This window comes from Cupressus sempervirens, chromosome 3 (assembly GCF_028749045.1).
Source record: "Cupressus sempervirens isolate cs-2001-9-10 chromosome 3, ASM2874904v1, whole genome shotgun sequence".
NCBI lineage: Eukaryota > Viridiplantae > Streptophyta > Pinopsida > Cupressales > Cupressaceae > Cupressus > Cupressus sempervirens.
Genome location: NC_143120.1, coordinates 588,770,820 through 588,914,998, shown reverse-complemented (window position 1 = coordinate 588,914,998; position 144,179 = coordinate 588,770,820). Strand labels below are relative to the sequence as shown.

General features: G+C 36.2%; 1 protein-coding gene across 4 annotated transcripts; it reads right to left on the bottom strand.

The window, feature by feature from the left end:
• Positions 1 to 54,027: 54,027 nt before the first annotated feature.
• LOC149568041 (uncharacterized) lies at positions 54,028 to 127,685 on the bottom strand. Of its 4 annotated transcripts, none has more exons than XM_089821046.1 (6): positions 127,495 to 127,685; positions 114,043 to 114,110; positions 110,031 to 113,403; positions 89,430 to 89,496; positions 83,176 to 83,237; positions 54,028 to 54,939 (listed from the first exon to the last, which is right to left on the bottom strand). In XM_089821046.1, the coding sequence occupies exons 1-6, from the start codon at positions 127,646 to 127,648 to the stop codon at positions 54,746 to 54,748; spliced, it is 3,918 nt and encodes a 1,305-aa protein (XP_089677172.1). In that variant the 5' UTR covers positions 127,649 to 127,685; the 3' UTR covers positions 54,028 to 54,745. The 4 variants fall into 4 exon arrangements, with proteins under 4 accessions (XP_089677172.1, XP_089677173.1, XP_089677174.1 ...); XM_089821048.1 differs by lacking the exon at positions 83,176 to 83,237 and adding an exon at positions 89,146 to 89,201 and having other exon boundaries at positions 54,805 to 54,939; XM_089821045.1 differs by lacking the exons at positions 54,028 to 54,939; positions 83,176 to 83,237 and adding exons at positions 64,524 to 65,504; positions 65,626 to 65,790.
• Between the last annotated feature and the right edge of the window lie 16,494 nt (positions 127,686 to 144,179).

The window sequence follows — 144,179 nt, the reverse complement described above, 5'->3', positions numbered from 1 at the left end:
TATAGTCCAAATGTTTATAGGGTTTTTGAAGTTTTTTTTCAAATTATTCATGAAAGTTAATGAATAGCATAACATCAATATCCCTACGCAAGTCCACTTGTGAGTTAAAATGTTAATTATTTTTTTATTCAATCCTACAATTAGAACTAATCTAATGCTATTATTATTTACTATTTATCATTCAATTTTTTATTTATCATCTGTGTTAATTTTAGAAGAAATATATTTAAAATAACTTTATGTGTCTATAGCCTTACATGTCTCTATTTTAAATACTAAAGATAGAGTCTTCTGAATCTATGGCTACTTCAAAAAATCTAAAATATAACCATACAACATATAAAAACATGTTTGGTAAGGAGAGATACTTTGACTTAAACCTTAATTTCATTCTTATTTTTGTGATCAATGTATAAAAGATAATAAATGGTCATAACACCATACTTAGTCGAATAGGAAGAACCTGACAAAATGGCATGCCTAGCCAATTAGCAATGGAACCAATGACAAGGGCTTGATGCAAATGCTAGACCCAACCAAGAGAACATTGACATAACCAAAGCACATTTGAGAATATATACATAGGAAAGATGAATACAAAAAATGGGTTAGTAGGGCACAAGGAAACAAAAGGTCTTAAAACTAGAAAATCTAAACCCCAAAAGGGCCCCCAGCATAAATAGAATATAAGAACCTGACCCATACAATAGAGCATAAAAGGACAAAACACATTGAAACCCAAAAAATTAAGCTACTTCTCTTGTTTTCAAGAATACCATAATGAGATTTTACACTTCATCCAGGTTTATTTCCTTTGAGTTTGGCACAAAGAAAAATTCATTTTCTCCTTGCTAGATTTCTTGGAATTGGGTAATGAAAAAATCAATTTACTCAAATAAGATAATTCCACCCCTAGCTTGATGTAAGAATCAAAGATCCTAAGGTAGTTGAGTAGCCATTCCTAACCATGGTCCTTAGCAATGCTTCTCCATCTAAACAAAAAATTGAGACTTGCTTTCATCTTCAGTCACTCCTTGTTGAACAAATTTGTGTCTCTAAACTGTAAAATAGGGTGTCTAGGGATTTTTCTTGGAGAAAGCTACTCAGGTTTTTAGACATGTACTATTCTTCATATGGAATTTCTAGTTTCCTATTCACACTAAGGACCGCATGCTCTAACCCCCCTAGTCAGGTTGGGTCAAATAAGTTATAACAAAGTTGGATGATTTCCCAATGGCCAATCCAAGCCCTAGCTAGAGAGGCTATGAAAGAACCTATTATTGAGCTATTGGTACACCAAGTAAAGTCATAGTTAAAATCCTTAATCCATAAGGTTTTTCTAGTGGCCACCCTAAAGATATCATCAATTAGATTGAGAATCCTATTCTAGTGCTCGAGTTTGACAAAATCCCTAAAAGCCATGGTTTTGACTTCAAAAGCATGAAACACATTAATCACATATTGCATACTAAGACCAGGGAGTACTATCAGATAACACTTGGTGAAAAGGCAAGAGAAGAGTGACAAATGTGAGTAAAATGGAGATATATATCAGTGGAGCCTCTACAAGGATCTAGAAGATGGAAGAGACTACTAACTAAAGAGGAACAAAAATGCCTTCAAGAAATAATGAGACCTGCTAAGTACATAAGAGGGACAATATCATCTCGTGATTAAGTGTTCTTTTTATTGAGAATGACCATTTCTTAGGTAAATTAAGAAAAATAAATTAATGTACCATTTCATAGGATAGGGGAGGCATCCATAATATTTCAATTAAACTATCTTGATTAAATGTGTTATTCATCAAACATAATCCTAAGTTGAGAACTACTTAGTTCATGATTTATAAAAATAATAGAAGCTTGTTAAGAATCTCTATGCCTGCCTTAATGTTTGTTATTTATAGTACTATAGGGAGTCTAAATTAAAACTATTTCCAATATTTTTCATATACTCCCTCATTAGAGTTTAGGGTGGCTATTACTAAAGTAGAGGAATGTTATTATGGTAAAGAAAACCTATATGAATTAGTTTAATCTTTAGTTTTAAATTTCCCATTCTAGGGGCTAAAAGGGAGGGGTGACCAAGGGTAGAAATTTAAAATCTAGAGAACTAAGAAACATGTAAATTATAAAGTGTTGAAGAAGAAATTTGCAACAAAGAAAATGAAAGCATAAAAATAGGGGTTCAAAGGGGGGAAAGGGGGTCTATATGCTAGATTCTAAGTTAAGGTAGTCATAGGGTGATATCCTCACCATGCACTCCCCTATTTTCTAGTTGATCTTCTTCCTTGTTTCCCTCTTACTATATATATGTTGGATTTTAATTTCCTCTAATTTTTCTATTAGAATTAGTATTGTCTCAAGCTTAGAATTTATGATGCAATTTGGTGTGCTCTATTTCTCAATGCATTTAGAATAATCTAAGAGTCACCTTCAATAATTATTTTTTTATGCCCAATTCTAGACTTAGTTTGAGCCCTTCCCTAAAGCTTCTATTTCTTCTATATTATTCATGGTTATGCCTACCAACTAGGCTTGCTTAACTATCCAGTCTCCATTATCCAAGTAGATGATACATCCTATTCCTGCCTTACCTAGATTACCTCTGGATGTTGCATCAAATTTCAATTTATTCCATTCTTTTGGGGGCATTTTCTATTTGCATTCCTTTCATGCTTGTTGATTTTTCTTAGTGTATATTTGTGGTAGATTAATTATTTTAGTCCATTTTTTCGCATATATGCATCCCAATCCAAGAATGACCCTTCTTCTTTAATTTCCTCCTTAGGTTGTTATTTGTTACTTCTATGATGCAAGCTTCTACTTTGTTGAGGAAGGAAGGAATATTCATTTTAGAATCATAAAAAATTCACCTATTTCTTTCCTTCCATATTTCCCACATGAGAATAGAAGGTGAAATATTTCATAATTAATTGTGCATTTTAGAGTTTATGCCATAAGGCCAACTATTTAGATGACACTCAAGGTTCTCAAGGAAGGGAGAAGCCCAATTTAGTTTCTAACAAAGCCAATGCCAACATTCCCTTATGAAGGGACATTAGAATAGTAAGTGCTCGACTATCTCTAAATTATCTTTACATAATGTACATCTTGATGGTTCCTTGAAGCCCATCTTTAGGAATCTATCAGTTGTTAAAATTCTCTTATGTATTGTGGCCCATAAGAAAATCCAAGCCTTCGGCAAACAAGTTGGATCCCAAAAAAATTTTAGGGGGATATTAATTTTCTCCCATCTTTATGAATTAATTATTAGGTCATAACCTTTCTTTGCATTGTACTACCCATCCTTTGAATCCCCCCATATCAATTTATCTTTTATATTTTTGTGGTTAACTTGTCTTTGTCTAAGGAAATTAGGAAAAAAAAATGTTTTTTCTTTCATGTATAGGTTAGTTACTACTAATGATTTCCATGTCTAGAGCTCTTCCCCATTTTCCACTTTGACTTGTTTATAACCTTTTACCTTTTTTCCCCATAAGCGAACTAATGTGTTTTTTATGTCTATAGGAATATTGAGACTATCAGGAGGAAGATGTCCATCCCATGAATCTTCCCAAAATAGAGCTTTCTCCCCTTTCCCTAAGTCCCATGTGACATAATCACTACTTATATTGTGGCATTGTAATATAAAGTTCCAAAAGTTAGATCCTTTAGAAGGGCTCCTAGTTCTAAACAAGGATATCAGATCTACTTCATTCAGATATTTGTGATACATAATTTTTGCCCATTTTATTTCATTCTCTTGGTATAATCTCCAGACTATTTTTTCTCCTAATGCTTCATTTTTTTAGCTAAATTTTTTGAAACCTAGACCTCCTAGCTCTTTAGGTTTACATATGTTTTCCCATTTGATAAGGGAAATTTCTTTTTTCCTTCTATCCCTTTCCAGAAAAAAAGTTTCTAAGTTTTATCTCTAGTTTCTTGTTTACTTCTTTGGGTGGGGTAAACATGACACTTGATATGTATGAATGGCTGATAGAACCACTTTAATTTTTTTAGTTCTTCCTACTTTGGTTAATCATTTCCCTTTCCAATTTTCTATTTTCTTATCAACTCTTTCTAAGATCAAATCCCATCTTTTGGAATTTTTGACTCACTTTTCTAGATGAACTCCTAGATACTTACAAGGGAATGTACCCTTCCCAAACCCCATAGTATTTTAGTATTATTTTCCATTTTTGTTGAGATGTTAAGAAAAAAGAAGTTGACTTTCTAGTGTTCACCTTTTTCCCTAATGCTTCCATATATTCTTGTATAATTTGTTTGAAATTTCATGCTTCTTCAATTGTACTTTCCTTGGGTAAAATTGTATCATTATGCAAATTGTTGGCAAGTGACATTTGAAATTTTTTCTACCATAGTTATCCCTTTATTTTTTCCTTTATTCTATGCTTTTTTTATTTCTCTCCCAAATTATTCATCCATAATGATGAATAGGAAGGGTGAAATTGGGACTCCTTATCTCATTCCTCTAGATATACTAAAAAAACCTTATGGTGAACCTAAAAAAACCTTATGGTGAACCATTGATAAGGAGAGATATTTTAGGGTTTGTGATACACTTAAAAATGAAGTTTATCCATTGGCATGAAAATCCAAATATTTCTAGGGTCTTACACAAGAATCTCCAATCCACCATGTCATATGTTTTTTGGATATCAAGCTTCATAAACATACATGCTTCTTTGTTGTTTTGAGCTAAATGGATTGTTTTTTGAATGGTGAGGATTCCATCTAATATAGATCTACTAGGGATAAAACTAATTTGTTCTTTAGATAATAGTTTAGGGAAGATAATTTTAAGTTTTGATGCTAATGCTTTGGATAGAACTTTGTAAATGGTGTTACATAAAGCTATAGGTCTAAAGTCATTGGGATCATCATGAATTCTATTTTTTGGGATGATGGTTAAAAAGGTGAGGTTAATTTCAGTCAATAGTGATACTGCATTTCTAGTAGCTTCTATTACCTTCCATAGATCCTTTTGTAGGATGTCCCAACACTTTTGAAAGAAAAAGGCTTGTAATCCAGATGGTCCCACTAATTTATCCAGATTAATACTGAAAAGGATTTTTTTGACTTCTTCTATAGTGAAAGGTTTATTTAGAATTTTACTATCATCATTTTTTGTTAGATTGGGGATTGCATATAACATTTTGTTTTGAGTTGATCAATTAGAACTATCAAAATTATTTAAGATGTTTTAGTAATAATTTATGAAACCTCTGCTAACTTAGTCAAGTCTTCTTCTAGGTGTAATCACCTAAAAATGGTCATCTAGACTATTAGCCCCCTTTTCAACATTTCGGCTAAATTAATTTAATCATTTACCTAGACCAAATTGCTAATAATCAATTTATTTGATTATAACCTATAGTTTGACTATGCTATCCTAAGTTCATTATTTGATTAAAAGAACATGTCCCCTTTTAATTAAATAAAAGACCCCATTCTTCTAACCCACTTAAAGTTCACACATAAAGTCCTTTTTCTATTTTACAATTAAAAGAAAAGGCTTGTGAGACTTTTGTCTTATATGACAAGTCAACTTATATTCTATTGGTTGACTTGTGTGTGCACATGGATCACACCTATTTTCGAATTCCACTGTTGATCATCCACCATCTTCATCTTGATCTCTACCATCCGTACGAATTTAAAAGGGAGAGAGTTTTCCCCCTCAAAGGATCCATCCTCATTTTGAATATTGTTATGCTGCAGGTTTTCTAACAGGTTTCTTTGGAGCTTTGTGGAGAACTTCTATTTCTTGTCTACATTCTCTCACCCATGGCGTCATGGCATTCTAGCTTAGCTTAGCTTTCATTTTTACATGTAGCTTAATCTCACATAGCTTAATAATGGTATTGTAACACTCTCATCCATGCTTAGAATAGCTACACTTTTCATATTCATGCTAGCTTAATCTTTAGTTGCATTGCATCCTTGAGGAACTCCTTGGAACATTTGCATTCTTGCATCTTGTCTTTGGAACCTCCCATTGCATGGTTTACTAGCAAGAAGAGTATCTCTAAGGCTCAGCTGAGAGCCCTTGAACTTGAAATACACTCTCTTGCACTCTGTGGATAGGGAGCTCTAAGCCGGCATCCAAGCATTCCAAACTCATGGAATCATTTGGATAGAAGGGTTTAGAGTGTGACACAAATCAAGTGTACATTTTTGGCGCCCATCGTGATGATAAGATAGAAAAGAGATGAAGCGAAAGATTAAGAAGGTGAAAAGACATGAACAAGAAGAAAGTAAAGAAATATATGAAAGGAGTTAGCTGATATGTCTGTGAAAAAATGAGGGGGAAAGCTCTCTCCCTTAAATAAATAAATAAAATTTTAAAGAAAAAAGAAAAAAAAAGAAAAAAAAAATTTTAAAAACATGAAAAAAAAATGAAAATGTGCCTTGGTGAAAACCACTTCTTGTGGCACCTTGGTAGCAAAAGTAAAGAGAAATAAATCCATCCTATGGAGAAAACTACTTCTTGTGGCACCTTAGATAAGTACCATGATGAAAACCTGGCAAACAGGCATCATGTGTAATTCTTCCATCATCCATCTATCCCCTCTTCTCTCTTTGATCTTGATAATGTTGAGCTATCTTTGCATATTGGCTATCTTATCCACCAGATTTTCTATTGTGCTCTCCCATTCACTCATAGCCTCTATCTTGAGCTTTGTTCTTATTTCTCTATCCCATTGCTATACTATCTAGTTGACCCCTTGATCTTGATCATAATAAATGAAACATGGTTCCCATACGTCTCTTGACATGTCTACTCTTTTGGACTACATGCTTCATGTTATCTCACTTGTTGGCTTCATTGCTTATCCTACATGCTATCTTGCTCATTTCTTCCATTGCTTATCCAAAACATGCTTTATATAACTATTTCACCTCTTTCCCTAGCTTGGCTACTCTTGAGGAGTCAGTCCTTGAGGATCACTTTCACTTGCTTCACATTCCTTTCTTATGCATCTTTGCTTATCTATCGGCTTGTTTCTCCATCATGTCCTATACCTTGCTAGACATTGGGAGAAAATTATGTGATCTTGCTTGAGAACTAGTGATCTCTAAATTATTCTAAAAAATCCAAAAAATCATATATGATGCTGAAAAAATCCTAAAAGCTAGAAAATGTCTTGAAAAAAAGATCTTCTTAGTGAAAACCTAGCAATAGGCACTTTGATGTATCACCATAAAAATCAAAAATACAAAAATACAAAAAAACTAAAAAAGGTCCTAAAAAAATCTGTCAAGTGGTGAAAATTTGGAAACAGGTGCTACTTGAGACCCTTGCACCTCTGTCTATCAGTCTCAATCACCTATTTTGCTACACATTTCCTAGCTTGGAATTGTTTCTTGTCCTCGTCTTGGGGGCACAACTACTTAGCCTATTGAGGTATTCTTGTGCATTAGGGTTTCTTGGACAACTCACAAAACAGTGTTTCTCAACACTTCTCCCACTTTGACATCAAGTGTTTTTCAACACTTTTCAGATAGTTTACCTACGATCTCCAATGTCGCAATATTTCTCACTATTAGAATCAAGTCTTGAAGAAATGGCCAAGTGACTTATACACACACACTTTAACACTTAAACAACTAAGCTATGCTGATCTTTATCTATGATTTCTTTGCTATGTTTTCCCTCCCTAATAGTCTTTTGAGGATGTTGTTGACTAGAAGATTGGGGGCATGGGACATTTTTTCTTGACTTCTACTTGTGGGTATACTTTGTTTGTCTATAGTGTTGTAAGCATTTATGCTTGACCTATTCAACATTTTGACTTACAAATGTATCATCCTTAACTGTTTTGCAAGACCGCACTTAGGGTTTATCCTAGTGCTTATGCCTTGATACAGGTGTAATCTTGCTAAATTAAACTTAGGGAATCTAGTCACGTAGTTATCTTGACTTACATGTCTCTGATGCTTAGATTGGATTTCCACATACCTATCTAATATCAATCATATTCATATCCTCATAGGTATACTAGTGATGGTTGTATGATCTCATGATGTCCCTAATAAATGCTCAATGATGAAATTAAGAGTCTAAATGTTATGCACTTCTTGCCGGTAAACCACTTTGCATATTAGCTTGCATTTTAGGTTCATTTTCTAGCTTAGTCTTGCATTCTTGCATATGGGGAGAGCTCTCTCTTCATCTTTTCACAGACATATCAGCTAACTCCTTTCATATATTTCTTTACTTTCTTCTTGTTCATGTCTTTTCACCTTCTTAATCTTTCGCTTCATCTCTTTTCTATCTTATCATCACATTATATAAAGTTTTGATGTATTAAATAATTTCAACGTCCTAGATTCATTTTCGAGATCGAAATCCAAATTTGAGTTCATCTTGATGGTCAAAATTGTCTTTTAAAATTCTACTTTCTTCTAAGCAGTTAGTTGACCTTTTGAGGTCTAATCTCTAAATCATCACTGGAGCATCTTCATTTCTTCATGTCTTCATCATTTCCATACTTCATATCTACTTCAATTCACTATTTCATGTCTAAAATCACCTTTCTACTCATTTCAACCTAATTTTTATGCTATATCCTTCAAGGTCAACTCTAGTCAAACTGGGGCATTTTATCAGTTTCTTATAGTCATTCTTGAGTTCTAATCATCTATCTGTCATCTTGGACATTGCTATATTCTAATTTTCTCATGTCTAGCTCATTTCTGCATTCCTCTTACTTCATTTTGATTTCAATCCCGAGGGGGCAGAAATAGTCTATCAATATTTGATGCAGCTATCTACTTCTTTGGAGCATTTGTTTGATCTTTTCACTTGCTCTTGATCTATCTACTTTGCTAGGTGTTAGTATTCTTCTTGAATTCTGACATCATCTCTATCCTAGTGTTTAGTACTACTACTATCTCTTTCTGCATTTCATTTTTCAAAATCAGATATCTATTTCTATTACTGCCTACTTGGCTTTTGTTTTCTTTGACGTAATGTGTTCCCAAATCGATCATACATTAGTCAAAGAGGGGCAAATTTAATCACCTAAAAATGGTCATCTAGACTATTAGCCCCCTTTTCAACATTTTGGCTAAATTAATTTAATCATTTACCTAGACCAAATTGCTAATAATCAATTTATTTGATTATAACCCATAGTTTGACTATGCTATCCTAAGTTCATTATTTGATTAAAAGAACATGTCCCCTTTTAATTAAGTAAAAGACCCAATTCTTCTAACCCACTTAAAGTGCACACATAAAGTCCTTTTCCTATTTTACAATTAAAAGAAAAGGCTTGTGAGACTTTTGTCTTATATGATAAGTCAACTTATATTCTATTGGTTTACTTGTGTGTGCACATGGATCACACCTATTTTCGAATTCCACCGTTGATCATCCACCATCTTCATCTTGATCTCTACAGTCTGTATGACTTTAAAAGGGAGAGAGCTTTCCCCCTCAAAGGATCCATCCTCATTTTGAATATTGTTATGCTGCAGGTTTCCTAACAGGTTTCTTTGGAGCTTTGTGGAGAACTTCTATTTCTTGTCTACATTCTCTCACCCATGGCGTCATGGCATTCTAGCTTAGCTTAGCTTTCATTTTTACATGTAGCTTAATCTCACATAGCTTAATAATGGTATTGTAACACTCTCATTCATGCTTAGAATAGCTGCACTTTTCATATTCATGCTAGCTTAATCTTTAGTTGCATTGCATCCTTGAGGAACTCCTTTGGAACATTTGCATTCTTGAATCTTGTCTTTGGAACCTCCCATTGCATGGTTTACTAGCAAGAAGAGTATCTCTAAGGCTCATTTGAGAGCCCTTGAACTTTAAATACACTCTCTTGCACTCCGTGGATAGGGAGCTCTAAGCTGGCATCCAAGCATTCCAAACTCATGGAATCATTTGGATAGAAGGGTTTAGAGTGTGACACAAATCAAGTGTACACTAAGTGACCCTCATTATTTTTTATTTTGGTGATTCTATTAATGTTTCTATTATTTATTGTACTATTATTAAAATACTTGGTATTTCAGTCCCCCTCCGCTGGCCAGTCCTCTCTCAATTTTTGTTTCCAAAAAAAATCATCTTTTGCTATTATGTTTTCTTGTTTTTCTATAACGCCTTCTCTTTGTTTTATTTCTCATTTTTCATCCCTTTTTTTATTATTTCTTCATTTATTTTCTTTAGTTCTTCTTCATCATCTAGTTTTTTGTTAACTATATATTTAAAATATACTTTATTCCACTTTATGATTTTTTTCTTTAAGTATTTTTACTTTAGGTACAAATTAGTACATCTTAGATCTTTGGAAAGAGAATTCTTGCTGCCATAGTTTGATATTCTCCATAAAGTTGTTGTCTAAGAACCACATTTTTTTTATTTGAAAGGATTTCTTGATGGTTTTTCAAATTCAACAAACTCTATTCTGATGAGGAAGTGGTTTGATCCAACATTTGGTAGGATATAAGAATGATATGCTAGATCTATGGCACTATGATCCCCTTAATTATAAATCTATCTAGTTTTTCTATTATGTGACAGAAGCTTGATCTTTTGTTATTCCAAGTGAATATTTGTTATTTTTTGGGATATCCATTAAGTTGTTTCTTTCAAACCATTCTCTAAAATTTGTTACTACTTGTGTTACCATCTAAGACCCTCCATACTTTTCTTCCAAATTTAAGATTGCAGTAAAGTCACCACCTATGAGAAAATTATCTCTATGATTCACTTCCGTAAAAGTATTGATTTCATTCCACACTTCTTTCTTATATGTTGTTTGGATGGATCCATATACATTGACAAGTTGGAGATTATGTCTAAATGTTTTAACTCTACCACCCATCCAATTATTATTTGAAACTTTTTTGTTGAAATCTATTTTTCTAGGTTTCCATATAATCTTGATACCTCTTGATGCTCCATTAGATTCTACTAATTTTTCCTTCCAATTAGCCAGTATCTTTTCTAATATGATTCCTTCTTCTTTGTTTATTTTAGTCTCTTGGATTAATATTATTTCTAAATCAAATAAGGTTAAAATGTGCTTTAGCAAACATTTTTTTTTAGGAGCGTTAAGTCCCCTAGCATTCATGTTGTTATCCCCATTATCCTATGGGAAGGAACTTCCCCTTCACTGCATTTAATATTTCGCTAATATTTTTATGTTCTTCTCTTTCCATATAATAGATCTTCGTTCTATCAATGTCTTTCTTTATCTCTTCATCTTTTTTTTCCATATCTCAAGGCTTTTAATCCCTCTTGATTGATTCAGATGCCTAATTTGTCTACGTACTTGTTGGTACTGTGATTTCTCATAGATAATTTTTCTTCCTTTGATGTCACCTCTTCTTCTTCCAATTCTTCCATAACTCGATCCCTTATATCCATTCCATCCATTTCTATTTCCTTTTCTCTTCATGTTGAGAATCCATTTATGTGGTATTTTCCTTCTCAATAATTTGTTCTTTAGTATCTAACTCTTCCCATGATTGTCCATTTTCTAATTGTTTTCCATTTATAATTCCTACTTCCTTACTAGTTTTTTATTCTTCTTGTCATTCAATTGAAATCTCATTTAAAAATGTTTATAATTCCATTGGTATAAGGAGACCCTCATTCTTATCCTTACCCGCCTTTTTCAGTTCAGGGTCATAATTGTCACTATCTTCAAAAGGGTTTCTCCCATTTGTTGGGGTTTGCCAAAATTTGTGTGATCTATTTTTAGATTTTCTAGATAGTAATGTTTTTTGATTAAGGAAAACAAGATTTAACAGGGCCCTGAAACCCATAGAAAAAGAGGAACAGTCATAAAAGATTGCTTAAAGTAACAACAGTAACTAAAAGCAAACAAAAGAAACATCTCCCTACAAAAAGATAGGAACCAAATTGATCTAGAGGATATTTTCACTAAATTTTGAAGTATCTCCAAAACTCCAATAATCAATATCATATTGAAGTCCTCAAAATTTTGAATCCAATTCAACTCAAACAGACAAAAAAGGAGTGTATGCTCAAGCTATGGCTAGTCAAAGATTGGTCAAACCTTAGGTCAAAGGTTGTCAAAAAGGAAAAATTTTGAACTCTCCAAAATTAGTCAAAATTGGCATCAACATGAAGGTCTCCTTGAGAGCTTTTTGATGACATTTGTTTCATCAAAATCGGAGCTCATACACGAAAGTTATGCTCAGTCAAAGTTTAGTTGACCAAAATGCCCTAGTTGACTGATGACATCAGCATGATGAAGTGGAAAAATAATGATGTGGCATGTACCTCAACCAATCAGTGATTGACATGTGGCACTCGAGGGGGAAAAAATTTGGTGCCACGTGTATGGCAAGAAGCCCACATGGCACCTTGTACCAGCTGATGTGGTAGTGATCTACGTGGCATCCGACATGGCATTTCAATTCAATGTGTCACGGGATCTAATTAGAAGGTCGGTGGCTAGGGTCAAACCTGTGACCACTACCTCACAAAATAAGGTGTTGTCCATTAGGCCACATGGAGGTCTTAACCTCTATATACCAAATTTTCTATGTATGTTTGAAGATGCCACCAAGATAGTTTAAACGGGTCGTCGACGGGGTTTGAACCCCAGACCAACCAGAACCTAAAAGATTTACATGTCATTACACCGTTGATATGATTTAGAATATGTGCAATGGAGCTTTAAGTTAACTTGTACCAAACTGTCGAGCCCCCTTTTAAGAGGATTTATTTTTTACTTGGTTAAATGGTTTTAATCCCAAATTAATGTAAAGCCAAAAATGAAAATTGGCAAGGGGTTAATTATGAAATGTATTTTTTTTTTAGGCCTATTATTGTAATTTTTGGTTATAGGACATTTTAAGAAAATTTTATGTATAAAAAGAAGGGGTTAGGTTCATTTTCAACATTGAACATAAGAGATTCAGTCGATCCAGTCGATGGAGCTAAGGCAATTGATGCAAATTTGATATGGGAATTGATGTGAGCATTATGCTGATGGAATATTGAGGATTTTTGTGCAATTAAATCCTTGAGGAGAGACAAAATCTGAAGGATGTGTTTTCAATCCTAAACAATGGAGCAGTGTGATGATGTTTTTCTACAAGGGGTTTAATTTGTAACACATTGTACTTGATTTGGAGTTAATCGGATCAGTCCATCAATTGGAGCTAGACCCGGAGACATAGTCTTGATAGGGTGAACTCCAAGATCAAATCATGGTGTGCCTCTTGTCTCTCATTTCTTTCTGTTAGTTGAGTTATATTGCTCATTTTTGCATTTTTCAATTACGTTAATTTGCTTTAGTTAAAGTATTAATTAAATGCACGTAATCGGTTAGAACTCCTCTGTATTAGTTCTTTAATTTTCTTCTTTGTAATTTCAACAATTTTAAATACATAGCCATGCATTTACTGCTTGGATAAGGAAAGTATATCTGATTGTTGGGATTAAGTCATAAAAATTGTAGATCCTGAATCAGATCAAGTTTGGTATCAGAGCTTGTTTTGTAGAGGAATTGTAGGTGGTGAATGTTAATGAGGTTGAGGTTAAAACAAGGAGAAGGTGAACTTGAAGAGTTTAGTCCAGAAATTGGAAAAAGAAGAAATTTTGCACAATTCATGGCATCTAAACAAATCCTTTTCAAGTTTGATGTGGAAGCCTTCTAGAGAGATTTTGTGGAATTGAAAGCTTTGGTGGACATTCTTCTTCAAGAGAGGCATGAACGACAATTGAGAAAGACAGACAAGGCTAAGAAGAAGGAAGAAGCTAAATCTTCAACAAAAGATGATAAAGGCAAAGGAGTAGTAGGTGGTAGTGACCCTTCTGAACCTCCATCTTCATCATCTTCTTCTTCTCTATCTACTTCTTCTAAAAAGAAACATTCTATAAAGACACCCTTGTTAAAGCTTGATGTAAAATTTGATTTGCCTATATATAGTGGTGAATTAGATGTAGAGAAATTAGATAATTGGCTAAAGCAGATCGAAGTGTATTGCAGGGTCCAAAATATTTTGGATGTTTCTTCCAAAATCAAATTAGCTACTCTTAGGATGGGAGGTATTGCATTAGTCTAGTGGGAGACAAAGATCCAGGATGATCTTGCTACACATCGTAAAATCATTTGATCTTAGTATGAATTTACTTCTACTTTGAAGAAACAATTTTATCCTTTGGGTTATTTGCAACAAGCCATTATGGATTGGAAAAATCTCAGGCAAGGTAAAGGGTAGTCTGTGCAAGAGTATACATAGGTGTTTAGGAAGAAGGCTTTAACTCTTGGAATTCCTCTTTACATGCAAGATACTTTATTAAAGTATATAGGTGGAATGCATTCTTATTTAAAGCATACAATATTGATGTTTAATCCTTCTAACTTTGATGAAGTGTGTGTTAAGCAACCCCTATTGAAGCAGGTGGAGGAAACACAAGTTTTAGTTCAAAGAAGGAATTTGTTCCTCCTGAAAGCAACAAGAAGGGCAAGATAGTAGCCATAGTGAAGAAAGAGGAAGGTGACAAGCCTACTTGTTCACATTGTCAAAAGAAAGGGCATGTAGAAGAAAGTGTTGGAAATTGCATCCAGAGTTGAAACCAAAGTGGTTTAAGAATAATAACAAAGGAAAGCAAAGGTCTACAGCTATTGTTCAGGATCTTGGATCAGATTCTGGTGATGAGGCAACAATGTTGGCTATGGGTTTGAAAGGTGAAGCTTTTGTTGATTCTACCAGTGATGTTTCATATGCTTCCACTTCCAAAAGTCATGTTGTTCCTAAAGATAGTAAAAGGTGTGAACTTTTTCATATAAGGGTGATTTAAAAGAACACTAAAATTGACACATTAATAGATAGTGGGTCCCAGCTTAATCTAATTTCAAAGGAAGTTGTTAAATAGTTGGGATTGGAAACTAAGCCACATAAGAGACCTTATCCATTAGGTTGGGTGTGCAATGATAACAGATTATGAGTCACTAAGCAATGTAAGTTAAGATTTGAAATAACATCTAAGTTCATAGATGAGGTTGAATTTGATGTGGTTCCACTTGATATCTATGGTATTGTGTTGGGTAGCCCATATTTATATGATAGGAAAGCTATCTTCTATAGGGAACATAACAAGTATCATTTGTTTTAAAATGGAATTGAATACATTATAAGAGCTCCTCGCATGAAGAATGCAGGATCAATTGTAAACACAAGACATTTGAAAATGATAGTAAATGCAAGCAATAAATTGACTCTCATGTCTACAGCAGCTGGTGAGGATCAGGTGCAAGCAGAATCAAGTCTTTAGCCCATGATGGTAAAAAAGGATTTGAGAGGTTCATTTTCTAATGATGTTTCTGTATGAGAGGTCCAAAATGTTGATACTTTTTCCATTTCATTAGTTATTTCAATTTTGTTTCTGCTATTTCTACTAGTTGGTACTATGTGGGTGATGGATGTAACAATGAACACTGGTGGATATATGGTCGATTGTATCAACAATGCTATTTCATTCTTCATAATGTGTTTGATGGTTCAAATTTTTAGAATTCCAGCATTTTGTATAGGTGATACTGGATAAGTAAGGCAAACATGCCCTCATTTTCATATTATGTAAAAATAAACTTTCGGAGGTCTGAAAGCTTCTTTTTAGTGGGGAGGCTTGATCCAGAGGATATTTTCACTAAGTTTTGAAGTGTCTCCAAAACTCCAATAATCAATACGAGATTGAAGTCCTCAAAATTTTAAATCCAATGCAACTCGAATGGACGAAAAAGGAGTCTGTATGCTCAAGTTATGGCTAGTCAAAGGTTGGTCAAACATTAGGTCAAAGGCTATCAAAAAGGCAAATTTTTGAACTCTCCAAAATTGGTCAAAGTTAGCATCAAAATGAAGGTCTCATCAGGAGCTTTCCAATGATGTTCATTTCATCAAAATCGATGCTCATGCGTGAAAGTTATGCTCAGTCAAAGTTTAGTTGACCAAAATGCCCTAGTTGATTGATGATGTGGAAAAATAATGATATGGCATGTACCTCGGCCAATCAGTGATTGACATGTGGCACTCGAGAGGCAAAAAATTTGGTGCCATGTGTATGGCAAGAAGCCCATGTGGCACCTTGTACCAGTTGATGTGATAGCAATCTACATGGCATCTGACGTGGCATTTCAATTTGATGTGTCACGAGATCCAATTAGAAGGTTGGTGACTAGGGTCGAACCGATGACCACCGCTTCACAAAATAAGGCATTGGTTGTTAGGCCATGCGGAGGTCTTAACCTCTATATATCAAATTTGCTATATATGTTTGAAGATGTTGCCAAGATAGTTTAAATGGGGCGTTGATGGGGTTTGAACCCCAGACCGACCGAGCCCTAAAAGATTTACATGTCATTACACCGCTGATGCGGTTTAGAATATGTCCAGAAGAGCTTTAATTTAACTTGTACCAAATTGTCAAGCCCCCTTTTAAAAGGATTTATTTGTTATTTAGTTAAATGGTTTTAACCCCAAATTAATGTAAAGCCAAAAATGAAAATTGACAAGGGGTTAATTATGAAATGTAATTTTTTTTGAAGCCTATTATTGTAATTTTTGGTTATAGGCCATATTAGGCAAATTTTATGTATAAAAAGAAAGGGGTAGGTTCATTTTCAACATTGAACATAAGAGATTCAGTTGATCCAACTGATGGAGCTAAGGCAATTGATGCAAAATTGATAGGGGAATTGATGTAAGTGTTATGCTAGTGGAATATTAAGGATTTTTGTGCAATTAAATCCTTGAGGAGAGAGAAAATTTGAAGGACATGTTTTCAGTCCTAAGCAATGGAGTAGTGTGATGTTATTGTTCTACAAGGGGTTGAATTTGTAACACATTGTACTTGATTTGGAGTTAATCGGATCGGTCCACCAATTGGAGCTAGACCCAAAGACATAGTCCTGATAGGGAAAACTCTAAGATCAAATCATGTTGTGCCTCTTGTCTCTCGTTTCTTTCTATTAGTTGAGCTACATTACTCATTTTTTCATTTTTTAGTTATGTTAATTTGCTTCAGTTAAAGCATTAATTAAATGCACCTAATTGGTTAGAATTCCTCTATATCAGTTCTTTAATTTTCTTCTTTGTAATTTCAATAGTTTTAAATACATAGCCACGCATTTACTACTTGGATCAGGAAAGTATATCTGATTGTTGGGATTAAGTCATAAAACTTGTAGATCCTAAATCAGATCACAAATAGAGCCAGGGAGAAAGGACAAAAAGCCAGGCCACCCCCAAAAAAGCTAGGGTACTCAAGAAATCTCTCTTAACATTTTAGCTACATTAATTTTGAGCTTGAAAAGTTTGCCTACTACCTCCCTGATCTCAAAATCCTCTTTATCAAGATCTAGAGTATCCTTCTTCCTCATGCTGGATCTTGTACGCTTCCTAGAGAAATTCTACGGTGTCGTTTCCTTGGTGTTGTGGGAGGTTGGATCTTCATTATTTTTGGCTCTCTGGCCTTCCATATTGTTGTTAACAATTTTGAGGTTTTCATTGGTTTCCTTGAGAATATTGTAGTATTGTTCCATAGTACTCCTCAAGGAGCTTTCCATAGTTTCAACCCTTATTGTGATTTCCTACACCTTGTCATCCTTGTTCTTTTCTTCTTTAGCAATTTTGTTCTTTAGGCTGAAGTTTTCTCTTTCAAGGCTACACACCTTGTAATTTAGGTCTTGGAGTTCATCGAAGATCCATGTTGATGAATGGAAGTTGTCGACTGCACTATTCTTGGCATTGTTGATGACATCCATATTCGGGTGCTCCTTTGCAATAACATTGAAAATAATCAAGGCTGGATCGATTAATTGCTCCATTAGAATTTTTCCTTCATCATCCTCTTTAACTTGAGTTCTAATAATTTCTCTATTTAACCCCATCTTGGCTAAAGTGGTGGCAAAATTTCTCCAAACCACCTTTTTGTCTTTGCCAGTGATTGAGCACTTGTATCAACTGGTGTCACAATCCTCAAAGCCTTGAATATGGTCATCCCTTTCACTGCCTTCTAATACATCCACTTTGACCCCTTTCTTCTCCTTCTTAGACTAAGGGTGTTTCCTTTTTTGACCCATGATAGTATTCTCAAATTCCTCCCTATTTTTTAGCATTTTGATAGTTATTATTATCTTTCCCTTTTTCCTCTCCAAACCTTCCTCTACTCTATTCTCCTCCATTCCTTCCTCACTCTCTTCCCCCATGTCCATTCCTTCAACCCCTTCATTATTCTCCCTATCAGAGGTAGAATCAAGGTCACGCTTGGGTTGAGGAGTGGAATCTGATTTATTTTCTTGTCTTCTGTAATTTTTCCCATAGCCTCTCGGTGGGGTATCACCCTTATCTGACTCCTTGTGCATGTCTTGGTTGTCTTCAATGTCTGAAGGTAGATAGATATCTTTTGACTCTTATGAGTCCTCTCTATCCTTCTTCCCATCCTTTTTATGTTTGATTTATTTACCAATTGTCCTAGCTTTTAAGAATCCATAATTTAAAAGTAAAAGCCCCTCATGGAGCACAAGATTCCTAGTGTGCTTCTCCTGAAATTCATTTATATCCTCATTAATTGAAGAGTAAAGGTAAAAGTGGATAGAAATTTTGGCCCCATACTTGAATTGATTTAAAATCATGATGGGGTAAGTGCATAGCCGATAAAATTTGGTATCAAGCATAATATATTTGATGATAGCCCTTAAAACAAACCTCCATAGCCTCTTTATGGAACTTGGGAGATAATGGGTACCTCTCTTCGCAAGAGCTTTCTTCTCCTCTTGGTCCTTGGATATTAATGTTATCCTAAATTATATAATTTGATGTAGGGATAGTAGTTTCATGTGTTTGACTTTCTCCTTGAGCTACTATTTCTATCCATTCTTGCTTGTTTTTTATTCTTGGTGATCCTAATTCAGTTTTCCTTTGGTCTAAGTCATTTTATGTCAAACAATAATCCCCTCTATTTTATTTTAGGTTTGTTGATTTTGATTTAGCTCAATTTACCTCTTCATATACCTTTTCTTTATTGTTTAAATTCCCTAGCTCGGCTCCTTGTGGTCATTTGTCCTCCTTTGTTTGAAGATGTCCTTTTCTTTTTATTATTGTTAACTCTATATTCTTACTCGGGTTCTAATTCAATGCTACTAGACTCATGTCTGAGAATGTTTCCTTTTGAAATAAATAATATACAAGGTTTTTGCCCTAGTTTACCAAATTTCTTTTTGGTTCTAGTGTCTTTCTTTGTGTAATTTCACCTATTGTTCCCTCTATCTATCTTACTTCTTTTGTTCTAGCATCCCTTTTCTTCAATTACTTGAAGATATGCTTCCTTAAAAAAAATTTATCCTGAATAGAAATATTGAGGTGTTCTAAGTGCTCATGTTCTCCTATAATAATCTAATCATAGATATCATTTTGAGTAAGTGATAGATCATGTGGTAATCTATTGAAAATCTTCTGGCTGGAGTTTAGTTCTTCGAGTACTCCATTCTTTTTTTGACATAGAGAGAATTGGTGAAATCTATTTATTTTTTGTTGCATATCTTCATACACCTTATTACCCCTTTGTTTCTCTTCTAGAATATATTTTTCCCCAAAATCTTCCTTTCATTTTTTTTGGATGTTTGTTGATTATTGGTGTCATTCTTTTCTCTAAGTCCCAACATCTAAATTCGCCTTCTTCCATTATGTCTTTGTTGTTTCCCTTCTTTTTATTGATTTTTTTTTGTTGGATTTCCAAACTCTTCTGATTTTTTGTTGATTATTTATGTCATTCTTTTCTCTAAGTCCCAGCATCTAAATTCTCCTTCTTCCATTATTTCTTCATTGTTTCCCTTCTTTTTATTGATTTTTTTTTTGTTGGATTTCCAAACTCTTCTGATTTTCCATCTTTCTCCTACTCTAACCTTTTCCCCAAGACATGAGATATGTTAAGCACCTCATTAAGATTTGTGGTAGTGTTTATCTGATGAGGAATCCTATTATTAGAGTCTATATTGGTGATTCCATTAATATTTCCTTCATATTTATTTAAGGTAAGATTTTAGATAGATATGTTTGTGATAAAAAAAATATGAAGGAACTCTACCCTACTTATGAATTTATAAGAAACTTGATATTATTAATTGAGTCATAGTCAGAGCCTATGCCTAATAAATTGCCTAAATCTTTCCCTATTTTTATTGATAATCTGGATATGGTTCAATCATGGAGGAAATTTTTTTCATTCAAACCAAGAGGGGGTTGAAAGATTTACTAACTTCTGTTTGTTATAGTGTGGGATCTAGCATATAAATTTAAGAAAATGATCCTTGTAAAAAAAGTAGGAAACTCAGATTAATTGATTCCCAATATCTTTGTTTTGACAATGTAATTATAACATACGATTAGAATAAGTAGAAATACTTACCTACTCCTTGCATATATGTCCTTTAACCATCTTGCCAATTTTGAAATCTTTTCTAGATGGCAATTCCAATAAGCGTATACTCCTAGCTCTTAACATTCCCACCACCTTCTTTCATTGAATTCATTACTAATAATTTGAATGTTTCTAGGGGAATTGTGATCTACTAATAGCATTATTTCATTCACTTTACTTCTTGGTGTTAGTGGGGTTAGACCTACATTATGATAAATAGTACCAGCTCATGTAAATTTCCTATGTGGTAGAATGTAGGCCGTAGTGTTTCTCACTAGGGAATTAGGGTTTCCAAGCTCCTTAGTGGTTTTCTGATCTATAAAAATCAAGGATGACCTTATTCCAATAGGTATGTTATTGGTTTTAGAAATATTTTTCAAATGGTTCTTGCTACAACTAGGGTTTCTACAAACCTTATTTGAAATAGGTATAGGTGGGATTTCATAATGCCTCTATCTATTTACATATTAGTACTTGAGAAATGGTCAATTTGTTACCAAATTTTGGCATCATCACTTATTATTGTGTTATGCTTGAATATAGATTGAACTGATGCTATAGTTTTTTGGGATTTTGTTGAGTGTCTTTTCCTTTTTGTTTCACTTAGAGACCAATTTTCATCCCTCTTTAGGCCCTTCTTCTTTTGAAGCTTTGGTTTTTTGAGGCAATTTGGCCTTGCTAATCACCTCCTCTGCTCATCGGGTTGTTGTCACTTCTTTACCTCTAATTTCATGGAGTCTAACCAAGGCTGAAAAGGATTGGGAGTTTGGCAATTGATTTTTCCCTAATGGAATTAATTTTTTTTTATGGACATTTGAGGCAATTCTTGTTGATCACCTTTTTATTTCCTTCCCTTTGCAAGATGTCTCCCTTGCTCTTTGTGTAGTATTACTAGAATCACAAATTTGTTTTAGTGTTGAAAATTTTGTGTCTTTGATATCTTCTAGCCAGATTTGAAACCGTTGAGCATTTGAGAACACGTGTGAATATTAATATCCAAATTTTGGTTACTAGGGTTATTACCCCTATTATTGAGTTGCAAGATAAAATATCAAAGATTGCATGCTCTATTTTTTCACATTTTTTGAGAAGTTCACCATTTTGTAATTTAATTTACTTATTAATGAGGATATTGTCTACCAAAATAATTACCATCTTTGTAATCCTTCTAAATTATATTATAATTTTATTTAGGGCAAAAGTTCATAAACCTATAAATTTATTATTGAAATAAAGATGATTACATAATCAATGAGAGTCAAGATAAATTACATATCTCAAATTAAAATGTAGTTCACTTGGGAGAGACACCACTATTGACATAATTAAGATTGCATTCAACTACACTATCGATCATGAGGTTCTTCCTAATGTAGAAAGAAGCTATCAATCAGTATTTCAGACCCATGACCCCAAATAGAAAGTGAGACTTTCCCTTGATCCGAGACTTACCTATATGAGATCATTAGCATAGGCTAAGCCTTAAAACTTAGACACTATCAAAAATACATAGTACCAAGATGACTGATCAAGCTTTATAAAGATAGAAGCATCAATAAATCCTTAGGAACAATCTTTGGCAACACTACAAACCAATAAAAGAAAATAGATACCAAAAACACAACAAACCAATCTCCTCTACTAACTTGGTTGGGATAGCTTGTTGCAAACTTGCCTCTTTTACCTTCTTTTCATCTAGACTACATAGTTCCTTATCTAACAAGGCCCCCAAGTTTGACAGCCAATTTGCAACTAGGTTAGCTTCCGTATAATAGTAGGAAATTTTAAATTCCTCAAATCTTTGTAAAATCTTCCAAACCTCCCCCAATCCATATTGCAGCTCCCAACTAACAATCTTTTTCATCATCAAAGTTAAAGTTATAATTTGTGACTCACCTTTTATGATCAACCTAGTGATTCTCAAGGACAAAACCAACTTCACACTTTCCAACAATGATCTTTCCTCTTCTAGGTTATTAGATCCATCAGGATTTCTAGAGTAAGTTGCTTGCAAGACTACACCCCTATGATCTTTGGCCATAACTCTAATACCCAACTGACCTGGGTTACCCTTTGTTGCACTGCCAAAATTCATCTTTGCAAAAGTATGCACTGGTTTTTACCACTTAATAGATTTCCTAGACTACTTTTTGGATTGATTCCCCACTAATACTCTTTTTAATTATTACCCTTTTCCAATTATTCAAAATGATATTATCAACTGAAGTAAATACTAAGGAAAGGGATTTAGTTCTCATTGTATATGCATTGATGGCTTTTGAGATAGAATTTTCAATCTACTCACAACCTTCTCAACCTCCAAACTTTCCTTTTGAAATATTATTTTGTTCCTCTCCCACCATAAGCTCCAAACTACTATTGATGGAACAATCTATTTCTTCAAAGAAGGAGTCCTTGTCTAGAAGAGGAAACCTAATCAACATATGAAACAAATATGCTAGAAAAGGGCCATACCAACCTAGCTTACAAACAATGCATTTCTAGCATGCTTGAGAAAAATCACAATTCAACAATAAATGGTTGGTATCCTCCAAAACCTTGACACATAGAACACATAGGAATCTATAAGTTATGCCCAACATGTGGAGCTTGTCACTATTAAGGATTATGGTCTGCAATATTGTCCAAAAGAAATCCCCCACTTTTGGTAACACACCACCATGCCAGCAAAAAATGCACTCCTTCTTACCCCTTGAAGTTCTCCCACACACCAATAATCTATAGCCTTCTTTGATTGAGTATCTCCCATTATTACTACTAGTCCAAAATAATCTATCTCCCTCATTATTGATATGCAAAGGTCTTTGTTGTAATAATTTATATAGCACAACCTTATCCTCTTTTGAAATAGGGACATTTTCCAAATACTTCCATACCACCTTTGTAAAACCATTAACATCTTGCAACATGAAGTAATCTTCAACCTTAGAGCCCCATATCTCCACTAAAACTTTTGAAACCCTAAGAAAATGATATACCAAACTCACAGAAGGAAGGCCATTCCATGAATATGACCAAAACAAAGCCTTATCTCTAAAATTAACCACTTATGATACATGAGGCAAATGACTTCCCTACATCTACTCATGAAATTCCACATGGCAGAAGCTTTGGGGGATTTTCTCATCGTAAAAATTATTTCTAGATCATCTCCATCCAAGTACTTTACCCTTATTGTCTTTTCCCACAAAGTTGAGGGCTTCTCATAATACTTGCAAGTTAACTTGGCCCTAAGACTAATGTTTCTATCATGGATACTATGAATCACCAACCCCACCATAATCTATTTTCCCATGAACCTAGAGCTACCATGTTTCTATCTTCCAGATTACCCTTCCAAATGAAATCTCACAAGAGCTTATTCAATGAATCCATAACCTCTCTAGGAGCCAAGAGTAATGATATTACATAGTTGGGAATTGAGCTCAGGACTGATTTGACAAGAAAAAATCTTCTTGCCATGGATAACCACCTAGCCTTCCAACCAACAATCCTATCTCTAACTACTTGAATAAAATTTTCCCAATGGGCATATTTATTTTCTCCCTAAAAGAATTTGATACTAAAATATTTTTAAGGAGTATATCCCTCCAAAAAACCAAAAGTATGTTAAGTTGCTACCTTAATAGACTTGCATAAATTAAAGGAAAAAATCTTGGACTTGGTTGGGTTAATATTTTGACCTGAAGCTTCATAATATTCATCAAGAATGCATTTGATTTGTTTGGCTTCCTTCAAACATCCTTTCCCAAACAAATTATGATTGAGAGACAACTGAGAATGATGGATATTGATTCCTTCCAAGAGACCCACTTGTTACTTATGTTGGATTAACATACTTAAATATTCTATCAAAATAATGAACAAAAAGGGAGATAATGAGTCCCCTTGCCAAATACTCTGAGAGGAAGGGGAAAAGCCACAAGGATATCTATTTGCTAAAACTGAAAAACATAGCACCTGTAATACAAGACAACCCATTTGATCCTTTTTTTTTATGAAAATCCATTATTTCCATCTTTTTCCTTAGAAAGGACCAACTAGCCCAATCATAAGCTTTAATCATGTATAATTTTAAAATCATTGTGGGTGACCTTTCCATCTAAATAGAATGAAGAGCTTCAGGAGAAATCAAGGCACCTTCCATCATTTCCCTGCCTGGAAGAAAACTGCCTCTTTTGTTCTAAAATAATTGAAGGTGTAACCTTTGCCAATTTGGATGCAATTACTTTGGTTAAAAAAATTATAGATTGTAATACATAGAGAGATGGGCCAAAAATCTATAAAAGTATTGGGATGGGGGCATTTCGGGATAAGTCTAATGAACATTGTACTAAATTGTTTCAGCATACATCCATGGGTTCTAGATTCTTCAACTGCCCTCAAAATATCCATTCCCATAAGATTCCAAGATTTTTAAAAGAAAAGTGGGGTAAACCCATCAGGACATGGAGCGTTGTTTGCTTCCATAGAAAAAAAGGTTTGTTTATTCTCTTCTAAGGAGAAGGGATCCATAAGCATGAGATTGTCCTAATCTAAGACCAACCAAAGAATGTAATCAAGGACCTTTGATCTGTCCTAAGGGGCCTCATTGGAATTTAGAAGCTTTCAGAATAGATGAACTATTTGTTATTCAATCAAATTCTCATATCTAGTTACTGTCCTCAGACTATCCTTAATTTGAAAATTTGCATTTTGATGTCTCCTTAATTTGGTTGAGGCATGGAAAAACATGTATTCGTGTCCCCCTCTTTTAATAACAGTTCCCTAGACCTCTTTCTCCAGTAAATTTCCTCTTTGAGGAGTGTTTCATCCAATTTTTCCTTCAAAACCCTTTGTGTTTCATACACCTCAATCATCAATCCATTACAAATAATGTGATTATTCTAGTGTTGTAGTTGATGTTTAGATCCCTATTTGTCTCAAAAATATTACCAAAGCATTCATTATACCATTCTTTGATCTTAAGTTTTATATACCCCATTCTCTTGGCAAGTTCAAACATCCTTGATCCTTACACAAAAAGGCTCTCCCTTCACCACTCAAAAAGAAAACTCATAATATTTTTAATATGTAAACCCCATTTTCTTAATCTAGAAGTATGACCTCAATGTACAGCTAGAAGAAGCCCATTGGATTTGTAAGTCTATTGGAAAATGATCAAATCTTGAAAGGGGAAGAATAGAAGAGGCACAACAATCAACATCCTTGCTCTAGGACCCACTGTGCATTTAGAAGGAGATGGTCTAGCCTTACACCAATGTGATTTACTCCATTTCTCTTATTAGACCATGTAGAAACCCCACTTACTAGGATACATTCTTGTAATGCATTACGATCAACAAAATCCTTAAAATTTTGTATAATTTTCAGAGAAGGATCTCCCCCTCCTAATTTATCTTGAGATCCCAAAGTAGCATTAAAGTTGCCACCTAAGATCACCTTACGAGAACGCAAACTATTGAGGATACTTGAAAGAAAACCTTGTAATCTTTTCTTGCTTAAAATAGGTTTTGGCCCAAAAACATTAATGATCACAAAGGAAAGGTCAAAGCTAGTGACTTCAGCAATAATCTAGTTTGTATTGCAGCTTAATAGTTGCATTTGGCATTTTTTATGTCTCCACAAAATAGTTAGTTCCCTGGAAGCCCCTATGGAAAGAGAAAGAAAATAAGACCAATACTTCCATGATTTAAAAAATTTGTCTCCTACTTCATTAGAAAATTTCATTTCTTGTAACAAAACTACATCAGACATATTCATCACAATTTGATCCTTGACGAGGTAGGCTTTGCTAAAGGCATTTAAGCCTCTAACATTCCTAGACATAAGCCTCATTGTACCCTTAGAGATCCATTCACTCTCCTTCCATTATTAATTAGTTTGGAAATGAATGTGACTACTTCCTCTTTTCTTTTCCTTGGAGTTTTTGCAAAGTTCAAAGTCAATCAAACACCTGATGCTTCTTCATCTTTGGTTTTGTTACTTTTTGGAGTACTACCTTTGTCTTTATTTTGTATTTAACACACACCAATTTTGGATAAGTCAACATCAAATTGAGAAATAAATAATAGTGTAGTAAGATTCTGTTGTTGAAGGATGCCTTCTTTGAGGACCTAGTTCTCCTAAAAATCAAAAAAGTCAAACAACATTACACCCTCTTTATCAGCTATCCCATTAATCTTCTCATAATCCACCTCAAGAATAACATTGTCAACATAATGTTCTAGAGATTATCCTAATAGACCATGTGTAGCAAAGTTTATCTAAAGTAATGTTGCATTGTTTAAACCAAACTCTTTTATGACCCTACAACCTTCACCTACTAAATCATCTTGGACTCCCTCCTCCATTTTTATTCCTTGTGAATGGATAGATAGGTCTCACCTACCTTTTTTATGTCTCCATCCTTCTATAATACATCACAATTTGGAGGTTCATCTAATAGGTATGACTTCTCTTGAATGGTATCAAGGAAATCCCTTTGGGAAAAAATTGTTGATCATATTGGTGGGGATATCCCTGTAGTTGTTTAGGGGGACATAATCCCTAGGAAACACTACCATACCCTGGCTCCTTTTGAGACATTTCTCCATTGTTGGTTGCATCCTTAACCTAACCATTAGACACGGAATCATTTTGAAGAAACTTAAGAGATGCCACTATCACCTAGATAGAACCAATAGTCTCCCTCTAAGGCAAAAAAATAAAATTTTGGTTTGGCATGACGATTGTCTGAGTCCTTTCTATTGCCATTTTTGTAACAAGACATTCTTGGTTCAACTCCATAGATGCCCTTGTCATGGCCTCTTGCAAAGAATCCAAAGAGGTAGACAAAGTCTTCTAGTGAATCTCATTTCTCTCTGAGGGGATCCTTTATGTAAACTTCACAGCCTCAGCCAAATTTTCTATAGGGCTTGGATCTCTGCCCCTTGTTTCCTTCTCATTTGATTTATTCAAACATCTAGATCAACATGAGAAACATGATTCAAGAAAACTCTGGCCACATTATCCATCACACATCCACACTCTAATGTAAAAAAAAAATATTAGCCATGTCTCTCCATCACCTTGTCTAGTTTTTCTATTTGGATCCCTTGCACAACTTCTCCAAACCTAGATTTGAAAACTACCCCAAACAGCCATTCCATTTTGCACTCATTAAGGACACACAATCTTATTGCGTGTACACATTCACCAAAGGATACAAAATCATGTCTAATAAAAATCCCTAAAGAGTTATCAAAGACTTCCAAAATCTCAAATTCCCTAAATTCCAACGGCAAGGAAGGAAAGGATACCCATGCAGGGCAAAAAAAGGCACTACAACTTAATGTGGAAAAAAGCTTGGATGCTAGATTTGTGTGTGCAAACCATGGCCCCTGACAAACCTATACTTCTTATGTTATACCCATTCTCTCACTTCTTTTCCTTGAAAAATAAGTACAAAAAAACCCTCCCTATTGTCTACAAAGAAGCACTCAGTAACACCCTCCCAATGATCCAACACCCATTGCATAATAAAATCAATGTCCAAAGAAAAGTCACAGATTTTACCAATAAGATATCAGGAGAACAGGTTCACAAATCCTTTACTTGGGTATCAAGCATCCTATTAGGTATAGTTACCACGTGCCTTTGATCCTTTGAGAATTTATGATTCGAAACATGTTTTTTCTCCTTTTGTGGTTGTGATCTTCTTTGATAAGAGGATCTCTAGAGTTGTATTAAAAGAGCCACCATAGATTGTGGCAGAGTTAGAGAAGATGAGTGAATCCTTGCGTGGAGATTCAAAGTAGTGAATATCAAGCATAGGTTGCTTTGAGAAACCCTCCTTTGTCATTGCATCGTTGCCTGAAATATCTTTTTTTGAGATTTTCCATTCCAATAGACCCTCCAACCCTGGGTAGGTATGGATTTGACAGCTCGTCCACCATGGAATGGAAAACTCATTCAATTCTACAAGCAAGCACATTGGCTTGTTGTGGCTGATCCAAAATGGACAGACCGCCATGAAAGGGTAGACTCTATCAATTATGTGGGTGGTCCCAACATCTCCATGGAAAACTCTCTACCATAGTGGAAATCCCCTCTAGATGCATGATATTATATCTAGCTCAAAATCTAAAATCTTAAAGTCTACGATTATATTGGAATAAAAGAATTTCTATTCCACTTTCAAAAAGGCATTCAAATATTGTATATCATATGTATAAGAGTGGCTTGATGGTATAGGAGAAAAACAAATTTTGATTTAAGCTAACAATTGTCTTGAACATTTCTTGATAGTTCTAGTAAAAATTGTTTCTCAACTGCTCTTTTGTTATGCAAGGAGGAGCAACTATAGATTTTTAATTATATCATAATTATATTCAATTATTTGAGTAATAAATAATTGTATTTATCTAGCTAATACAATTTTGTATATAATTAACTACAACAAATAATTATTATAATTATATTATATGATATTATAATATAATTATTGGAATGTGACGATCTTTGGTAAAGGCACAACACAAATATTTAAAGCTTCCTTTCTTACCAATCCATCATACATACAATAAGAAAAACACGTTATTGGAGTTAATTCTCTTCCTACAAGTTTTCATATGTGATAGAAGTGTAATTTAGTTACCTGGATGAAGTTACTAGAGATTTAAATGTATAGTATGTGACAATTTGATGAATTTTTTAAATTTTGAATGCTCTTAACTGGTAGTTATTAATATTTGATGATTGGGCATATAGTATAATCTAAGAATTAATGGCTCTAGTATTAAATTTTGTATGGCATAAATATATGATGATATAATTGAACTTCTAATGTCCATTGATTTTTATATTATATATTTCCACATTTATGTTGGTCCTTTCTCTTGCTAGCAAGAGAGGGAAACTATTGCAAGTGTTACATTTGATATCCTAGTGACATAATTGCTTCTTGTTTTGGCAATTGGTCATTCATTATTCTATATAGGTGTCGCATGTTGTGTCATGTCCCCTTTCTAGCAACATGATTCCTACAGTAGATTTTCCTATCATTGACTCGTAGGCAAATGATTTTGGAGAGAGAGTCATCCTGTTGCCAGATGATTGCATTTTGCTCTCAGAGATTTATAATTAATCCTACGTCTAGTAAGTGGGGGCCTACATGTTCTAATGTTGAATTGAGATTGCACTTTTAATTTTATAAAGTTATTTATTTAATTTTATAAAGTTATTTAATAATAAAGTTAAATATAATAAGATTTTATAAAAAGATGTTTCTAGAAGCTCCCAGTGACTTCTTTAAAGAATGAATAAATAGAGGACAGGAGGCACTATCATGTCCCCTTTTCAAATAATTAAAAATAATAATCTTTGCTAAGGCAGGCAGGCCCAAAAAGGTGAAGTTTTAGCAAAAGGGGATAATCTTTGGAAGCGAATGGACTAATAAATGAAAATTATTATTAAAATATGTTTTTTGGATGTGATTTAGGGTTATGCCCTCTTTTAAGGGGTTTGGAGGCATTTTGGGCTCATTCCAGAACATGATTTTTGCTCATTTCTTTGTTATTCTTCAGAGGCTGCCAAACCTGTGGAGAAGGAGACCCAAGAACGAGAGTTTGCAGGTTTCCAGGGAGACCCAAGAATGGGAGTTTGCAGGTTTTCAGGAAGGCTAAGGACAGGATTTTGAAGCCATTCCATGTGCATGCTCATGCAAAGTTTGCCTTTGTGCTGAACAGTGCAGATTTGTGAGTTTTCGGGTGTATTTTTTGTAAGAGTTTGGTGTTTCCGGTTGAGTATTTCATATCAGTTCGGGTTGCTGCTGTATATCAGACTTTTAAATGTTAAAATAGAGCTGAAAATATGTATTTGGATATGATTATACTTTTTTGATAGATTATTAAGTTTTTGTGGTGATGCCAAGCTATTTTGTGCTATTTTCGGGAGCCCGATAAGCATTGTTTTTGTCCTCCGTTTGGAAGCTATTGTGTGCATGTTATACAGATATGGAAATGTCATTTTATAGGCTGTTATGCTGCTCAAATTTTTGTAAAAATGTCCACTTTTAGATTTATCAAGAATAGGTGAAGCTGTGAAGCTTTTGGCACTATTTCTGGCATACCCGATTTGGGGTTTCTTGAGAAATTTGGTGGATCTTTGTGATATTAGTTGTTTGATCTTGAAGATCTGATTAGAGGCTTGAAATATCATAAAAATTTAAAAAAGGGACATTTCAGTGGTATCAGAGCCATGATCTTGCCAGCCTGAGAGTTTGTAGAAGTTTGCATGTCAGTTTTGACAACTACCCAGATCTTGCATGTCAGTTTTGACACCCAGATCTTGCATGTCAGTTTTGACAACTACCCAGATCTTGCATGTCAGTTTTGACAACTACCCAGATCTTGCATGTCATAATTTATGATTGCATGTTGCTTCTAATCAGCTGCATGTCAAAATTTATGGTTGCATGCTACTTCTAATCATTTGCATGTTAGTTCTTGGTGAATTTGGTGGTTGCATGTTGCTTCTAATCAGTTGCATGTCAAAATCTATGGTTGCATGCTACTTCTAATCATTTGCATGTTAGTTCTTGGTGTTTGAAGAAGTTATATCCTATTGGGGTTACACTCTACTTTATCCAAAATGGACAGGTATAGTACAGAGTCTCAGAGGACACGATCTTGGACAATTGATATCCAGAGTCAAAACAGTAGAAAGGATGGTTATTTAGACATTCGAGATAAACTTATGAAAATAAGCCATGACATGTCTGAACAGTTGGTTGAGCACCACCGTATGATGAATGACATGTTGTCCGACCCAGCTAAGGTGGATAAGTTAACTGGATTTCTATTTGGCAGATTTTCTTACAGGGCAGATGACACAATTACCAAGAACTTGCATGAGGAGTTTGAGAAACTAGTTTATAGCCAGGCAAAGGTCTTAGATTCTACTCTGCCATAGGAGGTAGTGGGTTTAGATGATGATTATGAGGATGTTGTTGTGCATGATGGTGAGATACCTGGTAGAGATGAGCAGACATTGAGCATTCATGACTTTGCTGAGAAAGAGTACCAGGCACAGTTAGATGCTTCATCACATGAGGTTGAGGCAGGTAGTACTTCACATGATTTGTCCAGCCAGCTGAAGGTGAACAAAGATAGTATTGTGACTTCATTATCTCATCATGATAAGATGTGGGATATGATAGAGGATCACATTCAGATGATTCAATTACAGGGTAGACATAAGGGAGTTCAGGCAAAGTCTCCTTGTGTTGACTTACAAGCGATTAGGGAAGGAATGGGAATGATGAAGTTGAGTTATTTACATCTTCTATCAGATCGTGACCATCTTCTTAGCCTTGTCAGAGACTATTCAGATGCCTTGAGGAGGAAGGAGGAGGAAGTTGACAGGATTTTTCACGAGCTTGAGGACACTCGAGCTTCTTTGGTGAATACTCCATTGGCATTACAAGACTGGGAGAGACATGGGGATAAGCATGGCATGGAATTGAGTTTAGTTTCATCTTGCACTCCTAATACCCAGCTTTCTACGAATGGTAGATCATATGTGGACATTGATAATGTTGTGATTTCATCTTGCATTCACATCCAGGATATAGGGATAATGTCAGACTGGTATGTGGAATTTGTTGGTATTGGTCATATTACTCAGGTGAGGATTTTGCTTGAGTTACCAACTGATTATAGTTTACGGATATGGACTCAAGATTGTTATATTGGCATTTGGGATTCAGTTGACTGGAAATCTTTAACACTTTTTGGTAGCAGTGATTGTTTGGGTGCTATCATGGATTTGATTAGCAGATTGCACAGTGTTGTCTTTTCTTGTGCCAGGAGCTTATCCGATGTTGGTATTAGTTTTTATACATCGGTGTTGGGCTTTGTTCATATATCCAGTCGACCATACTTGCTGGAATGTGTTGATGATATTTCATATTTGGCAGTGTGTACAGATGAGTCCCGGGATCATATTGGCATTGATGACATCCAGGAGGATGCAGTGGGTAGTTTTGAAGACTTAGTTTCCTTCGGTACAGAGGAGTTGGACAGCAGTGCTAATGTTTTTGATACTTCGTATGTTGATATGAGCTTTAGATTTGATTCATAGGATATGGATGGTAATACTCTAGAGACTAGTAACTTTGAGGATACTCCTTTAGAGAGTGCATCAGAGGAGGTTTGTAGGAGACAGTCAAGCCAATGCCATCATGTGTCTAATCAGTTGAGAGTTAGTGACTGAGACATTGTTATCACTTGCCAGCATTTTGATGTTTCTCGTTAGTTGTTAGCAGTTTATGGATGGGGTTCTCCTACTAGTGATGAGCAGGAAGGCAGTTATCTTTCCTTGACAGAGATCCACTCTTTATAGGAGGCTATTCAGATTTTGAGATAGAATTATATGCAGTTGGTAGTCGACAGAGATTATCTTATGGAGTGGGGTAGTACAACATATGATGCATTGTTGGCCAAGGAAGATGAGGTGAGTTAGCTTACTGAGCAGCTTGAGGTGACTTCTAAGATTCTTGAGAGTACACAGTTGGCTTTCAAGGAGTCACAGTTTCATTTGGCTAAGGTGACCATGGAGTTAGAGCAACTACAGTCTTTACTTGATTCTATACAGTTACAAGCTGTGGTGTTTGGTGATCCGAGGATGTCCATGGCCGAGATTGTCAGAGATAGTGGAGATGAGGATGCATCCATCCTTGATACTAACATTGGCATATCAGGTTCATTCCCACTAGAGTCAGGTTTAGTTGAGTTGGGTGTTGTAGCAGATTGTTGTATGCTTGACATGGTGGTGGCCTCTAGTGCTGATGGCACAGAGACTAGAGATGTATCAAAGATCATGTGTGATGTTGGTGAGTCGGCAGTTGGCATGGTTCTTGCTAGTAATACTACTCCCTTGGTGATATCTTTGGAGGTAGTAGTCAGTTCCAACATGATTAATGATCAATTGCAGTTAGTTTCATCTAGATTACAGTCTGAGCCACTGACTAAGATTGGCGCATTCTATCAGCATTACACTGTGAGGTACGCTCATCAATTTACCTTTGATGACCATGTTGATGAGATGATGATACAAAGATGTACTTTGGTTCCTAGTGCTTGTCATCAGTTATGGGACAGTTTGACGCCTCGGGATGAGAGTTGTGATGGGCATGACATGGTGATAGGTTCTGCAATTGACAGCTTGATAATATATGACTTAGAGTAGGAGTTTGGGAGTGATGCTTCAGCAGTTGTTGTTACTGATTCTACTCCTTTGGCTACGACATCTCCTAACTTAGCTAGTAGTCAGTCACAGTGGGCTATATCACTTGTTCATGGAAAATTTGGTTTGGATTCCATTTCTTACTCTTTATCTTGTAATGTCTTTTCACCATCAGCAGTGCATGGGAGTTATGGTTATGAGATAGTGGTCGATGATTTGCAGAGTTGTGTTGACTGTAGGAGTTGTATAGTGTGTGGATTCTCCATACTTGGTATAGTTTCATTCGAGAGTGTTCACCATTGTTGCAGAGTTGGATTGTACATTCCCTATAGGCTAGTGGGATGCGTTGATGGTATTTACTGTGTTGGTAGTTTGATTTGTCCACTTTACTTGGGTTTTGATGTTCTAAGAGTTTGTGTCTCATGGGTTTCTGACTGTGGCAGTGGTGATTTTGGAGTTTGGTTGAGTTGTAATTGTCAGTTTGATTATGGATTCCTCTTGGTCATATTTCAGAGGATATTGCAGGAGCCTGTGTTAATTGGCAGTAGTATAGTTCATGACTACATTTAGGATCCAGGTGGATTGATTGGTTTATTGTTCAACCATTGCTTGAGGACAAGCAATATTTGGGAGGGGAGGACTTTTCATGTCCCCTTTTCAAATAATTAAAAATAATAATCTTTGCTAAGGCAGGTAGGCCCAAAAAGGTGAAGTTTCAGCAAAAGGGGATAATCTTTGGAAGCAAATGGACTAATAAATGAAAATTATTATTAAAATATGTTTTTTGGACGTGATTTAGGGTTATGCCCTCTTTTAAGGGGTTTGGAGGCATTTTGGGCTCATTCCAGAACATGATTTTTGCTCATTTCTTTGTTATTCTTCAGAGGCTGCCAAACTTGTGGAGAAGGAGACCCAAGAACGGGAGTTTGTAGGTTTCCAGGGAGACCCAAGAACGGGTGTTTTCAGGTTTCTAGGAAGGCTAAGGATGGGAGTTTGAATCTATTCCATGTGCATGCTCATGCAGAGTTTTCCTTTGTGCTGAATAGTGCAGATTTGTGATTTTTCAGGTGTATTTTTTGTAAGAGTTTGGTGTTTCCAGTTGAGTATTTCATATATATTTGGGTTGCTGCTGTATATCAGACTTTTAAATGTTAAAATAGAGCTGAAAATATGTATTTGGATATGATTATACTTCTGTGATAGATTATTAAGTTTTTGTGGTGATGCCGGGCTATTTTGTGCTATTTTCGAGAGCCCGATGAGCATTGTTTTAGTCCTCCATTTGGGAGCTATTGTGTGCATGTTATACAGATATTGAAATTTCATTTTATAGGCTGTTATGCTGCTCAAATTTCTATAAAAATGTCCACTTTCAGATTTATTAAGAATAGGTGAAGCTGTGAAGCTTTTGGCACTATTTCTGGCATACCCGATTTGGGGTTTCTTGAGAAATTTGGTGGATCTTTGTGATATTAGTTGTTTGATCTTGAAGATCTGATTAGAGGCTTGAAATATCATACAAAATCAGAAAAGGGACATTTTAGGCACCCATTTGTACAAGCAATTTTGAGGATTCGACTTCTATTCTGGTTGGAGCAATTTGTAGTCATTTGATCTGCAAATTCTCATATTATCTTTGGGAATGAAAACTCCCATTGATAAGCAATTTTGAGGGTGTGGAATATCACCTGAATCATTGCAAACTGGAGGTGATATTCAGTCACTTCACCTAGGTAGAGATCCGTGGCCTAAGGCCAAATCTAGTGGTGTGTTGATCATTGGAGGATCAGTTAGAAAGGAATTGACTATTACAAAACTAGAGAAGAGGCACATTTTTGGTCATAAATTTCCCATACCTGGTCGAATTTGTATGAGAATTGTTGCATGGTCTTCCCTGAACCCAGATGGCTCAGTCCACATCAGGTTTGGCATTGCGATGGAAGGTTTCAATTTATATTAAAATATCACAACTAGTTCATTGGGTGAATTGTTTGAAACATTACATTTACCTCATGTGTATGCCAATTATTTGACAAATTTCCACAGTTCAGTTTGGTTCTTTAGAGGCCCTCATAGTAGGGTCATCGCAGTGGTATCAGAGCAGTGTTCTTGCCATCCCATTGGGTAGAACATCTTATGGAACCTTATCCCAAGTATTATATACGCAGAAGAGCAACACTTAAGGGCGAACAAAAATTCAAAGATATAGGTGAGAGACAGTCACAGAGTCCACCTAAAATTGATGACGATGAGACCAGAGAATTCTAGAGAATCATGACTACCAGATAGCAAGAAATAGCCCAGTCATTACAAGCATTGACTACCATAATGGAGAGAGTTGTTCTGCCCAGGATTCAAGAACAGGGTAGAGGTACACCTGATCATGATAATAGAAGTGTTGCGGGCTCACAGGGTGCTCCTAGGCATAGATCATGGACAGCAAATAGGCCTACTCGTCCCACTTTCCTTAGGGAGGAGGCCCAGGAGATAGAGGAAGATGACTTTCCGAAGGATTTTCAGGATGATCTCAGAGCCACTACTGTAGAATGGTAGGCATTACCACCCCATGTCCATGAGCTACTAAACTTTGATCGCTACCTAAACCAGAGGAGAGAGCATATGAAGAGTAGCCGTCAGAACAGGAGGCCTAGAGGAATTCATGAAAATGAGTTGCAGCAAGCTACTAGTAAACTCACTTTACCATCTTTCGATGGTAGTGGACAGATGAAAGCACAGGCATGGATTCATAAGTTGGATACATTCCTAACATTAAGGCCTATGTCAGAGATAGATGCAATCAGATATGCCACCTTGCATTTGGAGGGAGCAGCTCATGATTGGTGGTCACATGGGATGGTTACGTTGCAACACAACCAAGTGGCATCTTACCAGGACTTTGTGGATAGATTGGTTGAGCATTTTAATAGGAAGGATCTAAAGATCTATTTTCATGACCTCGCAGAGTTGAGACAGTCAGGCAGTTTGGAGGTTTATATTAGTGAATTTCAAAGGTTGTCAGTGATGGTGCAAGATGTGTCTGAGAGACGGTTGGTTATCTTGTTCACAGAAGGATTGTTTGAACCCCTCAAGGGTTGGATTAAGGCATTTGACCCACCAACACTTCAGTAGGCTATGAGGAAAGCACGGAGAATGGAACTTATAGCACCTTCTAGCAGGTTCACTTCCAGGAGTACTACTTCTTTCAGAGATAATAAGTTTGATAAGAATAAAGGGAAGAATGTTGATACTAGGGGTAAATCCACTACACCCTTGGATGCAGAGGCACTGAATGACTTGTGCAGGAAGAAGCTATGCTTCTATTGCAAAGGCCCATATGACAGGGACCATGATTGTCCTTTGAGACCTAAGGGAAAGGCCAATAGAGTTATGTGGGCATATTACAAAGGATCAAATTCTGATAGAACAACAAATGAGGATGATCACAGTGATACAGAGACTAAGGGAGAAACAAGGAATTCAGAGCAAAAAGAAGAACCTAAGTTACATTTACAGCAAGGGCGTTTGTCTAGTATTCAGCAGGAGGGATCCTTTTGGTTACGTGGTGTTCTAGCAAGACAGAAGGTGATCACATTGGTTGATATAGGTGCTACACACAACTTCATTGATGCACGTCTGGTTGAGCGTTGTGGTATTAAGACAGAGGAGTTTGAGGGTCTTCGAGTACAGGTGGCTGATGGATACACTCTTAAGTGTAACAAGATGGTCAGAGACATGCCTTTATGCTTGAATAATTATGAGTTTAAAGCAGATTACCATGTGGTCAATATGGGTGACTTGGATATCATTTTGGGTATGACATGGTTATGTTTATTGGGTGAGGTCACTTTTCGACTCAAGGACATGGAGATCAAGTTTGAGGTAGATGGGAAGCAGCATGTGTTGAGAGCTATCAGGAATAGCGACATCCAAACCATTTCTCTCAAGCGATTGGAAAGATTGGTGAGACATAATGATATTGAATGGGCAGCCATGTGTACTCTCATGCCCACAAAAGAGGAACAACAAAAGACAGAATATCACCCAGACATCTAGATATTGAGAAAGAAGTATAACAAGGTATTCAACGATATTCCACCTAGTACACCACTTGATAGAGGGATTGAGCACATCATCAAATTAGAAGAGGGTGCTAAACTAGTTATGATTACTCCATACAGGCATCCAAAGAGGCTCAAAGATGAAATAGAGAAAACCATCAAGGAACTTCTTGCAATGGGACACATTAGACCTAGTAAATCTCCTTTTGCTTCTTCAGTAGTTTTGGTAAAGAAGAAACATGGTTCACTTCGGATGTGCATAGATTACAGGGTGCTGAATAAGAAAACCATTAAGAATAGATATCCTATTCCGCAGATTGATGGGTTGATAGATGAACTACATGGGGCATGCTACTTTAGTAAGATTGATTTGAGATCCAGTTACCACCAGATTAGAGTCAGAGAACAGGACATAGAGAAGACTGCATTTAGATGTCATTGTGGGCACTTTGAGTTTGTAGTTATGCCATTCAATTTGACCAATGCACCAGCTACTTTCCAGTCCACCATGAATAAGGTCTTCCATCATCAGCTAAGGAAGTTTTTGTTGGTTTTCTTTGATGATATCTTGGTATACAGTCGGACATGGCATGAGCATATGGAGCATTTAGAGACAGTATTGAACACCTTGCAGGCCGAGTCCTTGTATGCCAAAGAATCCAAATAAGATTTTGGTATGACAGAGTTATTATACTTAGGTCATATTATCAATAGAGAAGGAGTACGGATGGATCCTGATAAGAGAGTGGCCTATTCCTGAGAACCTGACTCAGCTGAGAGGATTCCTTGGTTTATGTGGCTTCTATCGCAGATTTGTTTGCGGATATTCACGACATGCGGCTCCTATGACAGATTTGCTAAAAAAAGGAACCCTTGTTTGGAAATCAAAGGCATAAGCTTGTTTTGATAGATTTAAGGAGATCATGACTTCATGTCCGGTATTGGCATTGCCTGATTTCTCGAAGCCATTTGAACTCCAGTGTGATACTTACGGAGATAGTATTGGAGTTGTTTTGATGCAGGACAAACACCCTATTGCATATGAGAGCGGGAAACTCCATGGTCCAGAGAGATCATTCAGCATTTACGATAAGGAGATGTTAGCTATCATGCACGCATTGGCTAAAATAGGCAGTATCTAGTCGGTGGTAAGTTTTGTATAAAAACTAACCACAACAGTTTGAGACATTTCCTTAGACAGAGAGATCTCAATGATAGACAACAGAAATGGGTAAGCTGCAGGCCTATGACTTTGATATATCATACATTAGGGGAACTCAGAATGTGGTAGCAGACGCCTTATCTCACAGGCCACATCTCAGTGCGATGGTTGAGATCTCTAAGGATTGGAAGCATTTGATTGTTGCAGAGTATGCTAGAGACTCTTGGGCATCTGGGATAGTTGACGGGACAATTGTTGATACCAGGTATACACTTGTGAAAGAATTGATCATTTACAAGAACAGGATATTTTTAGTCCCAGGATCCAAGATGAAACGGGTTATTATGAGGGCTCCTCATGATTCACCTATAGCTAGTCATCCCGGGTACTTTAAAACATATAGACAAGTGCGAGAACGGTTTACATGGAAAGGACTTAAGACATATGTGTTGCAGTATGTCCGTGAGTGTCCTGTTTGTCAGCAGAATAAACAAGAGCACACCTATCCAGCAGGACTCCTACAGCCACTTCCCATTCCGAATCAAAAGTGGGAATGCATATCTATGGATTTCATTACAGGGTTGCCCAAGGCTCAGGGACGCGATTGCATTTATGTGGTGGTGGATAGGTTGACGAAGTATGCTCACTTCTTTCCCATCACCACTACTTACACAGCAATATAGGTAGCTGAGGTATTCTTCAAAGAGATTTTTAGGTTACATGGGATACCCCGAAGTGTCGTAAGCGACAGAGATAGTAGATTCTTGAGTCATTTTTGGCAGGAGGTGTTCCGATTATGTGGCACTGAGCTCACACCCAGTACTAGTTATCACCTGCAAACTGATGGACAAATGGAAATAGTGAACAAATGGGTGGAAGGCTACTTGAGGAATTACGTGGTTGATCAGCAGAAGGCATGGGTAAGATGGATTTATTTGTGTGAATATTGTTACAATACCACTTTTCACACGTCTATTCATATGACACCGTTCCAAGCGTTATATGGGTATGATGCACCGAGCTTTATTGACTTGCTGATGGGTGATGTTCAGGTTCAACGTGCCGGACATTTGATTCAAGAAAGTAAGGACATTATTAATGCTCTCTAGGATAACATAGCTCAGGCACAGAATCAGTATAAGCAGTATGCAGATCAAAAGAGGACAGAGAGGAGCTTTGAGGTTGGTGACATGGTTTACCTCATGCTTCAGCCATTTTGACAATCTACTCTCAAAAAGAGTGGGTCAGAGAAACTTAAGCCTAGGTATTATGGGCCTTTCAGGATCACTAAGCGTATAGGGGATTTGGCTTATGAGCTCGAGCTTCCAGCAGATAGCAAAGTGTACAATGTATTCCATGTGTCGTGCCTCAAAAAGGCGTTGGGACAAAATGTGGTACCTTCTGTGGTATTACCTCCCTTGGATGATGAAGGAAAATTGATCTTAGTGCTGAAATTTATTTTGGATAGCAGGGAAAAGCAGCTCCGCATAAGGGTGATCAGAGAATACCTGGTTAAATGGAGAGATCTACCAGTTGAAGATGCCACTTGAGAAAATAAAACAATTTTGCAGCATCCAGCTTTGAGATTGCTTGAGGACAAGCAATTTTAGGAAGGGCGGATTGTCATGTCCCCTTTCTAGCGACATGATTCCTACAGTAGATTTTCCTATCATTGACTCTCGTAGGCAAATGATTTTGGAGAGAGAGTCATCCTGTTGCCAGATGATTGCATTTTGCTCTCGAAGAGTTATAATTAATCCTACATCTAGTAAGTGGGGGCCTACATGTTCTAATGTTGAATTGAGATTGCACTTTTAATTTTATAAAGTTATTTATTTAATTTTATAAAGTTATTTAATAATAAAGTTAAATATAATAAGATTTTATAAAAAGATGTTTCTAGAAGCTCCCAGTGACTTCTTTAAAGAGTGAATAAATAGAGGACAGGAGGCACCCATTTGTACAAGTAGTTTTGAGGATTCGACTTCTATTCTGGTTGGAGCAATTTCTAGTCATTTGATCTGCAAATTCTCATATTATCATTGGGAACAAAAACTCCCATTGATAAGCAATTTTGAGGGTGTGGAATATCACCTGAATCATTGCAAACTGGAGGTGATATTCAGTCACTTCATGTGGGCAGAGATTTGTGGCCTAAGGCCAAATTTAGTGGTTTGTTGATCATTGTAGGATCAGTTAGAAAGGAATTGACTATTACAGAACTCAAGAAGATGCACATTTGTGGTCATAAATTTCCCATACCTGGTCAAATTTGCATGCGAATTGTTGCATGGTCTTCCCTGAACCCAGACGGCTCAGTCCACATCAAGTTTGGCATTGCGATGGAAGGTTTGAATTTATATTAAAATATCGCATTAAGCCGGCAGTGTGAGTAGACTGTAGAAGGGCAGATTGGGGGCAGGTTGAAAAGTTTCAAATCCATCCATTCTTCAGCAAGCACTCGAATTAGAGATTAGAGGAATGTGACCGTGTCGGAGAAGCGTCTTCATTATTAATAGTTTCGGCGATTCCCTTCAGCATCCGCAACCATTTTCGTCACCTGGGTGGAGTCTGGAAAATCATTAAAAATTTGCAGGTCTGAATTGCCAAGGGTGTCTCATGTATTACAGGGGACGATATTAATTGTGGCAAGGATTTATAAATCACGGGTCAGGATTGGAGCTAGTTATAGTTGAATGTGCATCGAAGAATGATTAATTTTCTTTGAACAGATAGGAACGAATTTGAGGCTCATTTCGACCCAGCCTGGACCAGCTTCAAGGAAGGAATTTGCCAACAGTACTTCATTTGAGGCTCGAATTTTAGGTTTTTATTGATATTCATTTATTTGTAAAAAAATTATACATGATTCGTTTTAATCTTTGCAGTCCAGTTTGTGTTTGAACCAAACTTGTTATTCATTTCCATTGTTATTGGATATAAGAAGAACTTTCTATTCTGTAACAGACCGGTTCTTAAATAATTTTTTTTCCTGAATACTGTTGGTGCTATCATTATCCAGTGTATTTGTTACAGCTAGTTCATTGGGTGAATTGTTTGAAACATTACATTTACCTCATGTGTATGCCAAGTATTTGACAACTTTCCATAGTTCAGTTTGGTTCTTTAGAGGCCCTCATAGTAGGGTCATCTCATGTTGATTGGGTTCATCCTTTGGAGATTGATTGTACTCATGACTCCCTATGTAACATGAATAGTATTTTTTTGTGTGGAGCTTTTGACACTAGATTAGATGTGTGAAGAGAAATTTGTGAATGAATCCCATCCCTACTAGTGACTATCACATTTCCTAGGTAGATGTGGATGGGGTCCTAAGAAAAAAGGGAAAGTTTGTTAAGTTTAGAAGAGTCTCAGTGAGATGCAAAGTTGATATTTGATGAATTCAGGGGTGATTTGATACACATGCCATGAGTTTAGAATTTGGTTTTGTTGTAAATAAAATGGTTTTTGTTTTCCTCCTCAACCTCAATGCCACATTATCTAGCGCAAAGAGAGAGAGAATGGACAAAGAATGAGATAAAGGAGATAGAGGCAATAATGGTACTAGCTACAAAGGGGGAGATGTTAGAGAGAATTCCTCCAGATTTGGCAGCAGTCATTAAGGCAAGGAGGGTTCATGGCTATCCTTAAACATCGCATACTAAGGAAAAAATTAAGCTTGGAAAAATTAAATCAACCTTGACTATTAAACACATTTAGCCTAAGAATCAAGACTTAGTATGTGATGTTTAAGTCATTCGTGTCATCATTACTTGGTATCTTGAGTTGGAGAATTTCTTGTTCTTTTGTTAGCTTCTGCAATTAGCAAATTCAAGGAGAGATTGTTGAGCAACAACAGTAGAACAAGTAGATTTTCTCATCATTGGAGACAATTCAGAAACTGATTGCATTCTTGGAACAACATATCTTCCATGATTGGAACTGTGTGAAAAAAAAAAAGTATGCTTTCACGAGTATGACAAAGGGAACAATAAGCCATAGGATTTACTTCAATCGACTTTCAAGGATCTTGATCATATTGGTTTAAAGGGAGTAGACCATGTTGATATGGTTTCTCTAGTAATTAAGAAATTGTAGCAGTTAAAGGACTATGATTCATGGAATAGAATTTTGCCTTTATACAGACACCAATGAATCAACTCACCACAAGTCACTTGAGTCAGTGAGTTAGGTCACGCTTGTCAGGTCAAAAAAACCTGTCGAGTCACATTGACTCGCCTGACTCGTCAAGTTGGTGAGTTGCCACATGTCCCAATGAGTCCACATCACATGACCCAATCGAAGTTGGGGAAAATTCAATCGCCCAAAAAAATAAAAATTGTTATGTTTTTTATTTTATTTTATTTTTGTTTCTTTTTTATGTTTCTTTTTTTTATAATCCTAAAATAGCTTCCATAACATTTTTATGTGAGGGAGAGAGAGAGAGGACTCATTGTTTTGCAATCAACTAAGAAAAGCTTGCATGGAGCAGCTATATACTTGCATTAAGATCATCAAAGATTTTATAGGAGTTCTTATCAACTCATTTGAAAGAGGTAAGAGTTGTCTTTTTGGATTTAGATATTTTTTAAATATATGCTTATGGGTTTTTGTTTATAACTTTATTGTCATTTTTTTATACTTGACTTTGAAATCTACATAGATTTTTTCAATCTCAAGTATTTGTAAAATGTTTATAGAAAATGTAGGGTTTGTTGATTTGTTTTACTTTTAGTTAAAATCTTCATAAAACACAATGCTTAGATAATAATTCTTTGATAAAATTGTCTTATTGCAACAACCTTGACATTTTGAAAACATTTTTTCCCCTAATCATAATGGCTCCTCGATAAAGATAGAAAGCAAACAATATGTTTATTATGTAAGATCATTAGTAGTGAGGGGATAAATAGATTGAAATACTATATTTTTGGCATACATGGTCATGATACTAAGCCTTGTAAAGAGGCAATTGTTGAGGCTAAAAAAAATTTTAATGTTGCCTCCAAAAAATATGAACAAGTAAAAGAATTAAGACAAATAATTTGAAGAGTTAGCTTAGATTTGTTCCCATCCACCCTCATCTACATCAGCATCTAGTTTTACACCCCTAGGTTGTGTTGGTAAGGATTATTCCCTTCCTCCCTTTTGTCCTAGTGCTTTTGCTAGTGCTAGTGCTTCTACATATGTTTGTGTTAGTGGCTCTGTCCGTAATAGTAGTACTAACATTAACTTTCATTCTAGAGTCAAAAAAAATTAAGTTTAACAATATTTTTGTACCACATACCACTCCTGGTGCACAGCCCTCACTTGAGAGCATGGGTTGGAACAAGGAGGTCCATGATGATGGAAAAAAATCAATTTATACGTTCTAGTATTTTTGCAACATTCCATTTATTTTAGACAAGTAGTTCATTTATATTTGATTGTTTTACTTCTAAATTAAACTTTGAAAATAAAATTTTATAACCTTAGCACAATGTTGAAATTCTCTAATTTAAATATTTCTATATATGTAATGAGACTCCTTATTGGCAAGGCATGATCGATGTGGTTGATATCTATGGTGTAGGGTTTGAAGCCCCCACTAATGTTGAGCTGGGTGGCCCCCTCTTACTAGAAATGGCCGAGGTAATGAAACTTGAGTTGGAGGATCATAGAAAGGTTTGGAGTCAACAGGGTTGCACGATTATGACATATGGATGAATAGGAGGAATAGGACTCTCCTAAATTTTCTTGTTTCTTGTGAAGGTAATTGATCATACTCATTTTCTACATATCAAAACTAACATTAATTGAATAATTAAAATTTTGATGTATTGATTGGTCAATGAAAATTATTTTGTTTTCTTTTCACTTTCAGGATCCACCATGTTGTTGAAGTCTATAGATGCTTCCTCCCACGTCACAAATGTGGCATACTTTTGTGTGGCTATTAAGGAGGTCATAAATAAGGTGCGGGAAGAGAATGTTGAGTAGGTGGTGACTGATAATGCAGCAACTTATATTGTTGTAGGTAAAATCTTAAGTTTCTAAATTTTTTGTTTTTATTTTTAAAAATTTATAAATACATCTAAATTTTTCCTAATTAATTTAAATTGTTGAAAGAGAACTTTTAATGGAGAGGCACTCAAAAATATTTTGGACTCCATGTGTAGCTCATTGCCTTGACCTCATGTTAGAGGATATTGGCAAGCTTGAATGGGCCAAATCATGTGTTGATAAGGCCAAAAATATTTGCAATTTCATCTATAACCATGCATTAGTCCTCAAAATTATAAGGGATTACACAAGGCAAAAGGAGTTGGCTCATCCCGATATCACAAGATTTGCCTCAAAATTTATCACGCTAAAATCCTTGTTGAATTCAATGTTATCTTTGAGGTGCATATTTGTTGGTTTAGAGTGGACTTCCTCGTCCTATGCGACCACCCTTGTAGGGATAGACGTGGCGAAATGCATTTTTGATAAACCAAGTTTTTGGACCCCTTGACAAGAGATTATGGAGGTAATTTTAAAATTTAAAATGTATTTTAATGATTATCCACTCAATTGTTTTTTTGCTTAACTTTTTTGTAGGTCATTAAGCCCCTCATAGTCCTCCTACGAGTTGTTGATGGGGAGAAGCCCATTATGGGGCTACAAATATGAGGGCATTGATAGGGCCAAGGAGATCATTAGAACCAAATATGCATGAGTTGAGGACAAGTATGGCCCCATTTGGGACATAATTGATAGGAGATGGCAAAATCAGCTCCATAAACCCATCCATGCAATAGCCTATTACCTTACTTCAGCATTTCATTTCCATTATGATTTCAAGGTGTATAAGGAGGTTCTTAGTGGCCTATATATTGTGATAGAGAATATGGTGGCCACTATTGCCATAGATACATTGTTTGAGATGGATGCCTATAATAATCCATTAGGGTTTTGGAAGTCAAGTGCACAAAGGTCGTACAAAATTATAGCTAGGTGAAAATTGCAGCTTATGGATTTTAATTTTATTATCTAGGTTCTAGCTTTAAAGGTGGAAATGAGACTAATCTTTTTTTCTTATCTTTTCTTTTCAAATAGATGGTGGAAATGTTTGGGCCTTCACCCAAAAACCTCCAGAAAATAGTCACCCGCATATTGAGTCAGCCATGTAGCACTTCTAGATGTGAGTTCAACCAGAGCATGTTCGAGCACATCCACTCGAAGATGCGTAACAAGTTGTCTATGGAGAGGATGAGTAATCTATAGTCTTTGTGCATTACAACCTGCACCTTAGGACCAAGGAGATTTTGGATAGTGACACCTCTTTGATTACTCTAAAGAAGGTTGATCCAGAGTCTATGTAGGTTATTGAGGCTATTGATCTCGTCTTCGATGATGAGGACCTAGAGTGGATTCACCAAGTAGATAGAGATGATGAGGTCATGGCTATGGAAGCAGAGGAGCAAAGAATTATAGTTGATCCTAGTGGCACCTCACAAGTAGAGATTATGGCTAATCAGTCATCCAAGACCTACCTTAGATGCATTAGTAGGAGGCATAATATAGATTACTCTAAGGTTGAGACTAAAAATGACCATAAGGAACCATAGAAATAGACTTGTTTTTGTTTACATATGTTTAGAACATTTGATTATGACTATTGATGTGATGGATTTCATGCCTTTGGTATACAATTTTATTTGACAATATGTAGAATTTTGAATTTTAAATATCTATGTTTGCTATTTCCTTCAACTACAATTTACCCTTGTACTTATGTAATCGATTTTTGTTTATATATGTGATCAAATTACCTTCTACTTCATGACGTTATTGTGTCATTAAGCTTTATTCAATAATGGGTGCATAAAATGTTCTTTAAAGCCTAAAAATCTCTACATTTCAAGGGTTTTGTTGCTGTGCCAAGTCATTGTCAAGTCATGGCCGAGTCTAAGTTGTACACAAGTAGAGCTACCCTTGCCGAGAAAGAGTTAGGTCTGAGTCTAAGAACTTTGGTGGACACCTAAGACATGACATTCCTAGATAGATGGATACTTGATGAGCTTAGGATTCACCAAGAGTAATGCAGACTGCAACCTTATATTTCATTATAAGTCAAAGCATGTGAAGATCAAATATCAATATATTAGAGCTATGGTGTAAAGGAATGCTCTTTAGTTGGGGTCCTAGCATTGAAGAACAAACAACCGATATTCTTACCAAGCCTCTTGCCAAAGGGAAAATTGTGTTGTTTTTAGACAAACTTGGACTTATCAAGCCCTTGTTGAAAAGGAGTCTCAGCATTATTGATTTCTTAAGATGTACTTTAATGGATTCTTCTCTAAGAGGGAGAAGTTTGAGGTGCAATCCCTTGTCATAGATTTTTCTCCAAAATGGAAAAATTGAAGGTATAAATCCTTATTGAGCATTGTTTCTCTAAGAAGAAGAAATTTGAGGTGTCAGCCCTCATAGTGCATTTTTCTCTGAGACAGAAAATTTTGAGGTGTCACGCTGCTAGTGCACTTCTCTTTGAGAAGGAAAATTATCTAGAAGTGTCAAAAAATGTCCTCTTGTGATTTTTAGAGATGAAGTATGTATTCCTGCAAATTAGGGATTATGAGATGCGTCTTCATTACTCATTAAATTTCCTTGTGTGAGAAATTTTGTGTAGAATATGGAATTCAAAGAGAAGAAGTATATTTTTGTTTAACTTGTTCTCTTGTAAAGGTCCAATTTATAAGAATGTGATTTTGCATAGTTCTGATTAATGGATGCTATTGTTGCACCCATAGCGATGTTTGTCTTCTTTGGATAAGATAACTGGAAATAATGCAGACAAAATTTATCCTTGTAAAGCTTATTGACAGTGTGGTCATCATTTAGGTCTACCCCCCACAGTATTATTTTGGCTGAGTTTGAAGCTCACCCATTTAGGCTTGCAGCCATTTTTGACCTGATCTGGTTTATCCACCATCTTTGTGGCTTTGCAGAGTCAATTGAAGGCCAACATAGATACCCTTACTTAGCCTATTGCTCCTCAATTGCTATTGTAGACTCCGATCCAGCCACTAGAACCCATTGTTGGTATGCTCAGACTACTATCCTACTGAGTTCAATTGGGATTGACATTGACCATCTCTCTCCCTACCAGTTCTCATTGGATGCTCCTGCTCATCTACTCCCCTCTCAGCAGGAGTTGAACGGGCATGTCAGACTTGACATTTATAGACAGTATATCATACAAACCTGGGTGGATCCTCTATGGGGACTAAGTTTGAGGATGGCTTTCTATGCCGAGCACTTCTTAGATATTCAGGATAGGATTATTGTATGCCCTGAGTACTTACACAGATATTGGACACACGCCCTGTGTATCTTCCTTGGCTCCTTCAAGGTGGGCTCGCACAGACTCCAAATCTTGGTTGATCACCATATTGCTAGAGAGGATCGGGTGTGTAGACTTTGTACCTTAGCAGAGGTTGAATCTGAGATCCATTTCCTTTTCAGATGCCCCATATACTATGAGATTAGAGGGAGACTTTATTGTTTGTTTAGAGATTGCAGATCCCTCTCAGATTATTTCAAGTACACAAATCAGTGTTGCATTGCGCTCTATCTCCATGAGTCCTTATAGCTTCATGACCATACTTTACAACTATCATTTCCTAGGAGTTAGACCTAGGCATAGCTTATTACGACCTTCTTCTCGCTCTTAGCTCCAGCTCGGGGTATGAAGCGACCGTACAATTTCTCTAACATGGGCCATTCTAGATCTATGAGACCCTGCAGGGGATCTCTTCACCAACAACACTCCTCTCGTAGCACTCAGCTTCATCACAGGGCCTCTAGTAGCCACACAGATCAATCATCGTTGGAATTTTTTCCTGTGAGGATAGATACGTAATCATTTCCATGATGTCTCCTGCTTTCTTCTTCTTTTGTTGTACTATTTCTCTTTTTTGGACATCGTTTGGTGCTTTGTCTGCTTTCTTCTTGGTGTAAGCTTCCAGTACCATAGACCCACATTGTGGTATTTTGTTGGACATTAATATAATTATCTTATCTTATCTATTGTGACATGATTACATTGTTTTGAACTATGAGTCGCTATGAGAGTGAATGAACTACCTGATGAAATTCTGATATTGAAATGAGTTTTTCTTATCCGGTGATATGCTTCCTGATGGGCATATGAGAAGAAAACTATTGAGTCAAAATTTATTTTCTTATGTGATTTGTCTATTGTGACTCTTGTTCACTTTTATTTTATTGGTTTTGTGCCTCCTTCGAGGACTTTGATTTGAGAAATGTGAACCTTGACTTCAAGATTCTTTGATCTTGAGGTGGCTAGGGTGTGTACTTTTATGATGCTAGTCTTGCGTTTTGAAGTGATGTCCTCTATCATGTTCAGTGTGGAGCAATGATAGGATGTATAATGGAGTGGATTGTGAAGAACATGTCATTCTTCCTTTTGAATTTTTATTTTGTTTTGTTTTATTTTGGAAACCTTATCGTCCGGTGTGGGTGTCAAATGTAGGCAAACAGGGAGGGGTAGAAGTGATGCTTTCCTTTTTCACTCTACCTGCTAGTGTAAGTTGTCAACCCTCGTATTGCATTTTTCTCTAAGACGAAGAAATTGGAGGTGAAAGCCCTTGTTTCACCCTCTTAGAGTAGCTATGGAGGATGTCATGTGAGAGAATCCATGTCTTAGCACTTGTGTTTATTCACCCTCAAGGAGTAACCATGGTGAACATCATGATGAGATGACATCCTATTGAGTGATCTCGTGATGGGCACTTGTGCTCATTTGCATTTCCATTCATGGGTGTAGCCATGATAGACCTACCGTCTAAGAGAAGCCATGATGGAGGTCATGTGAAAGACTCCATGAAAATATCATGTTCAATGATTTTGCAATGAACACTTGTGTTCATTTGCATTTCCATTCTTAGAAGTAGCCATGATGGACCCACCCTCTGGGAGTAGCCATGTGGGATATTACTACAAAACTATATCAAGAAATATTTGTCCCTACCTAAGTGGGACCATTAGTGTTATTGTCGTTATGGTTGAACTCCTTCAAGCCGACATAGATAACATAAAAGTTGTGATCATATAATCTTTGTGATATAATAATTATATTGATGATATTATTGTGATAAAGTAATTATTTTTATAACGTAATTGTTTTTTATTAAGTAAAATAGGTTTTGAAGGGTGCCTAAAACCCTGTACAAATCTTAAGATTTTCAGTAAGTTCTGAAACAAGACTAAGATGGATCCAATTAACCCCCAAGAAGAGAGGAATCCATGGAGATAGAAAAGCCTATCTCTAGCACAAACAAAACGTCCAACTAGGAGCCAAAGAATCCAACAATGGACTCCACCTCCAAAAACCAGTCACAAGGAGGGAGCTCACGATTTGCCCTTTGATTTAGACCCTGCCATGCTCGACCTGAGAATCATATCTATAGGATGAATAGAGGGCTTAGAATTTTTTTTTTTCCTTTTTACATCAGTTCATCCATCCTCCACCCTAGTTGCCTCACCAAGCCAGGGCTCAGAGAGGAGGCCGGGAGAAGCAGAAGCACCAGACATAACAATCTCCCTAGGAGAAGCTGAAGAAGATAGGCCCCCATCAAGACTAGGATTAGCAGCCAGATCAAAGAAAGGAGGGACATGATCCTGACCCAAAGGTCAAGCATCCATATTGACCAAAGGCCCTGAAGTAGCGTTTGACGGGAAAGAGCCAACCATCGAGGGAGAGCCATCTGCAAGATCTGAGGACACATCAAGAGACTTGTGCACCGTATAGTGCTCGAAGGAGGCCCCAGGCCACCAAGTAGGAGGTCGTCGTGGCTTGGACTTCACAGTAGAGCAACGAGCAGCCATGTGACCTATCATATGACATCCTACATCTGAAGGGTATACGTTTGTAATCCAAAAATTGAGTCCAGGAGCCCCGCGAAGAGGCCAAGCAGATTTTCTCTAGGAGGCTCTTTGAGACATGCAACTCAACAAGAATTCGAGCACATGTCGAATGGAGAACATCAGAGGTAGCCGAGTCCACCAGCAAAAAATTTCCAATAGCATTCCCCACAGCTTCCAAAACAGAGTCAAGCCAGAGGTTCATAGGGAGATTAGGAAGCCGAACCCAGATAGGAACCTTGTTGAAGGATTCTATGAGCAGATCAAAATACATATGCCATGGTTTGGCCATGAGAGGGTAATGATCCAGCCAAGAAAAACTCACACAGAGAATAGTGTTCCTATCTTTAGCAATTTCAAACTTGACAATGAAGAAACCTTTAGCATTAGGGTAGATCTGAACACCATTGTCTAAGATTGTTTCCCAATGCTCAGAGATCCAAGCATGGAGATCAAAGAGAGAGCCAATAACCCTAGAATCAAAAAATAGTAGCATGGGCAGAAAAGTCCTCTGCCATACTAAAAATTTCATCAACAATATCTTGGTCTAAATTAACCCTTGTTGGGCAAGAGACACTCACTGGAGAGGCCACTCAAGGACGAGAAGGCCCGAAAGAGAGACCTGTGGGAGGAACGGCGCCATGCAAGCCAACCTCAAAGGCGGCCACATCAGCAAAGAAGACCCTTCCCCGCGGGCCAACAGCCTCAGGACCCGCAGAACTGGCTCCAATCACAGCAAGCAGAAATGGGACAGAAGGAATGACACCACCAAGAGAAGGCGCGAGGGAAACCCTACCCACCCCCCACCCCCGCTCCCAACTACAACATCCGCAACCTGCTTTGAAGGTAGTAGGGGAAAATCCTCTGCGACAAGCACAAAGGCAATGACAGAAGCCTGAGAATCCACCAAAGCGCGCACGAAGCCATAGCGGAGAACTTTAAGTGGGTTATAACATAATTGTTACATCGTAGTTATATTTAATTATTAAGGTAATATAATTAACTTATATTAGTAATATAATAATTATATTTATTGAGTTTATATTATTTTATAAATTAATATATAGTGAACTATAAGAGATGTTTAATATAATTATTTTATTTTATTTTAATTATTGGAAGCGTGATCATCGCCAATAAGTATAAAGGAAGAAATAGATCTTTCTTTCTTACCAATCCATCATATATACAATAAGAAAAACAACATGGGCACGATAAAACTAATCCTCAAAAGTAACATTGTTGTATGTAAATGTTTTCTTCCCATACCCTACTCTAATCTCTAGCGTGATCATGGCAAAGGTGGTGCATGCAAAGCTCTAGTGTTTGAAGATGCCCCAATTCTCTTCTCCACAAGGCTTTTATGCGAACAACAATATCAGCCATCAATTAATTGTTTTTTCATCTACATTTTTACGAATAAATTGTTAAAAACATCTACCAGCTGAGGTTTTATTTTGGAGTACTCTAGAATTGAATCTCTTGCTTCTGTTCACAAAAGCCAACGACTAAAAATTGAAAAATCCATGAAATTCAAAGATTTCTAAGGATTTTTAAAAAAATCAGGGATCTTTTCATCAATTAACATCAAATACACAATAATTGAGATAAATAGAAACTACTGAAACACACATACACAATTTTGCACAAATCGCATTAGTATAAAAGTGAATTTCTGAAGGAAAAAAAATTGAATAACATAATATAAAGTTATAAACATAGTGTCACTGTCAAATGTCTACAATATTCATGGATTATGAAGTCCATGGAATCAAAAGTTCAAGACATATATCAAAATAACAGCTAGAGTGTACAAGACTAAAGCTCATAGTAGCCTATGTCCTCCTACGAATACGCCTAAGATAGGTCATGGAAGACTCTATAGCCATCATCTCTCGCTTTGTCTGAGGTTGAACCTCAGGGGCATCCTCATCCTCATAATCTTCATCATCAGACTCAGATCCATCACTCCTAGCCACAGGACCCTGCACCCGGTCTCCTTGCACTCTAGCCTCCTCGACTACCTTTGCCTCACAATCCACTTGATCAACCCACTCCACGTCTTCATCACTGAAGATAGGATCAGCAAAGGATGGAATGACTTTTTCAGGTCAAACAGATGTTATACAAAGCACAAACAATTCACTTAACCCTTTTATTTTATTATTTTTCACAGTTTGAGTCAAGTTGTTAGTGAAAGTCCAGTGCTTGGGACGGCGAAACAAGAGTCCCTAAACTCGGCGACTCCATGGTAACTCTGTCGAGTCCAAGGGCAGAGGTAATCTGCCTTGTTTTGATGGACTCCGGCTCGGACTTGGTGAGTCTTCCTCTAACTCCCGGAGTGTCGGAACTATGATGAGGAATTAATCAATGAAATCCAAAAACTGATGTAAACTGTTGAGCATCAGAAGTTTGATGTGTTGAGGTGGACAAAATGCTAAATTGATTTCAAAGGCAGAATCATGGGGGACGAGGTTTTGGATGTGAACCCGTTCCTGTCCAGGGTATTTTGCAGAGGAGCTATTCTTCATATATGTATATTCAATGACAAAATTGCCTACTGGGTAAATGTTGATCAAGCCTCAACTCACTAACCTTTACCATTTGACTCAAGGCTGCTGGCAATCTATGCTGCTTTAGGTCAGTTGTGATTGATACAGCAAGACATATTGTGTTGCCACCTAGTGAAGGGATAAAAGCCCAAAATAAGATTGTATGCAGGTCCAGTCAGTGCAACTTGATGAGGATCAGATGGACCGGAATTTAGTTAATGGTGGCTGTGTTAGATCACTATGCAAAATTTTCTTCATTGGCATTCTGTTGTGTTTGAAACTTGCCATAATGATCATCAATGTAGGTCCGGCATGAGTTCTACTGTTCTTAGCATTAGGTATCATAGCTACTTTTACTTTCATGAAAAATATATGAGTTATCTAACAACAGAACTTTTGAAACGTAGAATGGCAGAGATGCCTGTAGCTATACAGCATGAATCTTGCATTTATTTATTTTTTCAGTCTTTACACGTTATTAAAATCACAATAACCATAAAGATAAACTACTGCTCCCAGAGGCTTTTAAGTGCAATACAAATGTGCATGGAGCAACACACAACAAAGAAAAGAAGACAAAATGATGTAAATTTAATGATTTCGTATTAATTATCTCAACTTGCCACTTAAATCACAGCCCCTCAAGTTCTCAAGAAAATTGCATTTAAAATGAAGAACTCTTTAATAGAAAAATGCAAAATTGTTAAATGCGCTAGCACAAAAATTGTCTCGGTCTCTACATAGCTTAAGACAGCAACTCGTTCTCAAAAGAGTTTCAAGATCACCATGACACTTCCAGAAAACACAGAAAAAGTACATCTGTGAACCAAAACATAGCACATCTTCAAACTACACTTACTTCAAGCACTCTCGCACCATGCAATCCAACCTGTCCTCAACCAAACTACCCTGCAATTGCTTATGCTTTGATAAAGGTGAGCACTTATAATCAATTAGCTTCAAGATAATGCTGTGACACAATATTCATTTGCCCTAGGTTGAAACCTTGCTGCCAACCATAGAGCATTTCTTAATATGATTCGATACATGGTATATGTGAGCGTCTACACTGTCCACCTGTGTTACACTGCACTAAAAAAATTAGTAGAGTTCAATTTATCCACCTTCCAGAACCCTGACACTGCTTCATCTTTTAGATGCTTTTCTAGGCTTTTTTAACTTAACAGAATTATTAATTGGCAAAGGAGAATTAGACTTCCATAAGACTTTCTGACCATAATCTGAAAGTGACTTCAACAAAAAGTTAGTCTTCTGTGCTTCAGCATCCCCTTTCAATGCAGAGTTGGCCTTTGGTACTTGAACATTCAATGCTTTACCATCTTCCTTCACTTCATCTGCTTTAATAGGAAATGATGTTAACTCTCAATTATGAGGTGTGTTAAGAACTGGACACATCTGACTTTCTTGTGTCTCAAAAACCATATCAACTGTCGGAGAGTCATCAGCCAGGAAATCACCACCAAAGTGCTGAGATTCAGGCTTTTGATGGCTGCGAGCAATCTTGAAGAGTTCACCAAGACCAGTCTTTTTGGCAAGAATATGCACAAATCTGTTTTGGCAAATTCATGGCAATACAAGTGTTAATTACACATAAGCTGATAATCCAAAATAGAAAGAAAGAAAAAACGTCATAGGCACTTCAAAATTTCAAATGACCCAATTAAATTGCCGCTATGGTCAAATTGACTTGGAATAACTTAGTAATAATACAGAATCTAGGATATAACATTGTGCTGACAAAGATTCAAAAAGCCGACAAAGAAAAAATACATTCCATTATCTTGATTCAAAAATTTAAAATATTATTCGCTTAGAAAACACTTCTTTCCAGTGGGTGATTGCGTGCAGCGGGGATTATTACAGGTGAATGAACTCTTCATGCTGTTAAATTAATCTTTGGTGCATAGACAGCAAAAACTTGATTTACAAGAAACAATCCACTTTCATTTTGAGTTTAAAACTTTCACTGGAAAACTAACTTGTAACATAGTTATTGTCAAAAACAAATTAGGTTCTCTACATGTCGAGGTTTCGCAGAGAAAAGGATTAGCAGGTTTTAGAAATTAAGAAACATCTAAATATAAGCATAACTAAAAACATTCATGTCAGTTTATTTTCCAGACAGATAAGATACAAAAAATAAAAATACTTAAATATTGCTTAGTTAAAAAAATCCACAAAAGCTGTAATAGCTGTTTACTGTTGAAAAATGGGAAAGCAAAGAAACAGGAAACTAGATCGCAGACAATGGAAACTTCAGATGCCAAAAAGTGTCAACTGGCACTATCGCACACTGCCGGCAAGGATGGTTGTTCATGGCATCCATGGTAGCATTGATAGGTTATTGCTGCTGACAGAGCACACTGCACAGGAGGTGCACAACATTCGGATAGAAGACATGACAGAGGTCCCATGCAGTAAGTTGGCATGGCAGAAAGGAGAACAAGGGAGACATAAGGTCATACAGAGTTATAAGGCCAGTATAGAGCAATAAGGGTTAAAAGAGGTAAGGATTATCCAGAGAAATAAGGAATATAGGAGATTAGGATGAAGAAGAATGGAGAGATGAGTAGATTGATGTCATCAGCAAGAGACAAAGCTAGAAGGCCTTAATGCCTTGGCAAGAGTTCAATATATCACCATGTGGATGGAGTCCCCCAATGTGACCCCACTGGTTTGTAGATCCAATCAAAAGTGATTACCCATTTTTAAAAAAGAAATTAGACATAAATAAAAGCAATTTTAGATATCTCGTAACTATTTTCAACATCCTACACACTTCCTTACATATACTTACATTGTAACTTTTACCAAAATGGGGTTCAAATGGCTGCAAGCTACATATTTAGGACCCCAAATCAAACCCTTGCTTCTAATTCTCCACGTGCTTCACAAATACAATGCTTTCAGTGACTAAAATCTCTTTCCCTTCAACCAAAATAAGATTTAAATTTTGCAGTTTTAGATGGGCAGCATTTAAACACCTCTTCTCACATCCAACAAATATCGAGCCAATATTCTACTCTAAACTGCTCACTAAAAACCAAGAATATCTTCAAACCATTATAGGTTTTCGTCTCTTCATCAGCTTTCCAAAATAATATGAATTCCGTGCTAACTATCCCAACTCACTTAACAGAATAACTAACAATTAATAATTATTTAGTCCGGCTATAAACTAAACTATATAAATCTATATTACCAAGTTCGGCAATTTTGTGGCTTGACCTGGGTCTAGTTTAAGCCAGATCCAGGTATTGTGTCGATATGGTTCAGGGTTTGCCGCCACCTGTCTAGACTCTGCTGCAATGTATTTTCAAGCTATATTTTACACTCCTGTGCATGCCAACTATCTTGACTCTGATGCGCTATACTTCTGTACTATGTATCTATGTCACCAGGTTCTGCAGTTTTCTGGCCGAACCTGGGTCTGGTTCAAACTGGGTCCAAGTATCATGGCAATATGGTGCGGGGTTCACCACTGAGTGTCCTAACTCTGTTGCAATGTATTTTTGAGTTGTATTTTACACTGCCTTGCTTGTCAACTGTCTTAACCCTGCCACACTATACTTTTGTAATGTAGTTTACACTCTTGTGCCTGCCCTTTTTGTGTTTGTGATGATTGCCCTTTTGTGTTCGCTCCACCCTTACTGGGCAAATGGATGTATTGCCCATTCCAGTAGTTTACTAATATACGGTTAGAAGTTAGAACTTAGGAACATTATTTAAATTGACTTGATCTATGTTTATGATTTATCAATGGATTGACCCTTCGAAGGATATATTGTTATTCAGTTTATTAATTTAGTATATATTACTAACAATTAATAAATAAAACTAAAGTTTTCTAAGGCTCCATCTATAATATCCATAAAGTGTAATTATATTATTATTTGATATAGTTATATTTTTAATAATTTTAATTTAAAAAATATAATATTAAAATATATACATTACTTTTAAATTGAAAATTATATTATTTAATTTTAATAAATAATACATATGACTATATTATTTGCTATACAATTTAGTTTTAAATTTATTGGGGGACTGAACTATTGGAGAACTACATTTTATATACATAATTGATTTTTGCATATTTTTGTACTAACGTTTACATGTTTTTGCACCAACAAACCTAAATGAACCCAAACCCCATTTCACAGTTTTGTCACACCTGAACCCAAACCCAAACTCGAGCCAGCAACTTACATATAAATTAACATATGAATGTTAATTTATCAATGTAATTAAGAGACACATTCTAGACACCCTAGGACACATATGAAATGACCCTCGCTATATGAGTCACTAAATAACAATTCTGGGCTGTGGTACTTCGTCAAACACTCGGCACAAAACTTCAATTTATGATGTTTCCGGCTAATTTACCAAGTATCCGTGATAACCAAATACAAATTGATAGTAGTAATAGAAATTCAAAATAATTTTATTGCAAGTGCTACGATAATTGCAAATGTTAACAACCGAATAACAATGCCGGAACAAAAATATACATAACAAAACGAAACCTGAATATCTGCCACTTCATGAGATTCTCAGACCTGATTGCCATTTGTCGATTGCTATTGCCGTCATCCCAACTGCCGTTTTTGACCCGTGCGAAATTATTTTAATCTCATATGATGAACTGGTAATTTATATATTCATGCGCATCACATTATTTCTTTATATCGCCATCTGCCTGCGACTCCCATATGTAACACCACTGGTCTTGCGCGATTAATATCCTTCCTTCAACCCGCGTCGACGTTGATACTGCCTGCCAGACAGTTTGGGTGCTCTGTTTATGATAATCGCTGACTGGAAATGTCGGAATTGGCCTGTGCTGTAGTTAACCGAAAATTGGATAATGGTTCTGTTTTTCCCTAGCTGCCGTCCTTGGTGCGATTTTAATTATATTTTCTCCAGCTTGCAACGGTGACTTTCTTCCTTGGCTCGGTATGAGAATCAGGACAGATATGTGGGATTAATGTCTTTCCAGCTTCCTTCAAACTCTTCAATTTTCAGGACTCTAAGAAATCGTCACCCTTCAAAAATTCTGAATACAAATAGCCCAACATGAAATGGCTAAAGACCACCTCCAATGTGCAACCCTTCGGGGGATATTTCACCTCCTCAGTTATGCAGATCCAAGGGAGTTTTCGTTCCCAGAGACCTAATGGAAATTTGCAGACCAATGACTACAAATTGCCCCAATTAAAGAGAAATTGAATCCACAAAACCGCTTGTTCCAAATGGGAGCCCAATGTCCTCTATTTATTCACTTCACTGAGAAGTTTCTGGAAGTTTTCCGGAATCATCTTTTATGATGTAAAACTTTATAAAATTAAATAAATAACTTTATAAAGTTGGAGTACAACCTTTATCTAATATCAGGACGAGTAGGCCCCACTTACTCAAAAATTGTAATTATCGGAAAACTGAAATGACCCTCTTCCCATGACCCTTTGCCTACGAGAGTCGATGATAGGCAAATCCCCGGTAAAGTTATGCCGCTAAAAAGGGGACATGACAACATACCCGCTACCATCTCGGGAAACATTCTCATGTGAAAGAGATGCCTGACTGACAACTTCCACATCTGCTTGCCAATATCCCACTGTCTTCCAATCGAATCTGATGTCTCCCGTGGTGGGAAAAAAGATGAAAACAAGTAAAAATGGTGAAAAAAGAAAACTTAAACACCAATTTCTCACAGCACACAAGTCATTGAAGCCTGCGCAGAGAGTAGTCACTAACATTCAGGAGCCAGTGTACCTATTTTGGCATAGCAGCACTTTTTTTGTATCCAGGTGTGTGAGGATTTTCAGTTTCAAGACAGTACTGTAAAAGAATTTCTAACTATTTTGTTGGTTGATTTTCTCCTCTACTGCTCACCATGAAACGTTAGCCTCTTATCTACTTCCACTCTCCTTGCTTTGTCAAACTCCATGAAAGCTGAAACGTCCCCAAATTGAATTTAAACTGTTTAGAAATTGACAATTCCAACAATATAATTTATTCTTTGAAAAGAAAATACAAAAGTGAACACATTTAACCATCAACAATTTAAGAGATATCCTATAGGTACATATATTAGTAAACAAAAATGTCATGATAAGCATTATAATTTTCCATCCTATAACAAATCATAGCTTAGTTCAGTAGGAATTTCCAAAGGGCACCAGTAAACTGCCCAACCCAACTAAGTCCAAGAGCACACAATATCCAAAATCATGGAAACTCACCTCTTATCCCACAAGCGACAGCAATGTCCAACTATGACCAATCCCATTCATTGAGGTAGTTTATTTAGATCATAGGAACTGGTATACTGCATCTCCCTAAATTACTTTGTCCAACTTTACATTTGATTGATTGTGGGATTAATATCAAATTACAGATGCAATGCACAATAGATGCATATCTGGATCTGATTCCCTTATGTCAGATTTGTCTTTTGATCAATGTTTTTCTTACCAGTTCAATTGTTGTTGAATGATGGATATTTGCTGACTCACAATGTTTGAATTCAAATTCAAGTTTGTCGATCATAAAATTTGAATGAAATCCCACAAGGGTAAAAATTCGGAAAAAAATTGACATTAAACTTAAGTTATATATATTATTATATTTTAAAATATTAGTAATATATACAGAGAAATTTCAAATTAGCTTTACATCGCTAAATAATTTAACTAAATAAATCAATATCATTTTAAAATAAAACAATATTATAGAAAATAACAATATTATGTTAAATATCATAAAATTTGGATGAAGTTTGGAAACGGTTAAAATTTGCCATATCCTGGATGAAACTCAACGTTAAATGATTGATTGACAGAATGAATTCTTTTGATTGTATGATTTGAGATATTGGTGAGTGATGACTAAGAAAGTGTTAATTAGATGATTGATGATGTAATGAGCACCGGTTTGATATATTGATTTAAGGCACGCTGGTTCAATATATTTGTGAATTGAATGAATGCTGATTTAGTAGAGTGGTTTTCTAATTAATTGCTTGATTTGATAATTTGATTATTACTTTTGTTCACGAGTGATGATGGACAAGTCCTTTGAATACTTGGAATATTTCTTATCCATACTTTATTGGTGAAAGGGTTGTCACCTTTCATAAGAATTGAGTCACCACTTTTCATTGTTGCCATTGATGATAATATATTATACCCCCAAATCGATCTCCCTTTTTTATATCTTCAATTGTGGGAAGTTGTGCCTCTTCATAAGAAATGAGTCATTGCCCTTCATTGCTGCCCTTTAAGAATAATTATTTATTTCCAGATTGATGATCCCTTAACGATGCTTTTGGTCTTAAATATAATTTAATCTTTTATTGTTATGATTATATCTATGTGTTTGGAGAAATCACAAGAGGCATGAGAATAATCAACTCCCGGGAAGTACCGGGATGGGTGACCTCCCGGGAAGTCCCGGTGCTTCACCCTTGTGAGCATCACCTAGATCCAATGAGTGCTAAGTGTTCCATTTATTCTCATGAGAGATGGATTCATGTTAAATCACTACTCATGAAACACGGGTCAATGAGTTCGACTCAAAATCACACAGTTAAATCCTGATAGCAATATCACAATTTGACTTGCTATGGAAATTATCTCCTACTTATCAATTGATGAGCTTAAGGGGCTTTCTAATGAATGGTTCAAAAGGCACAACACTTGGTGAAGGTTTTGCAAATGGGGTTGCAAGCTTTGGGTTTAACCATGGAGGAAACTCTGTAGTTAAGCGCAATCAGGCTGGAGTAGTACTGGGATGGGTGACCTCCCGGGAAGTCCCAGTGCTTCACCCCTATGAGCATCACCTAGATCCAATGAGTGCTAAGTGTTCCATTTATTCTCATGAGAGATGGATTCATGTTGAATCACTACTCATGAAACACGGGTCAATGAGTTTGACTCAAAATCACACAGTTAAATCCTAATAGCAATATCACAATTTGACTTGCTGTGGAAATTATCTCCTACTTATCAATAATCCATGAATTATCCATATTTTAGATTTTATTTTTATGTTTGAGCACTGTTGCCCGAACCTATTAATTGGCCCCTTAATAGAATCACTATTTTATTCCATCACTCAAGTGTTGTGACTTGACTTAAAGGCTGCAGTCCAATAGTTATACATGCTGTAATGGTGGGAACATGAAAAAAGCCATATAATTGTTTCTTAGTTTTTCAATTGACTATTTGATGTTTTCAAGCTAGCTACCGTAACCCTAGGCTGACGGATTTCACTATGCTTTGCCTCTAATAATGTTATCAATTCATGGCTTTCAGACAAGAACATACCCTTCAACGAGACGTTCTAAACCCAAATAAAAGTATCCTTGTCTGTGATATTGCATACTACACTAAAATAACACTACACTTAAATTGTGACACTTTGACTTTGCATCAATTGCTTTTAATTAGAATGCCACTATAATCAATTGAGACTTCAATTTTTCCATCATTGAAAATATCATCTCACCTTCTTGCCAAAGAGCACAGCATTGGAAGTTGTCTTCTCATGATCCCATGTTAACCAAGATACAGGTCTGTAGTTACTTAGGAATCCAAGTAGGTTTCCAGAGAACTTGGTAAAACATATGCATCGGCACTAGATCCTAAAGGTTCTACAAGCATGTGAATAGTTTGAATTTTCAAAACATAAACTAAAAAGTTATAAGTTTTCCTCAACCCCAGGGTGTTGACGGGTTGGTTGGGCTGTTTACCCAGGTGCAAACCTCATCCAGTAATTAAGCTTGTTTATCCTACCAAGCACAAGGAGAGTCCCGTGCTGGTTACTGTGCAGCCCATTGGATTAGGCTCACCTCACTTTCCTCTTCTTGACCCCAACTTGGCAGTTTGTAAGACCAAGGTAAGGCAAGTTGGGCGTTGGGTCGGGGCATGCAGATACCCTTTAAGATAACAAAACAAAATGTTGTAAGTTTTTGACATGTATATAAAGTTCAGACATTCTGCTAAGCACTATCATAGTTGTTAGAATAATATGGTATTATTTACCTCATAATGGTCATTTAAGTAACTTAGATGCATTTGGTCACTTAATGTATCACCAGATGTATCCAGTCATTTATTGTAACTAGAGTCAAATAGTTGCATCTTTCTCTTTTTGCTCTCAGTTAACGTAGTATCTTTTAGAAACATCGTTTTTGTATTTCCAATAGTTACACCACCCTAGGGGATGGGGGAACAAAGAGGCCTCAATTTGGGAACAGCAGCGAGGTGGGTGTATATACTATATACTATACATGTGGAACTTAAAAAGCTAGTAATGAAAATCTATATAACAATATAAGACATAGATGTAAAATACTAATTTACTAAAACTTAAATACACGAGTCTTGAACATTGAACAATAAATATGAAATTTTTAAATACTTGAATGAGCAAATGAAAGAGTTCTAACTTCTATTATATAAATATTAAATAATAAGTCATAAATATCAAAAGTATGAGTATCTAATCATAGAGATGATTACAATGAGCAACATGATATGATATTCAATGCGCCCAATAGAATGCTAAAACGTGTTTAATTTTTTTAAACGAACTTTATTTTTATTGATTGGATAGGGCACACCCAACAGTCCCCTGGAGGAGTCAAGAGACTTGTTCCCGTCCCCCCATCTCCTTGAGGGATCTTGTTCTTGTTTTCCTATCCCCATAGCGGAAGTAGGGACGTCCCTTCTTCCTCGACGAGAAAGTGGCACAATGATGGTGCTGTTGAGGACATGGGAACGTCGTCCCCCAGTCCCAGATGCGTCCCGTCTCTGAGTGAGGACGCGTCCCTATGTTACTAAGGTATTTCCTTATTTGAAAATGTACGGCCCTTAATATGCTTCATTATTGAATCAGACACCTTAAATATTTTCTTCCTTCACTTCTTCCAAAAATAGGCTAGAACAAATCCCACTTCCTTTTTCCAAATACATTCATTTAATATGCCTCTTCTAGACTTCAGTCCATAAAAAAACCTCCTCTTAATGCTTCTTTTGCACCAATTTTTTCGTTCTTGTTGTGGTATTCAACATACCATAGTACCTCCACCAAAATTCCTATTCATCTACACTCAAATCTCCTTTCATCAAATTCAACCCTCCATTATTTGCCCATCTCCAACTAGAATAGATAACATCAGGGAAATCAAAATTTCTCATCACTATCTCCTTGTACTTTTCTTCTCATCTATTCAACACTATATCAAAATTAAAAATATTGTCATCATGGTAAATAGTATACAGTCATAAAGTTTGTATGTGCATCATCATGAAAATATTTGTGCTTGCAGCACTTTGACTTATTTCACAACAAACAGCAACACATCTTTCTCAAAGTCCTAATTAGATATGACTTCTAGAGCTTTGTGTAATGTCCCCTTTGGGACATTAGAAATTCTGAAGTCAAATTCATTAAAATATTAATTTTGGCTTACGGGAGCTTAATGCAAATTTATAAAATGGGTTAAATTAATATTATAAAGTGGATTAAAGGAGACGACAAGGAAAAAGACCAAAGGAAAGGAGAAGAAGTGTAATGAACTCTGCTGGATTTGATCAAAAATATGGAACTTGGTCTAACGAGAATTTTGTCAAACAGTTGCTAAGCAAAATAAGTCCTTCAGCAAAATTACTACTGTCATGCCACAATACTGGTTTCTAACATAAATGCTATGTTCCCCCAAGTTTCCGGTACAGGGACGGTGGGGGACGGTGAGACGAGTTTCCGGGATGGCAAATTTTTTTGGCGATTTTGGGGACGGGGGGGGACGGGGACAGCTATATATATAGGAAAATTTTAAAATATAGTATATACATTGAAATTTGTAAATATACATGTCATTCATATGAAACTAAGCACAAAGCATGTCATTTAAACATTATAGAACCATAACATACAACATTTGAATGCCATCTATGAAATAATATCCGATTTTAGTATTTTACTATTTAGTATTTTAGTATCCAATTCTCGAAATGCATATCAATACAATATCAGAGAACACTGAACAATGAACATTAAGTTATTAACCATTGTCAATATCATAAGACTCATAATGATAAGCATGATAAATTATAAATCTAAAAATCAAAATCAAAATATGCCCAAAGCTATAAGCTACCATAAAGTAATAAGTATCATATAATCAATGTATCATAATCATGTTCATGTTCAACATAAAAAGCAAAACATAGAAAATGAAGTAGACTGCTGCTCCTATTCTGCCTCTACTAATCCATGGCATCAAAATCAGAATCCTCCTCACTGTCATCCTCCACAGGAAGAATAGTCTCATCTAATGGAACCCCAACGAGTCCTGGTGCTATGTCATCCTCATCTATCTGGGCCACATCCTCAGGCTCAACATCCCATCACAAAGCTGGTGTCTGCCTATACTCTGGAGTCTGGCGATCGGCAAGTCGAAGAGCATGATGCACTGTCACTAGCTTCTCCGCTCTTTTAGAGGTAAGTCTATTCCTCTTGATAGAGTGGATATATGAATATGTGGACCAGTTCCTCTCTGCAGCTGAAGAACTAGCAACCTGTGAAAGGAGGCGACCGGCAAGTATCTTTAACTCAGGTGTATCTCTCCCATGCCAATTCCACCATCCAATAGGATCCCTCTGTGCCAAAACAACTCTATCCAACCTTGCTTGTGGCTTACCCAAGTTTGGGCCACGAAGGTTGGTGAAGTCAAGGAACTGTGCACGAAGAGTAGAGGCATCTTGAGCTGAATACATTTTATCAATTGCTTTTGTGAAGCCATCCAAAACCTTAGGATCATCACATGAGAGGCCCCTTCCACCCAACTGTGCATACCATTTGGGATTTAGAGCAAATGCTGCCATATGAAGCGGGGTATTCATTATGTTCCACCTCCACATCACAATAGGCCTAATATGCTCCTCATAAAAGCCCAATGTAGGATCCTTTGCCGCAACAATTCTCTTCATCTTACCCAACATGCTGTCAATAGTCTCATAGATCTCTCCTAAACTAGGAGCATCAGTGTCAGCATATCTAATGACACCAACAATGGGTGCTATGACAGAGCAAATGTATCTGCAAGATCAAAATGCCAACAAAAAAAAAATCAAAATTAGAATTTTAAGAATTTTAAGATTATTAGTAGGAAAATCAGCAAGCAAAACACTAATAGTAAATTTAAAAACCAACAACTTACTTCATTGTGGACCACCAACTCTCATCAAGGATCCTTTGCCTCACCACTTTTCCTTCAGTGAACTTAGAATGAGACCATCGTCCCCACTCTGGATTCACCACCATCAATTGAAGGGCCTCATACACCTCAATCATCCTCTCCATCAAGATGAAATATGTGCAATACCTATAGCAACAATTTAAAATTTAAAATTTAAACTTAAACATTAATGATTAAAATTTAAAACAAAAAGCATCACATGTAAGTAAACTTATAAATAATTTTTTTAAATAACTTAAAGTTAAAACAAACTAAAAGTAAACTATAATTATAATTGACATACCTTGTCTCGGCTGGTTTGAGGAACTCTTTCTTAGAGAAGGACCTGAATAGAGCAAGTGAAGTGTGGTGGTTGCAAATAAACATTTGCACTTCTCTAGCTTCTAACACTGCTTGCTTCACCCATTCAATCTTCCCTATGTCCTTCAATGCATTGTTCAAGGAATGAACACAACAAGGGGTCCAAAATATGTGCCTATAAGCACCCTCTATCATCAAACCTGCTGATTTGCACACAAGTGCAGAATCTATGATAAGCTGTACAACATTAGAGGGCCCAATCTCCTCTATGGCATCTCGCAAAATGGTGAATTGAAAATCTGCATCCTTCTTCTTTTCTGAGCAATCTATGGCTCTCAAAAAATAAGAGCCAGCAGGGGATGTGACAATGATATTGATGAGTGGTTGATGTCTAACATCGGTCCACCCATCCATCACAATAGAGCAACCTGTCCTAACCCAAGTGCATCTCATATCCTCAAATAATAAAGCAACCTTTGAGTACTCTTCATCTAGGATAGTGGTTCGTAGCTTATGCTCACCGGAGGGCACAAATGAGGAATTCATGCTCATAATATCTTTCACCATTTGTTTATAATAAGTGGAACAGGCTGCATTATATGGGATACCATTAGCAACAAAGAATCTACCAATGGATGCCTCACACTTCTCCTTTGTCTATGCATTAAACATACTTTCCACCGAGCCCTTCTCACTACTACTTATCTTTCTCTTCCCTCTAGACCCACTAGGGCTGCCACTAGTACCAATGGCGGATGAAATATGCCTAGATGATTGTGAGGGAATGGATGGTGATGTCACTGTCAAATTTTGCCCCTCCATTTCAGCCTCTAAGTGCAATCTTTGACATTCTAATTTTTGTTCATCGGTTAGGTTAGGACAAGCTTTGACTCCTTGGCATGTAACACCTAAAAAATGTGACTTCACTCTTGTATAGCTGCCCTTAAAATCATCAAGACAAACATGACAATCCCACACCCTAGTCCCTCCCGAATTCTTTTTATCTTTTGGCCTAGGTGTGACATATTGGAGAAGAGGTTTTTTCCTATTGAAATGACCTTTTGCAAAATTCTTCATAATGTCAAAAGGGCATTTAAACAAATCAGCTTTAAGATTGGGTTTTTGCCTAGTGTCACTACTAACAACATCAACCTCTACATTTTCTTCTTCACTACTACTACTTGTACTCCCACTGCTGCTCATTGTGTTTAAATATGCAATTGAATAGATATATGAGCTGAAACAATGAAAAAAAAAAAAAATCAGATTTTGCAAGCTACAAATTTATTAAAAAAATGATAGATGAAAGCACAAAGAGTTTTATACTTACTTGGTGGACAAAATAAAAGATCAAACCCTTGGTCAAGCTCTTGGAAGCAAAACTATTACCTCCTCTACTTGCAAAATGAAAACTTCAGCCGGCTGCAACATAAAATGAAAACCAAAGAATGGTTAAAACAATTTAAATGTGTTGAGTTATATACATTTTAGGGTTTTTGGAGGAGTGGAGCCCACTAGCTGACGAAAAAAGACACTAGCTGACGAAAAAAGACACAACAAATGTTTTTTTAATGTTTTTTTTTTAATGTTTTGAGCTTGCAAAAAAGGGGGACGGCCGGCCGTACCCGATACGGTCGAGGGACGGCTAGACGTCCCCTTTCCATACCGAGGACGGCTTTTTGTCCCCCCCCACGTCCCCAAGTTTCGAGGACGTCCCTTGCAAAAAAAGGGAATTTGGGGACGGCTGGGGGACATCCCATACCCGTCCCCCCGTCCCCGGGATGTCCCCGTCCCCGAAACGGGGGGTTTTAGGCCGGGTACGCGTCCCCAGGGAACATAGCATAAATGATATGAAATAGTTATGTTAAGCTTACAAGATTTTTGCCTTTCAACAAGTCTCAAGATGGAGGTTTGAAAACACAAAATTGCAATAAGGCTTTATAACCATAATAACAAACCAACAGCGATTGTACAAAGTGTTGGGTGATAGATTTCTAACTTCATATTAAGATGAACATACCGGAATTAAATGGCCTATCAATGTGAATCAATCTACGGGACCCAACTAAGATATGAATGTTCTCCCACGTCCACGTCCAGACTTCTGATTTGATATACTGTTTTCACCTGTACATGTTGGTTCTGACTACAACCATATTCGCCTCCTATTTCCAATTTCACCACTTCATGCACATGTTTGGTGTGTGGCCCCATGGAATTGAGAGAGGCTCTACAATGCAAGTTGCTGCTTCCCTATCAATGCCAGGGGTATCCTACATCCTACTGTCTCTCCAATCTCTGTGCGTTATGCCTGATAGTATCCTAACCTGCTAATATCCACATCCTTGCAAACCTTCCAACCTCTGAGTTATAACTATCATCAGCTCTGACCTACTGTCATGGGATGAGATAATCATATCTGGAATCCACCACAGAAGAGGCCTGTGTGTCGTTCAGCTGCTACTATCTGTTACGCATTCCTCTACTATAGCCAGATGTTAAACAATACTGCTACAACCTAACAGAGAAGTGAAATGCTACTTACATAAGTGACTTCTTCCTTTGTCGTGGGGAAATTAATCTTTCTTCTTGCCATCCAACTCCAACTGCCAATAACGACCTGGTGTTATTAGGTCCTACTGTCTTCAATTCCCAATCTATCAAGGAGCTATAATCTCCTGAGATCAACATATTAATCCAGTCCTCTCTGAAAATGCAATGGTGAGTGCCAAGTTTGCATCCAGCCTCACTGTTTTTCTTAAAGGGTTTCGTCCTTAGGAATTATCCAGTCACAATAAAGCAACCTTTAGGACTTTGTAGAAATATGAATATCATATATTCATTGTTACAATCCCAATCCAAATGCTTTCCTTTATAACTTTGAAATGAGGAGAGGTACGAGCATCTTAGCAATGTGGGATTAAAGACAATTTTGTCTTTTAGTCACTTTAGTTACTTTTGTCATAAAGTGACTTTATATTTACACTTTATAATATTAGAGTGACTCTATTATTATAAGTTACTTTATAACTTTATAATAACATTAAAATATTTAAATAAATCACTTAAGTCACTTGAACTTTAATATCTCTTGACATACTTGTCTGATTACCATGTCGTCTGAAATAGGAATCTCTCCTCCTAATTCCCCATGTGACCAAATACACTTTCTAAATATAGAAAGGGTCCATCTCTATTACTCCCAACTTACTATACATAGTAAGTATGGCAAATGAAGTCCAAATGATATCGAACGAAGGCCAAATCAATAAATCCCTGAATGTTGGAGATGAATCAATCCTCAGAAGACACTCTAACCATCCTCATTAGCCTACGAGGATCCAATATTAGGCTAATCCCTAAAATTATGATGTTGGCAACAAATGGGGACATTACAAGGAAATTGTCGGGTCACTGTTTTGAGCATAAAATAAGGATGAGGAGTTCATTTCAACATGTTTGGATATTGATTAGGTTTGAGATTTCTCTTGGCAAAATTAAGGAAGCTTCGGGCTCTATTCAGGATACAAGGACGCAAACCCTCTAGTTCTTCGTGGAGGATTGGACATAGCCCCAATTCATCCTCTATGGTGAATTTGTGACAGAGTATGCAATTTCATTTCAGGTTCATTTTTGGTTATCCAATTTGACTGTTGTCATCGTTTTATGATTAGATTGTTATTGTATTGCTGAATATTATAATGCAATTACATTTTCAGAGTATTTTAACGACTGTTTGTTGCTTATTCACTAGTTAATATTGCTGGTTAATTATTGTATAAAATCTTGTTTATGATTCTGAAAATTATTTAAAGAAAAAGCAGTGTTACACAGGGACTCGCACCCCCCCCCCCCAAACCTCGGAGTACCCGTCCTCGAGATGTCCCCACACTAGGTATTTGGGTACCCAAGTACCCCAACCTCTGCAATTCAGTAACCATGTTGCTGTTGGAATGGGGACTTGGATTTTTATTTGAATTTTGATTTTTGAATGTTACTATTGGGTATGTAATATGTTACTATGTTGAATGTTCAATGGTTCTAATTCATGTTGCAATTTTGCTATGTTCAAGAATTTTAATTTGGTATGTTCTACAAAAACATCATTTCATAAAACAAGTATTTTAAGTTCTATATATATATATATATATATACAACACCCCTCCCTGCCCCATCCTCCCCTTGTCATCGTCCCCTCGCCGTCCCAAAAATGAGGCCCATTTTCCTCCCATCCCGAAAACTCGTCCCGATGTACCCTAGTAGTGGTGTTACATTGGGAAAAATTGGAAAGGGATACCCAAGTAATTACATTGGTATCAAAGTCCGCATATCCTACCAATAGGTTTATTGAAGAACCAAAATTAATATATTTATTGTTTTGAAAAAAAAAAATTCTGATTTCAAGAAAAGATATATTTTATTCAAGCATGGACAAATTCTATAGAACAATTGATTTTAATGTAAGGCTATAGCTGCGGCAAAATATTGCTGGTTCCTAAGTTGTATTTTTATGGTTTCCTAAAACTATCGGGGGGGACATTTGAGCAATTAGATTAACGTGGAAATGCTCAATGAAGGAGATTTCAGATTAAATATGTCGGATCTGATATATATATTTCAAACAAATTATTGGGTCTTCTCCAAAGTTTTTTTGGGTGTAATATTTGAGCGCTACTATTGATCATTTACCATTACGATTGACCTTGAATGCAATAATTTGATTCATCAATTAGTTCAGTGCTTCTTAAGTGAAATTAGGGAGCATCATCCACATAATGTGAAGGCTTGCATGCACACTATAATGTTCTTAATCCTTAAAGAAAATGATGTAATATGTGCTAAGTTACACGGGTACCCCTCCCCCCCCTCCGGACCTCGAACTGGTTCGAATCGGTTCGAGATTCTGGTCCGGTTTGACCAGGGTTCGACCAAGGTTCGATTTTCGAATCCTGGTTCGAACCATGGTTCGAACCCGAGCGGACCAGGCTGGGAAAATCGAACCAGGTTCGAACCCAACCAAGAACCCGCCCACGGATGCGGAAATAAAGTGACTTATTTGCATTTTTTTATAATTTTTGGAGTCCACATACCCTAAAAAGGTGTTATGAATTGGTTTTTTGCTCTCTCATAGTCATTTGATGTTTCTAAATAGGTTGTTTTGCCTTGAAGGAGAGCACATAAGTTTTTGAGCAAGCATCCGATTGTGCAAGGAGGAGTTTGAAGCAATACTTGTTGGTGTTCTTGAAGTGTTTGTGCATCATTTATACACATTTGCAAACTTGCAATGGCTGGAAAAGGACCAAGAGGTAAGATCTTATTCTATTTACTATTGTTTTGTTCTAGTTTTTCCAAAAAAAATTCATTTCTCTTTCAATCTTCATATGTTCTAAGTTCTTGAATCTTTTCCATTATTTCAAAATTCGTCATTTTCTTGCATATAGATTATGAACATATATCTAATTAGTAATTTCTTGCCATAGGGAAAGGTTCGAAATTAATGTCATCTACCTCTTCATCAATAGGCAACACCGAACAAAGAATGGAAACCAACTCCGATTCTCCTCTATGGAAGTATGTAGACATTATAAAACCCATTCCAGGAGGTGGTGCATTCCGTTGGAGATGTCGAGGATGTGATGTAGAAAGAAATAGTTCTTATTATCGTGTGGTAGGCCATCTATGTGGTTATGCTGGAAGAGGAGTCAAGAAATGCCCTGGCAAAAATGGTGTCCCTATACCAAATCACACCGTGTTAAAATATATTGAAGAGCATGAGGCAGCAGAAGAGAGAGAAGGACGCAGGGCAATAGAACTCGGTAGTAGTAGCAATAAAAGTAAAAAAGCTAAGGGAATGCAGGCCCCCTCAGATGTTATTGTACAAGACCACCCCTTCTTCAATACTACAATGGACACTGACACTGAATCTATCCCCATTGTACACAAAAGAAAGGGGCCAATAGAAACTTCTTTTCAAAACAAGGCCCGGGAAATTGCTGACATTAAGGTGGGAAGATGCCTCTATACAAATGGGTTGTCTTTTAATGTTGTCCGCTCTCCGTTTTGGAAGGACATGTTGAGGGGTGCCAATGAAGCTCCAAAAGGGTATTGTGGCCCCGGGTATGAGAAAGTTCGCACCACCTTGTTGGATGATGAGGTCCAACGGGTTGAAAATCAATTGAAGCCCATAAGGGACTCATGGGTTGAGACAGGGGTGACAATTGTTTCAGATGGCTGGAAGGATTCTAGGAACCGTCCCTTGATCAATGTCCTTGCGGTGTCCCCTAAAGGGGCAATGTTTCTGAAAGCGGTGGATTGTGAGGGCAAAGTAAAAGATGGGCCATTTATTGCTGATATCTTAATTGAGGCCATTGAACAAGTGGGAGCAAGAAACGTTGTCCAAGTCATAACGGACAACGCAAAGAATTGTAGAGCAGCAAGTTTGTTGGTTGAATCACGATATCTACATATCTTTTGGACACCTTGTGCAGTCCATTCACTCAATCTTATGCTAAAAAAGATTGGGAACCAAATTGAGTGGATCAAAACAATGTATGAAGAGGCTGAGGACATACAAATGTTTGTCACAAACCACCACATGACTCAATCTCTTTTCAGGAACTACTCAAAATTGGAGCTATTGAAGGTAAATGAACTTGAACTCAAATTAGTAATTTAATTTTTAATATTTGACAATTTCTGATTTTTCATATTTTACTTGTGCAATTGCCAATGTGTATACTTTTCTTAGTTTTCTAAAATATGTATCTAATAGTTGTTTTTTGCTCTAATTTATGTCACAGGTTGCTGAGACCCATTTTGCATCACATATAATCGTCTTAAGACGACTTGTGCAAGTGAAAGATGCACTTCAAGGTATGGTAATCAGCAACAATTGGGGTGTATGGAAGCAAAAGAACACTGAAAGGGCAAACAAAATAAAGGATAGGCTATTGGCTAACTCATGGTGGGAACGTGTGGAATATCTCCTTAAGATCACCGAGCCCATTATGAGCATGCTTAGGTACACTGACATGGATAGGCCTTGCCTTGGAGAGATCTATGATGGCATAGACTCAATGATTGAGAAGATCAGGCAAGTTATAAATGAGCAGGAGCAAGATCCGCAAGAGACCTTTTTCAAACAAGTGCAAAAAATTATTAATGAAAGATGGAACAAAATGACCACTCCATTACATTTGCTTGCCTATGCCTTGACCCCCAAATACTATAGCTCACAATATTGTGATCTACCAGGAAGGTTGCCACCATATAGAGATATGGAAGTGTCTAAGGGGTACCAGGCAACATTTAGAAGAATATTTCCTGATGATGATATAAGAGATCTAATCATGGATGAGTTCATAGCATTTGTCAATGCTACAGGTCTAAGTAATGATGCTCTTCGTCATCGGTTCAAGAAGCATGCTCATGGTTGGTGGTACCTCCATGGCCAAAAATTCCAAACATTGCAGCCCCTTGCAATCAAAGTTATATCACAAGTAAGTTTTATTTTATTTTTTAATTAGCTCACTTTATCTTCAAAAGAATTTTTTAATAAGATTGAATTAATTCCTTTTTAATTGCCTACCTTATGTTGTCTTTATAGGTTGCTAGTTCTTCTACATCAGAAAGAAATTGGAGCACCTATTCTTTCATCCACTCGGTGAAGCGCAATAGGTTGCAATCAAAAAGAGCCGAGAACCTGGTATTTGTGCATAACAACTTGCGCCTTCTTTCGCACAAGAGTCAAGAATACAAAGAAGGGGAGACAAAGAAGTGGGATGTAGATGCAGAGATTGCGGACTTGGATGCTTCCACTGCTGCGCTTACAATTGATGATTTTGATGACTTTGATGTCAATACCATTGTTGATTCTGCTGCTGATCCCATTGGCCTTGGTGCAAGTAATAGCATAGGCGAAGGAGGAGATGAAGAAGAAGATGAAGAAGAAGAAGATGAATATGAAGAAGATGAAGATGAAGAATGAAGAACTTAGAACTAGAAATTCAGAATTTTAATAGATTTTCATTCTATTAGTTACTGTTAAACATTGAACGTGAAACAATGACACTTGAACGTGAAACAATGACACCATTTTAAATGTTTTGAATCTTTCATCTTTGATGTTGAAGTTGATTGAACTATGTTACTATATGATGGTATGCTCACCATGATACATTGATATGTTATTGTTTATGCTGTTTTAAAGTTTTAAATGTGTTTATGGTACTATGCTACATTCTAATTTTAACTCATGCTTCATAAAAATGTATATATATATATATATATATATATATATATATATATATTTTTTTTTTTTTTTTTTTTTTTTTTTAAAATAATTTTTACATGTTTTTGTACTAACGAACCCAAACAAACCCAAACTCCTTTCCAAAATTTCGTCGAACCAGCGAACCGGTTCTCGAACCCGAACCCAGAACCGAACCACGAACCGGCAACCTAGAATATGTGTATGCACCCTAAAATGGTCACCTTGACTATGTGCCCCGGTTTCATAATTTATCTCAACCTTGAATCGATATTTACACCACCATTTCCTTTGATCAAATTAAATCATTTGAATTATTTAATTAATCATTATTATTTTACATCAATTTCCTTGATTCAATTGGAGTTAATTTATTTAATTAATTTTAAATAAATGGTTGGATCATCTTGATTTTTGTATTATTTAATTAAAAGAATTTGCTCCCTTTTAATTAAATAAAACCCCTCCTCACTTAATTTTATATGCAACAATTATTATTTTAAAAGAAATAATTAAATAAATGTCACACACTTTATTTTATAAGAAAAGGGATTATTTTACATTTAAATTAAATAAAAACACCCCTCATCTTATAATTCGTATGGAGTTTTACACTCCACATCTCTTAATTAAATGCTAATTGCACATTCTCTTATGTGGGTCACACTTTTTCATTTAATTTTCATTTTCCCTCCAATTTGGGTATGCCTCTTGGCTTTGGTATCTAAGGAGACCTCCTTCATTTTGGGAGAGGCAATTTTATTATTACCATTATTTGGAGCTTTCATGAAATTTCCTTGAGGACTTGGAGCATTCTTATGAGAAGATCATGACTTCTTATGCTACCGTTATGATAGACATTTTTTGAAGCTTTCTTGGAGCCTTGGAGATATCTTGCATGTTCATGATCATTTGAATCTTCTGTGTTGGTGTAAATAGGTATTTACTATTTACACTTTACTTAAGTTTACTTAAGTTAGTGCATTATTTTATTATTTTGCATTATTTTATTATTTCTCTTTATGAAACACTTAGGAGTTTGTGCATATTCTAGAGTTGTCATGTAGACAACACAGAAGTACGCAACTCTAATTATGCACATGGTGTCTACACCCCAGGGGTTTATATCATTCACTGAGTTGTCATGTAGACAACACAGTTTTTCGCACTCCTAATTTAGCACATGTTGTCTACAACACTAATGTGCATGTTTCACCTTTGTAGGCTTATCCTCTCATCATCGCACTTATTTTCGTGCATAATGGAGGATAACCCATATCTGGTGGACATGTGCCTGGTTGTTAGACTTATCATGATGCTGATTCCGAGGCATTCTAGATGCATCTCAGAGGCCTTTATATTGAGGCACTCCAAGTGTACTTGTACGGAGAATTGAATACTATACAGTTATTCTGATCATACTCTAGTCTAATTTGTGCTTGTGTTTTGAGTTCTTTGGTCTTGGGTAAATTCTGCCCTAAGGCAGATTTTTACATTCCGTTCATTGGATGTACTTGTGAAGACCAAGGCTAATGTTAATATGAGAGCCACAACTACAAACCTTTGAAGGTCTTTGCACATTGATGATAGGAAGCTATGAGTCGATCCTTGAGATCTTGAGCTTTCATGGTGTTATTTTGAAAGATTACAAGTATAAGGATTCATAGAAGTGTGTTTGCATATTTGTCCACATTTTTCGCACACAATATGCAAGAAGTTGCAATCTGAATTGTTGACTATTTGGAGGAAGGAACATATTGAATCTTCCGCTGCATACAAATTTTACAAAAGAATGATTGAGCACAATATTGAAATATTCAAGGGGCTTATAACTGAAATGAGTTATTTTCAGCAGACATACAAGTTGCAGGATATTTAAAAATGAGCAAGAATCAAATGAGGAGAGAACAGATCTGTTTCACATGTCACCAAACATGGACACCAGATCATGTATGTGGAGATGAGATAACCAAAGAAATACAGGCCAGAATTGGAGATGACACAAATTTCAACATTTTGCCTCCACTTAGTAACTCAATGAGTGGTGATGACATAAATTCAACTATTGCCAAAAGGTATGGGACATTCAAAACTTTACATTGGTAATTTAGAGATTGAAATTGACAAACATTTTTTAAGGACAATCAAACTCAATGTGCAAGCATGATGGATGTCTCTAAAAATGTTTACAAAACCTCATGTCATAAAGAATTGCTTAATGACATAGCAGAACCCTTTCTATTGCACACCAATCAATCAAACGGGAAATTTGAGACATATGATCAATCATGTGTTTCTTATATCAGCAACTAACGTATGCATGATTTATTACGAGGTAATTGGTAAATATTTGCTTATAAATAACAGAGACCGAAAGGTCAATTTATACAAAAGAATGAGACGATGTTTCCTTAGGAAACGATCGTAAAGAATAGAAACATTCTATTCCAGAGAAAGCAAAAAACGAAAGCAAACTAAAGCTAAAGATATTTACAAGATAACCATTAACTAATAATAGACGTCTTATCTATTATTGTAATACCCTCCCTTAATGGTTAATCTATCTAACACACCAAGCTGTCCTCTGAATTTGACAAACTTATCGAGACCAAGAGGCTTGGTGAGAATGTCTGCAGTCTGATCTGTGGTAGGAACATACTGCAGATCTATAGTCCCGTCTTCAACCAGCTGTCGTATGTAATGACAATGAACATCCACATGCTTGGTTCGTTCATGGAAGACTGGATTCCGTGCTAACTTGATAACGCCTTCGTTATCAACAAACAGAGTAGTCGGTCCTACTGGTGACATCTGCATATCCCCAAGCATCCGACGAAGCCAGACAGCTTCACATCCTGCCTTAACAGTCCCTCTGTATTCAACCTCTGTAGAAGAGAGAGAAACTGCCTGCTGCTTCTTGCTGGTCCATGTGACTGCACCGGATCCCAAACTAAACACATATCCAGATGTTGACCTTTTTTCATCAACAGAGCCTGCCCAATCTGAATCTGTGAACCCACTGAGTTTAGGATTAGAACTCCGAGAATACAGAAGTCCATAATCAGAAGTGCCCTTCACATAACGAAGCACACGCTTTGCTGCCATCCAATGATCAACCTTAGGAGCTGTCATAAAGCGTGAAATATAGCTGACTGCGAAGCTGATATCAGGCCTAATAGCAAATAGGTAGATGAGGCTGCCTACTAGTTGCCTATACGTAGTATCATCAACGGAAGGAGAATCAGACTTGGCTGATAACTTGAGACCTTTCTCCATAGGTGTAGATGCAGGTTTCCAATCCTGCATTCGGAATTTGTCTAACAAGGCCCTAGCATATTTGGACTGAGAGATGAATATACCAGAAGACTGTTGCCAAACTTCAACACCTAAGCAATAATGCATGAGCCCAAGGTCAGTCATATCAAAAGACTGGCATAAGTGTTGTTTGATTCCCTGAATCAAAGATGTCGAACTGCCAGTGATGATCAGATCATCCACATAGATAACCAGAAGGATGATGTCACTGTCAATAGTCTTGATGTACAGATTTGAGTCTGAAGAACTCCTCTTGAAGCCTTGATCACTAAGGTACGTATCAATCTTGATGTACCATGCCCGAGGGGCCTGCTTCAAACCATAGAGAGCTTTTACCAATCTGACAACCTGATGGTCTTTACCAGCAACCTTGAAACCAGGAGGCTGCGTCATGTAGACCTCTTCATGGAAATCACCATTCAGGAAAGCACTCTTTACGTCCATCTGATGGACCTTCCAGCCAAACTGTGCTGCCATGGCTAGGACTAATCTGATGGTGCTCATCTTTGCAGTAGGAGCAAAGGTCTCCTCATAATCAATGCCCTGACGCTGAGAAAAACCCTTTTCCACTAAACGAGCTTTGTACTTATCCAAAGTACCATCTGATTTGTATTTGATTTTGTAGACCCATTTGCAGCTAATGGGTTTCTTCCCTGGGGTAAGATCAGAAAGGACCCAAGTGTTGTTCTTCAGCAGGCTCTGGTGTTCAAATTGCATGGCCTGTTCCCACTCTGGAATTCCTTTAGCCTCGGAATATGTTTGAGGTTCAAACACACTGTGAATGTTGGCCATAAGAGCAAAGTTAACAGAATCTATAGTTTTGCTCTTTTTCCGAGTAGTTCTCCCATCAATGAGCTCATCATCATGAAGATCAGCAAGTGTCTTAGCCCACCACTTAGGCCGGAGAGGAGAATGACCAACAGTAGTACTAGGAGATGCTTGATCAGCAAGATCCTGATCAGAAGAATCTGGATCAAACTCAGGTGAAGCATCTTCAAAATGAGGTGATCCTGCAGGAGAAGCCGGAGGAGTCTGTACAGGTATCACTGGCAGGATTGGAGCTGTAGGAGCTACTGGAGCCCTCCCATCAAGTGGACCTAATGGAAGCCGAACTCCCAAATCATGAACCTGCATAGGCTGGTCTGCTGGATCAGGAACAGGAGAAACAGGCATGAATGGTCCTCGCTGCTCATCAAAGACTACATCGCGGCTGTATATGAGACGAGATGTCTCAACATCAATAAGGCGGTAGGTTTTGTGAAGACTGCTATATCCAACAAGCATCAATTTCTGACTCTTGGCATCCAACTTGGTGCGTGAAGCATCAGGGATCCAAACAAAAGCAAGAGAGCCAAAAACCTTCAGGTGACTGATGTTGGGCTTGCGACCTGACCAGGCCTCTTCCGGAGTTTTACCTTTGACTGCCACTGTGGGTGACCGGTTCAACAGATAAACTGCAGTATTAACTGCTTCTGCCCAAAAACGCTTCGGAACATGTCTGTGTTCGAGCATGGAACGAGCCATCTCGGTGATTGTCCTGTTCCGACGTTCAACTACACTGTTCTGTTGTGGCGTGTGGGGTGTGGTGAACTGGCGTTGGATGCCATGTGTATCCAAGAAGCTGGAGAAAACATTAGAACAAAATTCCCCCCCATTGTCTGATCTAAGAGTAATAATAGATTTCCCAAACTCTTTTTCAACTAAGGGTTTAAACTTCTGAAATACAGTAAATGCTTCGGATTTCTTTTTAAGGAAATACACCCACATTTTTCTACTGAAATCATCTACAAACAACAGAAAATACCTGTACCCAAGAACAGAAGGAGTGGCCATAGGGCCGCAAATATCAGCATGAACAAGCTGAAGTACTTGAGAAGCTCGCCAAGAATCGCCACTGGGGAAAGGTGTGCGATGTTGCTTCCCAGCCTGACATGCATCACAAGCTCCAAGGTGTTGGGTTTGAATCTCTGGCAAACCAAGAACAAGCTCATCCCGAGCAAGTTGTGAGAGATAATGCACATTTAAGTGCCCATATCGCTGATGCCAAAGTGTGCTGATGGAAGATCGCCGAGCAGCCATAGCTAAGTCCTGAGAATCACCAGAATCAGTAAATCTGAAAAGACCATGATCCTCAAGACCAACTGCAATAGTAGACTTAGTCGCCCGATCAGTGATGGTGCACTGATGTGAACTGAAGGTGACTGCCAAGTGTGGAGAATGTCGCAACAACTGACTAACTGAGAGTAGATTTAGTTCCATCCCTGGAACGTAGTACACATCAAGGAATATGAGCTTCCTCCCAACAGACTAAATTTGAATGTTGCCTTTACCAACAACCGTGTACTCTTCTCCACCACCAAAGATAACAGAATCTGAATAAGGCTGGTAGTCAATAAACCAGTCTCTGCGAGGAGTGAAATGTCGAGAGGCACCTGAATCAATGTACCAGGCAGATGACTGTACATGATCTGCGGGTCTTTTAGCCATGAAGGCGTAAAAGGCAGATTCCGCCTGCTCGGTGTGCTCTGCACTGTTCGCTTTGAGTTGCGAACCTGATTGCTTAGACTGGGCAACTAAGCGTTTCTGACATGCAACCTTCATGTGACCATACTTGTGGCAATAGTTGCATTGAATGTTCTTCTTTTTGGTACCATCGGATGCTGGAGCAGAAGACTTATGCTAAGATGGTTGCTGAAACTTGCCCTTATCCTTCTGAAAGGATTTCGCAGCAAAGGCTTGCTCAGTGGAGGTGGCACTGGAGCTGCTACCAAACTGTTGTTTCCACCGATCTTGCTGAAGTAGCAAGGTGCAGAGATCAGTGAACTTTAGATCAACACCAATAGATGTGATGTTGAGAGTCTCGATAAAATGCTCATAGGAATTTGGTAAACTCCGAAGAATGATTACCACAATATCCTCTTCCTCCATCTTGCGACCGATGGCAAGTAACTGATCACAGATTTCCTGAATCCGATTCAGGTGTGCCTGGAGCGAGGTGCGCTCATCCATGACAATAGAAAACAGAGTGTTTTTCAGAAAGAAGGCTCTGCTCTTGTCGAAAGTCTCATGAAGATATTTTAGATGTGTCCAGATTTCGGCCGCTATCTTGCCGGATGGAATCTGAGAAAGCTGGTCATTAGCTACGGATAGTTTGAGAAGCATTACTGCCTCTCGATTGTTCAGATCCCATGTATCTTGATCAGGACCCGGAGAAGTCGGACGCTGCTTAACACCCAGAACAAGTTGATCGGTGTTTCGATATTCGAAGATTGCGATGATGTGTTGCTTCCAGGTTCCATAATTGCGACCATTGAATTTGGAATTATTCTCGAGCAGAATATTTGTCAGAGATGCCATGGCACGTTTTTCAATGAAAAACTGTGAAAATTTGTGAAGGCACGTTCTTCGAGGCAAAAATACGAAAGACCCAGAAGAATCAGAGAATGACCCAAAAGAGAGCTCGAGAAACCCAGAAGGAATCTGCTGTCGTTTTCTGAATCCGCTAGCTCGAAAATCGAGGCACCCAGAAAAAACGGACGACAACCCAGTTGAGCTCTCGAAAAACCCACCAAGAATCTGTAAACAAAAAAAATTTTGGACCCCAAAAATTAGGGTTTCGAAAAAAAACGGCTCTAGCTGAAAAAAGCTTGAAAAAACTTCAGATTTCTTGATGAAAAATGGTCGAATCTGCTTCCCAGAGCACGATGACAGACTGAGACGGCTAAGAGCATGAAGATTTGATACAGAAACATGCAGATTTTCACCCCAAAAACGCGAGTCTCCAAAAAATGGCCACGATTTCCACGCGATTTGCAGACCCGTAATTCGGGAATTTCTCCAAGCAAAAAAACCCTAGGTGGGTTTTGGGGAAATTAGCTGAAATAATTTTGGAAAAATTTAAACAAATAATTTCAAGAAGAAATTATAAATTTTTCCAAAAAAATTTAAGTATTTAGCTCTGATACCATATTACGAGGTAATTGGTAAATACTTGCTTATAAATAACAGAGACCGAAAGGCCAATTTATACAAAAGAATGAGACGATGTTTCCTTAGGAAACGATCGTAAAGAATAGAAACATTCTATTCCAGAGAAAGCAAAAAACGAAAGCAAACTAAAGCTAAAGATATTTACAAGATAACCATTAACTAATAATAGACGTCTTATCTATTATTGTAATATGATTGTGATTCAAAGGACCAAACAGAGATGGTATTCAAGGATGATGGTGCTTTTGATGACCAGTCAGAAAATGTAGACATATGATCAATCATGTGTTTCTTATATGAGCAACCAACGTATGCATGATTGTGATTCAAAGGACCAAACAAAGATGGTATTCAAGGATGATGGTGCTTTGGATGACCAGTCAGAAAATGTAGACATATGATCAATCATGTGTTTCTTATATCAGCAACTAACATATGCATGATTGTGATTCAAAGGACCAAACAAAGATGGTATTCAAGGATGATGGTGCTTTGGATGACCAGTCAGAAAATGTACTTCATACTTCATAGTGACAATGATTCCTTAAAAAACAGCTGAAAGTTGATGAAGATATGGTTGTTGCTGCCTTAGTGTGTTATGATGATACCCACAAGATCATTGAGGATTTCTATAGAAAGGCGCAAATGGAAAAGAGGCAAAAGGGAATGGAAAGTGATCCTAATGTTGCTGATTTACAAAGGGTTATAGTAGCCTTGGAGATTTTGAAATCAGATTACTTATGTTCACTTTCAGACAAATTCTATCGTAAAGGTTGCTAGAACATATGCTAAGCAATTGAGGGGGGAAAAGATGAGGTTAATAAGGAGCTTATTGTTGCTCAGAAGGCATTAGATAATACACTGATTGCTCTTCATGACAGAAAATCAAATTGTTGTCAACAAACAGACTATGGAACACAGGCATAAAGGAAGGCATGAGTTTTTCCAAGAAGTGATTAAAGAACTTAATAGCATTCAGCAGACTTATGACTTGGATAGCTTCCCCAAGAGATCAAGTAACAAAATTTTGGATCATATTAAGCTAGTAGACAATTCTTTGTTTGAGGTGGATGCTGATTGGACATTTGATAATCCAAATACAAAAGATCTTTCTAATTTCCATGATGAGGATGATCTTGACTGGAGTAAGTGGGACCTAGTTGCAGTTCCTAGCAGTGAGTTTTGTTCATAGGATTGGTGTGGTGACCCAATTATCAGATTTAACATTGTTTCTCATTCTCTGATCAGCTTACACATGGTTTCAGTTTCAGTTTCCTTGCTTCACCAGTTGAATAGATCTTGGCTAATGATTGATGGATATTATAATTTGATCATAGGGGATGGATTCTTAATCCTTTCTTTATTCATGAAAGCGATGTACCTAGGTGTATTTCAGACTGATAATGAAATGTATAGCTCCTTTAAACTCTTATATCTTCTCATATCTGATGATTGTGATAGCATAATAGTGTGGGATCCTGATATTGGTACGATTGATGCTTTACTTTAGTAGTGTATTGATGAGTGGCTTTACAATTTTGGACCTATTACTTATATCAGAGTAGTATAGCAGGTTGTTGGAGCATTTTTTCTGAGGTTAGCTTGGGATATGGGGGTTGATAGGATGAGTGCTTTACCTTTTGAGGATTTACCAGATCGCAAAATATTTGTTATTAATCCCCAGTTTGATGCTGGAACCCTGAAAATGACATCACAGAGAAAGGTGGTAGCTTTAGATTTGAAGAAACAATTCCAAGAACATAAAAAATCTCTGCAAAATTTGAAGCTTTACCATGTGATTCACACACCCACCTTAATATAGCTGTTTACTCAGAAGAATACCAATGCTCAAACCTGTTACTAGCAACAAGCTATATACAATACATATTAACAGTGGGATAACTCTTGTCCATGTCAAGACCAAGAGGAATATACACCGTATACTCAGAGAATTTGGGCCATGCCCAATCACAAAATAAGCACATCCATGATTTAGCCATACAAATAATTCTGAAAGTGGTACACTACTTATGCCAATCCTTAATATTCTTAAATTGCACCAGGCATTATTTCATACACTGCCATACATAATAAGCACCAAATGAAAAGATATTTTAAAACATTTCTTTATTATGAGAGCTCATTTACCTGCATATAATAACCATCTGGCATAATAATTAAATAAATCATTTAGTTACTGTGTCACAGGATTTGGCGAACTTCAGCATTATCTAAAAAATTCGTTTAAATTTGTCCTCTGATTCGTATGGAACCATTGACCAGCTTTTCATTTTAATCGTTCCATAGTTATAAAAAAATTAAGTGCAGCTAGGGCAAGCCACCGATAGAAAAGTATTCACAGAAAATGATCCAATCTCATGGCAATGACACTTTAGACACATGAGACTGATTGAGCAAGAACTCCACAGGGTAAATAGGCTTCTCATTAGGGTAGAAAAGCACAGATCGTTGTCTGGCACAAGATTCGCGGGCTTAAAGACCGCGCAATAAATTGATGGATCTATCGCTGTTGTAGCTAAAATTGGGGCAGATGTTGGCCATGAAAGGAGAGCCATGGTCTTGGAGGAACTGGAGAATAGAGCCCATGCTATCCTTCACCGATAGCTAGCTTTTCTGAAATTGTCGAGCTCCATTTTGATAACAATAAATTGCCGCTGCTTATCACTACTCTTGTGTTCAACAAACATTTAAATTTTTGTTTAATGTTTGATTTTATAATTTTGCATTTGGTTTTGATTATATTTTGTCTTATAATTTTTTTTAGTAATATGAAAGAAAAATTAATATTTTTCAAGTATATTAATATTTTATTAAAATATTGCCAATAGTGGCATGTTGTGATGGTTAAGTTGTTGAGTTGTTATCCTTGCCATCAAGGTTCAAATCTAATGGGGATGAGGTCCCCCATTTGTGGCCTCACGGATTCATAGCTCCAGGTCAAAGCGTTTACCCCTTTCAAAAAATATATATATATATATATTTTTTTTTTTTATTAAAATATTGATATTTTATTATAGTTATTTATTGTTTATGTGTCATCTTAAATGTAGTAAATCAAATTTTTCTTATTTTTATTTTTTAAATTAAAATAAAATATCAACATATTTTGCATTTATGTTATAAAATGATAAGGTTAAATTACTATATTTTGTTCTATAAGTTTAATGTTTTTAAAATTATAAACCACTTTTATTTGTATTTTATTTTCAAAATGTGATATTCTTTTATAAAGATTTCAAATCTATGTTGTAATGTTAAACTATCTTGATAATTTATTGGACATACTTATATTATTTAAAATACTAAAAAAAATCTATAAAGCGAATTTATTGTCAAATTTTTTTTGAATTTTTTGACCTTGTCGAACTTCATCCGAATTTCATAGTTGTTGAACTCGAACTCGAACTTGAACGTTGTGACTTAGTCTAGTTACAGCATAATTTTACTTAATCACCAGCCAGTTCATAGCTGGGTCCCCATGGTACAAGCATAATTTATTTGCAATCAAAAGGCTGGACCAATGTCCAAAAATAATAATCTCTAGTATTACCTGACTTTGCCATGTGCCTCAAATTCAATCTCTTGCCTTATGCAAGACATCCGCCCATTTAATAATAATCTCCAAGATTATCAATATTTAGCCGAGAACCAACCTCTATCCTAAAAAATTGTAATGTTCCATTCCAAACTTATTTATCTGGCAAATAAATGATTATTTTTCCAAACATCATATTGTTAATCTGAAAATCTCAGCAAAAGTGTGATTGTCAGTTTCATTGAGTGATTCACCTATTAAAGAATTGATTTTAGGGACAGAAGCTTTATTTCTTCTGTAGGTAAAAGACTTTGACAGGTCAAACGAGGATCCATCATGAAAGATGCTAGCACCCTCCTCCTCAAAGACGCCTGAAGGTGAATACTGATGGCTCCTCTATAGTGATCGGTGGCATTGGCAGGAATAGTGCTCGGGATGTTATGTTTTTCTTTTCTGTCATAAAAGGATAGTACACTAATAACCTAATGGAGGCACTTAATATTCTATATGCAATGGAAAGAGATTTTTCCCTTAAATGGAAAAGGACTGTTTGTGAATATGATTCACAAATTGTGGTGGATATGTTGAATGAGCAACAGACAAATTTTGAGTTTGAGCTGCTCTCTGGAATCTGTTTCCTTTTGTCATATTCCTAGAGAGTGGGACAGAGTGGCAGATTGCTTAACTAAATGGAATTCTAATTATTAGGAGGGGTGAAATGTTCGTGTTTGGGAAGCGCTGTCTCCGAAATGTTATCAAACTTCAGAGTAACTGTAGAGGACAGGGATGCGTAGCTGGTTTCTTCTTTAGAGTTTCTCTCAGGGTTTCTTTCAGTTGTATTTGGCATATCCTTTCTTGGCATGTGGCCTTGCGCTTTGTAATTTATCTCTATCAAACTTTAACCCACTTCTTCTCCCAAAAAATATATATATATTCTGAAAATCTCTGTATCTCTGTATTCTCTATAAATAAACCCTTATTTCGAAGAAAATAAAACACCTATACAGATTTGTCTCCAAAGGTGACTACACAAATTCAACAAATCTTTCAAGCATTACAGACCAACTGAGCCTGAGTGACTCCTTCTAGACCATTTAGGATAAGTCTCGCTACTGAAAAAGGTGTCCTCCAGATTTATTTTGAGCCTGCAAGTATATGAATTAAATTAATCATTCTCCCCTCAGCGTCAATCTCAAAGTCACCCTCTTGGATAAACATTAGGCAATAATAATAATAATCAACTAATTTTAATTCCTCTTTGATATATTTTAGCCTTTGGAATTAAATTATATTTTATATATCAAATCTGTTGAAGATGAGACATTACATGTCAGCATTCTTCTTTCTTTCAACTATCTTCTCAAATTAACTGTCGAAGGTGAACTTTAATAAAGACATCCAATCAAAACAGTATGAACCTATGTTACTGGGTTTGGACCCTGGAGCTTAGGTCCGGATCTAGATTCGTCTAGGTTCGGATTCGTGCTTGGGTCCGAATCTAGGTCCCTGGAATTGAATATTTTAAAAAAACGAAAAATTGACTTTCAATGGTTCCATAGGATTTGGGCTATTCTGAATTGATTTCAGTACATAAGAAATAGCAAAAAAAGTTTTTAAAAACCAAATAATAATAATAATAATAAAATAAGCCTTGCCAATTCTGATTTTTGGTTGTAAGTTTGTTATAGTTATGATAATTGATTACAATTTAGTTAGATACTCATTATATTGATCTGAAGACTGATATATAGACTAATATTTATTATTTGCAGACGTACAATGTTCAATGTTAATTGTTTGTTTGTCATTTGATCATGAATCATGATGTTCCAATTGAAAACTTCAATGCAATGTTCAATGTTTAAGTTCACTGTTTTTTATATCTTTGTATCTTATATTGTATAATTGTAGTACATCTTTTCATAACTAGCATTTTAAGTATCATATGTATAGTAATAGTATATACACCCCTGCTCCTCCCGTCCTCAAATCAAGGCCCCTCTGCCCCCCGTCTCGGAAACTTGTCCCCTCGTCTCGCACGGCAATGTAACTATTTGTGAGTATATACATACATGCATGCATACATACATACATAAATATATATATATATATATATACTCACGAACCCATCCACGAACCCAAATGGGAAAAAAAGAATTGCCTGAACCCACAAACCTGAACCCCGAACCCGAATTCGTCCCCAAACCCGAATCAGCAACTTAGGTACGAACACATAAGATGGAAGCGTGCATATCCTGCACTTCTCTTAAAATTCAGACTTCAATGCTTCATTATATTTTAAAGCATCATTTTAATGGGTCACACAGATCATGACACCTATCATAATCTTGCATGTGTAACAAATGAGTTTTTTAAAATCTGGCGTACTCAATGTACTTTCACGAGCTCAGCAGTAGGAGATGGAAAAGTATTTTTCCATCTCATTGCCTTTCACTCTTGTGTTTCTTTCAAAAGGCTTACTATAGACTTCAGCACTTCGTTATACATTAAAGCATCACTTTGACAGCCAAATGGATCATGAAACTTATCATAATCCTGCATGCATGCATCATGAATGAGTTTTTAAAAAGATTGCATATTCAATGTACTTTCATGAGCTTTGCAGCATAATGAGATGGAAAAAAAAATTCTCCATCACATAGCCTTCACTTACTGTTTTTATTTTGAAAGGCTTATTAGTTAAACAGTAAACTTTGGTGCTTCATTATACCTTTAAAGATTGTTTAAATAGTCATATGGATTACAAAAATTACCATAATCCTACATGAAAGCATCCCAAATGAGTTTTTAGAAGGCTTGAAAACAAACTGTGCTTTTTTTTCTGTGCATATTAACTTGTTGGCTTTCTTAGGTGTTCCACTCCTCCTGGACATGTTCTTCACACTGTTTGGCTTCGTTTTCGATATACTTTAGAACATCAGTTAAACAGTCAAATGGGTCGTGAAAGTAACCATAATCCTATATGTATACATGGCAAACGAGTTTTAAAAATATTGCAAACTTAATGTACTTTTCATGAGCATTATGGTGGGAATGAAATGGAAAAATCTACGCATCCCATAGGTTTTCAATCACTGTGCTTCATTTGAAAGCTTTACTTTCACTGAGAACTTGAATATTAGCAAACATTGATAATCTAGATCTCCTGGGACAACTTTAAAGTCTGACTTTCTAAAACCATCTTTAACTATTCAATGATATTTTCATAATGAAATATTTAATATCACATCTGAGATCACACTAATTGACAAGACAAGACAGTATCATTCCGTTGAGATAATTTGAAGATCTCCAGGGGTTTCTACACATTTCACTATCACATGTCGAATGATAATCTGCCTTGGGATAGCTTAAACCTCACTTGGTTCGTAAAACACCTCTTCGTCACACTTGGAGACCAAAATTACTAACATGGCTCTTTACTTGAAGCAGCATTCCTTCAAGCTTTGCACATTAGCTGTGCTGTTGTCTATGTTTTCTTTACTTACATATTTTACAAGCTGCAGAGAAGAAAAATCAGGGACAAAAGAATAGAAAAGCAAGGAAAGCACCTATTAAACAACAAAACATAGACATATATACTGAGGAAATATAATAATACTGCGAAATCATCATTAATCTACTTTGCCAAACAAAATGACAGTGACCTGAAGATGCTAGCCAATCAGACATAGCTGATTCTCTCATTAGAAAATTCTTCTTCACCAGATTGTCTGCCTGGTGTGAATTGTTTCTATGTACAAAGATGCTCACAGTATATCTTGTTAGTAGGTTAGATCTAAGATAGAAGAATCTGTTCACTTTCAGGTTAGCTGAAAGCACATTTCTCAGTGGCAGATGGTTCTATATGGACTACTAAGATAACATTTCTTATTTACTATTAAAGCTTCTGCTGAGTTATTCTTAAGATCATCGTTGTAATTCTCATTTGTCCTGATTAACAAGGCATATAGAATCGCAGTGTACAGCATTAAACAAAATGTCAGAAAATTAGACCTGGATGGCATGTGAACCTTAGAGTTCATCATACCTGCCCCACAATTCTTGTCACATGCTGAAAAGTTGTTTGGAAGATACAATCACGTCCTGATTTTACAATTACAAATTAATGCCTCTAGATAAATAAAGCAACTACCATATTTTATTCTATCTATAGCCATGATAAAAAAGAAACTAACGGTAGTCAAAAGAAATATTGCTCTATATTCAGCAGAAACACCATTCCGCTCTAATCTCTGTTGATGCTTCTAGTGTGCTCCACTAAACAATTAAGTCCTTAAATGTATATATACAGAGAGAGAGAGAGAGACTCACTTGGAATGAATGGAACCATTTCCTCCACAATCCTCATTTTTTCCATCTGCAGTTGTTAACCGTGCACCTGCAACCAGTGATGTCATATGCATTAGGTATCAATCATCTCAATAGCTGTTAAATTTTAAATAAACTGTACTGAATAGTGCCAAACTTTATGAATTTTTGGAGAAAAAAGAATCCATCCATTACATAGATAATACAAAACTGAACAAGCAGTTGAAAAATTATTCTCTCAGTAAGGCCATATTGTTACTATTCTGCCATTCAGATTCAGCCATCCCTGCCCCCATACCATGCCTGGACCATTTTGGGGCCTAAACAACCTAAAGATGTACCCTCATTGTCTCAGCTGGCCCCTGGGCATTGTTGATGAAAGGATCACTGCAAATATAATAGCACTGCTGTAACTTATGTGTTTTCCAAGAGCAGATCAGAAAGTATATAAAGGTAGAAGAGACATGTCCCTATATGGGACATGCCTCTATGTTGATCAATAACATTAATTAATAATAATTGGATGTCAATACACAATATGTAATTTTGTATATGTATATGTATATGTATATGTATATGCTTATGTGTGTATATGTATATATATGTATGACTCATATAATAATTATTAATTATTATTAAGAATGTTTAATTGGTAAACAAAATATTTTGATCAAACTAATCCAACTAAAGCTACAATATTACACTCCCTCTTAGCTAGGGAGGATTGTTTGTAAGATGAACACACTGTACTCTAGAGTAATGAGAAAGAAATGTCATCTCGATATGATATTTTGAATTAAAGAAAACAACATAATTTAGATGCTACCTTACGGTATCATCAAGTATGATTCAACCAAGAATATCAACCATATAATATTCATCATACTTGTATTTTCTTTGGTATGTGCACTAGCATCAAGTCTCATGATACCTACCAAGGAAAATATCTGCACATGGTGTCTCCAATACTACATCTCATAGTATACACCATGCCATATATCAATACAATAACTTCACGAATTATCTATGAGATATGTACTATCATGATCTCCATAGACATCAACCAAATGATCTTCATCATGACAACAAGTTAAACTATTGTTAAGATCGTCACCTTACAATAGTAAGCACAATCAAAACATCAATGAAAGATCCTCGCCTCTCATGAATTTTTTATACAGAAACAAACAAGGGCTTTCACCTCAAATGTTTCTCTCACAGAGAAGAACTCATTAAGCGGATATCAATTTGCTGACTTTTTTCATCCAAGATTGCTTATGACAAACTGTTAGACTCTCTCTCTATCTAATATCAATCTTCTGACCTCCTAGCAGAAAATCGTGTCATGCTCCTTGGTTCAACAAGTATCCATCTATCTAGAAATGTTATAGTCTAGATATTTGCATAAAGGCCTTCCGGCCTACATACATAGAACTTCATCTCATGAATCAAAGTCCTCTAACTTCTACAATTTTCTGATCACTAAAGAATCCATCTCAATATGATCTACTCCCTCTGAATAAATATGACCAAGGTCTCAAAAGTCAACTAAAGTGTATCCTCTATCTGCTGCCTTTGTTACAAAAGCATACCTTGATTCATAGTAGCATCAGTGAATGTACTAAACTGCGGATTTATCTTCAGCCTTGGCAACACTAGACATTAAAGATAATGTGATTCCCTTTTGAAGCTTCAAGTACATGCATCAACATCCTGACTTATTCATCCAAGGTTTCCTCTAATGAAATGTCAGGCTCTCTCTTGTTATAGAATTGTACCCATAATCTCAATCATAGAAGATTTCTTGCTCCAGTAGCCTCACTTTATCTAGCAAGATCAACATATGACTAATGAATACTAGATCCAAAACCACTTTGGAGCTACCTTCATAAGATTAACTTTATCTAGCATGATCAACATATGACTAATGAATACTAGATCCAAAACCACTTTGCAGCTACCATCATAAGATTAAGTCCTACACAATATTTTAGTATCATGCCTAATGTAGCATTCTTCTTTTCCTACAAGAACATCCCCAGAAAAGATCAACACAAATAGCTCTTATAGTACATATAGAAGTACAAAAAATGAGGTTGACCACAAAAAATAAATAAGGGTAATACTAAAGATATAGAAATCAGGAAATACTTATTTCATTAGTTTGGAGCAAATGCCCAATGATGTGAGTCCCTTCTACATGTATGTGAGAGAATGATTTGTAGTTTCTTCTAGCATCTCAACTCGGTGCTATGCAAATTGTAGTTGGCATTTGTAATGATATGAAATCCACACCACTGTACCCTCTTAGAAGTCCCCAAATAAATGAGTATTGCAATCTCAAAGATGCCCCTATAACTCCTTATTAGCCAATGACTAGTCAGCAATCAATTTATGCTAGGACAAGATGGTGATCTTCTGGTACCAATAGAATATCTAAATAGATGTATTCCCTTACTTGTTAAATAAAATATTTGTTATATTCAGGCCTCTAAGTGCAACTCCATGTTTATTTAATAACAATGTTCCCTTCAAAATATCAATAGCATTAAGAAGAACAACCTTCATTGAATCCTCTTGTTCTTATGGATCGATTCAATATATATGATTATTTTATCGTAGTATTTTCATCACAGCCTTTTGTGAAATAATAGTGTCATAATTGAACATATACGGGTAATAATGATTCTTATGCAGCCCGATATGATAAGACTCTATATATGTGTCTTTGAGATGTAGAGACATCTGAAAAATTCTTACTTTAATTTCTTTACAAAGTATTATCCAATTCTTCACATGCACGGATAAAAACTACAGTTTCTCACAACATTTATTTGCCAGATGGTTTCATATCTCTGCCTTTTTTTAAATAAATTTAATGAGAGACTCCTCAATACATCCACAAGGATATTATCAGTGACCTTGATATTATGTGACACTTCAGAACAGACTCCACCCTAAAACACCTAATTTGCACAAGTAGGGAGGACACGACAAAGATTGTGGAAGCTTCTAAGGCCTTTTAAACAAATCAATTGTCCACAGCCTGAGAGCGACATTCAAGAAATGACATTTCATTTAAGCATTCTACCCCACAGTCCATATCTCCCTTCAATCACATACACTGTCTGTTACCAAAGTATAGACAGCTCTCATCTTGTATGCAAGTGCACTATCATTGTGCGCTTAGCAAAAACCCTTGTGTATTACCTTCATTAGATGCTCCACATCCATCGCAGCACAGATGATTGCAAGGAAAATAAATGTGAATCCACCATGTTGTTTATTGAGCATGCTCATATATTATTGCAGCTACAGATCACTTTTAAATAAGATACACCTTTGACCACAGCTACGATAGCTGATCAATGCCACAAATATTGAGTCTCTAAGTAGAGCCCTCTTCACACAAAGAAGAAGCAGATATGATACCATAGATATGTTCACCGCAATTCTTGTAGCGGTGGCGTTGAGGGTCTGGTCCGACACAAGAACCAGGAAGAAGCTCTGCGTAGACTCTCCTGCACTAGCTTCTTTCAACACATTATCGATTGTGAAGAGATTGAAAGTCGCCTTCCTCGCAGTCTTAACCTTGCTAGGCTCTCCAAATGCTATTAATGCACATCACGATCACTGATATCATTGCCAAGAAGGAATAAAATATTAGCAATCATAGAGTGTGTTGAACAATGGAAGTTCTGCAATTAAAAGCATCACTCTCATCACATGAACATGCCAATATCACTGGAAGACAATAAATGTGGACCTATCCACAGACCTGGTACACATTAGTCAAAACAAAAAAATGGCCATGATAATGATATAGGCCACTGGAGCTATACCAAGGAGATCTCTCCTCAAACTTTCCTTTTCTGGTGTGGGCTCAGTCAGATGCAACAAAGTCCCAATTCCTATCATCTAATGTTGATATCCTTGGTCGTCATTTTTAGAAAAACATTTGTTAATGAGAGTAGTGTTTACTGTAGGCAAATCCCAACATAGTGTAGCTTTATAACGAACACCAGATAACTTCCTTAGACAAATCTTCATATTATTAATTCGTCTTTATTGCACGGGCATGAAGTCACATGTAGAAATGCAGAAATATTCTCCTATATCAGCTGTCCATCTTTTCATGATAAATTTATAGATATCTCTCCTTTGTTTCCTATCGCTGATGTAGATTAAAAATGCCATTTCATTACCGATTTTTTGTACACCTTCTCCAGATCATTGTCCGTGGCAATTAGCATTGTGTTAAGAACTTTGTATCTTCCGATATTTGAACAAAGATAATTGTTTGTCATTGGGTTGCTTTTGATAGGTTATATATTAATCATAAATGTGAGAACCGATGCTCATTGGTACCATCTCCAGGTGGCATTAGCCATATACAACACCAGCATTCACAGGTTTATGATCAATTAAAGACATTGGCGATCTGTATCCAACACATTTCACGTGAATCGCAGTGACAATATAATCAAGCAGCTCTACCAAATGCTACCCGAATTTCCTTTGTTTGAAATAATCTTCAACATTTTTACTCCCAGGCTTTGCTATGATACCATGTTGATGAAAGGATTGTGGCAAATGTAATAGCATTGCTGTAACTTATGTGTTTTCCAAGCACGGATCAGAAAGTATATATATAAGGGTAGAAGAGATGTGTCTCTATGTTGATCAATAACATTAACTAATAATTATTCGATGTCAATAACATTACACAATATGCGTATGTGTGTGTATGTATAAATACTTCAGTGTATATTTATATGTATATATGTGTGTGTGTGTGTGTGACTCATCTAATAATTATTAGTTATTGGTAATAATGTTTAATTGATAAACATAATCTCTTGATCAAACCAATCCAAGTGAAGCTACAAGATTAGCAAGCATAGCCCATATTCACCAAAATAGCATGTTTTAGAAAAATAGAACCAAAACAACTATAACAAATCCTCGAAAAGACTCAAATAAATGCTGTATAGGATGGTGTACAAACACTTCAAGGCTAACTAGAATGAATCTGCACCTTGCATTCTCTTGTTCCAGTCAGAAAATGATGCCAATCATTTCCTCACTATACCAATATACCATGCCCATCATGGTCTAGAATTAATCTCCAACTTATATTGCTGCCATTCATGTATAGCATGAAGTTAACCAATTTAGTATATCAGGACGGTTATTTCCCACTTCTTAGTATATATTATTACCTTAATAAATTAATGATATGTAACATGGTATTAGATAGAAAATATTTATAGTTAACCTGTAATATTCTCTGTTGATGGGATGATTGGAAATGAAAAGTGAATGGAAAAGATCAAGGCCTGGGATACTAAAAAGTGAGCTTTGACGGAGTGGCCCAAACTAATCTAATCACAGCAGGAGCTGATGCAGTATTAAAACTAGATACAGGAAGTTTAGTAAGAGGCCATGTCGCCAGTTTGTGAGGCTATCACCCAAACTCAGGTCTAGTTCGAACTAGATTTGTGATTTGATTCAGTTAAGGATCAGAATCATCTAGGAAGCATGCAGGGTACTGTGGGTTCATCCCAGACAAACCAGACAGACCTGCAATGAACCATTTGTTTTTTGACACATTTTTAGACAAAAATTGCTGTTCTTTGAAATTTCTCACGTTTTATTTTGCCTATGAGACACAAAAATGAATCACTGAAACAAAAAGTATTATCTAAAGCATTTGATACACTCTTACTTTACCTCATTTTGATAGCAAAACAAAAATAAATACCGTTCCTTTTTGTTGAAATTACAGTCCTGCAAAGAATGAAAAAATATCGTCACTGGGGGATAGGTACCGGTAGTGGCTATATCTAACTGTCTGTGTTTATATGTCCTAAACGGTATATCAGTTTCAACGATTTTTGTTTTGCTGTCTCCATGTGTGACTTAACTGCTTAAAGCTAAGGTTTCAGCTTCTGGGTATTAGCGATGCACGTTGTAGGAGTCCTTGTGAGTAAAAGAGTCAAAGAGTGGTCATTTTGAAGTGTCAAGTTGTCAATCAATGTATGACTCCCATTGCGCCAATAACCATTCGCTCAAAATCACTAGTACTTGTGGACAAATCTCCCAATAGTGGTGCACAAATGTCCCTGTAGTGGTTTACAAATCTCCAGTACTGATGCACAAATGGGCCAATCATGAATCAAAAAATCATAAAAAGGGCAAAAAATGATCAACTACATGTACGCAAATGATTAACTATCAGTATATGTGAGATCATTTTAGTGAGCAGTTACTGATGGATCACTATGACAATAAGTGAGCGGTTATTGGACCCCAAGCCACTATTGGTGTCTTTCCCCTACACAAGCAAAATTCTATTAGCTACCAAAATTATGATAAATAATTTTGCACAAGAGCTCTCTTGTTTTGCTTTCGACTTCTTGTTTTCTTTTCATTTTTCTATGAATGTGTCGCTATGCTACAAATATGAAAATGACTGAGATTTATATATATTGTTTTCATTTGTTTTGAATGCGTTGTTTAGTAAGGTTGTTGCAACAAGAATCACAATGGTAACTAGCTCTTGTTCCATGGGTCCATCCCACTTTGAATACCCAAATTCTCCTCTTGGCAAATATGTTGATATGATACAACCAATTCCAAGGGATATAAGCTATAAATTTGAATTTGCAAGGGATGTGATGTCAAGTATTTAAGATCATATCACGTACACACGCATGTGCGTAAGCACACAAATGCACACACTGCTTTCATTTGTTTTGAATGCATTGTTGATACAGCTTGATGCCATAGGAATTACAATTGTAGCTGGTTCTAGCTCCATGGTTCAATCCCATCGCCTTGTTGGAAAAAGGTTGATATGATATATTCGGAGGTACATTTCAATTTTGCAAGCAATACAATGCAAGGTGTGCGAGTTCACATAGTGAGCTAAAAGTCCATTAAAGAGGCAATACTAGACAAGGCATCAAAGCTTGCCCTCGAAAGAATGGTGTATCTATACCTCGGGGCAAGTGACAATGTACATTAATGAGCAAAAAGCAAGACCTTAGACAACGAAGAAATAGATTGTAGAGAGAATATCCTAGCAAAGAGAGAATCTTAAGAAATGAAGCCCCCTTATACCCCCATCAAACTATAATGTTGTGGTAGAGAGGCACTCATTTTTCCCATCCCTCAAAAAAAAAAATTTACAAATAAAAGACCAAAAGGAGAAATAGCTTTCAAAATGAGTCGAGAGACATATCAATTAACAAATAGCAAGATGCATCTATGCAAATGGGTTAGCTTTTAATATTGTTCACCCATCAAATTGATGCGGGTACATTCAAGGCTCACACGGTCTTATAAAACCCAACAAAATCTAAAAAGTATCATTTTTCTACCTGACCTTTTATACTAGTTACAAGCTATATTGTTTGTTTTTTGGTCTTGAATCTTTGTTTAAATGTCTCAAGTAAGTTGATTCTTGCCTTGAGCCTTTTCATCACGTATGCCTTAAAGTGTTATACTTTTTTAACTCCTATTTCTTGTAGATGTTTGACTTTTGTGGAGGTGTAGAGTAACAAGAGTTTACAAATATTTCTTGAAATATTCACTAGGTTGGGTGCTGGTCATTTTGTGGTGGGATCCACTCTTAAATTCCTAGTAGTGAACACTCCAATTTAAAGGTAGTCAACTGCAACAAGCTTAAGTTTAACAATGACTCTCGAGTTATCATTAGCAATTGCAAGCGATAGTCAATGAGTCTCAAGTAATTATCAATAATTGTAAGATGTGGTCAATATGATATTAGAACCCAAAAAAATCAGAGATGAAAAATTAGGAATTGATCAAGAACTCTTACTGCCAAAAGCAACAATGCTAAAAAATGGCGAATTAAGGATTTAGTTTCTTTTGATTCTGATCCTGCCAAACCGCCATCACCACCTAGCTTTAGATCCCCTTCTAATAAGTGGCAAATTAAGAATTTAGATTCTTTTGATTTTAATCCTGCCAAACTGCCATCACCACCTAACTTTAGATCCCCTTCTAATAAGCATATGCTTTCATGATAATGGAACTAGTTTACTATATTTCCAATATTTTGTGTGGTAAAAAAGAAATAGACTATCCTATTCAAACAATGATGCTAGATAAATGGTCTTGCAATGACTATTCGGCATAAAAAGAGTTAGTGCCAAAAGCAAAAACACATTATCTTGGAATGCTACTGGGACGTATTCAAGATGATGCTAAGTGTCAATAGTTTAGTGGGGTGAAAAGACAAAGACTATCCTATTCAACCAAGGGCACTAGATGAACAATCTTGCAATGACCAACTAGCTTTAAAAGAGTAGGTGCATAAAAGAAAAGCACATTAACTTCAAATGTTTGGGGGATGGATTCAAGCAATGAAGCTTAAAGAAAAGAATTAAGTTGATGAGGCAACTTCACATTTTATAAAGGCACTCTTAAGTTGGTTAGGTCTTCTATATGGAGTAAAAAGCATTGTCACGACGATGTTTAACAATACATCTACGGTAAGTGATGAAAAAGCTTGTAGGTGGATAATGCGCTCTAATATCTACCTCCAACCCTTGAAACACATAGGATTGAAGTTTTGCAAGAGATCGTGAGCAATGTGAGTAATTGTGTAGCTTTGGTTGAAGACGATTGTAAGTATTTGGCTTCCAACATTGACAATACAAAGGTAAGTCTACACGGTATGAATCTTCACATGGTCAGTGATTTTACCACAAAACTTTCTCATTAAGGTCTTCTTCAAACATAAGTAAAAGATAATTTGGAACCTCAAGTTCAAATTATTGATAGTGCTAATGGTGCTTCTATTGCATTGAAATCTTCAAATTTTGGTTTATGTTTGTTTTCATTGCTATTGACATTTGTTGCCTTTTTGGCCTTTGATAGTTATTTCTCTAAAGGCATGAACCCCGATGGAAACCATGCCTATTATATTTAAAAGAAAAAGAAAAGTTATTAACTTGTGATATTATATTAAAATATATTATATAAATATAAAAGAGTTATAATAATTAATTGTATAAATATTCAAGTACTAGAATTATACTATGTTATCTAGGGCTACATCCCCAGCTCTAATATAACTATCCCCATATCAAAAACGATTTGGGGACTCCCCAGATCTTGGGAAAAAGTGCTGAATCATTTCCGAAACAAGGGGATGCTATCTTGTCCTACCATAGACACATGTATAGTACATGACCAAGACACCATGGACATTCCTAGAACAATCCCATTACAGTCAAGCATCCCCAACAGAAAAGCAACATCCAAACCTAAAACAACACATTAAAAATAAAACTCTCCTTTCTTTAAAATAGGCCTCTCCTCCCAAGTCACCCTAAATCACTATAAAACTTTATTTTGTGGTTCATTTCACCATTTCTCTCACAGCTAAAAAGTGGAGCAGTAGCAAGTGCAAGAGATGGAAGGAAAAGAGGGAAAAACTCTTGATTAAATCTTGAAAGAGGTAAGTTGCATACTTACATTATTTTGTTTTCAATTTTTTTGAAAGCTTTAAGGTTCAAAAGTTTGAACTTTTTATTTTTATATTTTTCATTTTTCTAGTATTCAATCTTGAAGAAAATGAGCAGCAGCAAGGGTGGTTGTATTAGTGAGAACGAAGTGGAAATGGGTAGTGAAAATAGAGGTGGAAGTGTTGAGGCTAGTAGTGGACAGAAATCCCACTTGTTTAAGCTTCCTTCAACAATTATGGAACCTCAAGCAAAGTGGCATTTCAATGACAACAAAAACTCTTCTCCAATATGTTACACCTAGGGATCCAAAGAAAAAATCAGCGGGAGTAGTGTGCGGGATTGTCATTTTTTTTTTAGACTTTAGAGGCAGCTACACAACTATGAAGTCTCATTTTTTGGGTATTGCATGCCATGAGGTTAAAGCGTGTCCATCACTAAAAGAAGACAAGAGGATAGAGTGCCATAGATTGTACATGGGGGCTGAAATGGGAAAACAATGTTGGCAATGCCAACACCCTCTTCTACAAGTGCACAATCATCTAGGCCTATGTCTTCTACTATTCGTCATAGTCATGTTTACACAAGAGGAAAAAGGAAGATATAATATCCCTTTCCGGATATTATACCAAAAACCCGAGATATGTACTTGCAGATTTAAATCCGAACAGTAAACCAATATACAATATAAATTCCAAAACTTTAATAGATTTATAACCAGCAGATTTGAATACAAGAAAACTTAGAAAAGTTCGTTTATTTCTTAAGATATTCAGAAATACATATATGCACCAGGAATTAACACAAATAACAGCCAAATATGTTACTGTATTATACAACAGCAATACAATAACGTGCGACGATCCAAGTAAACCAATCTTATAAACAAAAATGACAGTCAGATTGGCAATGTAGATGAAACCTGTAAGAAGGCTAGGTTTGCGTCCAACCTTCAAATGCTTCTTCAAGGGTTTGCATCCTAGAAGAAATATCCAGCAACTGTTTCCAGCTCCCAGATTAAATTTGTCTTCAATATTATAATCTTCATATATCCTCACGTGTGGAGCTTGTTGTACCTTTATTACTTTCCCAATGTGATGCATGCTCATTCAAGCAATGTGGGATAAAGCACTTTTTTTGTCCTTTAGTCACTTAAGTGAACATAGTACCTTTTTAAATAAAGTGACAAGTTAAATGAACTTTAATAGTCACTTAGTTAGTAAATCTTACAGTCATCAAGCATTAAAATAACTGATCAAATGAACTCTAATAAGCATGTGCAATAGCTCGTTGGAAAGCTCTCGGCAAGATGCTTCCAACCCAGCACTGAGGTACCAAAAATACTGATCTCTGACTACTTACTAAAAATAGTAAGCATTTGGACAACCTGCCAAAACTGCTCTGATGGGTCTAGAATTGGAAATGACTAGGCCAAATCTTGAACTGAACCCTATAAAGAACCTTTTCGCCCCAGAAACTTAAGCGAAGTGAGCTGGCCACAGAGAATTATAATGTCCCAAAGAAAGGGGACATTACAAAGCCTCCTCTCTCAAAGATTGCTTGCCCTCAAGCAATCCGCTCATACCTATAGAAACCAAATGCCAAGATCCCATACTTGCCTCAAGAATGCGGTTTTACTCCTCAACCGATGTACCCTAGCATGCATCTTCCCAAACTCAGAGCGGTGAAACAGTACAATAGGAATCAATGTGCCAAATAATTGAATGTTAGGATCCCAAGTCTCACCATAAAGGGAGACCAACAGCCATGTGCAGCTGCCTCGTGTGCCACTACCCTCAGTCAGAATGAATCTCTCACTCCATGAGTGACCTTGCAAGTCTCTACTGTCAAGTGATGATGGGAGCTCAGCAATACACCAATATCCACCCCAAGATGATAATGACCAAACTCTCCTCCTAGCTCCCTGATAAAAGGCAATGCATAGGGATGCTCCCCCTGGATCCCAGATGAGAACTCGTGCGCTAACTGAGATACCACTGGCCAACTCCTGTGATGTATGTACCACTGCACTAGTGTACCACTCCTACAATAATTGTAACAATGACAATGATAGATCCGACCAATCCGACTATACCACTATATCACTCTAGTGGAAAAGGAGTAATCCTAATCTCTAGAACTCTGATATGTCAGAAGACTGGAACACACAGATCATAATCATGTAGCTGTGTAGCAACACAGCATAATCCACCAGATGCAAGATACTATTAACACCTAGATCCTCGACTACCCAATCAACATGATCCTGGGTAAATGAAAGAGTGGTTGGTGAATCATCGACACCATGAGTGCTAACACTGTCTTCAATACCCTGCTGAAATAAAAATGTAGACATCTCATGTGGAACGTAGGGTAATGTGTGATCTTTCCACTCACCTGCAAATAACTCATTGACCCTGAAAGGCCAAATAAAATCAGCAAATATATTACCAACATACATAGGCAAATCACTGATAGTGGAAATATACCAACAAGAAAAATCACCAATCAACAAGTAGGTCGTGGCCATCTCATAAGAGCTAGGTGATAAAACTCTAGGCAAGCTAAAGATTCTCTTAGAGCATGCTAAGGATAAATCTGAACTTCCTATTCCACCATAAGTACTCTCGCTTATGTCAAAGTCTTTATATAAGGATGATTCACCGTTACTTGAAATTTCTGAATTATACTCACTTGTGGTATCACCAACCATGTGCTCATGCGAAGATGTACCACTGTTGTCATAAAAATCAGAATTTTCAAACTCATCATCTTACTGATCCATAGAATTTTTCTCACCATAGAAAGTCTCAAATGGGGAACACGTGATTGAATTACATTGTTTGACTTCACAACTACCCACTTCATGAATTCCTTCAATGATTTGTGTAATTTCTTGTGCCCTTGAACCACTGTCATCTTCTTCATAAGTGGCTGCCCCACTTGTTTGATTTTCAACTTTGTGGATGGAATAATGTGTTAAGCTCAATTGGAGACATAGCTCATCTACCTCACTCCTTATCCCTTCCAAATTTTATTGCTAGATCTCTATCCATCAATAGCTGCAAGTACTCATATTTTATCATTTTCAGAATTTCAAAAATAGTATGTAAGAGAGGACTTGTGACACCACATACACTACCATGTCTCTTTTCTATCACAATCTTCCGCATGAGATCTTCAACCAATTTGGAAGAATCATCCATCCTTGTCAACACTTGGACAATCTTTTCCTCTTTGACCAAAAGCATATCCAATAAGTCAAGGAGTGATAATGGTTTTTGACCATCTCCTTCAAACACAAGTGGGCTGTTCTCCATAGAATTTTCTAATTTTTCAGCACATTGGGAAACAACATTTTCAAATATATCCTCTAACTCAATGTGTGCTAGATCATCTATCCTGCCAACATCGCTGCCTATTTGCTCCTCAAAATTTGATATAATTTCCAGCCTAGTATCATTATAAAATTCATCCAAGTTAATTTCCATGTCACCAAAAAAGATGCTAGAGTTGCTAACATTGGCGGTTTGGTCAACTCTACTACCTGGGCCATCAACATGCTCATTAGGACTAGTGTAAACAGCTCCATAAGATCCTTCTATCTCCCAATTTCCTAGTAGTATACTTGTGCCATTATTATTGTTTTGCATATCGTCATGCAAAGATTGCTCTTCTTTTCCAGTACTACTATCAAGCTAATTAATGTCTTCCTTATGCAAATTTTTGTAACTGTCCTCTGCAAGGAAATCTCGAGCCAAATCATGGTATTTGTTTCTTATCATACCCGTCTTTTTTTGCAACTCTAGCTGAAAGTCCACATATGCCATGAAGGGTAATTCTTTCTGAACCTTTGGGGTGAATTTGTTGTACACGTCATGTATGTTCATTATTTCAGTCCTCATATCAGATTGGAAATTTTGGGATAACTGTTGTTGCGTCTTAACAATGTCTTTCTTAACCTTTTTGTAGCCATATATTTTCCCCATTTGCAATTTTGTTAAGCAGTTTGCAAGCTTGTTGATATGATGTTTCAGTTTGTGCAGTGATAATGTATGTTGTTGTTTGGACTGCTACGAATAATCATGACAGAATGGAGTTAATGGATGTGCCTTAACAACTCAATCTTTGAACATATCTTCCCGTGCTTGCAGTCGATGATGGTGAACATGCAATTTTTTTTGCAATGAGTATGAGTTGAAGACTCCTTCAAAATTGGAGACTATTTCGACACCAACCCACTCTTAGCTGACAACGAAAAATTCCAGGATGACTGATGACAATCTAACAAACAGTTTGGTGCTCATTAGATGCCTTGAGTAAGAAAACGATTGTCTCCAATTTACTGCTGCATTGAAATTTGCTTGAGAACGAAACAATTTACTGTTGCATCACCTCAACGTTCATGTCCTACCCTTAAATGCAATCTGCAAAGAACTGGAGTTAACATCAAGCTACAACTGATCTTATATTACAACACTGTAAAATAACCTAACCACCATAGCACTCCTTGAGTGTTTCGGGTGGCTCTTCCTCCAAGATTCCTGATCCTTGGGAGACCAAGTATTGACAAATGGTAGTTTTTCTGTCACCAAGAAATGTATGGTCCAAGAAATTTTCATGGGCTATCATCCCTAGATTTTTTTTGCAGCCAATACACAATGTCGAAGGTACACTCAACAAGGAAGGATGTCGTCTCGCCAAATTTGGTTTATATTGTAACAACCATAGCGCTGGAAAAATAGTTCCTTACTTCCTTTGCAACAACAACAAACTACAGCAGGATGAGGAAACCGTTCTCCAAATAGATCTTCTGGTAGTGCCACTAAAAACCGAAATTCATGTTCCCTGTCAATGAAAGCTGGTACCTGCGATTTATGTATTTTGAACATTGTCACAATTATCCATTCTTCAGCACATAGCTCAACGCTCAAGCTAGAAATCTCCTGTAATACATACGAAAATGTCGTGTTTTAGACCCGTGTTTCCTTACTGCTGGAGGAGTTGAGGTTCGAATCTGGTGAAGATGACTAGCACCAGCCAATAAAAGCAATTAACCACTGATTCTGTACCCGTGCATATATAAAACAATCCCTGTGGCTCACGTTGAGCAAAATACCCCCACTCGATAGTTTCCACCACTCAAAAACACTGTACCCGACTATTATTCGCTGCTAGAGCATGCTGACGGCAACTCACACAAATTTTCCCATCTTGTTCACGGTCCCCTCAAACAACTTGGGCGTAGACACATATCCAAGACATGTTTCAAGTGTTTATTGTCACGTTTTCTTTCCTCATCACTTCCAACTTCACATTTCCTTTCTTCATCGCTTAACGAAAGGGCAGGAAAAGCATAAGCTTAAGACATGAATTTAATAGTATTTTGGCTCGAGTCAAGAAAAACCGAATATGGAAATTGTTGATGGGCGAATTCCCGCAAGCCCAATATCTGTCTAAAATGACTAATCCTTTCGTTGCAAAATATTTGAAATTAAAATTGATACTTAATAAAGCAAGTCTACAAATTTTTGGGCGGCAGAAGATCAAATCGACGGAGCAACTTTTTCCCTCTATCATGTTACTGCTCGACTACCCAAGTTTATATTGTTGCCGAGTGGAGTGTAGTTCAAGTCACAGTGAATAAACTGGCAACCGCAACGACTAACCCTTGATACTTCCGCACCTGTGAATATATGAAAAGACCCCTGTAGTTCACGTTGGCAATAAACCTCTGCCTGAATAGTTACCGCCTCTCAATCACTGCAATCCAACCACATTACCTGCTAAAAACGCGTTGAGCCACGACTGGAAATGTTTTGCATTCAAACCCAATGTTTAAAAAACGTTGCTAAGTTCCCAAAATCACCAATGCGGGCCTGTTATTGAATTTCGTGGCAGTTCCACTAATGCCAAGCAAGGAAAATACTACAGAGTCTATTCCAACCAATGTTTTCTCTTGCACGAATTTACTTCTCCAAAATTAAACATTGGAACTCGATTGAAGTGCATTAAGATTATTTAGAAATCAACTAGCTCAAAATTCCTTACCTTCCATTTTGTTTTCACTATACCTAACTACTTGCCGATTTTTGCCCAACCTGTATAATGCAGACTAAGGGAAGTTTGGGGTGACGTCCAACCTTCCTTGGAGACTTCAGATTTGAGGGTTTTCGTCCTCAAAATCTCAAACCAGTCACATCAAAGCAACCAGGACTAGGAACATTTTATTTCATAAATTTCTCGTATGTTGTGTGATTCCACAGGATGGTAGGATTCTTGGCTCTGATACCACTATAATATGCCTTCTTGGATATTATACCAAAAACCCGAGATATGTACATGTAGATTTAAATCCGAACAGTAAACCAATATGCAATATAAATTCTAGAACTTTAATAGATTTATAACCAGCAAATTTGAATACAAGAAAACTTAGAAAAGTTCGTTTATTTCTTCTGATATTCAAAAATACATATATGCACCAGGAATTAACACAAATAACCGCCAATGTTACTGTATTATACAACAGCAATACAATAATGTGTGACAATCCAAGTGAACCAATCTTATAAATAGAAATGACAATCAGATTGGCAATGTAGATAAAACTTGTAAGAAGGCTAGGTTTGCGTCCAACGTTCAAATGCTTCTTCAAGGGTTTGCGTCCTAGAAGAAATAACCAGCAACTGTTTCCAGCTCCCAGATTAAATTTGTCTTCAATATTATAATCTTCATATATCCTCACGTGTGGAGCTTGTTGTACCTTTATTACTTTTCCCAATGTGATGCACGCTCATTCAAGCAATGTGGGATAAAGCACTTTTTTTGTCCTTTAGTCACTTAAGTGAAGATAGTATCTTTTTAGATAAAGTGACAAGTTAAATGAACTTTAATAGTCACTTAGTCAGTAAACCTTATAGTCATCAGGCATTAAAATAATTGACCAAATGAACTCTGATAAGCATGTGCAATAGCTCGTTGGAAAGCTCTCGGCAAGACACTTCCAACCCAGCACTAAGTTACCGAAAATACTGAGCTCTGACTACTTACTAAAACTAGAAAGCATCTGGACAACCTGCCAAAATTGCTCTGATGGGCCTAGAACTGGAAATGACTAGGCCAAATCTCGAACTGAACCCTGTAAAGAACCTTTTCACCCCCGAAACCTAGGCGAAGTGAGCTGGCCACAAAGAATTATAATGTCCCAAAAAAAGGGGACATTACAGAAGATGAGTGGTTGTGAGACAGGAGCATCAGTTCAAAGTATGTGTAATGCACAAGCACAAGAAATTACAAAGTCTTCCATTGCCAAACTCTTTTTTTCTTATGTCATTCCATTTCATGCGACTTGTTCCTGTTATTTCAAACAGATGGTGAAAGATATAGCCACTATTGGTCCATCATACCCCCAATAGATCATAATCTATGAACTACTCTCCTAGACAAAGTATTCCAAGGTTAGAGTGGTAATGGAGGATATGAGGCAGACTTGGATAAGGACAGGTTTCTCAGTTGTGATGGATAAGTGAATTGATGTTAAACATTGGGCATTCATCAATATCATTGTCACATCCCCTGCTAGTTCTTATCTCTGAAAGACGTAGATTAATTAGGGAAGCGTAAGGATGCAGACTTTCAGTTTACCATTTGAAAGATGCCATACAGCAGGTTGGGCCTATTAGTGTTGTACAAGTGATCGCAGATTCAACATGTGGAAATCAGCTGGTTTGATGGTTGAGTGTTTACAGGCACATCTTTTGGAGATTCAATATCTTTTCTACGGAATCATCTGAAGAACTGTTCAAACCACTAGATGGGAATAAGTGGTTAGCATTAATGGCTTATGAAGCAGAACTTATATATGTTGTCTAAGAAGTAATTGCAAAGGATGACATAAGAAGGTTTGCATTGAAATCCATACACTCACTATGGCATATAGTCTTGGTTTGGTTATAAATGAACTTCCAACTGAAGCTATTGTGCTTGTAATTGTATAAAATGAATTTAAGCTGTAGTTTTGTTACTTCCATTATATAGGGTCACCCAAATAATCACCTCTAATTCTAGGGGCATCTTCTCCCCGACCTAAAACTTCTTTGTCAGATCCTTCTTTTTCTCGTTATTGTTATCGTACGTTACTCCGAGTTTTCTAAAAATGGATTGCAATCTAGACTTTTGGCATAATAATGCTTTATTCCAACCGAATTGCTATGTGCTGTCTGCATTAGGTAGTAATGGAACAGCTTGAAATCCAGTTAATGATAATTGTGTAACCAACAACAATAACCCTTGTCATTTAGAAACCGGGTCTTAACCAGGAAAGGGATGTTGTTCTTTGGATCCTCCCTATACCAAACAATCATATAGACAATACATATATGAATTATTTGCTTATTCCAAGTTCACTGAGTTAATTGTTATTTTTGTTATCATTTAAAATTCTGTTATCTGGTGGTGTAGAGTAACTAGCAAACGCTAATGTATTTGTCTATGGTTACTGATGAAGCATATATTGTGCAAGGCAGCAGGGAAACCAGCGGAGGATACCTTTAGCCACATTTGTTGGATTCCGTCATGTGTATATTCCCTGAACAATGCATTTAAAGATATCCAAAAAATTAAATGGGTTAAAATGTTCTCCGTGCCTCATTAGCAATAATTTGATCCTTTTCAAGAAAGGAATTCCTCAAACCAGGAGATGCCAAATTGCAGCATACTACATTTAATGGAGGGGATGCTTGATTTGGAAGGGCCCTTTTAAATTATAATCACAACTTAGGAATCAACTAGATGAAGAAATCACAAGAAGAGGATGAAGGGAGCAGTGACCATCAATTCCTTTTGGTCAGATGTTAGATACGTTGATCCCAGTGTATTCCTAGTTTCCATAGTCATCAAGTATTGGTGTTCTAACACTCCCAAACATGGAGAGAACCAACTACATAGATAACATGCCTTCCACAAGAAACAATGCAATTCTTTATACAGCTTCTTATTAGTCCATACAACTCATATCCAACAAAAGCATGAGAAGATGAAGAGTCCATCAAAAATGTTGTACAACAGAAATACAGGACGAAGTTAAGAACCCAAGGAAAGTCAATCATATCAAAAATAAGGAAGAGAAAAATGGATTCATTAATGATAACAAAAACTATAGCATGAAGATTTCAATGTATCATATTTTCCGAACTCCATGACTGTAAGTTCAGCAAAGATACATACACTGACTTAGGCATATGAAAAATTAGTTGGCTAAAGACAAGTAAATATGCCCCAATCATTGCCCTGCATGCATGCCATTCACCTCATATCACAAATTTATAGTTTCTTACCACTGAAACAAATCAGTCTTTACATAGACTTATCCATACTTTTTATAAGAAGCGTTCTTACAGTTAGGAGAGCAGGGAAGCTTATTCTTGTGCATAATGTAATGTGTCTCACTAATTGTAGGATAACTGACTACAAAGAGAGTCAAATATCATAGTGGCATGAAGAGCCCAAGGAGACAACAAAGGATGATTAAGAGTAGAATATGTGCACAAGAAATGTTGGGATTCCATTGCAACAGCTAGATGAAGTTTAACAGTTCCAATGATGAGGATGAATTCATAGCATTAACACCCGAAGTTTATCCAAATAAAAAACTTACACCATATGCATCTAATAAACTTGTATTGTAAAATTTAATGTAGTTTTGATCTTTTAGTTTAGCTTTGTAGTTTGCATATTGAAATTGATGAGATGACACAATAACAGTATCACTGCATCAAATTGATCACTGGATCAACGGGTCTTTAATTTCTGAATGTGTATTTACTTCAGCACTTTGTATTTGCCATATAAATATTTGTATGTTACAACTTTATGCTTGATGATTATAATTTTGAGTTTCAGTTTGCACATTAAGATCATTAATCATGGAATCTCATTGTTTGACCATGGAATTTGGATTGAGTTATTATTAAAACTGTTTAAGTTTTTAATCTAGTTTTAGTAAGAAACTTTTTCTTTCTAGTCTTATCATTATGGAGCTCCTTTTCTAATACTCTTCATTAGTTGTTTCTTTCTTTTCAACATCCAGTATGAAAAGCTAATAATCAATACCTCCTAGAAGTCTTATTCTTCTTTAAAATCTCTTTAAATATTTTTTATTTAGTGAGCAGCTACACATAATCCCTAAAGAATACAAATATCAAACTGTTCCAATTCCACAATGATATATCTAAAATGGGATTCTAGGCATGGTTGACATTTTTACAAGAAAGAACCTCAAAAAAAGCATCCGATAGCTAAGGATAGTTCCCACGCTTCGAAGGAAACAATTCAAACCTGTAGGATGAAAAGGGACCAAAAAGGATATCCCAGATAACTAATGAATTATCAAGTAAGCAAACAATGAAGCATAACTACTAGATGCTGAGCAAAGCAAGCAGTGGAAAAGGGGAAGCATGTAAACAGTTAGCAACAAGAAACAGAAATCTGAGATAAAGGCTAACAAGAAATGAGGCACGTTAGATTCTACCATGCATATGCCTGTGAAGGATTTGATAGTTTGAAAAGTACACATATTACGAAGAAATTTTCTCTCACAAAACAATAAGAATTATAAAATCATTTCAGCTTCAAATATGCCAGGGGCCAAGAAAGTTGTTCCTTAGGTAATAGATAGTTGGTGACAGGGAGATGTGAAAAAGGGATCATCTAAATGAAATGAAGCAGGCAGAGGTAACCTAATATTACAGTTGGCCACAAACTAGACACCATTAACTCTGAAATGAAATCATGCCTCAATTTATATCAACGATGTCTGCATCTCAAGCATAAATTTGCAGATGATTTCGAATGCAATTGGAATGTTGATTAAATTATAGGCAGTTATATCGAATATTCATCCATTAGCCACACTACCCCCTTACCTATGATGGTATTAATCACCAGATATAAAACTCTGTTATACGTATTTTGCTTTCTTGATATAGCTTGAGAAAATTAGCTGATAAATAAGCTCTTCCAGACTCCCTTAAAAGATTGCAGAACATACTCCTAGACTATTAAAAATTAAAATCTTTGCTTTGCTCTTTTCAAATAAATTTCCTACCATTAGTTGAAGGTTCCCTTTCTGTCTTAGATATTTTTGACTGGACCTTCGATATATTGTCTCTGCTTCCTGCATCTGAATTATATGAATGTGGAGAGTCACTAGCAGACCCCTTTAAAGATGAGCTCCCAGAATCAATTCCATCATCTCCTTCTGTACTCACATCACTGGAATTTCTAAAAAGTGATATGTGATTCTTCTTAGAATGATTATCTACATAAGTTTTCTTTGCAGTCTTTATTTCTGGATTGGTGACGTTCATATGCTCCACAGAAAGGTGATTTTTAACTACAGCATTGCTAGTATGTCTGTCTTTTAGCAACCGATTTGAATTAGAACCTTCAGGGACAACAGAACTATTTGATTTAAGCCCACCATCTTTTTGTTTCTTCTCTTTACTCCTTGCGTTCTGCTTAGAGTTACTACCTTTGGCAGCCACATTATCCATTCCTCTTTCCACAACCTTTGTAGCAATATCTTGGTTTATTTTGGATGGGATATCCTTTGAGGATTTTACTTTCTCAGTATTACAGTCTTCAATGCTAGCCATAGATGTAGTTCCTATTGTCTCTGTAAAGTGTTCAAGATCTCTGGCAGCATTGTTTTTTGAATGGGATGCATTTGGATATTTCACTCTTCCAATTTCACCAGGAGAGTCCCTTGTATCTTCATTTCCAACGTCAAGTATGCTTACATCTCTTTCCCTTCTGCTAGAGTTCGCAATTGTGTCATCATTTTTTACCTTCTCTGTAATATTTTTTTCCTGGGCATCTACCAAGGTTATATCATTCTTTATATGTTTTGTTTTCCTCTTCCTTGTGATATTACGGGTCTGATAATCTTCTATGTTGTTAGAGACATCCAAATATTTGACAGATCCAATTGTATCATTGTTCGTCTGACCATTTTTGTCAGACACGATTGCAGCACCAGGACTTTTTAATACCTCTTCCTCTATCCCTCTTTTTTCGATGCTGAATGGTTTCTCTTTGCATACTTTTGATGAGCTATTCTTTGAGGATTTGATCTCTTTGTCATTACATTTCTCACCAGGTGTAGTTCCTAATGTCTCTGGAAGATGTTCAAGATCTCCTGCTTTCTGCTCTGACTTACTGCCTTCTGCAACCACTTCACACATCCCTCTTTTGACAGCCTTGGTAGTCCTGTCTCGGTTAGGAGTGTCCCTTCTATCTTCATTTCCAACGTCAAGTACGCTTACATCTCTTTCCCTTCTGCTAGAGTTCACAATCATGTCACCATTTTTTACCTTCTCTGTAATATTTTTTTCCTGGGCATCTACCAAGGTTATATCATTCTTTGAAAGTTTTTTTTTCTTCTTCCTTGTGATATTAGAGGGCTGTTGATTTTCTATATTGTTAGAGACATCCAAATATTTGACAGATCCAATTGTATCATTGTTTGTCTGACCATTTTTGTCAGAGACGATTGCAGGACCAGGACTTTTTAATTCCTCTTCCTCTATCCCTCTTTTTTCAATGTTGAATGGTTTCTCTCTGCATAATTTTGATGAGCTATTTTTTAAGGATTTGATCTCTTTGTCATTACATTTCTGACTGGGTGTAGTTCCTAATGTGTCCGGGAGATGTTCAAGATCTCCCGCATTTGGCTCTGGCCGACTACCTTCTGCAACCACTTCACACATCCCTCTTTTGACAGCCTTGGTAGTCCTGTCTCGGTTTATTTTGGTTGAAATTTTCTTTGAGGATTTTACTTCCTCAGCATTATGGCATTCCTTGTCCATCACAGATGGAATTTGTATTCCCTCTGTATTGTGTTCATAATCTCTGCAAGCATTATTTTTTGAAGGATGTGCATTCAAATATCCCACACTTCTATTTTCATAAGGGATGTCCCTTCTAGTTTTATTTCCAGCATCTGCTATGCTTACATCTCTTTCATCTTTGCTAGAGTTCACATTTAAGTTGTCTTTTGGTATCTTTCCTGTGACAATTCTTTCCTGAAAATCTACCTGAGTCATATCATACCTTGAATGTGTCGTTTTCTTCATGATAGTGCAGGGCTGATGATTTTCTATACTGTCTGAGACATCCAAATATTTGACAGTTTCAATATTAGCATTGCTTATCAGACCATTTTTGTCAGACAAATTTGAAGCACCGGGGCACTTTGCCACTTCCTCTGGTTTGCAAGATTTGTCTTCCAAAAAATGATGGTAATTGGTAATCTGACGCTCATCATCAACACATTTACTAGATAGAGAATGACCATCATTACTAAGGCCATTTTGGAAACCCATTTTTATCTCATGCTTGGACTTAGTTAGTATATCACATTCTTGGAGATTACCATGCTCAGTGATTTGACATGGATCATTAACACCATTACACAAAATTCCCTGGCCATCTTCAAGAACAGTCTTCAATGACCTTTTTCTTTTGGATTTAATCTTTTTTCCTGTATTGAATTCCTTAGAATCATCAGCTCTTCTTTGCAACCCATTTGTTTTTTCCTCAGTTCCATTTAATGAGTTCTGTTCATTAATAGTCTTTGAACTTGTTTGACATTTTCTTTCTGTACTCGCTGCTTTACTTGTTTCATGTTTTCTTGTTGTACCCAGATCATTACCTGATATATGGTCCTTGCCAGCATTTGTGTGGGTATTTCCAGGAAGATTTTGCTGTTCACAGTTCTCTACCACCGTTAATACATTTGGAGTACCATTATCATTCAAAGAGTCTACTGTATTCACTTTCTCTGATACTGTTAACTGCACCAAAGGAGAGTTTTTACCCATTTCAATGTTCTTTACCATCCATTCAGATGAGCAGTGACCATCATTTTCTATTTCTGCTGTGACCAGTTCTCGTTTCATTTTTCTCTTACGAGGTGACAAACTACACTTTGCTAGATCTTTATTGTGATCGTGCTCTTTCTCCCTCTTCTTTCTTTTGTTATCACCCTTGGGATCAGTAATTTTATCCCCACTGCCTGGATTTGTTACATCCTTTCCAGATTCTTCATGCACCACAACATGTCCATCTGCTGCAACCAAATCTGTATATCCCTTGTTATTGTTATTGTGACCTTCCTCGACATGGAGACCTTCAGTGACTAGTTTGTGTTTTTCCTTTTTCTTTGACTTCACATTGTGTACAGTTAAACTGGCTCCGTTTGATATCTTATCAAGATGCCTATGAAACACCCCATTTTCAGTTTTCCTTCCTATCTCAATATTTCCATCTTTGCCACTCAAAATTGTATTTTCCCGCTGATTACACAAGTCCAATCTAGAGACTTCAGCTAAAATATACCGCATTCCATTTGACCCATGAAAAACAGTTTCAACAAAGATCGAGTCAGGAAGATGATAATACAAAGATTTGTGTTCCACCTGCAACAAGAGCAAACAAATCCTCAAAACCTTAACAAGATAAACTTTAGCAAGATAAGCATATAGATCTAAAACTTGATATTTACAACATTCAAGGATGACAATAATATGTGTTGGTCATTCAGAAAATCAATTTTCATTCATAAATTTCCCATTTAAACAACTTGCATGTTTCTTTATTAACAGTATGTTTTCATTTATATGAATTTTCCTGGTTTAAACAGTGTGTCAAACAATGTATCCAAGAGACATGGTAAAAAAGTTGGATTTGCTTAAAATGAGGCTGAAAATGCTTTCTAGATAGTTTACTCTAATTTTATACTCAATTTTGTGCAATCATTTCCTAGTTTTAGTCTTCTAATAAAAATGGCTAAAAACAAGTAGATATAATAATTTTTTCAGAAGCTGCTCCATTATTCTTGTCAAGAAAAAAATTTAACAAAAGAAGAAGTATTTTCTTGCAAGTAAATTTTTTACCAAATCCGCAAAAAGAATATCTCAAATGTAGTTGATATTAAACCTAGGAAATGTAGTTGATATTAAACCTAGGAAATGCAATTGTTTAAGTAGATAAAATGTGTCCTCAAAAGTCATTGATGCGTAACACGTAAAGCTGTTCAAAAGCAACCTAGAGCTTACCATCAAAGCTCCAATCTCTATGTCACCAAAATGAGGGAAGCAAATCAAATGCCCATTCCTTATTTTTCCTGCAAGACGAAACCAATTTTTGTTTACTGAATTAGATTATCAGCTTAATAAAATTCTACATTTATAGGCATACTAATAGAATGCAAATTGTTAGTTTGATTAAAATGGCATTAAAAGTTGCAATTCAAAAATAACTGCTCATCTTAAACATTAAATTCCCTTCTGCTGGTAGAAATCAAAGCTCCATTAAAACATTATGTTTAAAGAGAGCTATTGATGGCTAAAGAGAATAGAAGTCAACAATTTCAACCACCAAGTAAATATTGAACGTTGCAATTCACCAAGAATTACTATCAGTTTAAACATTAAACCTCCTACAGATGGAAATCAAAGCTCCATCAAAACATTAAATTTGAAGAGAGGCGTTGATAGATGAAGAGAATATGAGTCAACCATTTCAAGCACCAAGCAAATATTTACATAAGAAATAGTTTTGATCCCATTCATTTTTCCAAAATCCAAAGGAATTCTACTTGGTAGAGACCATTGAAGATCAACATCAACAAATATGAGATGACATGACATGCCAAGATGCATAGTTAAGATACCAATACATATCTCACAATGGCATTGCCATTATTCCAGAGAAAACACACGGCAATATTCACTAGGAAAAAGTGGTGCTCTTGCCCAAATAGGAACAATATTGAGTAGCTTGTCTGATCTGATTTAAAAATAGAATCCATAGCTTCATGTGTAAACTAAATTTTATATAGGAAAATGGCCCTTGATAAAAAATAAAAAATGCATCATTTATCCTCGGAGGAGAAATTAGCAATGGAATAACCCTCAGCATCTGATTGAAACATCTACCAAAACCTTTTTCTGGTCAGATGTACATAGCATTACAGAAATCTCATAACTAACCTATGTTCTCTTAAACCAACACATCAGAAATATATTCTGTGAGATACAATAATCTTTAGGTACATTTCTTTAACAGAGAAAGGCGCATTTATTTATGGTAACAATCATTATGAATTATTGATCAGAAGTATGGCTTGCAAAAGTCTTCTGTGCAATGTATCAACAGAAGATTAAGGTACCCATGGTGATGGTAGAATTGAAACACGGGGGGCAGAAGTTGAGAAGCTCATGGTGTGCTCTCCTCAGCCTAGACTAAAATGAAAACTTAATAGCCCTTTACAGGTGAAAATAAGACTACAAAGTTTGATTAAAAAAACAGGTTTCCAATCGAAAATAAGTGATTGACTATAGAAAAACTTCAAAACTACAAATGTTAACCTCAAGTCATAAATATATCAAAATCAGAAAACTGTACACGATTTAACATTCTGCGCCAGCAGACTATACCAACAAACACTAAATGTGTACTCAAACTACAGGTTGAAAAGCCCATGAGCAAAGATGTGACATAATAACAAGCCATAACTCATCTACGACATCATCATGTCTCTAAGACATGAATTCGTGGTTTTTTATAGTATTTTTGAACTTTCCAGTACAAAATTGGCATTCAATCTCTCCTGGATTGCTTGGTACAAATGTGAGCATTTATTTCACCCTTATTTTTTACTGGACCAACCTGTGCCACATTAGCCTTTATGATTATAATTTCTGCAAAAATACCGTCAATTATGACCATCATGGTGGCAAAAATGTAGGCTGCAATCATCAAACTAGAGATAAGAACAGGATATATAATTGGAAGAATTTGGTACAGCTGAAATTAGGTATCCATCTATGATATCAATGACCTTCCCCGATTGACTTGAATGATTTATACTCATCGTCTTGTGGAAGAAGCGCAGAAATCCATTCAAATTGATACAGACAATAATTTGAGTTTTGCCAGAATTTCAGCAATAAGCAAGTTGACCATTGACCATTGTTTAAAGGTTGTATTTTGCCTAAGAATTGACTGCTCTCCTAACCAATTCAACCACTTTGAGTCAAATCAAAATGTGTTTTTCACTAATGTATTGCCTGATGTGATTTTGTTCATCAAATCAATCTCTTTTGAGATAAAGGATATCATTGTTTACGCTCGACATCCACTACACGTCTTCATGGTGGCTGGTATGTACAATACCGAGTGTAAAAATGTGTATGAATTACCCTGACAGAGATATCTAAATATCTTCCTCATTGTAGTGGTAAATGTCTGAAAAATGCCACACACATACATCAGAGTTATTTCCTGTGATACTGGATATGTGAGGTACACAAAAGATACAAAGAAAGGAAAACATTCCAATAAAAGATGAAGGCTTTGAAAATAGATTTCTAAAAGAGATAAAAGATTATCCAGAAAGAAGGCAACATTCTGATGGGGAAGATAGGACTTGACCACTCTGTATGTCTAAAGAAGAGTGGCAGATGTGTCAAAAACAAGGATTTCCTGCAAGCGACAGAATCAATATTCACCACTCCACTTAATCTTGTTCAAAAAAGCCTGGGAATGTGTATAAGAAAATCATTTGGGGTCCGTTTGGTTGCAGGAATTGCTGAATGCGACATTCAGTAATGCTGGAATAAGCCCACTTCTAGAATTCGCGCATTCTTTAAATAATTTCTGGAATATAATTTGTACCTGTTTGGTTGAACTGGAAGAGGAGTCAAAAGATGCATATTTGAAATAAGTTGTTGTTTTTTTTTTTTTAATATATATTTTACCATCAAAACGACATTAATGAGCCTTTTTGGAGTTGGACTTGCTCAATACATTTGAGAAAAATTTGGTCAAACTCCCCAACTATGCCTGTCGCGTGTCTCACCACATTTCACCAAAAAATAACTTCCCTCCAATAATTTGGCTTATGCAACTAGGGCCAGACCGACGAGATATAAAATTTGGTTTTAAAAAATGGAATAGGAATAGGCTATTCCTATTCCACCTTTTGAGTAGGAATTCCGCAATGCTCATTTTGGGCTAAAATTAGAATTAATAAATTCTAATTCTACTTTTTGTGTTTACAACCAAATGAATTTCTGAATTCTAGCAGTCGGATTTTCCTATTCCCATCGAATTCCGACTACCAAACGGGCCCTCATTGTTTATTTCCATTTTAATGAAAGAGGTCACATAAAATGTCACTGTTGAAATCTTGAACATGCACAGCAAAAAAACACGCCCGCAACTTCACCCTAAGAATCAAAAGCAGCAATCCAAGGAAGAGCAACTGAGATCAGGAGGAAGAATGAGGTGAGTGAGCCAATATTAACAAAGCAGTTCTCGGGGAATAAGCAAAGCTTGCCAATCTATTTTCAACACTATTGCAAAGTACTCACTACAGTAAGAAGTCATTCTAGGGCGGCACATTTCCAAAGATAAGATTGTAAAGACTTACATTCAACATCACAAAAACACTTAGTATGCACATATGCAGCTACATTAAAGATTGAAATTATTGTTGAATGTTAGCTTGAATTGTTTCTAGATTCACCTCTGGGATTCATTTTCTCTTGTAGTTGCTCACTTTCATCCTGATGATGGATCACAGAGTGTGATCTGAACCATTGATGCAAAAATTTACACAAAGTTGCATCCAGAAACAATTCAGGCTATCATTCATGGACTGGAAATCTAATTATTTCAATTGTAGAATCATGAATGTATACACAAAGCTGATTTGTATATGACAGCAATATAATTTGATTAGCATCTAAAAGGATCGTCTATCATTCAAAGAGCTCCTTCTGCATTTTACAGAGCACAATAAAATTGTTGATAAAAAAAGCAAGATGAGAAAATGCTCAAGTTGACAATGAAGTTTATAAGTTCATTCATGTTGTAAGTACCTATCGATTTTCAAAACAAGCAAGAGAGGAGTTAAAATTGAAGTTTGACATTCATATGAGATCTATTTGGATTAGTGACTAACAATATGGTGGAAATTAATGCTCTTGTGCACAGTTTAATCTTATGCCAAAAATTGCAATTACAAAAAAAAAAAAATTAAAGGGGACTCCCAAATTATAATAAATGCTCTAAGGACTGGAAAAACTCAAGCTGGAAACCACACCAAATTAGATGTAACGACTAGCTGGCATAAGATGGGCAATTAACCCAGGATTAGTTTGTCCACTAATATTCTATAATCGAAGTTGCATTCCCATGCTATGGTATGGACCTTTTATTGGAATCTTATATCAGATCTTTAATAGTCATGAGAGTTAATCAACCTGGGATTATCATTTCTCTGTTCCTTACTGTCTCTGTCACTGTCTTGCTTTCTACTCCTTTGTTTCTTATTAATTGGTTTTTCTTTTTCTTTTGTCATCTTTCTTATTTCTTCTTCTTCCTTTGTTGTTTGTCTCCCTTTCTTGCTGTCTCTTTTTGTTTCTTTTCTTCTTTCCTTCCTCCATCTTTGACTTGTTGGCCTTGCTATCCCCATCGAACTTTGTTTCTTCTTTCAGTTCTTTTTGTCCTTTGTCTCTTCTTGGTTGGTTTGATTTTGTGCCTTCTTGTCTCTTTCTTTCATTTGTTATTCTTTGTTTGGGGATCTTATTTTCTTTGTTTTCATCCTCCCCCTTTCCTTTGTCTTATCTTCTTTCTTCACTGATGTCATTTTGTTATGATGCCAGTCTCTAACATCAGCTTTGATTTGATGATGCCAGTCTCTAACATCAGCTTTGATTTGATGGCTCTTTTGTAGGATTATTTCTACTTCTCCCCCTTCTATTTTTGTTTCATCCCATATAGGTCGCCATTTATAATCATTATAAGTTCATTGAGGTTTGGTATAATGATGGTTCTTACCTGAAGTAAGAATGATCCAAAACTCTGGCTTTTTACATTTTAAAAGCTGAGCTGCTTGCCTCTTTCCATTCACTAGAGGTTCATATGGATGCTCCCATAAAACTGAAAGGCAAATGTGTCAAATGGCTCTAATTAGTGCAGTCACAGAGGAAAGGCTGCAAGGTATGGGTAAGTTCCCGTGATCTTGTGAGAAAAGCAATTATGAGTGTATTGGGAGATGTGTGTGTTTTTATTGGTGACATAATGGAAGATTTGAGCAGAGTTTTGGTTAACATATACGATGACCTCACAATTCCAAAGCTGATGTATTATGACTGGCTTATCTAGAAAGATAAGTTGGTTCCAAAATACCAATCATTACTCACAATTTGAATTTTCTTATGTGGCTCTACCATATTAAACAATCAACCAAGAAGAAGAGTAAGCTTAGATCACATGAAATGCCTATGAAGGCTGAAGATCAACCTACAACTCCACGTAAAGAGGAAAGTCACCATGATAGAAAGGGAAAGAAGATAAAGCTTGCAAATTACTCAATGAGTTTAAGTGTATTTGTATATACAGCCATTTTGATAGTAGTAGGGTCCTGGTTTATTCTCTCAAACTCAGTAAACCCCAGGGCCGCATCACCCCACCCCCCCCCAAAATTCTCCAGCATTCTCAAAACAGCAGAGTTGCCGGAAACTCATTTGTCCCTCCTTGGGAACACGTATCCCCGTATCCAATTTGGAAATGTATCCAATACTCCCTAGATACACGTTGAATATTGCACCCATGTCAGCCTAAAAAAAGTTGACTTCCAGCCACGCCAAATACTACATAATTTGACGTTTTTTAAGATTAGGCATAAATCCTCCCAAATTTAATGTAAAAAGATTATAATACAATTGTTTTAAAAAATGTTATAAACAAAACCAGCACCAAATGAGAAGACAACTAAAATGTTGTTCTATTCAGCAACCTGTTTTGTTGGGTTATCTTCTAATGCAACTCTACTATTTCTGCATATTGTAAAGTGTAAAAATAACTTATAAATATTTATGTAGCATTTCTATGACCATATTGTTTCTGAGCTAATGAAAAACTCGTCTAATAACTTAGAAAATTGTGTTAAATATGTGTATGTGATATTTATTGATGTCATATCCAACCATATCCATATTAAGGATCTTAAAAAATGACCGTATCCGTACCCAAGACAGTATCCATATTTCTATCCATATCCATATCCATGCAACTTTGCAAAACAGGGAAACACTAGGGATGTGGGTACGATATTCCAACATGTTCCAACATAAGCACTACCACAAAATGAGCCCACAGCCAGAAACGTCGGGTTGTTTCAACATTCTAAGAACGCTGAGGGGGATGCAACAACGCCCCTCAAGTGTTCCTAGGACAGCCAAGCATCCCTCATCACAACAAGATTAAAAAGTAAATTTAAAACACATGCACACATTTTTAGTGTGGTTTTTGGTTCTATCTAAACCCTAAGGTTATGCAGTGCCCATCTATTGTCTTTTGTTCCTTCAAAAGGCCTCCAAGCTTCATTTCTATTCACATTATCATTTCTATGTGCTTGTAACAGCAAGAAGAAGAAAAGTGAAGAGATGAAAAAAAGAATGATTATACGAGTGAAAAGAGTGATTGAAGAGAAGGAAGATTCTTCACCTTGTTGAAGAGATTTTTCAAGCAAAAAGGCGAGGTTTCTAGCTGAATTTTAGTTTATTTTCTGTTTTTCAAATCCATGTTCATTGTTTTAAAAAATCAAATTTCTTAGTTTTTAGTTATACTTTTCTTGTTGTTTCATTTTCTTATAGTTATTTAATTTCTAAATTCTTCTTGCTTCACTTTCTAAATTAAACATAAAGTAGAGCATAGGCTGAAACTATATGTTTTTTTTTTTTCATTTAATGAAATGCAGTGTCAAAATGAGCTGAAGCTCCCACAATCATGAAATGAGGGATGATGAGATGGAAACTCATTCTTATGCTGATAGTGCCAGCCAATCAGATTATGAACCTGAGCATGATGATGACACCAATAAGGGGTGAGCATGGATCAAATCCACAATGGCAAACTAGTTCCATTGATAGTGCACCACCTAGTCCGCCTGCTACTAATTGTCCCTCCACACTTTTGGTAGAGTCAAAGCAGTGTCAAAATGAGCTCCCACAGTCATGAAATGAGTGATGATGAAACAGAAATTCATTTTCATGGTAATAGTGGCAGCCATAGTTTGTGAACTCTCTGAGTTCCCCTCAAGTTTCCAAGTACTCTTCTTTTTTTTGCTGGGAAAATAATCACTAATTTAACTCTTCACATTTTTGTGGACACAAAAAACCATGCGTAAAAATGTCAATGCAGGTGAAACATTGGTTATAATGTGTTTTTCATATGTTGTGCATTTTCTCTTTCAAGATGTCGATTTTTAATTTAATACATTTTGTAATTGAATTTTACAAAATAAGAAATATGTTTTTGTGAGAGATTTTGATTTTTAGTTCTTCCTAAGTTTTTGAGTTTTTGCAAGTTTTCGTCGAGCTTTCTCTAAGTTTTTTGCGAGTTGAAAGTTTTGGGCTTGTCGAGTACTCTCCAAGTCTGAGTCTATAAACTATGGTGGCAACCAATCAGATTATGAACCTAAGCATGATGATGATACCAATAAGGGGGATAAGCGTGGGTCAAATCTGCAAAAGCGAACTAGTTCTGTGAATATGCAACACCTGGTCCATCTGCTACTGATTGCCCTGAACCTAAGCATGATGATGATACTAATAAGGGGGATAAGCATGGGTCAAATCTGCAAAAGCGAACTAGTTCCATTGAATGTGCAACACCTGGTCCATCTGCTACTGATTGCCCCTCCACACTTTTGACAAAGTAGGTTAGGGGTCCTTGTAATCCCAAATCTCCTCTCAGACAATTAGCAACAAGAATAATAGACCCAACAGCATCAGGTGGTGGCACAAGGAAATGGAAATGCAGCATTTGTAGTACAGAATGGTTTGGAAGCATCACTAGAGTGAACACTCACTTCCTCTTTTGGCTGTGGGAGAGTGTAATTTTTTAAGAAAACCTAAAAATCTGCAAAATTGAATTGAACTTCACAAGCTTTGGGGTGTTCCACATAACTCAGCAATTGCAATGCCTACTGCCTTGTTTGGTAGGCAACAAATCAAGAGAATTCAGCAGATGCACGAGCAGCAAATAAAAGGGTAGCTACATATTTCTACTCCTAGAGCATGAGAAAGCAATAACATTGTTAGGGGCAGCCTCAGGACCTCCATCCACTTATATTGCTATGGCTGAAACATGAAAAAACAAGGAGAAACACAAGGTGCAAACTAAAGTAACCCCACAACTGATTTGTTCAATGTGCACCTAAAAGAACAAATAAAGGATTCAATAGGCAGATTCTTTATTGCAATGGCATCCCATTTCATGTAGCTTGATCTCCTTAGTGTAAGGAAATGATGTTGATGGTAGCAAAGGAGGGAGGACCATCATTTGTGCCACCATAGGAGCACAAATTGAGGTCCATGATCTTGAATTAAAAGAATGCCAAGATCAGTTCATTGATGGAGACAGTAAAGGAATGTTGCAAAGAAACTGGATGTCGCATTATTATAGATGGGTGAACAAACATTAGGCACCGTCCACTCATCAATATCAAAATTACATGCTCAAATGGCCCATTCTTTCTCGGGGTTGTTGATTGTTTAGGGCATCAAAAAGGACATTGTTTTCCAGTTTAACATCCTTTGGACAGCTATTGAGATGATTTAGCCACAAAATGTAACAAGATCTCAATGATTTCTCATTATATATTGACCTTCACCTTCGAGACGTTGAATACTGATAGGATAAAGAAAATGTATCCATGAAATATCTTTAGATATGAAGGTTATCATGAATGTTTGATAGTGAAACAGAACAGATCTCTCAGCGCCTTTCGACTCAAACACGTCAATAAAAAACTAGACTTCAAAGAATCTCTTGCGATCCATCTGAGACTTTTCACATGCAATTACAAGACATCTCCAAGGATTTTGCCTACTTGAGGGTTGCTAAAATCCTTCTCACGGTTGCATGATCTCTGCACAAAACTGGGAAAATGGATTGAGCTAAGCCAAAAATTGTCGTATATCTTCAATGGCTTTCAAACTGATTAGCTCTTCAAACATTTCTAAAGCGGTGTTAATAGATTTTTGACCACTAGACATTACACAAGAAATGAAGACACGATGACTCTAGATACATAAGAAATGGTGAAAGGCATGCAAGAAACGAGCTGAGCCAAGTTGAATGCGTACAGAACAAAGCCACGAAGAAGATTTTGTTGAACCAAAATATTCTGCAATTCTAACAAAACATTGTTGAGCTAAACCACCACACAATATACTTGCACAATAAGACTTGGCAGAGATGGTCAAGGTAAGAAGCAGATCCATTATTTTATTCAGAGGTGCTTTGGAATAAGACCCACATTTGTCGGTAACTTGCAAAAGCGGCTATCATTAGAGAATGCATGCCTTGATGTAATGTTACGAAGACCTTTCTTATTGAAACTACTAGAACATTTGTATCATAGATGATAATAAGGATATACAAAAATATAGAATGATACAAAAATAACACCACAAAATTGTCATATATAATCGTGAAATACTCTTATTGCAACAAGAGAAATTCTATCATTGAGCACAACCTGGCTCTAATACCATGTTAGGTTTTGAGCCCAGAAAATAAGATGTTAAACAACAATAAGAAAGAGCCAAAAATAAAACAATAGAACACCAGAAATACCTTGGGAAAACCCTTCTAAAATAAAGGAAAAAAACCCACCCATACAACAAAAATCTCATTCTGTTAATCATAAAACGTTCAAGTGTTACAATGTTTTTCGCCTGATGTGGTATAAATAACATAAAGAGAGACTCTTCACATTCCAACTGAAGGCCGCTTCAATAACTCTTTATTTTAAATACAATTCTTCGTATTTCCATGCCACAACGCATGTTGAATGACACGTCTTTATATTTAATATTACAATTTAAACATAAGTGTCCTTTTTAGCTGAAGGTAACCATAACAATAATAATGCCCAAAGATAAAGATCTCTATCGTAGCTACAAACTCCAACACCTTGTGTATCACTAACCATAGGACACGTGTGTACAAGAAACCAGCAGCAAGATGGGATGCAGAGCCAAAGGAGCCATCACAAGTTGATGAGGATAAGGATGCTTTAGATGCAGGGCTGGTTGGTGTTCCCTACACGGCTCTTGTCCTTGGAGAGTTTAGTAATTCTAGTAATGAGGAGTTTGTCAACTTCCCAAGGGATGATTAGAGGCCTCCTTCACTACAATTTGTCAATTTGATTTTGTACTTGTTTTGATACCATGCAACTCAATGTAATCACCTTTATTATTATGTTTTTGATATCAATTATCATATGATATAATAGAACTCTTCCATTTGCTGATTCGACTATTTGAAAATATATTTTTCAATATTCATTATTTATTGTTCAATGCAATCTTCAATTATTTAGTAACCTACTATTTTACATCTTTATGTCAAATACATCTTTCCATAACTAGCATTTTAAGTACCATATGTATAGTATATGGTATATATGGCCCACCATCCTCCCCCTCTCTTGTTGTCCTAAAGAAGTGGCCCCTTTTTCCCCCTCTCCCCAAAAGCAATGTCACTATGCTCAAACTTATAATAATATTATGGGGTTTTTAAATAGTAACTATTAAGATTTGGGCTCTTGGTTCCTCAATGCCTTTTTTGGTTTTGGATATATATATGATAGCTTTTGTATTAATAACTTGGGCAAAAATATCCCCGTATACATATTTTAGAATCAATATATGATAGACCTGTATATTGTGAAAGTAATATATTCAGTTCATATTACTTGCTTGGCCTTTGGTTGCTTGTGTTCAATTTTGATTATTTCAATTTATGGCTTAGGGTTACAAGCACAATGACTAGTCGTATTTGGAGAATATCTTTTCTGTGTTGCATGAAATAAAATGAATGCTTGACATAGATTTCAATGATAATTCTTATTATCAAGTATGTAAAATAAGGCAAAATTGATAATAGGTCATTTGGTTTCCTTTTAAATCGCAACACGTAGTACTTGTAAGGAAGATTATTCTCTATAAATCTGAACTGTTATTTCATCAGGGTACTTTAGCTAGATATTTAGATAAATTATGGGTATAGGATCTGATTCTCCAATGAAGTAGGATTAAAACGATGCAGTCATATCTTGGATCAGATATTGATAAATCCTTAATTGTACATTAGAATCTGCTATTAAATGGCAATAGCAGAATATTGGCAGAAAATTCATATTTTTAAGAAATTACTTAATATATTCGAGTTGCTGCTGCTATAGGCTCGTCTGTTTGAGCAACTTAGTGGCATCTGCATTGTGGAATCTGAATTAAGGTTTAGTTATGAAGATTTCAATTCAGGCAGGCCTTTTTCTGATTGGTTATGGTACTGATGAAGGAACTCTCTTATGCATGCAAGTTGAGGCCAACTGAAGATTGGTAGATTGGGCTATATCTCCTTCATATGGCATAAAGATTACTTAGTGGGTATTTGGCCATGCCCTGGTTGGTCAGTTATCTAATCTCCTTATGTTAATATAGTGTTAAAAGAAGGTTTGCTATCCATGTGGAGATCAAGAATGAATGAAGTGGTTTTCACTTCTTCATTTGTGGTTTGAACAGAGATACCCTGCCTTTAACTCTCACTATTATGATTTTAAGGAAGGTGAGAGTTGGTCTGAGAATTGGGTTTTCTTAAACATAAACAATGGTTATGAAGTATTTGATGGACCTATTTTCACTGGGACTCTTCATATTATGTTGCCTTAGTTAAAACTTAGTAGGTATTTGAAATCTGTTATTATCTCAGTATTGTTTACAATTGGTTATTGGCTATCCGAACCCCCTTTAAAACCTCAGTGTGTTTCAGCAAGCTCTATTCTTCATGGTTAGCTAAGATCTGGTACTATAAATTATTTATATGATTGAAGCTTGACATTAGAAAGCATCTTGCTGGGATACGTCATTTTTTATTTTCTAGCCAAGGTTAGTTTTCACTTCACTTTGATAGATGTCACTGTGTTCTTGTTACAAATGGTGTTAATTAAAAGTCAGATATGTTTGTTACACTATTTTTATAATGACAGTTGAAATTAAGATACATATTACAGGTTTTCTAGATTTCAGTTAGTCTGATTGCTAACAAGTCAACAGTATAGTTGGAAGAATGCATTGTATATTGTGCGGGTGTAGGTATTGCAAACAGGAAGGATTACAGGAGAATCAATGTTGCATCTATAACAGCAGAAGAAGAATTAGTGTAATTTTGTATGATTGTAACAGCTCGAATCTGTATATTTATCTCCATCCAGTACCTGTCAAAAACAGGAAATTGTAAAGCCTTGCAACTCTAAACTTTGAATTTCTTTTGGGCAAGACCGGAGGGTTCCTTCACCCGCTTCTTTCCTACGGGTGCCCACATTAAACCGGGTTTGTAAGACTTTTTAGATTAATGAAATTATGGCTACATACTATTGATCAAAATAAAAGCATTTACTTAATATTTTTATTTTATTATAATTTCATGATGTAAATTATTGTGACATCGTGACCTTCTTATTTGTATGATAGGCACTTGGATCTGTCATGGTTTAATTTTTAAGAAATGCCATTTCACATGGGCAGCAATCGATCAGTCCCATGCAAACACATGTACTCCAAAGAAAGAATGAATGAAGTCTCCGGAAAACAATCAGCAGATATCATAAACAAAATAAAATACACGTGTTTAGTGGAATTGCTATCTGAGTATTTCATAGACCAACACAATTGCAGCTTGAGGAATAGATTCGGTACGTAACTATTCACGCTCAAAACATTAAAACAAACGTAGCTGATCAGCACTTTATCGGACCATAAAAGCGCATTTACTAAAAAGAAAGGATGGGGATGGTGTCCAGAATACAATCAGCAAATATCACAAACAAAATAAAATACACATATATTGGCGGAATAGCTATCTGAGTACTTCGTAGGGCTCCACAATTAACTTGAAGACTGAATTCAATAAGCCACCGTTTACTCTTAGAACATTTAACTAAGCAGCGTGCACGGAAATTGATCAGCCCTACACGAGCGCATGTACTTAAAAAGACTACCCCAACTCCCAAAAAAAAAAAAATTGTTAATTGGGAAGCTCAAAAACTAGAATCTCCTATTTCTAACGGATACACGAACAAATACAAGTGCATGCTTGAGCCATATGGATTGAACCTCATACCCTCTCTCAACTTTCCAGGGAAGCTACGCAGGGATGAATGAATCTACAAAATAAGAATGCCGTACTAACTAGTAGATGGAAAACATTCAAGGACATAACAAATCACAACCTGAATACTTATTCACATGGATGCTTAGTACTTGAGTCGGATGAGGTCGCATAAAACCCTAAAGCCTGGAAAAACTGTGAGAAACTACTGCTCCCTAAAGCTACATACATTACCGTCATAATGGCCTGCCTTAATGAATCCAGCTAAAGTACGCATCACAGGCAGATAAAGAAGGTTGCAGGGCATTGAGTACCTTTGAGAATAGCCACCGTATCTGATGGTGATGAAGAAATAACGAGATTAGTATCCACATTTGAAGTCACAAAAATGGGAACTCCCTTGTCCTCTGCTTCCATTGTGTTTTCCATTTGTTTCAGGGACGCGTTTCTCCTCTGTTCATTTACCATATTGTGCTCATGTTATTATAAGACTGCCGGTATTTTTCAATTTCCTTTTTAATTAAAAACGACAATAAATAAATTTAAAAAATAAATAATAAAAAGTTGATTGGTGTTGTGGATTCTGATCTAACAACTAGGGTTTTTCTAGTTTAATTAAATAGTATTTATATTAAAAGGAGGTCAATGATTATATTATGTTGAAAAGTTTTTTTTTTTTAAATGGTGGTAACAATTTTAATATGTCATAATAATAAACATAGATAAATAACTATTCATATTATATATGAATTATTGGAACCTTCAAAATGCATTTAACTTGTTTATAAGCTAGAATGAATAGGTTTGATCTTGATGGTGATATGTCTTCTTTATTAGGGTTAGACATTACCAATAGTTAAAGTTGGGATTAGTGTCATGATTAGAGTTAAAGCTCAAATTAGGTTGAGAGTTTCATTAAGATTAAATATAGTATTATGGTTAAGAATTAAATCAAGACATTATTTAATTTTTATATAAAATACTTAATGTTTAGATTGGTTTAAGAATAGTAATTCAGTTTACAAATATATAATGTACTCTCTTTTTATCTTTCTTTAAAATATTAACTTTATATAGTTCTACTTTACAAATCACCAATTCCCATTCACCTAATATATTATTAATTACTTAAAATGAAGATTTGGAACTAGAACTTTTTCCTATAATAACATCCATATATCTTATTGACTCTTCAAAAATACACACATTTCATCTACTCATGTTGGTAAACAGATTTGTCACTTAGAAAATATGTGATTTAGCCCAATGGAATATGTGGCAAATCAATTTCTCCAACAGTTGGATAGGCCCTTGATATCTGGCCTTCCTTTGCGTTTAGAGGGGCAGTTCCCTCGTAAGATATAATTTTGGATTTTCAAATAAAGACGACTTTAACTTAGAAGATAGAAAGGAAACTATTGGTGACAAATGCACCACACGACTTCAATGCTTCCCTAAAATTGGTGTAAACTGCTAATGAAAACAAACAAGAACTACGCTTGAAAGCTATCATTGACACAATGCTAATTCAATGATTCATAAATATTTACACCATACCATGAAAATACTCATTACGAATAATCAACAATTCAGATTTTGTAGAAAAGAGGATGCAAATAATACTTTCTTTTATTTCTTCGCACCAAGAACATAAGAAAAATGTTGATTAAAAGAACAAAAATTGTATGCACTTTTCAAAAATTGCCTTGCTATCAAAACATAAGTGTTCCTTGTCTCTAAATCAAAAAGGTCCCCTTATTACAATGAGATTCAAAAATTTATAATTTATTCTGGCATAACCACCTTCTCGGGTTCATAACTACTCAAAAAGTTAGAGTTTGGACTATTCTGAAGAAGGTTCGTAACCAACTCCAACTTTTACAACCTTTTGATGCCTAACCATAACTAATGAAAGTTAAGACATTGACCAGAACAAGGTTAAAATTAAAGTTGACCTCTTTACAAAATATACAAACAAAAATTCTAGACAACTTTAGACACATCTACTTCTAACTTTCAACTACAAACACTAATATCTCCTATGCTTGCTCTTTGATTTCTAGGTGTTGTGAGTAGCTAAGTCAGGTTGTCCTTGTATGATCTAAATGATTTGATGACCTATGTCAAAGCCTTGTTTTTTATGATGATCAAGCTTTGCATTTTCAACTTGCATAGATCATGACTCTTTCTAACTTCATCCAACTCTATGATGTAACCTAGTAAGTTTTGAATACAAGATTCCAATGCCACTGAGAGAGTGCTCAATCTCATCATAATGTTGGCATCTAAACTTTTTTTACCACCAAGTTTGGTGCTAATCTTTAACTCTATGCATTCCAAAATGCAGGATATGTCTGGATCCTGAGTGTGTTCACTAATAGGAATTCCTTCCACAATTATTGGTATATTCCCTAAGGCCTTCTTTTTTAGTAGTTTTCAAGCGCTTAGGAACTATTCTCCTTCATCCAATTGCAGATTCATCCTATCATTCTTTCATCTGATGTTTCCCAGCCATATGTCAATTTGCTCTTCTTCTCTACTTGTGACTAATTTCAATGATTTGACTATAGCATTTTCCATCCATTTAATCTCTATCAGGTTATCATTAATCTCCCTCTAGAATGATTGTTGTTCCTTGAGAGTTGTCAACTCTTTCTGAATATTTTGTTGTATGTGATTTGCTTTGGCATATGTGACTTTTACTTCCTGAAATAGGCTTGATGCTTGTTCCTTCATGTGTTTATCCATGCTTTCACCATCTTACCATAAGCTTAACACTCTCGTATGTTTTCAATGGCTTCTTCATCAAACATCTTCTTGGGATCTCCTATTATTTTTGTATAGGAACAAGGCTCCCAAAATGAATCACCAACCATTGATCAGATGCATGAGGAAAGGGCTCGAACTTGATACTTGAATTGATTCTTGGCTTGCTTATCTCTCCTTGAATGTTCAATCAAGACAATAGGTGACACTTGGAAATTATGGTCTCTACCTTCATGAGTAGTCTACCTCAAATCCACTTTAGTTATGCTAAAATCATCCTCATCTGCCTCATTATGTTCTTCCCTATGACTGGTTCTGCAATCTCAACAAACAGGTTCCCTAAGGTAGGATTCAGCGCCAGTCTAGAATCTATTCTAGTTTTATTTACCTTCATACCTTTGTGCACTAGATCAATTACTATAATCACCTAAAAATGATCATCTAGACTATTAGCCCCATTCTCAGCATTTTGGCTAAAATAATTAATCATTTCCCTGGGCTAAATTGCTAAAATTCAAATTATTTGATTTTAACCTTTAATTTGACTATAATATCCTAAGTCCATATTTGATTAAAAGAAAATGTCCCCTTTTAATTAAATAAAAGACCCCATTCTTCTAACCCACTCAATGTGCACACATAAAGTCTTTTTTATGTTTACAAGTTAAAAGAAAAGGCTTTTGTCTCACATGCAAAGTCAACTCCTTTTTATTGGTTGACTTGATCTTGCACATGGATCATGCCAAAAGTCAACCCTCACCCTTGATTATCTAGTTCTTGATCTTGATCTCAATCATCTGTCTACCTTTACAAGAGAGATCTCTCTCCTTATTAAAGGACCCCATTTTTTAGTATTGTTATGGTGTAGGTTTCTTAAGAGATTTCTTAGAGCTTTTTGGAGAACTTCTATTTCTTGTCTAACTTCTCTCATCCTCATTCTCATACTAGCTTAGAGTCATTTGCAAGTTGTTTGGTTCATTTTGCAATAGTAGTTTAATTAGCATGGCTTGGTAACATTATCATATTGTTAGCATAGTTGCATTGTACATCTCATTCTAGCATATATCATACTTGCATTGCATACTTGAGAACTCCTTTTGGACACTTGCATTCTTGCTCTTGTCTAAGGATTCTCCTATTGCATGGTTTACTAGCAATGGTTGTATCTGTAAGGCTCATTTCATAGTTGTTTTATGCCCCTTGCACTCCATGGATAGGGAGCTCTAAGCTGTCATTCGAGTGTTCTAATTCATGGGATACTTTGGATGGAAGGGTTTAGAGAAGTGCACAAACTAAGTGTACATTTTTTGCACCCACCGTGGGGTAGAACGTTTTAGTTTTACCTCTTAATCTGCACATTTTTCTTACATTTTATGCTTGTTGTCTAGTCTTTTTATTTTTGCAGTCATGATTATCATGTGATACTTTCTCAGTATCATATGATAGTTCTTAGCACTATCGTGCGATACTTTTCCAGTAAAAGTATCGCATGCTCATATAAAACTCTATCACACCAGTATACAAATTTGTATCATGTGGCTATAGGGGGAAATATCATACAAAACAGAAGTATCGTACCCCTATACTGAAAAGTATCATATAATATTCTATCAAATGGAAAAATATCACCCAGCCTGAAACTTGTTGTTGTTTGGGTTCTTTAATCAATTTTTGTTCTTTGTCATTCTATTCTTTAGGTTTTTCAGGTCTATTACTATCTAAGGTTTATTGCAGGTTTTCACCTTGTTTTTTGGGACTAACCTTTGTTGGACTAGTGTATTTGCTTGTAGGTTTTGCCCTAAATGCTTGAAATTTTTCCTTAAAAGAATGCATGTCAAAGCTTCAAATGCAGAAAGGCTACTAACGGTTGTTTTTAGGGTTGTCTAAAAGCATAAAAACCAAACAAGTGCTTGTATTTCCCTTATTTTGTGTGCAACAATATTACTAATTGTTTATCTTTCATAGACACATAAGACTTGTGATTGTGGTCTCTTGGTGGTAGGAAAGTATGTTCTTCGCCCTTGTGGTGAATCAAAAATCTTGACCCACCTTTAGATTTCAAAAGCAAGAGGGTTAATTGAACTTATTTGACATGCTTGGGGGAAACAATTGGGTTAGGAGACTATGCTCTTCACCCTCATAGGAATCATAAATCTTGACCCCCAAGAGTGAATCCAATCTATTATAATCTAGAATCCTTTAGAGGGCCTGTTCTTGAGCTATCAAGAGGAATGACCCAAGTAGAGACAAGTGAACCTGACTATTCCAACCCACTATAAACTCAAGGTTATCAAGGACACAAAACCTTGGTAGACGTAGTGCTTGTCTTCACTTAGTGTGAGTACTCGTGGGATTGGAACCACAAGGAAAATGCTAGGCAAGAATGCTTAAGGTGCTCTTGTGGCCACGAGGTTCATTACTTGTCACAAGGCAAGGTGTCCCGTAATTGGGTGCAAGAGGAGTACTACGAAGGGAAGCCCTTTCTAAACACTCTAGGTTAGAAACTACATTATTTTGTCACTCAACATCTTGGTACAAGGATTGATCCTAGTGGATTACTTAGATCACCCCAAGCTTTTACACTCACCATTTATGTCCCCTTGGTTATGCTAATGGCATCTCCATGACAAAGCCATTATATCTTGTGGGCAACCACTTGGTGTGAGGTGAAGGGACATTTAGTGTGGGCCAATTTGTTAAGTAATGAACCATGACTCTTAGGTAGATCTTGCTTGGCATGTGTTTTTAAATGTGCTAGACTAGTGTAAACGTTCTTGCAAATCAGACATCTCATTAGCATAGGTAGGAATTTGCTTTGATGTCACAATTTTGTGTTGGCAAGGTTGCTATGTCCCTTGTCCAACACTCTGAGACATGCGAATTACCCTTATTGTTTGCAAACAAGGTTTTTCTCTCAATAAAATTGAGGTCCTACACTGTCTGCATAACATTCTAGTCTAAAAACATTTGACAATCAACTTGAAACATAAGCCTTTTTAAGCTCAAAATTGCCTTTTTCACAATTTGTCAGCCCTTTATTGCACAACCTTTTGAGATATATTTTATGACATTTTGCACTTCAAATGTATCGCCTGCCTATTGTAAAGTCTATTATACTCCTTAAGGGAAACTATCACCTGGAAGAAAAGTATCGCCCAACTACTATGAAGTATATCGTATGATACATTATGATGTCCTAATATCGCCTACTTCTTTGAGAAATATCACCTAGTTTCTATTGCTTGTAAAATAGAGTCAAATTTTTGTCTTAATTAATTTAGGGGTTTTGTCACTTCATCGTATTCAAATCTAGTCAAAAATCTCTATGGTAGGCATTGCTCTAATTTGAAAAGGTGGGCTTAGTTTATCAAATGTAAGCTAAAAAATTGCACTAATGGTCACTTGTCAAAATTTGGTTACCTTTCTATGCTAACTAATTGCTATTGAACTTCTTACTCACTCTCTTGGCTTGAGTCACGAGTCTTGTAAATTCTTGGGCACTCTTGAGAAGCCACTTGCTCATTTTGTCTTTGACAAGTGATCATTCTTGACCCTACAAGCTTCAAATTTTAAACACTTTTCTCACCCTATTAAATGAAGACATACCCTTACATTTTGGTTGCGACTAAGTTCCAAGTTAGCAAAGGTAGTCCTCCTTCTTTCACCTTTGTACAATTGGAAACTCCAACTAGGCACCCTCATGGACAACCTTGTCTAGAGGAAACCGTCTCTGATAAACCACAAGAAGCTAATACTTGGAATAGCCCGCTCTATAGCTTTGAGAATCCATTCAATACATCCTTTGATACACCTAGGGGTGAAGATAGTGTGTCACTCGCCATGCATCCTGTGGAGAGGAAACATCACTTAGAAGAACAAACACGTCTAGAAAAGGAAAGACTCAAATAGGCCATACACATGGCCACTAGAGAAATAGCTTATTTTCTAGTTAAGTTTGATGCTCATGCACATAATGATGAGAATAGGGATGGCTACTATAACAACCCCTTTGATAACATCACGCTCAGTGGCACCTCCTGGAATTCCTAGAGCAAATGCAAGAGCATGCCCATCACCACCGAGAAATTCACAATCACATCACAAAACTGAAACCAATGATGAAATCGCTAGTGAAGACTTGATGAGATTTTAATAAGATGAGGTCTCCCAAAGGCTAATGCTCAAAGCTCTGGAACAAAATGGGGACCAATACTTTCAATACATGACAATAAAGGGATGGAAATTCCCTCAAGACTTTGATGTGCAAAGAATAATCCAAAAATTAGAACTATTGAAGCTGAGATCTTGAGAGAGGAAATGCAAGAACTCATAAATCAACTCGCACAACTACAAGTTTCCAAGGAACAACCCAAGACCTCCTTTCTTGAATCAGTGTGTGCTCTTCCTTTCGATAGGAGTCTTTACATGGTCCCATTTCCTAGGTATATAGAAGTTCCCAAATATGATAAATATGATGGCAATGGTGATCCTCATGATCATGTAAGACACTTATGTGCTCTTACTATGGACTTCATGCATGGAGACATGTACCTTATGAGGTTGTTTCCTAGGAGCTTGAGAGGCCAAGCTATGGAATGGTTCATGAAATTGTCGCCCCCTCTCAAGATGTTTGACGAACTTGCACAACACTACATCCAACAATATTCTTACAACATTCAACATCTTATTACTATGTTGGATTTGTGCAACATTAAACAGAAACAAGGTGAACCCTTTGCAATGTACCTCCAACAATGGAGATCTTTACATTCTAGGTACCCTCGACAAATTCCTAAGACTGAGAAGATTGGCATTTTTGTCAATACACTTGTACCTGAACTCTACTTCAACCTTAGAAAATAATTGTTCACATCTTTAAATGCCATGGTTGAAAGCACATACCATTAAGGATGTTGCTATTAGAAAAGGTGACATTGTCTTGAATAAAGACAAAATTGGCAATGGGAATGGCAAAGAAAAAAACAAGCCTTGGAATAAGAACAAACATACTGTCAATGATGGAGTAGTGGATGCTCCTAAAACCAAGGAGTCAGTATTTAACCTTTCTACTGCCATTTAGGCTACAAAACAACAAGAGACTTCAAAGTCTCAAACATTTGATAAAACTAAAAAAAATCTAAGCCAAGACGTGTTTACACACCTATGGTAGAATCTTATGAAGTGGTCTTGAGGACCTTGCTTGAAAATAAACTTGTCATGCTTCCAGACAACTCATAACCCTATGACCCACCCATTAGACCTAATTGGTGGAGAGAGGACCATGTCTGCAATTATCATAGGAACAAAGGCCATAACACTGAAAATTGCTTCAAACTCAAAGATGTTATCCAATATCTCATCGATTTTGGAAAAGTCATAACGGATGGCTTAGTAAAAAATTATGATCACAAAGCTTTCTAAAAACCATTACTAGAATATGAAAAAGGGGAGTCATCTAAGGCTAACAAGAAAAATCATGATGCAAAGATCAACTATACTTATACTAATGTTGACAATGTCATAAACATGGTAGAACCTATTGAATATCTTTGCATGATGGGTCATAAATTTGACAAGGAACCCAATTATGATACAGATGATGAAATGCCTAAGGTACTCCAAAAAATACATAATGCTCAACAACATCATAGGGACACTTGGCCTGAAGTAGTTCTTAGAGTGGTGAAACCTTCCTCCTCACATAGTGAGACAATGTTGTCACAAGGGGGCAATCCAAAGTTGTCCTTAAAGTTGCAAATGACCCTAAGAATGGCTCATTTCCCAAACAAACAACTACCCCAACTATATCCATCTATGACCTTGTTAGCCAGTTGCAAAGAACCCTGACACAAATATCAATCTTTGAGTTATTAGAACTATCTCCCTTGCACAAGGAAATTCTCGAGAAAGCTTTACACATAGCCAATGTCCCCACAGATATTGATGTGGAGTGATTCAAAGCTATGGTGAACCATATCTCTTCACCACATTACCTCACATTCTCTAAAGAAGATGATAGGTCACTTAGTCATCCCCATAATCTCACCTACACATAGAAGTCCAAATCTTCCATACTTGCGTTTGTTGATTCTTGATAGACAATGGTGCAAGATTAAACACCATTTGTTTCAATGTTATTCAACAACTAGGCATGTCTGAATTTTTTATCAACCTTAGGCAAAAGATCACCATCAAAGCCAATGATGAGGTTGAACAACCTTCTAAAGGTCTTATTGTGCTACCAATTTGTGTTGGTCTTGTTGAAAAAGATGTGGTCTTCCAAGTTCTAGACATCCCACTAGCATATAATTTGTTGCTAGAAAGACCTTGGATTCATGATATGCAAGCAGTATCATCTACACAGCATAAGTGTATCAAGTTTCCCTTCAATGGTACCAAAATAGTCATTTCTAGGGACAACACAATGTTTATCAATACATTGTCTACTACCATGACACTACTCCCTCACAATCACTCTTCCTACGAGCTCAAACCATCTCTCTAAGAGCATGAACATAAATTGAAAATGATGAGCTTGGGTATGGGCGAGTACACTTTGAACACTATTGTTGCTCTACCGGTTTCTCCTCAGTCTAATGGGAGACCTTTTGAAAAATTGAATCCCTCAACTTCTACTATGATTGTTTTTGGCACTTTTGTTCAATCATCTATTCCCTTAGAAGCAAAAAAGAGGACCAAGCTATAAGAGATTGAATTTACAGGGAAGAGGAAGAGGTAGAGTAAGTTACGATCACTACTCCTATCTCTCCTAAGAGTTATGGAAAGGGCTAAAAATTTATAAAAAACATGGCCTATCATGGCTAAGGACCCTTAATTGGTGATAAGAAAGCTCTCGTAGAGCCCTTAAGTTATACTGAGGATCAAAAAAACATAGATACTGCATGAACTACCAATATTTGACAGAAGAGCTCACATGTTTAGTGAATCAGAGGATAATGACCCACCTTTTGTTGCTACTACTCTACAAGAAGAGGATTTCACACCTCTTACTTCCCTACTTTGGGGAGAAGAATATATGGTTACCTCTAATGACATTAAAGCTTCCACCTCTGGACAACACTAATCAGATGAATCTGATCATGAAGATCCAAATAGAGGAAGGATAAGAGAGAACATTGTTCGCTTGATTGCTGTGAACCATAGTATAAATTCTGGTGAATATGAATGAGAAAGTCTCTTAGATGGATCTTTTGAATTAGGAGTGGATGTCATCCATGCCTATGGTACCCAACCAAATATAGTCGAAGAGTCTAGTCTAGGGTCTTCTGAGTTTGGTTCGCAAACTACTTTAGTGGATCATGATGATCCCTCTAGGCATATTCCCAATCTAGATTTCTTTGGAACTTTTACTATAGGCTTAACTTCTCATGTCACCAAAGATGACTCCTTCCATATCAACAACCTTAAAGCCTCTGTGTCCCTCTCATTAATCCACCTTGATCTCATAGATAGGTCTACTGAACACCAAAGACCATAACTACCATCTTTTCAAAATGATTATAAGATCGCTTGCTACCTCAATGTCATTGAACTTGTGATATCTTCCACTAGCGAACCCATGATTAGCATGACAAAAATAGATATCAAGTACCTCAATCATAAAATCAAAAGAAAAAAAATGATCAAATGGTGAAAACCACTTTGTGCCAGTGTTTGAACCCCAAAAAAGTAAAAATAAAGATGTATCTAAAGGTGAAAATATCTTTGAAGCACCTAAAGACGAGGTACTTGGTAGTCTGCCAAGTTATTTTCAAGATAGATCTTTGGTCTTGATCGAACCCACACAACCTATTAACTTGGTTACAAAAGAGTCTCCCAAAACCATTTATGTGGCTCAATCTCTATTTGCTGAAGAAAAGGAGACCTTCACTAAGTTCTTTCAAGAAAAGAAAATCAACTTTGCCTGGACCTACTCATATATGCTTGGCCTTGACACTGATCTAATTATGCATCATCTATCTATTTCTCTTGGTCTCAATCCTGTTAAGTAGAAGTTGAGAAAAATGCATCCACATTGTGGCTCTCTTAGTTAAGGCAAAATTAGAAAAGCTCTCAAGTGCAAACTTCATTAGAGCTATTGATTATGTAGAGTGGATCTCCAACATTGTACCCGTGTCCAAACACAATAAGTCCATTTGAGTGTGCACCAATTTTAGATACTTAAACAAAGCATGCCCTAAGGATGATTTTCCACCACCTAACATAGACAGGATAGTGGACATGACCGCAGGTTATGAAATTTATTCTTTAATGGATGGCTTCTCAGGTTACAATCAAATCAAAATTTTCCCTAGAGATAAGGAAAAAATAGCCTTTACATGTGCATGGGGTACCTTTTGTTGGAATTTCATGCCCTTTGGGTTGAAAAATGCAGGGGCTACTTATCAACGAGCCATGACCACCATCTACCACGATATGATGCATAAAAATATGGAAGACTATGTTGATGACACATTGGCCAAATCTAAAAAAAGAGATACACATCTTGACGACCTTAGTCTGGTATTGGACCACATGGAACAATTTCAGCTTAGGTTAAATCCCAAAAAGTGTGTCTTTGGTATCACATCAGTCAAATTGTTAGGCTATATCATATTAGGAAAAGACATTGAAGTTGATCCCGAAAAGGTACAAGACATTATGGAAATGCCTCCCCCTAAAAATATCATTTAATTAAGAAGCCTTCAGGGATGTCTACAATCTATTAGGAGGTTCATATCTCAATTGGTTGATAAAGCTCAATCCTTCAATAAGAACTTGCACAAAGGCTCCACATGTATCTGGAATGAAGACTGTCAACAAAGCTTAGATCAAATCAAAGGGCATTTAGCTAAACCTCCAATACTGATGCCACCCATACCAGGAAAACCTTTGATACTATACATCTTAGCTATAGATTCTTCCCTAGGAGCACTATTAGCACAAAGTGATGAGACTAGAAAAGAACGTGTTATTTACTACATCAGTCACACTTTGGTGGCTTATGAGATGAAATACAACAACATTGAGAAGGCTTGCCTTGTAGTGATATTTGCCTCCCAAAAGCTTAGACACTACATTTCAGCACACAATGCATCTCATTGCACAAATTGGTCCCCTCAAATATCTATTGAGTAAAGTTGCACTTACCAAGTGTCTGGCTAAATGGATGATGATTCTCTCTAAATTTGAATCTCATTACATCGAACGTAAAGCTATTAAGGAGCAAGTCGTAGCTGATCAGATTGTTGATTTTCCATTGCAAGATACAACTCCTATGAAGATTGAATTTCATGATGCTTCCATCATGTAAATCACTAAAATAACCTAGAAGATACTTTTTGACAGTTCTCACACCCAGAATGGGGCTAGTGCAGGCATTTTGTTTATCACACCTCATGGTTACATGATCCCTAAGTCCTACAAAATCATATTTCTTTGTGTTGGAAATATGGTTAGTTATATGTCTAGTGAGTTGTCATTTATGGCAACATGAATTAAACATTTCATTTATGCATTTACAGATAAAAAATTGTCTAAGTGTTAGATAATTTACAACAATATAGAGACAAATGTGATGTGTACGAATGACACACTTCGAGTTAGCTCACACACAGTTGAGGATAGCTTTATGACAATGTCATGATGGCATAAGTAAGTGCACAGAAGTGTAAGGATAGTACAATACAAATTACAGACAAAATACCAATTCAAGTATTTGACAAAATAAAATAGAGTATATCAGAAATATGAGTTGTATGACTTAAGGAATTATTTTGGTAACAAAATAATTACTAAGTTATGATGAGATGAATTTGTGGATATTAATCCATATGTGACTTTATATTATGTCAAGCATGTGAAAACATAAAGGCCAACTGAGCAAAGAATTATTAATCTGTGAGATATAAGTAGAGATCTTATCTTGCACAAAGAATGTGAAGTTGATGCGATGATATATGACATGGAAATTATTGTACGAACAACTTGAAAGATATATGAGCCTTATGTGATGCAAGATTAGAGAAAGTGTGAATTACAACAATGATAAAGTATTGTATGTATACCTATACTTGTGAAGAAATTAATTGTATAATTGCATGTTAGGGAAATGGTACCAACTCCTAACAGGGTTGAGGCTTCTAAAAAGGCCTAGTCCTCTAACAAGGAGTCGAGAAACTATATGTACTTCATAGACTCCTAACAAGGTCAATATCCTTAACATGATTCTTTTGTTTAGTGGATCATCTAGTGGGTATCATCCCCATCGAGGTTTTCCCTTGTCCAAGGTTTCTCTAGTTAAAAAATAATTGTGTTATGAGTTCTCTTTGTGCATGCTTATATTTGTTGATCAACATTTACATATTTGTTTTTATATGCAAGTTATAAAGTAATTAACAATATTCAGTTGTGGGCAAAAGATTGTAGAATACTAATTCACACCCCCCCTTAGTATCTTAGTATTATCTATTTCTAACAATTGGTATCATAGCACAATTACTCTGGAGAGGCTTAATGACTTGAGTAAGATCCCTATGGATATGAAATAGTTAAAGAGGAATCTTGAAGAAGCTCTTGAATAGATTAACCTTCTTACAGAAGAAAGAAATAACCTAAAAGATAGGTATGAAGATGCAAAAGTTTACATTGGCAAACTGAAAGACAAGATTGGTGATCTGAAATCTAGTAAGGAATCAAATATGTAGTCTAGTGACAATGACAAAGTAGGAAACCTCAAGAAATAAAATAAGATATTGAAACATGAGTTGAAAATTGTGGAACTTAAGTTGAGTCTTAAGAAAGATGGTAGTAAAAGTAAAACTGATCTAAAATCTAAGAATATAGACCTTAGATCCCAGTTGAGTTAAGTAACATCTGAATTAGATTCTATTAAGATTGAGCACGCAGAAGTAGAAAAGTATAATACCATTGTGAAAGGAGAATTGACACAAGCTACGCAACAGTTGAGAAACTTTATTCCAGTAGTGAGAAAATTGATGAGTGAATATTTCACCAGAGACCTTCTTATGACTTGGTTACCTTATTGGAGAGAAATCTCCCAAGAAAGTCAAAATTAGAAAAGAACTATATCCAGTTGTTGAATCCCCTAAAGAGTCTGATATGAGTAAGATTGAATCAAGCATTACTACTGAATTATCTAAAGAGATTGAACTAGTTGATCTATCTACAAAACATGATGAGCCTAAGAAAACAAAGCAAGTTGATAAACCTAAGAAAGATGAACCACCCAAGGAAATCAGACATGAGTTCAGACATAGATGTTTCATATGCAATGAAACTAGTCATATGAAAAGAGATTGCACAGGTAAGTCTTTTAAACCCATTACCAATTTCTATTTTTGCAATTGTCATGGTTGTGGACATAAAGCAATAGATTGCAAGAAACCTAAGTTTGATAGTAATAATGCAAATTGTAGAATATTTAGGAACACTAACCCTGCAGGTAATGAAAGAGGAATATCACAAAATAGGTCTAATGATGGATGAAGATCTGATGGAGAAAGGAAATAGTTTGTATGTTACAAGTGTAACAATCCTAGACACATTGCAAGGAATTGCAAAGTACCTATTAGTCAGAATGGAACCAATCAGAGGAGGAATGCACTTGTATGTCAGTTATGCAATAACTTTGGACACACATCAAGATATTGTAGAATGGATAGAAGGAACTTCAACAGGAATCTTAATCATAGAAGAAGCAATAATAGAAATGACAGAAGGAATTATAATAGTCAGAAAGAAGCAATCAAGGAACCTGTTGATGAATTAAAAGAAGCATTGTGAAAGCTAAGGATAGCAAAAGTTCTTATAAAATTTTGGAGGAATAGTATTTTGATGCACCTAATGAGAGATTAATGTTAAAAGTTGTTTGTGACTCATCCTATCTGAATTAAGCAATTTCCAAAGAGGCAAAGCGTCAGTTAATCAAAACTAATGTCAAAAAAAGAGATAGAAGTTGCATAGTTAATAGAAGGTAAAGGACATAGAGAGAGGGCTATGGTTGAGTGCACAAGCTTAAATATGATCGCAATTGTTAGAATCTGAAAAGATTAATAACCCAGAAAACTAGTGCAAAGAGTAAATATCTAAACTATGAATGCAAATGATACAAAATCAAAATAGCATCATAGAGTTAGTCTCCAAGAGAGTAATGCAAATGCTGGAAGCAAAATAGCATTAAGAGGATGCAAAAACAAGAGATACAAATACAAGCCAGGTAGCATGCTTATATAGGCTAGGAAGAGGGAGGAGGTGGCAACACCAACCAATGAGGAGCAACCATCTATTGGACTAAAGATAGCAAAGTATCTTCCCAAGATAGCTAATGGATGCTCACATGTAGGAAGGTGACACCTCACAACCATTCACCTAATAAGACATGCTTTATTAACCTAAGCGAGATTATTAAAAGTGTAGGAAAAAACTAGCAAAATAGGAAAAATAAAAAACTACACTAACAACAATAAGCTGTAAGATGGAAAAAAAATTTGCTGGTGATAAATGATAGTATTTGAATTTGTGGTAGATACACATTTAATGCAGAGTCTGATTTGAAGTGATTTAAATATCACAAGAAAGATTGTATGTGCTATTTGAACATGCGAGGTGTTTAGAGAAAATTGAAGAGTGATTTAATAGTGAATTGAAGTACAAAAAGAAGTTCTTGCAGTGCAAAGTTACTGAAGCCCTAAACGCAACTTTTAAGCTATTTTACGAAGCTCGAATCAAATTTTCAATGCATACAATTAGGAATTCGATGGCTATTTAGATAGTATATGATGTTAGTGAAAGGTCAAGGTACAAGTTCATGAAACATCCGTTCATTTCTCTTGTGGATGACCCGTTAGGCTCATTTTCACAAATGCTGCAGAATGTGCTTCACGTAGAAGATGTAAGGAGTTATATCCACTATAAAATTGAGAGTATAGGACATGAGGATATATACAAGGACTTAGGAGTCATGTGTAATAATGATTTATCCTTCAAATCTGAGTATGCGCACCTGAATGAGTTAGGCCTAGTCAAATATATGTTCTATACTAAGTTTGACAATCATGACTGGACCAAAATCATTCTGAGTAGGGTTCATGATAAAATGTTTTGGTTAGGTGATGCACATGTTGCAATTGGCAATGACCTGATTCATAGGGTCACAGATCTAAGTAATGAGGGATGAAACCCTGTAAATGATAGAAATGTAAGGAAATTGGTTAAGACAAACTTATTTACTGGATTTGATGCAAGAAACATGAAGGTGGATATAATTCAGGATAAAGGAGTCAAGCTATTGAGCAAGATTTTAGGGTACAAGTTCAACCATGGTTCAAGGGTTAACTCAGTACCAACTAGATTTTTATATACAACCTATGTAATGGCAGTTTAGAGGAGAAAAGTGAGCTTATGTGAGATAATTAGAGTATAATTATTGGACAACATTGTAAAACTGAAGAAGACCAAGAACGCAATCTTTAGATTTGAGTCCTTATTAACACATTTGTTTTTCTATGCAACAAAGAAGTTCCTAGGGATGACAAATTGGGAAAATAATGAGTGCGCAATGAAGTTGGTGAATTGGTGCTATAGGAAAAAGCTAGAAAATGTCTAAGATAATGACATAGACAGAATGATGAAGAGTTTTCAAATTGAGATGAAATAGAGGTACAAAATACCTCCTTCTATGGTAGAGAAGTACAAAGATGATTTATGCTTCATGGTGGAATTTGATAACACATGCATGGAAGCAACAAAACCCAGGGTGAAATTCATTAAGCCCATGGGATATAAGATGAATGCAAAACTCATGGAAGGGTATGCATAGATCATACTCCAATCAGAGAAGGACATTAAGTACCCTAGATGGGGTACTTATGAAGAGAAAGTGAGAGAAGTTCATTATGAACTTCACAACAAGGAAAGCAAGAATAAAGTGGAGAAAGTGATAGATTCTATTCTTAAGGAATCTGACTCAAGGCAAGTTCAATGAGGTCAAAGGAATTGCACTAGAAATGAAGGCAAGTGGGCAATCCAAGGTGATAGTAGCAACACCTATTGTTGTTGCAACACTTTCTTGTTGGAATTGGTGAATCAATTATCCAAGGTCTAGATGTACAAATTAAACTTTTCATAGCTTAGTGAACCCATATCCATAAACCATTTTCATCATGCATGCATCCATTAAATTATGTAATCACTTAAACTTGTAGGTTACTTT

Coding starts and splice junctions, on each gene's coding strand:
- LOC149568041 (XM_089821045.1), bottom strand. CDS start 127,648: ATGGTAAATGAACAGAGGAGAAACGCGTCCCTGAAACAAATGGAAAAC. Junction 89,497..110,030: donor AAGGGAACCTTCAACTAATG/GTAGGAAATTTA, acceptor CACTGGTTGCAG/GTGCACGGTTAACAACTGCA. Junction 65,791..89,429: donor AATGGTTCCATTCATTCCAA/GTGAGTCTCTCT, acceptor TTGTTGCTATAG/GTATTGCACATATTTCATCT.